Raw genomic sequence first — 144,179 nt, 5'->3', positions numbered from 1 at the left:
GAGATACAGAGACCTTGTGTCCCCTGTGAGCCCTTTCACATTTTTAAACCGGATTCTTAGTGCGGCTTAGGTCAGATCTCTTCCTCACCTCTTTTTTTCCCAAAGACAACACCCACAATTGTATCTTAATATTTTGGGACTGCAGTCCTGAAGAAGACCCACTCTTTCTAGGCAAATTGGATTCCCCTCATGGTGGTGTGGGTTTTTTTTTTTTCTTTTGACAAGACAAGCTTTACGTTAGAGCTGCTTTTGTCTCTTGGGTCTGTGTCCTGACTTGGAATCGTTGCATTGCTGATTTACAGTTAGAAATGTTTAAACTGCTTCCTTTGAGGACAAGTCTGAGTTTGAGTAAGCTGTAAAGCTATTTTATTTGGTGCACTGTGATTAAGACGAGCACAAAAACAAGTGAAGAAACAGCACATTTCAATGTAATCCCCTTTGGAATTCTTTCCAAAGTCTTGGTATGTCTTTGTGACACAAAACATGAATGGGATGGGGGTGAATGAAATGTTCCTAGTTGCATAACTATTACTGTGCTCCAAAAATAAATCACTTTTACCCACACCTGGACTCTCCATTGTCAAATTGTATGTCAGTTTCCCTTGTGTCGGCTTTTCCCCCCCAGGGCGGTTTTCTCACGTTAAATATTGTGGGTGTGAAGGCTGAGGTTATAGCTGCTTTATTCAGTGTTATTTCCCCCTTGGGGGAGGCGGGGAGAGGGCTGGAATTCACCTTTTCCAGGAGAAGCAGCGAAGCCCGAGGCAAGGACGTGCCTTTGCTGGACGTTCAGCAGGCTGTACCTGAGGACACAGGCAGAGTCCTCCGTCACTCAGATCTGAGGCTCCCCGTGCTGGACTGTTGTTTGCTATGTGGTGTAGCTTTCTCAGAGGCCTCTGGAAGCTGGTTTGAGACACAGTTGCAGAATGTTGGGGGTTGAGGGCTAGAAGCAAGAGAAGCCACTCCTGTTGTCGGCATTGTTCCAGGTCAAGTGAATCCCTGCTCTCAGGATTTTACACAGAGCTCAGATGGGGAGCAAATAGACAACTCCCAGCTGGCACGGGTATGGCTCGCTGCCTCTGGGAAAAAAGCCTCCGGTGGGAGAGAAGAGCATAGGGGAGGGGGTGAGTGGAAGGGTTATTAAGGAGTGGGTGATGGGGGAGGGGGCCCTGGGAACTGGAGCGACGAAGTGGAATCGCAGATCCCACCATGAGGGAACGCGTGGAGCCAGGACCCTGTGCAAAGGTAACTCGTGGGGCCCTATGTAAAGTCAAATAGCAGGGCGCCTTGTTCAAAAGTGATAAAGAATTTCAAGACATTGGCAACTGAGCATTGAAACGAGTGCCCTCTAAGTGCCCGCCTCTGATGCAAGAGACTGAAGAGGGGAAGTCGGGGGGATTGGCAAACTGCACACTGGATTGGCCACTTCCAAGTGAGTACCAGATGTACGCAGGGGGGGCTCTAACAGGGCAGCAGGCATGCTCATTTGTGTCGGGCAAGGTGGTTTTTTACAAGCAAGGCTCACAAACCAAATGGCGGGAGGCCAGGATGGGGGCAGCTGTGGGGTTGACTGAATTTAGGGGCTCGAACCCTGTCAGGACTCTCTCATCTGTTTTCTTCTATATGTGCGATCATTCTCTCCCTTAAGATTTTCCCTGCACTGTGAAAGCCATTCTGTTGGCAGACAGGCACATAGCCTTCTAGCTAAAGGACTCAGGAGGCAGCCTCAGAAAAATCCTGGGAAGAATTCTGATTGGCCTGGCTTGGATCACGTGTCCATCCCAACCAGTTGCTGTGAGGTTCTACCATTGGTTCACTGGGTCTTAGGTGCACACTGATTATCAGCTCACACCTGAACCCAGGTACTTTGTGGGGAGTTGGGGATGGTGAGTGGTTCCCTCAAAGAAGCGGGTACAGTGTCCAGGCAGACAAAACAAATGCCCCATGCACAGCAAAGCCAATCTACTGACACTGGGCTGTGGGGAAGGAAAGTACAGCATTTATTGCATGGAGCCAGGCAAGGAGAATGGGCAGCTGGTGCTCAAAAGACCTGAACTCCCCAATGGCTTTCAGGCAAGGGTTTTAAAAGGCAAAATCAGGGCTGAGGGTTGCACAGTACATGGACAGTTTTTTGATTGGTTAGTGGTGAGGTAACAGTGTGATGTTTCAGTAATCTCAGTCATCAACCTTCTGGTCCAACCAGTCTAGGGTCTACGTGTTTGTGGTCAGCAGTCTTCACTTGGTGGGGTCCTGGCTTCTGTAAAAACAACTAAAAATGTGAGTCAGAAGTTTATCTATCTCCCTCAAGGAGAAACTCGGAGTCTTGTGATTCTTTTATGGCTGGACCATTATTTAGGTTATTATTACTTTTTTGCTTCACTGCTTTTCCTTTGTTTCTGCTTTTTTATTTCTCTAATCATTAACTGCTTGGGCCTGTTCTTTGGAACTCAGGGAAGGCCTAGGAGACTAAAGCTTTTTCTACAAGCAAGAAATGGGGAACACAGGGGGTCTATCACTGGGGAAGGTCCCTGTGCACCAGGACTTAGGACGTCCCCACCCTCCTCCACCCCCAACACTGGCTGCACCCGAGAAAGGAGCTGCTGTGTTTATTCACTTCCCCCTTAGTCACATCCACAGACAGCAGACGGCAGAGCTTTCTGTGGGAGGAAGTTGGGAGGCCCTGCTGCTACGGCACCCGAGGTATCATTGTGTTCATCTTGCCAGTCCTGGGACTGCGGCCAGATGAGCACTTAGGTGGGAAGCCTCCAAAACCCCTGCAGGGGAGGAAGTGCCTCCCCAGAGTCTAAGGTGACCTGGGTCCCTTTCAGTCACTTCTGAGCTGATGCCCTCAGGAGGCCTTGGGATCACGGCCGCTCAGCCTAGCAGCTGGCAGCTAGGCTGAAAATGAGGGGCTGAGGGCCTGACCCAGCTGGGGAATTACTTCGTTCTGAATTCCTGGGGAAACAACATCACCTGTGTGTCCTCGTGGAGGAATGACATACCTATCCCCATGACAGAAACAGGAAAGGTGGTGGGTAGATAGAGGCAAATGGGCACGGCGCTCAGAAACCAGCTGAATGCTGTACTTACTGACTAGCTGACTGACTGACAGATGCGGACTGGCTGACTGACAGACAGTGATTGGTGGATTGACTGATACTGAGAGACACTGACAGGCTGACTGACTGACTGACACTGGCTGACTGATAAGATGGAAAGTGTGGTCAGCACCTGTAGCTGTGGGGAGAGATCACTCAAATAGGATTTGAAAACCACAATAGTTTTGACTATCTGAAGTCACCTTACTCTTGTCTTCAAATCAAGGGCATGCTTGACTTCAACAAGCCCTATTAAACCTCCGAAGTTCAGATTCACCCATGCCATTCTTGTTGAGGCAGGTTATGGAGGCATTTTTTCTCCAAAGGAAAAATGGGAACGTCTCTCCTTGCAGCAGTGATTTCTCCCAAACAGGCCCTTTTCTCTTTCTCTGACTGTTTTTAGCCCCCATTTGCTCAGAACCTCTGCTTCACACAAAATCACCTGCTCAGCAGTCCTCTGGACGCCGTGTTGTGCTCGATCACGACACCTTTGCTCTCCCACTGTCCTTGACCTCCTGCCCCCCACCCCTGCCCTCAAACCTCCCCAGCCTTCATGCTTCCTCCACAAAGCCTGCCCGGCCATCCCAGCACCTTCTGCTCAGATGGCGTCCTGCTGTCCTTTCAGGGGCTGGACGTCTCCCGTCTGCTCCACGGCGTCCTGGCTCTGAATGGTGATTGGCGGCTCATCACTGAACTCTTTCCTTGCATTCAGGCTGGATGTCCCCAACAAGACCACACACACTTGGAGGGTTGGGACTCTGTCTTTAACCTTGTCTCTCCATCAGCCCTGAGGCCAGGCAGTCGAGGCCAGAGAGGTTACGTTACAGAAACAAAACGGTCCCTAATCCCAATGGCTAAGACCCCAGAGCTCGTTTCCCCACTGTGCTCTGTGTCCGTTGTAGGTTGGCTGGGGCTGTGCGTGCACAGACCGCTCTCAAATGGGCACAGACGCTTAAAGCTCCTCCCAGGCTCATCACTGCTCTTGTTTCATTGGCCAAAACAAGTGATATGAGGACACCTAACTCCCCAGGGGCAGGAAAATGCAATTCTACTGTATGTCTGCATATGGTAGGCCTATTTGTAGAACAGCACTATGACAATTTGCCTGCAGTGGCTTAGGGAGATGTGTCTGTTGATTGAAAACCTCAGTGAAAGGAACGAATTAAATGAAGCATGGGACATCCACTTAATAGAATACTGTAAGCCACTGAAATGGTATCGTAGGAGGATGTTGATGACATAGAAAATGTGGAGCATACATTATGAAGTAGAAAAGTAGCTTATAAAAAGAATGTACCATATGATCTCTCTTTTTTGTGTAAAAAATGCATATTTATAGAAAAGAACCAAAGGAAATTTACTAGAAGTTCAAGAGAATATATCTGGGTGGGGGGATTACGATCACAGGTGGCCCTCTCCCCTTTTTGGTCTCTGTAGTTTTCTAAATCTTCTATAGCTAATAACTGTGGTAACAAGAAAACAATTTCTTGCTAAACAATGCTGGCTTTAAAAAAATAATAAAAATACACATTCATTATCAAAGATTCAGAAAATTCAGGCATCTTGAATTGACATCTGATAACACCAAGGTGTAGATCCTTCCAGATCTCTTTCCATACACGCGTGCATAGTTAACTGAAAGAGGGTCCTCAGGGGCTAGGGCCCGGGTCACACCCGGCTGACGTCAGTGCCATCACAGTCCAGGTGAGCAGAGCCTCGTGCTGGTTCCACTGCCAGAGCGTCTCGTGCAGGCCCTGGATCCCGGGAAGGTTGAAGGATCTGGGCAGGCCCTGCCCAAGCTCTATGTCTGCCGGCCGCAGTGGCTGTTGCATGAAGACCTTTCGGCACCCGGGGCCACGAACACTGACATCTGGGATCGTGCTATTGCAGGGGAGAGGGGGCAGCTCTCACTGTTCAGCTGCTCGCCTGGGAGAGGAGGAAGATGCACGTTTCCCATTCTCTGTTTCTGTTCTTTGAGTTGATTCAGCTCCAGAGAATTTTTCTGGCCAAGGCATTTTTCAAATAACTCTTCACAAACTATTTGGTGCAAATACAGTTGATTTGTGGCTCTGCTGACCTTTGATTTGTTGGCAAGTCCCTGCCTGGGGCCCTGGGGAAATTTCCTTTTGCTTGTTTACCAAGAGTGGTTTAGGAGCTGCAGTGCCAAGAAGGGTTCCCTAGCGCTTCCGCCCCGGGACCTGACCGCGTGGCCCCTGCCCTCAGGGCTCACACCCTGGTCAGAGCTCAGCCTCATATCTCATATGGAGAGGCAGTTGTCCTTTGGACTCGCTGGACCACGTCACTCATAGTCTCCGGCTTTTAACCCCTTTCCAGAAGCCCCCGAGGAGATTCCCAGCGTGCATCTCACCGGATGGCTGCCGCCTGCAGCCCCGCTTCGTCCCCCGTGTCTTCCACACCTGCTCTTTCCTCTCTGGGAGCTGAGCCACACGACTTTGTATTGATTCTGATGGGTCAGCTCATTACAGAGTCTGGGAGCACAGCCAGGGCCTGTGGTGCCCATGGACTCCAGTGGCTTGGGCCTCCTTCTTGGGGGCTGTAGGTGAGGGCTGTGCTGGAGCCATTGCGGCTGGTGGACCAGACGTGGTGCTTTCCTATCAGGATGGAGCTGGAAGGAAACTCCCAGGGACTCCCTTCCTGGAAGGCTCGCTCAAGGCCCAGGGGAGCTTTCGGCCCCAGGACCCTTCCGGGCAGGGACCTATAGTTCTCTTCTTTGCGAAGGAGAAAGCATGGCTGTCTGCTGGAACCTCTGGGGACCTGGAGGCCATAAGGAGTGGACAGAAGCTTCGGGAAGGCGGGAGGGAGCTTCTTAGGGGTCCACCGTGTGGCTGCAGCAGTTTGCTTAAGTCACTGACCACTTTCATCACGAGGACGGACAGTCATGTGGAAAACTGCGCTGTTCTCACTGAAGGAGTGAGGAGAGCTGGGGTCGGAGGGCGCCTTGACGAGGGCTGAACAGCAGGTAGCAAAGACCAAATTGCTCCTGGTGCAGGGGCTGCCGTCCCCTGCGCTTTAAGGGAGGCTCCAAACAGCTCCAGAGAACAGAACGGAAAACAAAACAAAACGAAACCCTGTTTAGGACAGCTGATTGTTGACAAAGGTGCAAAGGCAATTCAGTGGAGAAAGGATAGTTTTTTAAACAAATGGTGTTAGAGCAATTGAATGTCCGTGTACAAGCCAAATCAAAACAAAAACTCAAACTCAGATTGTTTTCTGAACTCGTGCCATATACAAAAATAAGTCAAAATGGGCCGCAGACCTTCATGTAAAACCTAAGACTATAAAACTTCTAGTTTCATGTCTACAAAAACACATAGACAACTTTTTGACCTTTAAGACAAAGATTTCTCAGGTACAAAAGCATGATCCATAAAAGAAAATATTGGTAAATTGGACTGCTCTTCGAAAGATGCTATTAAGAGAATGAAAAGATAAGCCATAGACTGAGAGGAAACATTTGCAAAACATGTACCTGCTAAATAACTTGTGTCCAGACAATATAAAGAACTCTTGAAACTCAATAATAAAACAAACAGACCAATAAAGATACTGAATAAGACACGTCACCAAAGAAGATGTATAGATGGCTAATAAGCACATGAAAATATGCTCAACATAATTAGTCGTTAGGAAAATGCAAATTAAAACCACAATGGGATACCGCTACACACCTATTAGAATGACTAAAATAAAAAAGATAGACCATGTCGAGTGTTGGCAAGGAAGTGGAGGAACTGGAACTGCGTCACTGTTGGTGGAATGTACCATCAATAAAATGGTACAACCACTTTGGAAAACAGTTTGGCAGTTTTTAAAAAAGTTAAACACTCACCTGCTATGTGATCCAGCCACTTCACTCCTAGGTATTTACCCCAGAGACATGAAAGTGTATATCCGTAGGAAGACTTCCACATACATTTTTATACCAGCTTTTATTTGTCATAGACAAACACTGGAAACAACCTGAATGCCCATCACCAGCTGACTGGATAAACAATTTGTAGCATAACCATGTGATGGAATGCCACTAAGCAGGGGAAAGGAATGAACTCCTGGTATGTGCAACATGAATGAATCTCAAATGAGGCTGTGACAGAAGCCCATCTCACAAGAGCACATAATGTATGATAGCATTTATGTAGAACGCTAGAAAATGTAGTCTGATTTCTAGTGCCAGAAAGCAGTGCAACTTTACCTGGAGATAAGGGAGTGGGGAGGAGGAGGAGGAAGGGGTTACCCGGGGGCACGAGGACACCTGGGGGCCATGGATACATCATCCTGATTGCAGGGATGGTTTCGTGGGTGTATACAGATGTCAACATTCATCAACTGTACACTTTAAATATGTGCGGTTCGTAGTATGTTAATTATATTTTAGTAAAACTCTTTAGAAGAAAAACAAAAACTGCACAGAAACGTGTTGCCAAAAGAACTAATTCTGGAGGGTTTGATGCGGACCAGCTCTCACTGTGAGTCTTGTGAGCTGGGTCCCAGCCTCACCCCGTCGCCTCTCTGTCCCGCACAGAGTCCAGCAGGAGGGGCCCCTGCCCTGTGTGTCCCCACTGAATGAGGTAGGTCCATCTAAGGCTCAGTGGCACGTGGGGGCTGGTCTGTGGAGAGACTGCAGGGCTGCCGGGCCTTCCGTGGAGCACAGGGCCCTGTCCTGGCTGTTCCCAGGGCCCACTCTTCCAGGTAGGTCCCCTTGTGGCTGGGCTGCTGGACCGCTCTCCTGACCCCCGTCCAGTCCCTGCTCTGCTGTCTAGGGCCTTTTTCTCTGGCCCTTCGTGGACACCTTGGTTGGGGGTGGGGGGGAAGTTCCTGAAGGTGGCAGCCCTTATTATATCAGGCCCGGCACTGAAATGCCCTGGAGATTTGGTGGAAAGACAAGGAACGTGGGGCACAGGCAGCTTCTTAAATAAGTGCTCCAGGAACAGCTGGAAAATGGGAGGAGCAGGGAAGGGAGAAAGTGACAGCAGCAAAGGAGAAGGCACGAGAAAATACCAGCTTCCCAGTTCTGTCCGTTCACCAGAGTACCAGTACTAGTGTTTACTTGGCATTTCTCCTTACTTGATTTTACACCTACCCATTTGTTTTTTTTAACATCCTTATTGGAGTATAATTGCTTTACAATGCTGTGTTAGTTTCTGCTGTATAACAAAGTGAATCAGCTATATGTACACATATAGCCCCATATCCCCTCCCTCTGCGTCTCCCTCCCACGCTCCCTATCCCACCCCTCTAGGTGGTCACAAAGCACCGAGCTGATCTCCCTGTACGATGCAGCTGCTTCCTACTAGCTATCTATTTTACATTTGCCTACTCATTCTTTTAATCTCTTATTTTTTATTCTCATACTTTCTTTTTCATGGAAAGGCATTTTATTTTAAATTTAGCAGTGTGGATATGTCAATCCAGACCTCCCAATCTATACTATACCCTCTCCACCCCCTGCCGCTTCCCTCCTGGTAACTGCAAATTCATTCTCTAAGTCTGAGTCTGTTTCTGTTTTGTAAATAAGTTCATTTGTATTGGTTTTTTCTTTTCTCTTTTTTTTTTTAGATTCTGAATATAAGAGATATCATATGATATTTGTCTTTCCCTGTCTGACTTCCTTCACTTAGTATGATAATCTCCAGGTCCATCCATGTCGCTGCAAGTGGCATTACTTCATTCTTTCTATGGCTAACATTCCATTGTATATCTGTGCCACATCTTCTTTATCCATTTCTCTGTCAATGGACATTTATGTTGCTTCCATGTCTTGGCTATTGCAAATAGAGCTGCAACGAACATTGGCGTGCATGTCTCCTTTCGAACAATGTTTTTCTCTGGATATATGCCAAGAGTGGAATTGCTGGATCATAGGTTAGCTCATTTTTTGGTTTTTTAAGGAACTTCCATACTGTTCTTCACAGTGGTTGTACCAATTTACATTCCCACCAACAGTGGAGGAGGGTTCCAGTTTCTCCACACCCTCTCTAGCATTTACTGTTTGTGGATTTTTTGAGGATGGCCATTCTGACTGGTGTGCGGTGATATCTCATTGCAGCTTTGATTTGCATTTCTCTAATAATTAGTGATGTTGAGCATCTTTTCATGTGCCTCTTGGCCATCTGTATGTCTTCTTTGGAGAAATGTTTGTTTAGGTCTTCTGCCCATTTTTTTGATTTTTTTTTTTTTTTTTTGATATTGAGCTGCATGAGCTGTCTGTAAATTTTGGAGATTAATCCCTTGTCAGTCGCGTCGTTTGCAAATATTTTCTCCCATTCTGTGGGTTGTCTTTTCGTTGTGTTTACCGTTTCCTTTGCTGTGCAAAAGTTTTTGAGTTTAATTCGTCCCAGTGGTTTATTTTTGTTTGTTTGTTTATTTATTTATTTTTGGCTGCATTGGGTCTTCATTGCTGCGCGGGCTTTCTCTAGTTGTGGTGAGCAGGGGCTACTCTTTGTTGCGGTGAGCGGGCTTCTCATCGCGGTGGCTTCTCTTGTTGTAGAGCATGAACTCTAGGCTCCCGGACTTCAGTAGTTGTGGCACATGGGTTCAGTAGTTGTGGCTCGCGGGTTCTAGAGCACAGGCTCAGTAGTTGTGGCGCACGGGCTCAGTTGCTCTGCGGCATGTGGGATCTTCCCGGACCAGGGCTTGAACCCATGTCCCCTGCATTGGCAGGCGGACTCTTAACCACTGCGCCAGCAGGGAAGCCCCATTATTTTTGTTTTTATTTTCATTACTCTGGGAGATGGATTGAAAAAGATATTGCTGCGATTTATGTCAAAGAGTGTTCTGCCTATGTTTTCCTGTAAGAGTTTTATAGTATCCGGTCTTACATTTAGGTCTTTAATCCATTTGGAGTTTATTTTTGTGTCTGTACATGTACCCATTTTTATCTAGAATTTTCCAAGCAGCAGTATCTGTGAGGTCCTGGGTTGATATGTTAGCTACATTTTTTCCAGTACATATGAAAGAGTTATGTAACTAAAGATATTTCTATAGAGATGGAAAGTAGATGAGTGGTTGCCTAGGGCTGGGGAACGGGTGCTGTTGGGAGAAGTAAGGGGATAATAACTAAAGGGTATGGGCTTTCTTTTTAGGATGATGAGAATGTTCTAAATTAGATCATGGTGTTGGTTGTACAGCTCTGTGAATGTACTAAAAAGCTTGAGTTGTATACTTTAAATGTATGGCCTGTGTATTATACCTCATTAAAGCTGTTACAAAGTGAAAAGAAAAGGAAAAGAAAGAAAGCTGGTCTGAGTAACATCCCGAATCTTCCTGCATCTCTCAGTGGGGGAGGGACCACATAGAAATATTTGGCTATAAGAGATCCTGGGTCCCTTCTGCTTCTAACATCTCAGGGCTCCTGTTAAAGTTGCATCTGCAAGGAACCGACTGCCCCATGCTTCCCAGATAAGCAAGTGGCGGCAGCCTGTCTGGGAGCTGAGACAGGCACAGCCCGGTCCCATCCGGGAGTGGGCACTCCGCTGGCAAGAACCTGAGCCTGGCTGTGGGCTGTGGGCAGGGCTTTGCCCCATCACAGTATCAAGGGCTTCACATCAAGCAGTGACTTGAAGCAGCCACAAAACATCCATCACTATTGCACCACCAAGAAAACATCTGGGGTCCAAAGTTGCAGCTGACCCCGCTCGGAGTCGCTTGACCACGAGACCATGGGACACTTCTGTGGGTCCAGGGTTGACAAGGTACCTAAACCAAAGGAGACAAAGAACCTGGAGCCACTTGAAACCCCTCAGGCAAGGCAGGGCTCCTTGGGTGATAGTCATCCAGGTTGCCCAGGACTGCTCCAGTTTTAGCACTGAAAGCCCCACATCCCCAGGAAACACCTCAGTCCTGGGCAAACCAGACAGCTGGTCACCCCAGCTCCTCACAAATCCATGACCCCTGAGGCAAACTTCCAGGTAAAAGGACTCCAGAAATGCTACAAGAATTGGCTTTCACTCTCCTCTGCTCCAATATCCACAATGACTGGAATGTGTCCTGGAGAAGGGAAAGAGGAGGTTTTTTTTGTTTTTGTTTTGTTTTGTTTTGTTTTTGCGGTACGCGGGCCTCTCACTGTTGTGGCCTCTCCTGTTGCGGAGCACAGGCTCCGGATGCGCAGGCTCAGCGGCCATGGCTCACGGGCCCAGCTGCTCCGCGGCATGTGGGATCTTCCCGGACCTGGGCACGAACCCGTGTCCCCTGCATCGGCAGGCGGACTCTCAACCACTGCGCCACCAGGGAAGCCCAAGAGGAGGGTTTTGATACAAGCCCGGCAACCCATTTTCCAGGAACAGAAAACAGCAAGAAGCTGGGCTGTAGGGAATCAGGCCCTTGGCCAGGGCACCTGTGGGGCAGTGGGCACTTGCCTCTCTCAGCTCCTACCCTCCTCCTCCAGGGGATTAACTCTTACTGACTGTGATGGTTAATTTATGTATCAACTTGACTGGGCCACAGGGTGCCCAGATGTTTGGTCAGATAGTATTCTGGGTGGGTCTGTGAGGATGGTTCTGGATGAGAGTAATATTTGAATTGGAGGCTGAGTAAAGCAGATTGCCCTCCCCAGTAAGGGTGGGTTTCATCTAATCAGGCGAAGGCCTAGAAAGAATGAAAAGGCTGACCCTCCCCCTAGTTCTTCCTGCTGGATGGCCTTCTGACTGAAACATTGGCTCTTCCTGGGTTTCAAGCTTACTGGCCTCTGGACAGGAACTACTCCCCTCAGGCCTGTGGACTCAGACTGGGACTAACTCATCAGCTGTTTTGTGTCTCCAGCTTGCCAACTCACCCTACAGATCTTGGGGCTTGTCCACCTCCATAATCATGGGAGCTGATTCTGTATAATAAATCTCTCTCTCTTTCTCTCCCTTTCTCTCCCTCCTACTGGTCCTATTTCTCTGGAGAACCTTTATTATACTGATGAATTCGGCTCTCTCCCTGCACTAATTACTTAATGACCTTCAAATGAAGATGCTGATTTTTAGTAATTTTGAAAGGCTCAGGCTGGTGATGATTTCAATGTCAAAGCAAATAAGCAGTCAGTTTTGTTTGTGGCCTGTTACTGTGCAGACTTAGAGGATTTATAAGTGGCTGTGGAAGGAGGAAGGCTGGAGCATCCGAGTGTATTGTCTGGGGGGACACACACGTCACTGGTCCTCCATGTAGTGCTAGAAATACTGGTGTTATTGAGTTACTTCTGTTCTTGGTCACATGTACATTCTCAGACATTTCAAGACATCCAGTGTCTGTGGGGAGTTGGTAACATGAGCTCCAAGGTCTTGTCTGGCCCTGACACTCCATGATTTTTGAAAACTACTTCCCATTTAGGTAGCACCACTAACCAGCTTGCTTTGAAATGGATAAAAGTACATGTCCCTATCCCACGCAGTCTTTCCTACCCAACGACAGAAACATTTCTTCCCCTCAAAGCTCACTTCACATGTGGGTTTGAGACATTATTTTCAAAGGGCTCCAGACGCTGCCTTGGTGTTGTCAAGGATGCCAGTAGAAAGCTTCTTCGGGACTTACGACTTGGCTCAGCTCTTGGCAGGAGAGGAAAAGCACAATCGAAATTCTCCGAATTAGTTTATGTTCATCTGCTTTGGCTGAGAAGGGAGCTGACTAACTGTAATCCACTCCAATCCGGAATCCTTCGTTCTGTTTTACTTAGCTGCCGAAAGAACAGGCCTCCAAATACAGCTGGTAGCGTTGGCCTGTTGCTACCCAGTCCTTCAGACCCAAGAGCGCAGGTAAGTACCTTCTCTGACCATTAGGTGTCCCTGTTGCACACAACTTGTATTGACCTGGACTCCAGGCGCTTGACAGTGCTCCATCTTTAACCATCTAGCAGTGCCAGGCCTGAGGCCAGTAACCAGTAAACAGTGGACAGTGTTTACAGAATATAGGTAAAGCTCACTACACTTGCGCACTGGCAGTTACAGCTCCTTGTTAGTGGAAGATGTAAGAGCTGTGGGTATCACGAACATCAGGAAAGGCAAATAAAACATATTTTTACATTGTAATTTTAAATTCATAGTAAACTAGTTTGAATATACAGAAAATTGCAGAGACTATTATGAGAAACACTTGAATTGAACTGTAACATCTTGCCATGTTTGTTTCAGTGTTTGTTTTAAAGAAATGAAACATTGCTGATACAGTTGAAGCTCCATTGCTGGCTCTCCAGAGACAATACTATCTTGAATTTGGTGTTTTTCATTCCTGTGTATTTCTATGCCATCACTGTATTTATATGTACTCATAAAGATTATATAGTATCGTTCTGGGTGTTTTCAATTTTTAGGTAAATGTTACCATTCGCACTATGTGTATTGCTTTGCAAGTTGCTTTTACTACCTCAACCATTATTTTTCATTTTGGAGGTTCATTCATGTTGATATAAGTAGCTCTGGCTTATTTACTTGGATCATTTTATTGTATTCAAGTGAATCTCTACAGCAATCAATTTGTAAAATTATTGGCTTTTTTCAATTTTTTACTCATTGCAGATAAGGCTGCAATGACAATTTTAAAACAACTTTATTCGAGTGTAACTTGCATACCATATAGTTTATCCACTTTAAGTATACAATTTAATGACTGCTAGTAAATTTACCAAGTTGTGCAACTATTTCCACAATCCAGGTTTCAAACATTTCACTATCATCCCAATAAGGCCCCATGCCCATTTACCATTAATTTCCAGTCCCAGGCCAGCCAGGCAACTACTAACTACTTTCTGTGCAATGATTATTCTTACACAGGTCTCTTTGTGCTCACGTGCAAGACAGCTTCTCCCTCGAAGAGTGGAATTGCAAAGGCCGTGGGCACGTGTATTTCAATTCTCAACTTTTGCTTTATCGTGCCTTGTGTGGTTGAATCAATTTACACTCTTACCAGTGGTGTGTAGACTTTTTTTTTTAAATGAAACCATGTGTTTTTTTTTTTAATTAATTAATTACTTTTTGGCTGCATTGGGTCTTCGTTGCTGCACGCAAGCTTTCTCTAGTTGCGGTGAGCGGGGGCTACTCTTCATTGCAGTGCATGGGCTTCTCATTGCGGTGGCATCTCTTGTTGCAGAGCACGGGATCTAGGTGCACAGGCTTCAGTAGTTGCAGCGCGTGGGCTCAGTAGTTGTGGCTTGTGGGCTCTAGAGTGCAGGCTCAGTAGTTGTGGCGCACGGGCTCAGTTGCTCCGCGGCATGTGGGATCTTCCTGGACCAGGGCTCGAACCCATGTCCCCTGAATTGGCAGGCAGAGTTTTAACCACTGCATCACCAGGAAAGCCCTAGACTTCTTCTTTGGCCATATTATTTTCTTTAATTTTGTTCCTTTCTTTGCCAATCTGACTTGTGTAGTTATTTTGTTGTTTTAATTTGCATTTTCCTAACTTCTATCTTTCGGTGTTTATTGGCTTTTTGCATTTCCTCTTCTGTAAATTGCCTATTCATATTCTTTGCTCATCTTCTAAAGTACTGTCTTGTCCTATTGATGTGTAGCAGTCTCTTATATATACTGGATAATTATTCTTTTTCAGTTACATGCTTTGGAAATATCTTCTCCCAATCTGTGGCTTATTTCAACTCTAGGGACTTCTGTCGGACAAAAGTTGTAAATTTTTATGTAGTTAAATTTATCAACATTTCCACATCTTATAAGAAATATTTCCCTACCCCGAGGTCACCAAAATATCTTTCTACATTTTCTTCTAAAATTTAAAAAAATTTACATTTCACTTTAGGTCTTTAATCCACCTATAATTGGTTTTTGTATGTGGTGAGGAATTTTTTCCTCCATGTGGATGTCCTTTTCCTCTATCAAACCACATTCCATGTCAAGTTTCTGTTTCTGGGCTCTCTGTTCTGTTTGTCTGCGCCTGTGCCCGTACTCACCATCTCCATCATTACAGCTTTAGAGCAAGTCTTGACATTTGGAATGTTATTAAGCTCTACAAGGGCAGGGATCAGTGACCTTTTTGTTAACTATCATATTCCCAGCATCTAAAGCTATAGCACATAGTAGGTGTTCAATAAGTATTTGTTGAATGAATGAATGAATAAATGGTAGGGCAAGTCTCTTTTCTCATTTTTTCTTTTTTCTTCAGGACTGTCTTAGCTATCTCTGGTCCTTAATTGTTCTGGATAAATGTTCAGATCAGGTTGTCAAGTCCCACAAAAATCCTTACTGGAAATTTTATTAGAATTGCTTTGAATTTATAGATTTATAGATCAGTTCGTGGAGAATTGACATCTTTATAATACTGAGTCTTTCCATTTAGGAACATGGCATATATCTAGATGTATTTAGTTGTCCTTTATTTCCTTTAGTAATAATTTGCAATTTTCTCTGCAAAGGTGTGGGTGCCTATGTTATTGAAATTATTCCTGGACACCTTGTAGTCTTTATTATTATTATAAATGAATTCTTTTTTCTTTCCATTTTCCCATAGTCTCTTCTTGGTGTATTTATGTTTGTATGAATAAATCTTGAATTCCCCGAATACTTTGTTTGCATCTACTGAGATGATTCAGTTTTCCCCTTTCATCTGTTAATGTGCATTTCTTTGATAATTTATTGATGTTGAGCCGTCTTTGCATATGGGAAAAGCCCGTTAATTTTCTCCATTAGGGTGGACCAGTAGAAGTTTCTGTGGTGATGGAAATGTTCTGCTCTAAGAGAGTAGTTACCGCCCATGTGTGGCTATTGGGCATTTGAAACGTGGCTAGTGTGACTGAGGAAGTGAACTTTAAATTTTACTTAATTTGCTTAATTTAATTATAAATTTAAATCGCCACACGTGGCTCATGGCTGCTGTCCTGCACAGAGTCCAGCTGCGTGCCCGGTGCTGGCCAACCTGTGATGCTGCTCGGGGTTTATCTCCTGTGTTCTATTCCCTTGAATGGGCTCTTTGGGAAATACGATAAAGACTATTGCTTTCCCTGGGGAAATATAAAAAGGCAGCTGAACCCAAACCATGATGCAGTGAAAAGTCACATGACAGCCAGAGCAGCCACCACCGCAGGTTCTTCTGTTTCGTGTTCCTTCTCACAAGCAGGGGGATTGTGCCCCACCCCGCTTTACCAGACAATGCAGACATCCACACGTTGAGGGCAACTCCTTAACACCAGCTCTTCTTGGGAAAATAATGCGTATGTGTATTCCACTGTTAAGGAGATACATATTCATTAGAGAAGACACAGGAGATACAGAAAAATGACGAGGAAAAAAAAATCAAATCAACCACGTAACATTTTGGTGTATTTCCTTCTCATATGCTTTTAATATATAAGTTTCTGTTGCTGTTGTTTGTTTGCAGATGTACAGTTGAGATCATTCTCCAGATATAATTTAAAATCCTGGTTCTTTCCTATAATATTGTAACATGAGCATTTCTTCCTCTTATTATAAACTTTGTAAACATCATCTGTTAGAACTACATATTTTTTGCAGTGGAGAGACTATAATTTACTTAATTTATTGCACATTATTTATTCCTCTCTTTTGCTATTATGCATATAAATATGTTTGGCATGAAGCCCTTTCACCGTTCCAGAATTTACACCAAGTAGAATTACTAGGCACGAGCAAAGTAACACATGGTTTAAGGTCTCTGACGCCTATTGCCCAACTGCTTTCCAAGAAGGCGTGCAGATCTACCCCGTCATCAGTAATGCAGGGGACCCTGCACTTCATTACCACCACCACCCCCCCTTCTCCTGCTCTGCCCGACCGTGATGGGCAGGCGTACTGGTCAGACTGTCCTTTTCTCACTCGACAGCCCTTCTGTTGGCAATCTTACTCCGGGCTTGATCCTCACTGACACGTAGCTGCCTTTCCAGCCTAGAACACACCTTGGGCTTCAACCGCCCCCTGACGGCTCTATTTGGAAGACTCACTGGTGCCTGGGACTCGGCACACTCACATCTGATGTCATGACTCTCCCCCCAAATCCCCGTTATCTGTGTTCCCTGCTCAGCCATCTGCTCTCCCTGTACACCCGCCTCTTTCCGTGCTCTCCACGGTCTACCTGGCTGCCCCTGCCAGAGGCTGGGGGACATCCTTGACCAACTTCCTTCTCCACTTTATACTATCACGTAGCCAGTCCATTCTGCTTCCTACCTGCCCTCTCTTCATCTCCACTGTGATTGTTCCTGTGAATTCTCTCCTGGATTACTTGAATCATTCCCCCCCGCCCCAACTTTCCTAATAAAGAATTTTCAACATATAAAATGTTATGTTGAGACTTCCCTGGTGGCGCAGTGGTTGAGAATCCGCCTGCCAATGCAGGGGAACACGGGCTCAAGACCTGGTCCGGCAAGATCCCACATGCTGCAGAGCTACTGAGCCCGCACTCCACAACTACTGAAGCATGGGCCTAGAGCCCATGCTCTGCAACAAGAGAAGCCCACGCTGGCTGCAACTAGAGAAAGCTGGCGTGCAGCAACGAAGACCCAACGCAGCCAAAAATAAATGAATTAAAAAAAAAAAAGTTATGTTATACAACTATGCAACCTACTACTCAGACTTAATAAATGCTAACATTAGCCATTAAATGCATCACATTTTTAAAAGAATGAGAATACGAGATATAGTTGAAACTGTCTTTATGACTCTAAATCCTGTCACCCGTCTTCTCTCCCCAGGGGCAACCAGTGTTCTACAGCTGGTGGCCTCCCTTCTATTTTTATACTTCCAACATACATGTAAGTCTGCAAATACAGGGTATGATGCATTTAAAGTGTTATATAAGTGATACCAAATGCCACATAATCCTTCTGCCTGCAGCTTGGTTTTTTCACTTAACATTATATTTTGAGATGTAGCTCTGTTAGCATGTGTGGCTGCAGTTCATTCTAATTGCTGTATAGATTCCACGGTGTGAACTTACACATCTGTTCCCGTATTGGTGGACATTAAGTTACCGCCCCCCGCCCTTTTTGCATTACAAACCATGTTTTAATCAATGTTCTTACGCTCACCTTCTCTCACATGCAGATGGTGTCCACAGGACACCTCCCTACAAGTAGAATTGCTGACAGAACACATCTGCAACCTCATTAGATTCTGCTACATTGTCCTCTTGCAAGGTTTGAAGGCTTGTTTTCCCACATTCTCACCAAAAATGTACTGACAGCTTTTCCACTGCTGCTGACTTGATGGGTGTGAATCACATTGTACTGCGGTTTTGATTTGCACTTTCCTGTTTACAAGGGAGGCTTAGCGTCACTCCCCTTGTGCATTTCCTCCTCTGTGAGTTGCCTGCTCATGACCTTTGCCCCCACAGGAGCCTCCTGCCCTCTCCAGTCTATTCTCTGCACTTGCAGCCAGAGCGAAAGCTTCTAGAAAAGGCAGCCCTGACCAGGCATCCACTCTGTTCAACAACCCTCTGCTTCTCAAAGCCGAAGACTCATAAGGTGGCCTCAGACCTGCACCACCCCCTGCGGCCTCCGTTCCGGCCATGGCCTTTCATCTCTCTGGACACCAGCTGCCTGGACTTTTCTTAGTCCCTCAGATGTGCCAGGCTCTTTCCTGCCTCAGGGCATCTGAGGCACAGTTTTCTCCACTCGTGGCCGACCTCCTCTCCCAACTCCTGAAACTCTCCAAGCCCAGAAGAATGTAGGGCTTCAGGGTCCCTTCAGGGAAGCCCCGTGAGCCTGATCAACGTGCTACCAGCAGCCTCTTGGGTCCCGGGACCCCAGTGGTCTCATTGTCGTGAAGACAAGAGGCTGGATGCACAGGTGCTAGACCTTTCCACTCTCCCTTCCCTCATGCACCTCCCGCCACGTCTGCCCCATCTCCTCAAGCCCCTGTTGGATAAAAATGGGCAAGACTTGGGAGGATAAGATACAGTTTCTATATATATCAAGGCTGTAAGTTGTCATGAGATTTAGAAATGCATATAGGGAATTCCCTGGCGGTCCAGTGATTAGGACTCTGCACTTTTCACTGCCAAGGGCCCGGGTTTGATCCCTGGTTGGGGAACTAAGATCCCACAAGCCATGAGGCGCAGCCAAAAACAAAAAAAAGAAAAGAAAAACGCACACAGTGACGAACGCTCGCACCAGAGCTGTCTGAGGCCCCCACTACTGTGTGTGGTTAAACATCTCCGGACTCCCTTCCTTCCGCCTAACGAAGGCCTTTCTCAGAGTGTAATTAAATCTCATGTGCGCTTGAGCCTTCATAAGAGAAAAAAACCCAAAGCGTGGAACTGCATTATTAATACTGGACCAAGAGAGCCTGAAAAAGTGTGGCTTTGCTGACCTGCTCAGGTTCCCCCCGACCAGGTTTACTGAGATACTATAACATTGTGTGTTTAAGGTGCACGAGGTGATGATTCGATCTGAATGGATTGCGAAGTGAGCACCACAGTAGGGTTAATTAACACCCCATCATCTCACCTGCTTACTGTGTGTGTGTGTGTGTGTGTGTGTGTGTGTGTGTGTGTGGTGAGAACATTTAGGATCTTCTCCTTTGGCACCTTTCAGGTGTATAACACAGTATTGTAAGCTTCGGTCACCATGCTGTGCATAGAGCCCCAGAACGTATCCGTCTTATTAGCTGGAAGTTTGTGCCCTTCGACCAACATCTCCCCATTTCCCACCTGCGTGGCTGGGCAACCACATTCTACCCTGTTTCTGAGTTCGGCTTTTTCAGATTCCACCCGTTAAGTGGGATCGTCTGGCACTTGTCTTTCTCTGACTTGCCGCAGTCGGCTGGCTCCTTTGGGAATGGCCTTGCTCCCCGCTGGCCGGGAGGAGGTCCCATCCGGGAGCCGTGGGAACTTCCCTGGGAGTTGTCATCCTGGGCGCTTACGGTGGGGGGAGGGGCTTTTGCTGTGACAGCCGCGGGGACGCAGCCCTCCGCGCTCTCTCTGCGGGCTGACGTCTGGGCTGATGGACAGACCCAGCTTTTCTCTCTGGATCTCCCTCTGCGTCTGTGCTGAGGCCACTTTTCCCACGAGCTGCCCCAGCGAATGACACAGGGCGGGGCACAGGGCAGGAGCGCTCGCTCAGACCCCTTGCTGAGGGATCTGAGCTCCTTGGTGGACAAATTCCTTCAAGCACTCCCTTGGCCTGGTGCAGCTGCCGTAGAGGCCCCTGCAGCCTGAGCTCTCCACCTTCCCCGCGCGCGCGCGCGCGCACACACACACACACACACACACACACACACACACACACACACACACGGCGAGGTCTGCATCTCTCCTTTCTCCTTTACCCTGGTGTTTCCCCCAGCACAGCTCACACATCTAACCCATCTTGGTATCCACTTCAGTGGGAAGCTGAAGCAACACAAGTGGTGGCGGGACGGGTCCCAGGAAACGAGATGGGGCTGAAGGCTGCCTGGCTCACTGCCCAGGGCGAGGAGGGCACCGTGCTGAGTGGTATGTGGGCCCCTGACACTCCGTGGCAGCCCCGTCACTAAAGATTTCATCAGCGGTGGTCCAAGAAAAAGGTCCCGGTGGTGGAAATTATCCTCCCATCGTGAAGATGGGAAAACAATGTCTACAGGAGTGGAGCTTTTGGTAACTGCTAAGCTGCCGTAAGGCCCCGCAGAGGGATAATAAATACTTATTACTATTATTATGCCCTTAATGAGCAGTTAAAGCCTGGGCGTGAGGCCTCTTGGCAAAGAGGCTTTTACCTCCTGCAGTAGAAGAACTGACACAGCTGAAGAGTGGATTGAGGACCTGATAGACTCAGAACCTCAGAGATGTTTAGATACTCCGTCAGGGCAGGTCTGTCAGGCTGCTAAGGTCTTTGCCTTGGCTGGGAAAACATGACCCATGAGCATGTGATGGGGGCATCTGGAGGGATGCCTCTGAGGATGTTGGCTCTGCAGACCCCCCCTGCTCCCCCCTCTCCCAAGCCCTCAGGGCTTGTGGAAGCGGCCCCTCCCCAGTAAGATGGCCCTTCCCCGTGCTGGAAAGACACAGCAGAGGCCACTGTCCTGCAGGGTGGCCGGAGTCCCCTCTGGAGCTGCCCTCATCTCCTCTCCTGGCCGCCAGGCTGACAACTAGGGGTCACTTCCAGCGTAATTTGGCTGGACATGGACTGTTCCTGATCAGGGAGGAGAATGATTCTATTCCAGAGATGTTGGGAGAATCAGCAAGCATGTGTGGGCAGGAGCCAGGGGAGTCTGTCTGGGACTGGATTTTGAGGGGCCTCCTCAAAGAGGCTAGAATATAAGACTGGATAAGCAAGAGTGCATCGATTTGGGGCACTTTATCAGACGTGGCGTTTAACACCCTGGCAAGGCCTCCAGAGGAGGGGCAGACCCCTGCTGAGGTGGCTGTTAGAAGCCTGAAGTGTGGCAGCCAACACTGGGTGAGGTGAAAAGGCCTGAGCTGCCCTAACAGATGGTGAAGGAAGGAACAGAGACTGAGGGGAATGGCCACACTCGAAAGCTCATCCTATGTGAGGCCAAAGACCCCCAAAGAGGTTCCAGACGGGGCCATCAGGAGCACATGGGAGAGAGGGACCCAGCGTCACCAGGAAGCTCGGCCGTGGCTTTCTGCTGCAGCCCAGGGTTGGTGGTAGAAGGGTTGGCACAGAGCAGGGCTCGTTAATATCCCTTTCCCACCCCCATGAAGTAGCAAAGCTGGGTGGCAATGCTTAGCTACCAGGAACTGGAGGCTACAATGATTTTACAGCAAGATGACAGGGGGCTTGACCAGCAAGAATCATGGGGATGGTCATTAGAGCATGGTGACCCTTGAGGTCAAGTAGTTGGGGAGCCAGCAGGGGCACTGCTTAACATCTACAGCCAGAGAAAGGCAAGACTGGAAGAGCGGAAAGCCAAGGGAACTCACCCAAATAAAGTCATGATCCTTTCCTCAGTTTCTGGACCAGAGTCTATTTTCAGGACTGGAACCCATTAACTGATGAGTGGCCACGTCCTTAGGAAGAAGGACCCTGTGACACCGTGGCAAGTGCGTACTGTGATGATCCCCCAGCCTCTCCCTGGAGGGACCTGTGGCCGGTTACTCAGGTGACTGTATACAGGAAGGACAATACCCAGGCATTTGGAGGCTATGACAAAAGCATTCTTTTCTATTCCAATTAGAAAAGAAGACGAGAAACAGTGCATTCACGTTGGATGGACAACAAATTCATTTGCAGTTTTGCCTCGGGGCTATGTTAGCTCTCCTGTCTTCTGTCATGATCTAGTCCAAAGAGAGCTGGATTGCCTGAACTGCCCATGGACATCACACTGACCCATCAGTCACATTGATGATATGCTGATCAGATAGGAGAGCAAGAGGTGACTAGGAAGCAGAGGCCTTGGTAAGACATATGCTCACTAGAGGTGGGAGATAAACCCTGTGAAGATTTAGGGACCAACCACTTCAGTGACGTTTTCAGAGGTCCAGTGGTCAGGGGCATGCCCAGATGTCTCCTTCAAAATAAAAGACAAATGCATTGTCCATCACAGAGAAGAAAACTCAGTACCTGATGGGCGTCTTTGGCTCCTAGTAGCAACACATTCCACACCTCCAGCCCATATGCCCGGTGACATGAAAGTCTGTCAGCTTTGCGTGGGGTTGGGAGCAGGAAACAGTTTTGTAGCTGGCCCAGGCTGCTTCGCCCGTAATATCCATCAGACCCTATGGTGTTGAAGGTGTCAGTGGCGAAAGAAGATGCAGGGTAGAGCTTATGGAGACCCCTCGAGCGGGAGAATCACAACACAGACCCTCGAAATTTGGAACAAGGCCATGCTATCCAGTTCTTTTGGGAAATAGTTCCTGGTATGTTACTGGGCCTTGATCATGGGGTGCCAAGTGCACCCCATGCAGGACTGTCCATTATGGGTCCTATCATATGACTCATCAAGTCATAAAGTTGAATGGACCCACCATCAGTCCATGGTAAGATGGAAATGGTCCATCCAGAATCAAGCCTACGCAGGGCCAGATGGCACAGGTGGGCTGCTTGAGGAGGTAGCCGGAACCCACACCATCACCAGTGTCATTTCCCCAGCTCACACTTATGGCCTTAAGGGGGGGTCCTATATGACCAGGAGGAAAAAACCCAACCTTGGTTAATGGATGGGCTCATCAGTCTGTGGGTACAAGCTGCAAATGTATGGTGGCTGCATTGCAGCTACACTCAGGGGTGCCTTGCAAGACAGTGGAGAGGGAAAATCTTCCCAAGGAGTGGAAGTGTGAGCTGTGGCCTCCCACTTTAAGTGGAAGGAGAAACGGCCTAAGGTGAGACTGTACATCACCCTGGGCAGTGGCCTGGATGTCTGATCAGGGGCTTGAAATAAAAAGGATTGGAAGATGGGAGACAAGGAGGTGGGGGTTAGACCATGTGACGGACATACGGGGCGGGGCATGAGATGAGAAGTTATCACACATTATGTCCATCAGAAAGCATCACTATGGAAAAGGCACTGAACAACCAAGTAGACAAAATGACTTAGCCAGCTGGCAACGGTCAAACTTTGTTATTGACCCCCTGGAACCGGCATGATGGGTGCACAAATGGAGCGGCCGTGGTGACAATGAAGGAGGCTACATATTAATACATACCTAACGTGGACTCTAAGTCCACTCTCTCTACTTCAGGCCCCTGAGGGCCAATGCTGAGCCCCTGATATGTAGTCTTCCTCAATGGACAAACGCCAACCTCTTGGGAGCACGTCAGCTACACTTGGCCCCTCCTGTTCTGTTCAGTTCTTCCTCATCAGAGTAGATACCTATTCTTGGTGTGGGTTTGCCTTTCCTGCCCACAGAGCTTCAGCCAGCACCACTGTCTGGGGGCCTCCTGCACGCCTTATCCATGGGCACAGAATCCCACATAGCACACTGTAAGGCCAGGGGATGCTCTTCACAGTGAACGAGGTGCAGGAGCGTGTCCTCGATCATGAGATCTGTTGGTCATATTGCACACTGCAGCGGCCGGGAACGCTGGCCTCGTGGAGCACTGAAGTGGCTAACAGCCCAGCTGCAGCCCCAGCTTAGCAGTAACATTCGGAAAAGGAGAGGGGCCACCCTTCGGAGAGCAGTTCGGGCATGGAGTCAGAAATCTCTATTGTGGGACTGTGTCCCCAGTGAGAGTCCATGGGGCTAGGAAACAAGTGGCGGAACACAAGTGGTTCCACTTACCAGGACCACCGATGACCCACTGAGGGGCTGTGTGCTTCCCTTTCCCCAACTTTGGGCCCTGCAGAGTTGCAGGTCCCAGCCCAGGAAGGGGGTGCATTCTTGCTAGAGTGCACAGCAAGTCCCACTGAACTACAAGTACTGCTGTGCACCTTCGCCCTGGTGTCCAGTGCCCAGCACGTGAGGGGTCACGATCACGATCCTGGGGGCTGGGAGGAGTGTGGGGGGGGGCCCGGGTGACCCCTGTGGTCACCTCCCGCTTCCCGCCTCAGCATGGATCTTCGTAGACCCTGGCAGCCCCTGGGCTGTGCAGCCTGTGGTCGCGGGCCTCCGAGCCCTCAGGCCAGGAGGCTTGGGTTACACCAGGGACACCCCAAAGACCTGCTGAGGGGAAGGCTGAGGGGAACTGGGAACTGGTAGTGGAAGAGGGAGGGGGTGAGTCTCCGTTGTGGCCCCAGATCGACTGCAGAGAGAGGAGCAGGAGTGTGTCCACCAGCCTCCCTCCTTAGCAAGAGGCCCACGGAAACTGTGGAGGCGCTGCTCCCCAGACCCACGTAAAGAGGTAAGGTAGGTCCGTGAGGCGCGTGGCTGAACTGCGACAGCCGTGAACGTGAGCTGCCCAGACGTCCCGCTGCAACCGAGGCCCCAGCCGCTGTCCCGGCGGATCCGTCGCCGCATCTGCGCTGAGGCAGTTTCCAGCCACTGACGGAGCCCAGCGGGTACCAGGACCTGAAGGCATGGGCGCTTCTGACAGGCCGCCACTGCTCAGGGCTCCCCACCGCCCCGGCTGGAGCTTCCTTAGATCTGTGCTGCGGCCCGAGTCTGTGTGCCCAGTCCTTCCTCCCCGCTTCCCAGGGCTCAGGCCATGCCGTGCTCTGCCGCCCTCCCCGCCCCCATCTCTTGTGCATCTCTAATCTCGCCTCGCCTCCGGTCGGCTTCTTGGAGGGTGTGAAATCACAGAGAGGCTCTTTAAAAAAACTTTTTTTTTTTTTTTGCGGTACGCGGGCCTCTCACTGTTGTGGCCTCTCCCGTTGCGGAGCACAGGCTCCGGACGCGCAGGCTCAGCGGCCATGGCTCACGGGCCCAGCCGCTCCGTGGCATGTGGGATCTTCCCGGACCGGGGCACGAACCCGTGTCCCCTGCATCGGCAGGCGGACTCTCAACCACTGCGCCACCAGGGAAGCCCTAAAAAAACTCTTTTAAAAAAATTATTTATTTTTGGCTGCGTTGGGTCTTCGTTGCTGCACGCGGGCTTTCTCTAGTTGCGGCGAGCTGGGGCTTCTCCTGTTGCAGAGCACGAGCTCTAGAGTGCAGGCTCAGTAGTTGTGGTTCACGGGCTCAGTTGCTCCGCGGCATGTGGGATCTTCCTGGACCCGGGCCCGAACCCGTATCTCCTGCACTGGCAGGCAGATTCGTAACCACTGCGCCGCCAGGGAAGTCCCATAGAGAGGCTGTTTGGATTTAAAAGCTCTACTGCTGGGACATTTCTCAAGGGGTTAAGGGTCTACAAAGAAGTTTAAAAATGTTTAGAACAAAAGGCAGCCTTTAAAACAAAATCAGCTATGAAAACGCAGCATATTGTTCTCATTTTTTTTTATTTGCTCCAGATCGCTGAAGGAATCAGTGTGGATTGGGAACAGCGTGCAGCCTGGCGTTGAGGGGCCGCCGGAGTAGAAGTCCCTCTTGGGGGCTCTCCTGTCTCCCCTGGCTCTGTTGCTGTTTCTCCTGATGAGCCGTGAACTAAACTTGTGCTCACGTTGTGGCAGCTGCTGTGTTTTTCCCGTGAATGATTTGTGAAGAGGGGTAGGGATGGGACTTACTCAAGGATAAATGCCCTAACCCGGCCAACACAGGTGGCGGGTGAAGGCCCACTGTGGGAAGGACTTTGTTCTCAGGCAGTAGAGGTGACGGCTTCACGTGGAGTTTCAAACAGCCCCTTCTGAGATGGAGTTGGAAGTGACAGCATCGAGGTCCTGGCTGCTGGCTGCTCTGCTCGCGTCCAGACCCCTCCGTGGAGTCTTTGCTTCCTCTGCTTGATATCCGTTTCCTGTGATCAGCATCATAGGTGCTTTTGAAGGCTGCTACCACGTTTGTGCTGTCTTTTGGAATTAATCAAAACTTTAATCCTCTGCTCAAAAAGTTTCTTTTGAATTATGGAAATATCAGCCCTGTCAGAAAATATTTCTGAAGGGAAAACTGAAAACAGCTTAAACTCCTCTCTCTAAAGTTTTTTCCGAGTGAGCAATGTTTTAAACTTAAAAACGTTCCCGTGTAATTATGTCTCTGTGTGTATTCGTGCTTTTCTTCTGCTTGACTTCCATTCTGTTTACTCAGCAGTTAGGAGCCGTGCCACACAGGGCTCAGCTGATGGAAGACGTCCTCACGATGTGCTCAGAAAGCGAGAAAGGGGAGCCCAAGGGGAGAAGCCACACGTGTGCTGTGTCCTCCCCAGCACGGTGGTTAAGGGGGAAGGGCATCATCTTTCTGAGATACCCTCCACTCTCCCTTCCTTATTAAAGAAAACATTTAAAGACGTGAGAAACGAACAAAAACGATGTGAGATTTAGGAATCCATCCAACTTAAAATCTGCTGCTGAACAGACCGCACATGAAGAGACAAACGAGGGTAGGGTCAGAGCGACACTTTCCAGCCTTTTGGGAGCAGTGACCCCAGAGCTGTTCACTTGCTCGTTTTCCTCTCCACCCGCCTCAACAATATGACAACCAAGACCGGCTCTGAAGAGACTAACAGCTAATGTTTGGAGCATTTTGCGACACGTCTTGACAAGTGAGGTTCTCCATTATATCACAGAAGCAGAAGCCAGGAAAGTGTCACAGTTTAATCGTTCTTCAGTAAAAGAAATGGTTGCTTTCATTTAGAAATGTATTCTCGGGACTTCCCTGGTGTCCAGTGGTTAAGACTCCTTGCTTCCACTGCAGGGGGCGTGGGTTCGATCCCTCCTTGGGGAATTAAGATCCCGCATGCCCCGAGGCTCAGCCAGAACAAAACAAAACAGAAAAACCCCCCAAACCCCCAAAACTACTAGAAATGTATTCTCTTGAATTTGAGCACATGCTACTAATGGGAGAACCTGAAACCAAAATATGACAAGACCACTCTCAAAGCAACTGGGCAACATATAGAGAAGGCACGTGTGAGGCAGTCCAGGGCTGTGAGAGATCCCGGGGGACAGGCGGGCACAGTGGTAACTGTAACACCGAGTCTGTGTCCCCAGAACCAGAAGAGTGCTTGGCACATAGGACTGCATTTTTTTTTTTTTTTTTGTGGTACGCAGGCCTCCCACTATTGTGGCCTCTCCCGTTGCGGAGCACAGGCTCCGGACGCGCAGGCTCAGCAGCCATGGCTCACGGGCCCAGCCGCTCCGTGGCATGTGGGATCTTCCCGGACCGGGGCACAAACCCGTGTCCCCTGCATTGGCAGGCGGACTCTCAACCACTGCGCCACCAGGGAAGCCCAGGGCTGCATGTTTTGAATGAATAAAAAGAAATGAAATTTCTAAATCAAGGTTTAACTCTGGAAAGCAGAAGCATCTGATAGTTGTTTGGGATTTGTCAGCATAAAATGTTACATAGTGAGTGTAACCAGAGATGTTAATTTTATATACAAGAGAATTACTAGAATTAAACAAATAGTTTAAGAAAAAGGCAGGCAGAACGGGGAAAGCTAAACATGGGTCGCTCCCTGAAGAGCATCTGTTTGTACTGCAGAATTCAAGCTGCCAGAAGGCCAGAGGCTGTGTCCTTGGGATGCTGACGCTGTGTTCCTTTATGCAACATCCAGCGGTGGCGGCATGGGAGTGAGCACCGCCAGGACAAGGCAGCTCTTCCCTCCCTCACAAAGAACGATCCTCTGGAAGGACCTGAGGACTCAAAGTCCTAGGATGGCTCTGATCTCGGTGCACATGTGGCAGAGTTCACCCGGCCACTTTCACAGCGTCCGCACGGTCACGGATCTCATGCTGAGCTCCCCAGAACGGACGACAACGCGAAGCTCCTCAGCACAGGTTGACCTCATCTTGCTTAGCATTAATTCAGTCAATGGTTTGAGAGGAAAACTGACCAGGTGTACTGGTTATCTGATAGACAGTGGTGATAGCTTTCAGAGGAATTCATATATACTCTCCTACTATGTACTTGTAAGTAAGATACAAGTTAGTGACCGTATAGATAATTGAAATTCTCACATAGGATGATGTCTGCGCGTCTTTAACTTCAGATGTGACAAGGTCACCTTATAGCTGATAATTACTAAGAGGGCACCTAGCTGGCAACTGGTTTTGTGTTTCTGCTTTTCCCCTTATTTGTCTTTCTCATGGGTGTTTGTTCATCAGCTTTTCCCCACAAGGTATTAAAACAGATGTTTCCTCCCCTAAAGTTTCTTTTAAGATAAATTTATTAGTTTAATACATACTGTTTTAATACAATAAAGTACACTCACATAAATTGTGTAATTTTCATACAAAAATCCCCAATTTTAAATGAGTTTTGACAAATGGATACACCCATGTAACTTTGCCACAATCAAGATGTAAACACATCCATCACCTCGAAGGTTCCCTTGTGCCCTTTTCAGTGAATTCTATCCCACTGCTCTGTTTTCTGTCACTAGAGATTAGCTTTGCTGTTTCTGTAATTTCACAATAATGAAATCATACAGAATGTGCTCCTCTGGCCGGCTTCTCTCACTCCGCAGAATGCATGTGAGACTCGTCTATGTTGTTGTATCAGTATTTGCCCCTTTTTCATCCTGAGTAGTGCTCCAGTGTATATATAGACCGCATCTGTTTATCCCTTCACCTATGATGGGCATGTGGGCTGTTTGCAGGTTTGGGCTATAACGGGTAAACTTGCTGTGTGGACTTCTGTTTTCATTTCCTTGGGCAAGTTACACCCAAACCTTCCATGGCTCATTATTGCCTTATTAAATTAAGCACGCTCTCAATCATCCTCCACAGGATGGTCCAAATTACCTTTCCTGGCTTTTCTTCCCAACCTGTCCTCACCTTTCAGCCGAGCGAGGTCCCCTGCAGATCTCTGCACAGCCCCTGTAGCTTCTAGACTCCACTGGGGCTCACACTGTTTCCCACACCTGGAATGTCTTTCCACCTCTGTCAGATTCCCGCCTACCATGAGTCCCATTTCAAAGGCCTCCCTTTCATAAGTTGTCTCTGACTCAACCATCAGAAGTCATCTCTCCCATCACTGAACTTTGTACCCCTCTGTACAGCACTTGCCTTATAATTATAGTAGATTCTTTTTATTTATGGTAGTTGTGTTCTATGAAGTCTCCACAAACACTGTATTAGTGAATACTAAACTCCCATTCCTAGGGAAATACAGGGTTATGTTCCCATGAGCCTCTGGTCACAACGTTTTCATCCACCAAGTAATACCTGACCTTGTTTCTATGTGTGTTTCATAGGTACTCTTGACTCATTGATTCTGACCTCCCTGGCAGCACCATGACTCACACCTGAACGAGGCTTACCTGACACACCATCTCTTCTCCTTAGGCACATCCTGGGCTTCCTGAACTCAGGAACACGAGACAGCACTTCAGCACTATGCTTGGGGGTCATCGTAAACAGCAAAATCACCAATAAAAAGCACAAAAATGCAAAAACTATGGCACTAAATAGACCATAAAAAAGAACAGGTGTTGGGCTTCCCTGGTGGCGCAGTGGTTGAGAGTCTGCCTGCAGGGGACTCGGGTTCGTTCCCCGGTCCGGGAAGATCCCACGTGCTGCAGAGCGGCTGGGCCTGTGAGCCATGGCCGCTGAGCCTGCGCGTCCAGAGCCTGTGCTCCGCAACGGGGGAGGCCACAACAGTGGGAGGCCCGTGTACCACACACACACACAAAAAAGGACAGGTGTTTATAGTAGGAGAGCTGAAACAAAAAGGCAGGGTCCTCACCTTGTCTGTCTGACCTGAGCCTGAGTGTCAGGAAACTCAAAATTTTCATCGGTCTGTGCATGTCCATGAATGACTATAGTGAGTAGACAAATTCACAAATTTTATGGAATTCCAGGAATAACAAGGATTGACTGTACTGATTTCCCTTTTGTAAGCTCTAAGGCAGTGACTGTATCTGCCATGTCATCTAACACAATGCTTGGCCCATGGGAGGAATGTGATATTGAGAAGCATTTGGGGGAAACTGATAGAAAAATAAAGTTATACTAGGTCACCCAATTTCTCAGGTAACTTAAAATTTGTTATGCACCTCCATGTGCCAGGCCCACATGGGGAGCAGGTATATAGTGGTGAACAAAACAAGAGACCCCGTTCTCACTCGCAGGAGTAAGAATAGGAAGGCTAGCAGAAGGAGTAGCAAAAATTGAAATGTAAAATTTCTCCTCAGATGGAAAGAAGATTCCAGAGACTGAGAGCTGATCACTTACTGTAGCTACCTTGGAATAAATAGCAATAAAAATCCATCTGCAAGCCCCTCAGGAGAGCCTGGAGGTAGCTCACTGTAGTGGTTAAAAGCATGACTGGAGTCAGACTGCTCGGTTTTTAATTTTGGTCCCATTAGCTGTGTGACCTTGGGAGAGTTACTTAACCTCTCTGCTTCACTTCTTCTTTTGTAAATGGGAATATCCTATCCTCTACCTCTTTGGGTTGTTACGAGGATCGCATGAGTTAATATTTGTAAAGCATTTGGAACAGTGCCTAATGTAGCAAAAAGCAGGTGTTAATCATATTTTGAAAATTACACAGTGCCCAATTCATCTGCCGAAGAAGCAAACCTTGTCAGATCAACGTGATTACCTTTCAAAGAGAAACAGGGAAGTGCAATATGAGGTAGATAATGTCCTGGGCATCTCATTATCAAGCCAGGAAAGGTGGTCTTGGGCTCTCAGGTGAACTGTGTAGTCTGAGGACGTGCCGAGTAGAGATGTTCCAAGATGTTATCAGGACTGAGTCACGGTTGGTCCTGAGGCTAAGAATCACTGCCCCATTCTGCTCGTCTCCTGGTGAGTCACATACAAACCTACTGAGAAAATGCTCAGTACGTAAAAAAAGGATTAATTTTGAATGGATGGTTAACACTGAAAGAGAAATTAAAGTTTAAATACTCTAAAACATTAGAAAAAAAAAGGTTCTATAAAAACAGCATAGGGAATTCCCTGGCAGTCAAGTGGTTAGGACTCTGTGCTTTCACTGCAGTGGCCTGGGTTCAATCCTTGGTTGGGGTATGTGGCACAGCCAAAAAAAACCCCCCAAAAAACAAAACAAAAAACCCACAACAGCATAAAGTCAGTAGCCATGAAGTAAAAGCACTGATGGATTAAGAAAACAAAACGTAACAAAAGCAAAAACCGAGTGAGTAACTGGGTAGCACAATTCTAAGGCCAACTGAGTCCATGAAATCACCCTGAAGAGCATAGGCAGAGAGCTGTGTGACAAACGCCACAGGAGGAAACCTCCCACATGCCTCAAACGTGTAGCGAAAAGCACAGGACATACAAGTGCCAGAAAACAAGCATTAAGCCCATTTTCTTTCTTATTTTAATCAATCATTAATTAATTAATTAAGCTTTGGCTGCATTGGGTCTTCGTCGCTGTGTGCGGGCTTCCTCTAGTTGCAGCAAGCAGGGGTTGCTCTTCGTTGTGGTGCACGGGCTTCTCACTGCAGTGCTCTTGTTGCAGAGCACGGGCTCTAGGAGCGTGGGCTTCAGTAGTTGTGCCACGCGGGCTCAGTACTTGTGGCTCACGGGCTGTAGGGCGCAGGCTTAGTAGTTGTGGTGCACAGGCTTAGTTGCTCCGCGGCATCTTCCTGGACCAGGGCTCGAACCCGTGTCCCCTGCATTGGCAGGCGGATTCTTAACTACTGCACCACCAGGGAAGCCCTAAGCCCATTTTCTGAACGAATAAAGATGTCAAAGGTTCTATGTCCAATTATAATTCATAAAGCATGGTAGAGGAAGCTGGGGCCTTAGGAAAGGAAAACAGAGTGTATGAGGAAAGACGGAAGGTCGTTATTCTGTCTAGAGGAGAAAGCTGAAGGGTTACTGAACTGTATTCTTTGAGAACGGAAGGGCATTTTTTCCTCTGTATCCTTGTAGAAACCTGAGAAAATAGAACCCAATGACTCAATATAGCAACAAAATCCTTTTACTTGTGGACTCATGACTATGTAAAAATGCCATGAAAAACGAAAGCTTCATACGACTCAAGGTCTCAAGATTTCTGCACCGTAGCGAACATAGATGTCAGTACATCAGAACATAGATGTGCTCAAAGGAAAAAAATGCCAGTTGGCCGAAGGTTTTCAGCGAGTCCTGCTTATTCTTTCTTTCATTTGTCTTGGAATGTGGAGGCCATTTGTTTCAGGTAATGTGAAGTCAGTGCCTTTTTTTTTTTTTTTTGGCAGTATGCGGGCCTCTTACTGTTGTGGCCCCTCCCATTGCGGAGCACAGGCTCCAGACGCGCAGGCTCAGCAGCCATGGCTCACGGGCCCAGCCGCTGCGCGGCATGTGGGATCTTCCCGGACCGGGGCACGAACCCGTGTCCCCTGCATCGGCAGGCGGACTCTCAACCACTGTGCCACCAGGGAAGCCCGTCAGTGCTTTTAACTATGGTACATTAATGGTTGTGAACAGTAGAAAAGAGTAAGATTGTGGTTGATAAAGAAATACAGTGACAAGTTTAAAAAACTTTGCTGTGTGTTTTTACCATTTGCTAGTAACGTAATTATGCTCTGGGATACTGAATCTGGTGCTTCAGTGAAAGGGTTTGTGAAATAATTCTATTAAAACCCCAAAAGATAGTCATTATGACTTCAAGCCAATTCGTGTACTAAAATGTACCCTTGTTTCATGGTGCCCATCACACAGGCAGTGTCTTGGTTATACATGCCTGAGTCACAAATATACACCTGGTCCCTGCTCTCTGCTATTGTTCCTTTAGTCGGAAGCCTGTCTTTCTACCCCCTTCTTTCCACCCCCTTCTTGGGAAAGGGGAGGAGTTATTTCACATTTCACTTTCTTCTTTCTTTCCTCTTCTCTAGACCAGTTTTCTCAGGAAAAAGATTCTCTCATGTCCTTCTCTGCTTCAATTGTGAATTAAAAAAAAAATTGATCCTCGTTATGTTTAAGAACAAGCCACGCAAACATCTTTATCGAAGAAAAAGGCAAAATTAAAGCTCTAAAATGAAATCAGATGTAACAGAATCAGGAGACTCAATTTCAAATGTCAAATTTCTGGAATTTTCCAGAATATCCACAAAGCTCTCTAATTCTCCACCCTCTTCCAGAAACGTACATAAGAGATTTGAAACATTTTCACTTAATTTCACTGTTAATTTACTTACCCCAATAGTACTGCACCTTATTTCAGTATTTCAAATGCAAAGCATTCCAGTTAATTGGTGATCTGGCCTGGGAACCTATCACTTATGATATTGGTCCTATGAGAAAATACATATCAAGTTCAAAATGGCTGTACCGATTAACTTGGAATTAAATGTTAGAAATTAACTTGGTCGTCAAGAATCATTACCACCATCACCAGTTATTGACTTCTTGCTGTACATAAGGGCATTTACTGTGAGGACACAAAGCGGGTGTGTAACAATACCTGCCCTGTCAGGATGTAAATGGAGAGGTCAAAGTAGCAATGAATGACAAGTGGGCGGAAAATACAGCAAGTGCCATGAGAAGGTGCAGTTTGGAAAGTTCTCACAACCTTGACCCTTGACCTGGTTAAGTTTTGGCTGCACCAAGTTTAACCTTTGAAAGGTTAAACTTAAGTAGAGACAGGGGAAATGGGATGGACAAAAGTACATTGGGGTGATGTGGGGCGTGCAAGATCTCTTCAGGGAAGTGAATAGGCCAATTTAGCTGGAAGAGTATTCTGTTGCAAAGTAACAAACCATCCTGAAAAGACGACAGAATTGTACAAGTTAAGCCCAGTCAGCAATGGGGAAACAGTAGAGGTTTCTGAAGAGAGCATGGAGATGATGTTCTCTCTTTAATCTAGCTGCAGGTGCAAGGTAAGAGGAAGAAGCCAGAGGCAGAACCAATTAGATCACAGTGCGAAAGGCACTGAGCCTACTAGGAACTAATGGGTGGTTTCACAGGTGGGAGGGAGCTTTTTTCTTTTTTTTTCTTTTTTTGCGGTACGCGGGCCTCCCACTGTTGTGGCCTCCCCAGTTGCGGAGCACAGGCTCCGGACGCGCAGGCTCAGTGGCCATGGCTCACGGGCCCAGCCGGTCCACGGCATGTGGGATCTTCCCGGACCGGGGCACAAACCCGTATCCCCTGCATCGGCAGGTGGACTCTCAACCACTGCGCCACCAGGGAAGCCCTTTTTTTTTTTTTTAATTTTATTTATTTACTTATTTTTGGCTGCTTTTGGGTCTTTGTTGCTGCACGTGGGCTTTTCTCTGGTTACGACGAGAAGGGGCTACTCTTCGTTGTAGTGTGCAGGCTTCTCATTGCGGTGGCTTCTCTTGTTGTGGAGCACGGGCTCTAGGCGTGCAGGCTTCAGTAGTTGTAGCTCGCGGGCTCTAGAGCGCAGGCTCAGTAGTTGTGGCACACGGGCTTAGTTGTTCCGCGGCATGTGGGATCTTCCTGGACCAGGGCTCGAACCCGTGTTTCCTGCATTGGCAGGCGGATTCTTAACCACTGCGCCACCAGGGAAGCCCAACTTTTTTCTTTTTAAACTCTCTGGAAAGCACTGCCACGTTGAAGATACCACAGTATTTATTCACTATGCTATGAGGATCAATAAGCATTTTTGGAATGTAGATTGGTAAGTTGTAATGGTTCTACTATGTAAGTCGTCCTTTGGTATTCACGGGGGATTGGTTCCAGGACAGTCCCCAAGATATTCAAAATCCAAGGATGTTCAAGTACCTTATATAAAAAGGTGTAGTATTTATTATGCTTTAAATGATCTCTAGACTACTCATAATACCTAATACAATGTAAATAGCTGCTGGTGCACAGCAAATTCAAATTTTGCTTTTTGGAAGTTTTTGGAATCTTTTTCTCCCGAGTATTTTTTCCCCAACATTTATTTATTTATTTGGCTGCGTTGGGTCTTAGTTGCGGCACACAGGATCTTCCTTATGGCATGCGGGATCTTTCGTTGCTGTGTGTGGGCTCATTGCGGTGCGTGGGTTTCTCCCTAGTCGTGGCACACGGGCTCCAGAGTGCGTGGGCTCAGTAGCTGCAGCGTGTGGGCTTAGTTGCCTTGCGGCATGTGGGATCTTAGTTCCCAGATCAGGGATCGAACTGTGGCTTTGGAAGGAGGATTCTTAACCACTGGACCACCAGGGAAGTCCCTTCCTGAGTATTTTTGATCTGCGGTTGCTTAAATCTGAAGATGTAGAACCTGCAGATATGGACGGCCGAATGCAGTTGGGATCAGAGAAAAGATGTATTTCTGCCCTCAGAAGAGGGGGGCGGGAAAGAAAGAGGTAAAAGAAGGGGATCTGTAAAGAGAGGCTAGAATGAAGTGGACCTTGGGTCAATTTTAGGCTTAAAACAAATATGCAGATGTGCAAACACTGGACTAAGTCCTTTGAAGAAAGTGTTTATTTTCCTAGAGAAATAATTTGCTATTCTCCATCATAAAACGTACATTCTTTAGAGAGCTGGACATGCAAGAGAAATATAAACACACTTGATCTCCAGGTCAGCTTTGTAACCTTTGCAAAGCAATCAACCTTTTGACTTTAAAAGAGGGAAAGAATTACAGTGACTGAAATACCAAATTCTGATCGACTGAGATGTCCCTAGACCAATTCAGAGAAATAAATAGTAAACTTACCATTCTGTTCATTAATACTGTTGAGAAAAATGCCTCAAAACCCATTCATACAGAAACATAACCCAGTTTTAGGATAATCCGGTTCCTAGAGAGAAAAGAGGTTGGCTCAGATAGTTCCACATTTAAGCCCCTCAACACCTCTGTGAGGAGGGTTTAACGTTAATATAATTATCTTCCTTTAACAAGGCAAGGAAAGAAAAGCAAAGGACTATCCCAGGGTTACAGAGTAGATCTAGGGAGATGCCCGAATTGGATCCCAACTGTCCTGACTCTTAAGATTTGAGGGGTCTATCTGGGGAATAAGGTGGCACAGTATTAAAAATGCAACTGCTTTCATAACCTTCTTAAATAACTAGGTAAATTAATGAGCTATTGTACTGTAACATGGCAATTCTACTTTTGAACTTGTAATACAGGAAGAAATTTATAGTTGCAAAGACAATGCATTACCAAGCATTTCTAATGACTAACTACACTCCCTTAAAAAACAACAAGAACAACAACAAAAAAACACCAAACAGCCTACTACATACTGGGGGGGGGGGGGGAATCCAATTTAACAAATATAAAGCTACAAAATTGTACTTTCTTTAGAGGAAGCCTTTTCTCTCAGTTGCCTAATTATATTTTCAGATGGAAACAATAAAAATTAAAATGCAGCCCTGAGTCATTTCATCTTCAAGTAAAATGGATACAATTATAGCTTCTAAAAACTAGAATCAAAAAAAAAATACGTTCACTTGTCACGGAGAAATATAAGCATTTTGTAATATTATATAGGAAACTATGCGAATACCTGGCACGCAGATATCAAATCTGGAATGGCGTTTGATGCCATTTAATATTATTTCCTAAGGCAACACGGTCAACTTCAATTACTCACAGACTGACGATTATATCTCATACCATTTACTTAAACTTATCATTGTTCACTATAATTTCCCAACAACATTAAACCGGGATAGAGGAAACTGATGAAATGTCAGTTAACCTTGCTATTTATACATGCTTTGATTAAAATATAAGTTAAATAGCTAATATAGTTTTGAGCTATCATAGATATGAGTTTATGTACAATTTCAATTCTCCAATATAAAGTCAATTAATATTACACTGTAGTTTGGCCCTGCTTGTCATTTAAAAAAAATGGAAATTTTAAAAGAAAAATAAATTTTTATATTTTTTCCACAAAAATTCTCAATACAACATGCATCTTTGTATAACATACTAGTTATATAGTAGATACTGGCCAACATTTTGTTAAAAATAAAAGTTTTCCTGAGAAGTCCAGTTTACATGAACCGCTAACTGCCCACCTCCCCTTTCAATATAAAGCATGTCAGCACCCAAGGATGATCAGCAACGAGAAACGAAGTCCATCTTTCCATCTGAGGCTCTTAGTGCCTGCAATTCTATTTTAGTGCAATAATTCCTGAAGGTAGTCTCCAGACCACCAACATATCCAGACCTCACATTCCCTGGCAAAGAATATTTATGTCCTACTAGGTTTAAAAGACCAGTCAGGGCAAGGCAGAGCTGTCTGTAAGTTATGTCATAACAAGGTCAGCAAGGGCCACTCTGCTCTTTTCAAGCTCAGAAAAACTGAGTCATAATTTTTTGAAAACTCAATGTAAAGGTTCTCTTCAAGGGAAGCACCACCATCCTCAGCACTTACACATAATACGAGAGAGCAAATATTAACTAAATGACTACTCAGGCTAAATGGCCCAAGAAATCGCATTTAAAAACCCCAAAAGAAACAAAAGAAAAAGCTATAATAAACTCTGAGAAAAGCAATATTCATTTTTCTGCCTTAGCTTAAACATGATTGCTTTCACTCATTAGTTAAAAAGAAGCCTGCGGAAATTGATACAAAGAATCCAAGCAATGCAGTGGAATGCCGTGATGTCATGAGAAGACTCTAGAGAGTGAGCTTTCTCTGGTTTATATTAACTATCAAAGGTTCTGCTGGGGCATAAATTATCTCCTGTCCCACAGACTTTAAAAACAAGTCACAAAATCCACGTTAGAATAGAAGTGTTTTAATTTTTATAAATAACTTATCTGTTACAAAGATAGTTTTTACCCAGCTAAATCACAAAACCATCAACTCAAGATATCCAAATTACGTTTTATTAATAAAACAAGTAAAAACTGATTTATCAATCTTCACATAGAACTGCAGATGAAGCTGAAAAACAAGGCCTATTTTTAAAACAAAACGCATCAAATGTAAGGGCTTTGAGTTTGTCTAATTAACTAGGATTGTCATAGTTCTTCCCATATACAAGATGCAAAGCCTGGAAGTTAAGGCTTTGACATTCATATAGAATCACCTGTAATAATCCTGTTTATTTAAAAATATTCATTTGCAAACATTTACAGTGGGTGACAGTCTACATTACCTCCTATCTTTTGCTACATTTCAGCACTTCCCTTAGCCCCATTCTAAGCACTGATATATAATTCCATAATTGTTTTTTAAAATGCATACTGTTATTTCTTTTTCTTGATTTCATTTAGTTATATACACTCCTGATCATCTGAATATTTATTTTCCTTATAAAAATATATCATCAGAATAAAGAGATGCTTGAGGTTGCTTCAGTGTTCAAGTTTGCTTGTTTTTCTTTTTTCCAGCTCTTCTTCAGTTGTCCTAAATATGACTAGCCTTGTTTTATAAATATACATGATACTGCCACCAAGTCAGGTTTAGAAACGGATTGCCCCAACAGTAAAGCATTTAAACTTCTCTCCGAAAAAAGGGCTGTAGGTACTGCTGCTGTTGCTGGTTTTGAAACTGTACTTTCCCAATAGTAATCTCTTGTGAGAGTTCTGTGGGACACGAGGCAGATAAAGCAAGCTTAACCTTGTTGCTGTCAGTGGGTTAAAAATATCTTTTGTTTTAAGCTTCCCTGTGGAAGATAAAACACTGTGTTGTGTTACCCACTGCTAAAGTCAGTATATAGTGTGACCTATAGACGTAAGTCTTGTAATATTTTCTGCAATTCACTGTGCAGCATCTGTATGTCTTCACAGAACATCGGCACTCATGAGGGCAAAGTACAGAATAAGTAGAGGAAAGTTATTTTGTGCATAGTTTCATTTCATTAATGCTTTTTTTATTTTAAGGCATTGCTTCTCTCAGGTAAGGCTTAAAAAGGGACATGATCGTGCTTAATCACTAAAAGGAAAAAAGAAAATTAGTTAACAAAAGACTATTACACTATACGTATAGAAATACAAGAAAATAATAAGGAAGAAAAGAAATCACTTAAAGCAGACTCGAGAGATCTGTACAGTAGGAAAGGCTTTGGGATATCTCACTCCATGTTTGTACAGACAATGCATGCTGCTTTTCTTTTCATCTTTAGACCCTAGATGCTGGCTTCACAGAGTGGAGACGTTTTCAGGGAAGACAAAGACAAAGCCAAGAGTACCACAGATTTGTGAAGTTCTTCCCCTATCCATTGGCACTATATGGCAGCAAACAGTTTTTAAATAGTTAAACCTTGTTCCTTTTCTTCATGTTTGTAGTGTTTCACCGAAAGCTTTAAAAAAAAAAAGCCATTGTTCTGTTCCTTCCTCCTGTCAAAATTCAGTAGTGACATGAGGGGAAAAGGTACTGGGAACACCTAGGTATTAATATATTGAGAATTATCCTTAATGGGCTACTGGTAACACTGTACATGGTTAGGCAGTGGGCAACCAAGTCTTTCAGCAGATTACCTTCATGTGATGAATTTCAACTGCCCATGACATTAGACTGAGGTATTATTAGCTCTGTGGGCTGACATTTAACATTAGCACAACACCATCTTGTCACACCTTCAATTTGACAAAATCCTATGTAGCAGTGAAACTTTTCCCCTGATGACAGACTAGTTTCTTGAACTTCAGATGTGGTTTTAGGGAAGATATAGGGCCTCTTGGCTCAGAAATGCCTTGGCATCTCACACTGTTCACAACGGATTAAGGCTGGATGGTTCAAAAAAGTACAGGCAGTACAATTCCACTGAGCCCCCTCATCATCTTCTGTGTCTTGAGTCTTTGGTGTTTTGATGGTGGACCTTTGATCTGTAAGGAAGCAAAAATCGCAAAGTCATAAATTACTGGCAACTTTAAACACTATTTGTACTGCACAGCATGAAACAGCTTGTTAAACAAGTGAAGCATCTAGCTGAAACTGACACACACGCTTGATCCTTACAACCTGTCTCTGTCAGGCCGGCACCTCTCCACCGGGGAACAGCAACATGTACATGACATAACCACCTCAATACCTCCTCAAAGGGGAAAAGAGCATCATTTCCCCGAATTTATAGCAGGAGAAAAGGGAAGTCAATTCATATGGTAACTAATAGCCAAGATTACCATAATGTCACCTAACATGGTGAAAAGGTGTCCAACCACAATGTAATACTGCTAGTGCATTTATGTCTGATTAAAGTTTGAGTTTCATTTCTCACTGAAGTAGTATTTATATTTTTGTTTTCTACCAGGAATGGAAGTTTTTGTTAAATGTTCTCTATCTGAACAACACAAATAAAATATAAAGATGAACTAATTTCTAAAATCTTATTTATTTAACTAAATATCGACAATAGACCTTGGAGGAGTAAATCAGTATAAAATTTTACCAGACTTTATTTCTCACTTTATTTTAAAATCATATTTATTATGGAACACGAGAAAGACTATTAGATTAAAGATTAAGAGTTGTGAGAATGGAGTTCTACTCCTGGCTCTGCTACTAACTCCTAATTTCTTTGCTCTGTGATCTTAGATAATAAATCATGTATCCTCTACATCTAATCTTTCTTACCTATAAAATAAAGTCACTGCAGCTTTATGAGGCCAATGTTCTAGAATGTTTGAAGGTACAGAGGTAACTTAAATATAAGGAATAATTATATTCCTCCATGGTTGTATCTAAGATGAAATTACGTTTATGAAACTACTTTTTTGGGAGAGGGAGGTACCATTATAATTTCAGAATAGTATCCCTACAAATTATTGTGGAGACGTTTCAAGTAAAAGGAGCATGCATTGTTGGATCTCTCCAGTCAAGGTTTATAATTTGTGGTTTCCAAACTATGTTAAGATAATGTATATTAATTTGAAAATTCTACCTGCTCCATGGAGTTGATAACTAAATGATACCTTTTCTGCTATTTTAAAAGACAAACTATTGTATATAGTAGATGAAAATATCAAGTTTCTATAACAAATTTAAAATCATTAAGTTATGTTTGGTACTTTGTACCCCTTTAGCAGCACTTTACTGTTTGGCGTTAAACACTTTATTGCAAAATTCCCACTTTAAGCATTGGTCAGAATTTTTTAGGCATCACCACAATTTCTGGCACATGCATGGGCAGCGTGGAAGTACTATTTATACAGTAATTTTCTTTAAATTGAATAACTTTAAAACAAATATCTATTTAAGGTTTACCTAAGTAAAAATATTTGAAAAATCAAGGGTCTGACAGTACTAATTAGTACCCTCTAAGACACATTAAAATAAATACAGTTAAAAAAAAGTTTGACTTTTTACCATCTACAATTATTTCACACTCCATACCTGGGAAACATTTTATAGCATAACTGTTTTAATCTGGGGATAATCCAGTCTACTTACTAGAATTTTGGTCTCACCAAGGTTAGAAAACATTCCTACCTCGCACATTTTCAGTAAAACCTTGTCTTTCCTTTTTGTTTAACTACAAAGGTTTTTTAGGAAGGCTATTCAATCTATATTAACACTTCAATCAATTATTAAGTGCCAGAATCTTCTTCATTATTTAAGTAATATCTAAGGTATCAATAGAGGACCTAAATTTTTTTTAAATGGAAAAATCTCCAATGGTTTTCTTACATCTGCACGATCTCTTTTGGTACTTAGAATTATGACTCTTATTTATGAGTGGTATTTGGAAACTAAGTAACCACCAGAATTGAAAAAAGAGGAAATTAGGTGGCACAGGATGACTTGTGATTGCCACATTTCATTTTAGCTGTTAAAAAACCCTGCATTGGGCTTCCCTGGTGGCGCAGTGCTTGAGAGTCCGCCTGCCGAGGCAGGGGACACGGGTTCGTGCCCCGGTCCGGGAAGATCCCACATGCCGCGGAGCGGCTGGGCCCGTGAGCCATGGCCGCTGAGCCTGCGCGTCCGGAGTCTGTGCTCCGCAACGGGAGAGGCTGCAACAGTGAGAGGCCCGCATACCGCAAAAGCAAACAAACAAACAAACGAACAAAAACCCATAAAAAACCCTGCATTGTCTGTTGGTGGAAATGTAAACTGATACAGCCACTACAGAGAACAGTATGGAGGTTCCTTAAAAACCTAAAAATAGAACTACCATACGACCCAGCAATCCCACTACTGGGCATATACCCTGAGAAAATCATAATTCAAAAAGAGTCATGGGATGGGGCTCTTTGGTGGAGCTAATGGCAGACTCTGGGAGGGCTCACGTCAAGGAGAACTTCCCAGTACTTCTGCTGCCAGTGTCCTTGTCCCCACAGTGAGCCACAGCCACCGCCGACTCTGCAGGAGACCCTCCAACACTAGCAGATAAAGAAACAGAGGCTAAAGACCTGTTAGCAGGAAAGTCAGAACTGGAACTCAGGACTTCTGACTGCAGAGACCACCCACACACTTCCACATCTGTCTCTCTCAAGGCCCAGCCCTGTCTTCCGAAGAGAGATCGGGTGCTGACAGGGTCTTGGTGCTCTGGTCAGATGTCAGGCCTGAGCCTCTGAGGTGGGAGAGCCGAGTTCAGGACACTGGACCACTAGAGGCCTCCCAGCCCCATGTAATATCAAACAGCGAAAGCTCTCCCAGAGATCTCCATCTCAACACTAAGACTCAGCTCCACTCAGTGCTTCACCCAGCAAACTACAGTGCTGGGCACCCTATGCCAAACAACTAGCAAGACAGGAACACAACCCCACCCATTAGCAGACAGGCTGCCTAAAATCATAATAAGGTCACAGACACCCCAAAACACACAACTGGACGTGGTCCTGCCCACCAGAAAGGCAAGATCCAGCCTCATCCACCAGAACACAGGCACCAGTCCGCTCCACCAGGAAGCCTGCACAACCCACTGAACCAACCTTAGCCACTGGGGTCAGACACCAAAAACATGGGAATTACTAACCTGCAGCCTGTGAAAAGGAGACTCCAAACACAGTAAATTAAGCAAGATAAGACAGAGAAACACACAGCAGATGAAGGAGCAAGATAAAAACACACCAGACCAAACAAAGGAAGAGGAAATAGGCAGTCTACCTGAAAAAGAATTCACAGTAATGATAGTAAAGATGATCCCAAATCTTGGAAATAGAATGGAGAAAATACAAGAAACGTTTAACAAGGACTTGGAAGAACTAAAGAGCAAACAAACAATGACATATAACACAATAAATGAAATTTAAAATTCTCTAGAAGTAATCAATGGCAGAATAACTGAGTCAGAAGAATGGATAAGTGACCTGGAAGATAAAATACTGGAAATAACTACCACAGAGCAGAATAAAGAAAAAAGAATGAAAAGAATTGAGGAAAGTCTTAGAGACCTCTGAGACAACACTGAACACACCAAAATTCGAATTATAGGGGTCCCAGAAGCAGAAGAGAAAAAGAAAGGGAGTGAGAAAATATCTGAAGAGATTATAGTTGAAAACTTCCCTAATATGGGTAAGGAAATAGTCAATCAAGTCCAGGAAGCACAGACAGTCCCATACAGGATAATCCAAGGAAAAACACGCCAAGACACATATTAATCAAACTATCAAAATTAAAAACAAAGAAAAAATACTAAAAGCAGCAGTGAAAAGTAACAATTAACATACAAGGGAATCCCCACAAGGTTAACAGCTGCTCTTTCAGCAGAAACTCTGCAAGCCAGAAGGGAGTGGCAGGACATATTTAAACTGATGAAAGGGGAAAACCTACAACCAAGATTACTCTACCCAGCAAGGATCTCACCCAGATTCCACAGAGAAATTAAAACCTTTAGAGATAAGCAAAAGCTAAGAGAATTCAGCACCACCAAACCAGCTCTACAACAAATGCTAAAGGAACTTCTCTAGGCAGGAAACACAAGAGAAGGAAAAGACTTACAATAACAAACCCAGAAGAATTAAGAAAATGGTAATAGGAACATACATATCGATAACTACCTTAAATGTAAATGGATTAAATGCTCCAACCAAAAGACACAGACTGGCTGAATGGATACAAAAACAAGACCCATATATATGCTGTCTACAAGAGACCCATTTCAGATCTAAGGACACATACAGACTGAAAATTAGGGGATGGAAAAAGATATTCCATGCAAATGGAAATCAAAAGAAAGCTGGAGTAGCAATTCTCATATCAGACAAAATAGACTTTAAAATAAAGACTATTACAAAAGACAAAGACGGAGACTACATAATGATCAAGGGATCAATCCAAGAAGAAGATTTAACAATTGTAAATATTCATGCACCCAACATAGGAGCACCTTAATACATAAGGCAAATGCTAACAGCCACAAAAGAGGAAATCGACAGTAACACAATCATAGTCGGGGACTTTAACACCTCACTTTCACTGATGGACAGATCATCCAAAATGAAAATAAACAAGGAAACACAAACTTTAAATGATACATTAAACAAGATGGACTTAATTGATATTTATAGGACATTCCATCCAAAAACAGCAGATTACACTTTCCTCTCAAGTGCTCATGGAATATTCTCCAGGATAGATCATATCTTGGGTCACAAATCAAGCCTTGGTGAATTTAAGAAAATTGAAATCGTATGAAGTATCTTTTCCGACCTCAACACTATGAGACTAGATATCAATTACAGGAAAAAATCTGTAAAAAATACAAACACATGGAGGCTAAACAATACACTACTAAATAACGAAGAGATCACTGAAGAAATCAAAGAAGAAAACAAAAAATACCTAGGAACAAATGACAATGAAAACATGATGACCCAAAACTTATGGGATGCAGCAAAAGCAGTTCTAAGAGGGAAGTTTATCGCAATGCAGTGCTACTTCAAGAAACAAGAAACATCTCAAATAAACAACCTAAACTTACACCTAAAGCAATTAGAGAAAGAACAAAAAACCCCCAAAGTTAGTAGAAAGAAAGAAATCATAAAGATCAGATCAGAAATAAATGAAAAAGAAATGAAGGAGACGATAGCAAAGATCAATAAAACTAAAAGCTGGTTCTTAAGAAGATAAACAAAATTGATAAACCATTAGCCAGACTCATCAAGAAAAAAAGGGAGAAGACTCAAATCAATAGAATTAGAAATGAAAAAGGAGAAGTAATAACTGACAATGCAGAAACACAAAGGAGCATGAGAGATTACTACAAGCAACTATATGCCAATAAAATGGACAACCTGGAAGAAATGGACAAATTCTTAGGAAAGCAAAACCTTCCAAGACTGAACCAGGAAGAAACAGAAAATATAAACAGACCAATCACAGGCACTGAAATTGAGACTATGATTAAAAATCTTCCAACAAAAGCCCAGGACCAGATGGCTTCACAGGCGAATTCTATCAAACATTTAGAGAAGAGTTAACACCTATCCTTCTCAAACACTTCCAAAATATAGCAGAGGGAGGAACACTCCCAGACTCATTCCACGAGGCCACCATCACCCTGCTACCAAAACCAGACAAAGATGCCACAAAAATATGAAAACTACAGGCCAGTACAACTGATGAGCATAGATGCAAAAATCCTCAACAAAATACTGGCAAACAGAATCCAACAGCACAATAAACGGATCATACACCATGATCAAGTGGGGTTAATCCCAGGAATGCAAGGATTCTTCAATATACACAAATCAATCAACGTGATAAACGATATTAACAAATTAAAGGAGAAAAACCATACGATCATCTCAATAGATGCAGAAAATGCTTTTGACAAAATTCAACACCCATTTATGATAAAAACCCTGCAGAAAGTAGGCATAGAGGGAACTCACCTCAACATAATAAAGGCCATATATGACAAACCCACAGCCAACATCGTTCTCAATGGTGAAAAACTGAAACCATTTCCACTAAGATCAGGAACAAGACAAGGTTGCCCACTCTCACCACTATTATTCAACATAGTTTTGGAAGTTTTAGCCACAGCAATCAGAGAAGAAAAAGAAATAAAAGGAATCCAAATCGGAAAAGAAGAAGTAAAATTGTCATTGTTTGAAGATGACATGATACTATGCATAGAGAATCCTAAAGACGCTATCAGAAAAATACTAGAGCTAATCAATGAATTTGGTAGAGTAGCAGGATACAAAATTAACGCACAGAAATCTCTTGCATTTCTGTACACTAATGATGAAAAATCTGAAAGAGAAATTAAGGAAACACTCCCATTTACCACTGCAACAAAAAGAATAAAATACCTAGGAATAAACCTACCTAAGGAGACAAAAGACCTGTATGCAGAAATCTAAGACACTGAAGAAAGAAACTAAAGATGATACAAACAGATGGAGAGTTATACCATGTTCTTGGACTGGAAGAATCAACACTGTGAAAATGACTATACTACCCAAAGCAGTCTACAGATTCAGTGCAATCCCTATCAAACTACATATGGCATTTTTCACAGAACTAGAACAAAAAATTTCACAATTTGTATGAAAACAAAAAAGACCCCGAATAGCCAAAGCAATCTTGAGAAAGAAAAAAGGAGCTGGAGGAATCAGGCTCCCTGACTTCAGACTATACTACAAAGCGACAGTAAACAAGAAAGTATGGTACTGGCACAAAAACAGAAATATAGATCAATGGAACAGGATAGAAAGCCCAGAGATAAACCCACGCACCTATGGTCACCTTATCTCTGATAAAGGAGGCAAGGATATACAATGGAGAAAAGACAGCCTCTTCAATAAGTGGTGCTGGGAAAACTGGACAGCTACCTGTAAAAGAATGAAATTAGAGCACTCCCTAACACCGTACACAAAAATAAACTCAAAATGGATTTAAGACCTAAATGTAAGGCCAGACACTATAAAACTCTTAGAAGAAAACACAGGCAGAACGCTCCATGACATAAACCACAGCAAGATCTGTTTTGACCCACCTCCTAGAGATATGGAAATAAAACCAAAAATAAACAAATGGGACCTAATGAAACTTAAAAGCTTTTGCACAGCAAAGGAAAACATAAACAAGACAAAAAGACAACCCTCAGAATGTGAGAAAATATTTGCAAATGAAGCAACTGACAAAGGATTAATCTCCAAAATATACAAGCAGCTCATGCACCTCAATATCAAAAAAACAAACAACCCAATCCAAAAATGGGCAGAAGACCTCAATAGACATTTCTCCAAAGAAGATATACAGATTGCCAACAAACACATGAAAGGATGCTCAACATCACCAATCATTAGAGAAATACAAATCAAAACTACAATGAGGTATCCCCTCACACTGGTCAGAATGCCATCATCAAAAAACCTACAAACAATAAATGCTGGAGAGGGTGTGGAGAAAAGGAAACCCTCTTGCACTGTTGGTGGGAATGTAAATTGATACAGCCACTATGGAGAACAGTATGGAGGTTCCTCAAAAAACTAAAAATAGAACTACCATACAACCCAACCCAGCAATCCCACTATGGGGCATATACCCTGAGAAAACCGTAATTCAAAAAGAGTCACGTACCACAGTGTTCACTGCAGCTCTATTTACAATAGCCAGGACATGGAAGCAACTTAAATGTTCATCGACAGATGAATGGATAAAGATGTGGCACATGTATACAATGGAATATTACTCAGCCATAAAAAGAAACGAAATTGGGTTATTTGTAGTGAGGTGGATGGACCTAGAGACTGTCATACAGAACGAAGTTAAGTCAGAAAGAGAAAAACAAATACCGTATGCTAACACATATATATGGAATCTAAAAAAAAAAGAAAAATGGTTATGAAGAACCTAGGGGCAGGACAGGAATAAAGATGCGCAGACATAGAGAATGGACTTGAGGACACGGAGAGGGGAAAGGGTAAGCTGGGGCAAAGTGAGAGAGTGGCATGGGCATATATACGCTACCAAATGTAAAATAGATAGCTAGTGGGAAGCAGCTGCATAGCACAGGGAGATCAGCTCGGTGCTTTGTGACCACCTAGAGGGGTGGGATAGGGAGGGTGGGAGGGAGACACAAAAGGGAGGAGATATGGGGATGTATGTATATATATATAGCTGATTCACTTTGTTATACAGCAGAAACTAACACACCATTGTAAAGCAATTATACTCCAATAAAGATGTTAAAAAAACAAACAAAAAACACCCCTGCATTGTGAAGCAGAACTGATTTCAAGAACTAAGTAAACCTCTATAAGTGAAACTAGTAACTCCCTATTTTAGCTTTAAGGCAAAAATGACTGATTCTTTATTTCTCCCAAAGTAGCCAGTACACAAGCTTCTATCTTTTGTGCAAAGGTTTTTAAGTACTGGAGTTTTTCTTTTCGAACTTTTTATCATGGGAGAACGGTGAAATAAACCCTCAGGCACTTATCCTGCTTCTACAACTCTCAAGACAAATCTTATTTGATCTATATTCCACCTCCCTCCTAACCTCAACACATAAGTACTGGATTATGTTGAAACAAAACAGGATCTTTTTATATGAAAATTTTAGTTTTTGAAAGACAGTAAAAAAGAGTGTATTAAGGCAACTCATTTAGAGGCTAAAATACTCACTTTGCTTATTTTAGGAAGCTAGGCTATACCACTGTTTTCTTTATTCCTTTATTCAATTAACATCCAAATAGCATCCAATGTCTGAACACTGGCTTCCCCATGTACTATGCCAAATACCCTAATCTCACTTTTGCTCCTTTGTAATAAGAGTTCATTATGTTCCAGCTAACGATGTTTAAAGACATTTAAATTAAAAAATATGAAGATAAAGCTAGGCCTAATTAAATTATACTTGAACAAAAACGAGTGGACAGCACAGGATACTGAAAGAGACTATGAAAATTCTTGTAACAAACTAAAAAACTAGTAACATACTTGTTTCTTTCTTATTCCCATTTTATATGTTTTTTAACGCCTGGAGTAAAAAAACCCAAACAAATGTTCCGACATTTCTTAGTTTGGTGTCTATACAGTCTGTGAATATCAGTGATGTAAAAATGATAATAGGTAATTATTCTAAAAAACCATTTGTCTAAAATTCAGAGTATTTTGATTACAGAGAACTATGCGTAAACTATATAGGACAGAATACTCATGAAAAATAAACTTTCCTAAGGTGTCTTCCTTAACGTTTGTCTAAAATTTCAAAGAATGCAAGTATCCGCACCTGGTGATCTTTTTTTTTTTGGCCAAGATTTGCTATTTTGGGAGTATATGATGAATCCTTAGGACATGCATATTACTTTTCAAGAGCTAAGTACATTACATTTTTGCACCCCTCCAATTCCCAGCATGTAAGTGAAAATAAATATCTTCCGAATGAATCCATCCAAGAATGCCGAAGTTTGAAGCACTTCTAGAGTGGAAGGTTTTCCAAAACCTTGCTTTTCAAAATGCAACAGTTCTCACGCTTACTGGACACACTAACCTTTGGGTTTTGGTGGCACAGGACCTACAAATCCAATATTGTCATAAAAGTTATGAATAGCGCTGGGATTAAAATGTGGTCCTGAAATACATAAAAAGTAAGTATATCAATGCTTATAGCTCAAAAATATTAAAAAAATTGTTAAAAAAACCAAATATTTTTTTTCTAAAAAATATCACAGTATAAATAGAAGAAATAAATACTTTTTGCACCTCTAATGTCAAATTACATGTCAGGGTTTCAAAAACAGCTGAGATAGGTATAATATAGTACCCATAACAGAGGTCTAAGTGGTAAATTGGGGAAGAAGTCAAATTAATGCCAGTAAGACAGTAACAGAATTAGAACTAGACGCCTGTTCTATGTGACAAGATAACTTAAAATTTAACAATTTAAAATACAATTTTAACATGGTCTTAAGCAACTAAATAGCTTGGCTTCAAGTAAGTATAAAAACCTTGTAGTAATGTAATACAAAGCTTCAGATTTTAAACAAAAGGAACAAGTTCAAGAATTATAGTTTCTAGACTGGCACTAACTTCCTTTTTCTCTCCAAAGTTAAATTATGGCATTTTCAATGAATGTTTCAAGATAAACAGCTTACTTACTAAAATAAAACAAATCATCTTTCAGTTTAATGGATTTTGGCACATACTAAGAAGTATGATTAAGGGCTTATTTTTTGGCTTCTTCCCTTTCCTGTCTTTTCCATTCTATATATTTCTATTATTTCTAAACTTCAGAATTAGGTTTAAGTTATAAATATTCCTTTTAGTTGTCTATGGAACTGAATTGTAAACATTTTTTTGTTTTACAATAAGCAGTTATTGCTTGTCAAGAATAGCTCAAGTATAATAAACTATCATTGTCCTAAAAATATATAAGCCGTGTTTTTATTTTCTTCTCTATTTTAGCAATTAAGAAAGTACCATTAGGGTGGCGATGCCTTTTAAATTATGTTCTTAAAAGCATAATTCTTGAAAGGGAAAAAGGTATATGAGGTACGTACATCTTAATCTTATTAAATATTGTACCAGATTATACTAATACATAACAGCAATACTTTTGACAATACAGCCAGACATACTGATCACTGTCTTCCCTTAACACATGACTAAAGGGGATTTGAAGGCTATACAATGTATCAAATTACTCCTCAACCAAATACACAACTTTGGGGGGGAGTGGAGAGTGAGTGAAAACAAAAATCCAAGTAGCACTATACGCTCCAAAGTCAAATCTGAAACAGTAAGATCACAATTGATAAGTCTGGTTTTAGCCATGGGAAAAGAGTTGGTAAAAATGAATTTCAGCTGAGTATGCATTGAACTTTACCTCTGGCTTGAAAAAGATCAATTTCTTTGGTTAAGCAGTCAATGTCAATCTGGAGTTGTCTATTACAACTTCTCAATTGCTGCATTTCTTCGAGCTGAAAAATAATTCCATGTGAGAAGGATCTACATTGAACTCTTGTGTTATTAGCTTAGAAAGAGTGAAATTTTGCAGGGGGAGGTAAGGACAGAGAAAGAAGTATGAATTAAGAGCATTTCTAGAAAACAAGATCAAGCTTTTATACTTATGACAGATTGCCTATTCTCATGTTCAAGCATAGCAGTCACAACAGTTAAAGAAAGGAAGACTTACTGAAGGTATTTGGGATATGGAATTTGATCTTTTCAGACGCCTTCGAGTTAGATTATTTTCCATTTCATTGACCTCAGATTTTAGTTTATCCAGCTTTTTCTTTTGAATCTCAAGTTCTCTTTGAAGTCGTTCCATTCTGGCCTTCTGATGTACCAAAAGAGCTGCAATACATATTAGTAAATATGAGGACCCACCCAGGTTAGTCAATTAACCTTTAAACAGCCTTGGGAAAACAAAACAATGACTACTTCTGTGACAAGCGAGAGGCTGCCAAGAATCCCAAAGATAAAAATAACACAAAATATTGTGAGTTAAACATTTAAAATTTCAAAATTTTTTACTTGAAAATTATTTTAAGCATACAAATGTCACTCATTTTTTTGGGGGGGGAGGTTTTAATATGGCCAATGACAGCATTTTTGCCTATAACCGCTCAAAAGGTCTAGTAGAGTCAATTAACCTACTTACTATTTAATTCAAATTTGACCCCTTGAAAGGATAAGCCCCTCTACTCCAAAAAGTCTGACATGTTTGGACTATACATAAGGTATCCTAATATAGACATGTTATAGATATTTTAGAAGGGAACATGAGTTAGGTTAAATCCATTTTGATGTATACAACAACTAAAATTGATTTCAATTCATATGAATGTTAACATTAAATTCCTCAAACTGCAAATTAAAAACAATACCATTCAGATAAATCAAACACATTTTCTTATATTACAATTACATTTTGTGAAAATATTTTCCTAAGATTTCATACGGAAAGAAAATAAGCAATCAATCTTGTCGCATGAATGATGAATTGCTTGGGAATCCTTATTAAACCATAAAAATTGGTATATGTTCCTGCCATCTCTGGACAATGTGAGCTTCACTTCTCAGGACACTGGACTGGTAGTGAAGATACCTGAATAGACTTCTATTAAAAGGCAGCTTGGGATGATTCTACCATGAGAAAACAGGCAGATTTTGGAAAATACAATAAATAACGTCTAAAAATGAAAAAGTCAAGTCGATTAAACAGATTAGATTAATGCTAAACAGTCATCATCAATCAAACTCAAATTTCCATGAATCTAAAAAATAAGGAAAAGGCTATATACATTCAGGCCATTCAATCTGGTAGTGTATTCTAGAATCAGAATTAGGGTGTGAGGTGCGGGAGGCTAGTTAGGCTCAAGTACTTTAAAATTAACTTTAAACAATACATAATTTTTCCCAACAAAAATTTGACACTAATATAATCCACAGGTATTTCCTCTGTAATTCTTCTTTCTTACTTATTGGAAGAAAAGAGTATTAGGGCATTATGTTTCAAGTTTTAAAAACCATGACAGATTCTTGCTACCCTCTCCCCCATTTTAATATATATTCTAAGAACACAGGGCAGTGTTTTTGGAGGTACACATGTTCCTGGTAGAAAACTCACCATGTCTCTGTACATCCATACCTACCCCAAGCTTGTTCTGTCAGGCTTTTATTAATTTGGTTTATTTTATTTGAATTGCAGACTTTTATCCCTCTATTTCCAAAATATAAGAATTCTGCATTAGGGTTTATTTTATTCTCTTAAAAAAGATGAGGAGCGGGCTGTTAATTTTTGAGTGGGATAATAAGAGGAGAAAGACGGAAGCACGAAGTGGGAATGAAGGGCAAGGCAAAGGAGAACTAGGAGTACGTAATACACTTTCCTTCGTTTCTAAACCCTAACCACCTACCAACATGTCTCAAGTGGCATTAGACATTTGTTCAAATTAATGATTACTTAAAAGCAGTATTTCTTAAAAGTAATGGAGATTTTCTCCCTAAAAGTTTTTTCCTAAATATGTAAAAAAAAAAAAAACCCACAATTAAAAAAAAATACATTATTTATTTATTTTATTTTTGGCTGCGCTGGGTCTTCATTGCTGCGCACAGGCTTTCTCTAGTAGCCGCGAGCGGGGGCTACTCTTCTAAAACACATTTACTTAGTGGTTCTAATGATATGTGATAATTCATATGTGTGCTGAATTAGAAAATAAGATATACATTCGTTATATTATTTAATATTATATATGGAGAGGGGATAAGAACAGATTTTCTAAGAAATTGAAACCCAACCTATATTACACTCTGAGTGGTCGAAATTCATACCACGAGGGCAGGGAGAGAACCTCAAAGTAAGGAGTTATAACAATTAAATACGAAGAATCAATTATATTAGAGAGGACTTCCATTTAAAGATGACTGAGCATTGCATTTACATAATCTTCTGCCTCCTGAAACCCCAAGAAAATGACAGAGGAATAAAACTGATAGAATCCGACAATGATAAAAAATAGGAAGAAGGCAATAAATGGACGAGAAATTTCAACAAGTTTCTGGAGAATGAAAGTAGATGAAGTGGCATAGGTTTATGGAGGAGAAAGCTGCAGTCTCATAGACAAGTACTGTACTGCAAAGAGGCAGCTAACTTGCCTGCAGAAACCTAAAGAGACTCCAGACTTTGGAGAATGAAGGTAACAACAGAAGGCAGAAGTGAGGAGTGGGCCAGAAAAGGGGGTTAATTGGATGTCTCTTTATGGAACAGCTGATCTCTCCCCATCCTGTGGAAGGGCAGGTAGCTGTATGCTTATTCTTAAGGCTCCTTCAAACACACATTTCTCAAGCTGGTTCCCATACACAAAGAATGCTAGGTGGTGATAGTGGAGTGTTCTCTTGCAGCAGAAGGCTCTTCACTTATTCCTCACAAAGCAAAGTCTGCCAAGTGACGAGTCTCACTTGCTTACCCAGGGCTTTTAGCCCTCATAGTCCTTCATTCTCAAATATGAAGCAATAGCCAAGGATCACCACACATTTGAGTAACATCTGACATGTGAAAGACCTAGATAAAGAGAAAGACTAAACCCAGACTAAGTGAATATAACTGAATAGGGAGATGAGAGAACTCAACTTCTAATGAACACCATTAAGAGAGTTCAGACAATGAGCATCCATAAAACAGCAATCTGCTATGAAAAAGGAATCGGAGAACTAGCTCTTAGAAGTTAAAACATTACTGCTGAAATGAACATTTCATACATGGACTGACAGAAAATTTAAGGAAATCTCAACTACAAAACAGAAGGACAAGGAAATGGGATATACTGAGAATATGACAATGAGAAATAAATAGAAAATTGGTCCAGGACGTTAAATAGCTGATTAAAATAAGTTCTGGAAAGAGGCAATAAGAAACTGGAAATCAGGAGATTTCCTGGTCTGAAGGGAGATGCTAGCCTTCAAACTGAAGGTCCAGTGAATGTAGAAAAATGGACGATTAAAAAAAAAAGACCTATACCTAGATACATTACTGTGGTCTATATAGAGTAGTTATACATAGAATATATGTGTGTGTGTGTGTGTGTGTATATATATATATATATATATATATATATACACACACACAAGTATGTATACCTTGATAAAATTAAAATAATATCCAATTATATACAAGTAGTTAAACCATAATAAGGCACAGGTAAAGACTATGCTGCAGCTTCATTTGTAATATTTGCATTGTAATAATATTTTAATTATTCAGCCAAATCACATTAATTTTCCCTATTCTGGAATCCTAAATTATTTAAATCGTAATGGAACTGAAATTACTTTTTGTACTAGTTCAAAGGGCATTAAGTAAATTACTACCATGAGTGAAGTGTGAAGGAAGGAAACAAAGGGAATAAACTACATCAAGAGCTTACATATTATTACTTTGTATTTATAAATCATTTCACACTAAAGGGGAATCTTTTTTTGTTAGATGAGTTCATTTCATTTTTCACTTGGAAAAATTCAGCATTTTAGATTTTTCATGATAAAGTACATTTCTCAATTAAACTGCAATCTCCTTGAGGGTAAACATTTTTGTATCACCTTGTATCTATTTTTAACCCTGAAAATTGTAGGCACTTGATAAATACCTATTAAATGTAAAATAACAACAATAATTTGACTTTTAATGGATAGTAAAATGAAATAGAAATGTCTAGGAAATACTGTTAAAACAAAAATTGGACATTTATTTTAAAGTCTCCTTGAATGTGTACTTCTAATATGTTTTACTTAGCAAAATTTTAATAATTTTAAAATATGGCAAGACTTTTTTAGGTTGCTGACACTGCAGAAAGATGGCTCTTTTATATGCTAGTTCTACTAAGGAAATAAGGGTTATATTTAACATTTCAATCATACAACGATTTCTTCAGTTTTCCAAACTTAACTATCTACCTTGTCCTTTTAAATAGACAAAAAAGGAGGAGGAATAACAGGTAGAGAAAAAATACTCAGTACGTTTTAAATCTTCTTTCAGTCAAAATTAAATTTTAATGAATAAAGGTAATTTAGGCATGCAACGCCCCCTGGTGGTTGTTAAAATAACTGACAATTAGTTACTTAAAATACATACTAAGGCTCTTAAAACCGCTTCTATAGGCATACTAGATATTTCACACAGCAATCTCGGAAAATGTAGTCTTTACCGAACTTTGGCCAGCTTCCAATAAACAATGGAGACAATAAATTACTCAACTTTATTTGTAAATAGAAAAACTCACCTGAAGTTTCAGACAGCGCTAGCTTTACTAATTTTAGGCATTCTATAAATGTAAATGACATCTAATTTCTCCAGAAGTTAAAAAAAAAAATAAGAGAATTGGATGGGCATATTAAAAAAAAGATGCCTTTGCCATTGGAAAATGTACCAGGCACTTATGGATACAAAGATTTTAGGCTTATTTAAAAAAAAAGAGAGAGTGAAGGAGATAAACTTTATCACTGGAAACATAAGACACTTATTTCTACTGTCTTTAAAATTTTTGTCTGTCAGGGCAATTTTAAATGCCCAAGTGTGGTACCATGTGGCCTAAGTCATTGTACCCCAAAAGGCACAATGTCACCTTCTAAAATAAATCAAGATTTCTCTGGACTGTAGCTGTGGACAGCAGGGATGTTTAGATGCTTTATATACCACTGTGTAATTACAATCGCTTATTTGGTGATTGTGTCACAAGATTCAGAGACGGCAATTACTCTTTAAAATAAAGCATGCTGATGTTTTAATCTATTTTGCCACTTTTAAGGACAGCTTGAAATCAGATCTTGCAACAGTGTTGCAACTGGGCCTGTAATCTGGGCAACACATTTTACAACAAAACCAAGAAAATAATGCTTAACCTCTGTAATTATTTTTAAGAAATTTAAATTACTTATATATTAGTATTAATAATAGATGAGTATGGGACCCCTGCTAGACAACTTTGTTGTCATTTATTTCCATATAATTAAGATGCTGCATGTACTCTTACAGCATTATGATACAGATACTGTCTAAAAGCTTTGTTTTAGAGAAAAAGAAAACTGGGGCCTACAGACACCTAAAGAGCCTCAAAGCATACAACTGGATGAACCATAATAGGAATTGGGAATGTTTATAGCTTAGAAAGATTTATACTTTAAAAGGGGATATGGTAGTTATTTTCAAGTTTTTGAAGGGATGCCATATGAAAGAGAAATAAGGCCAGTTCGATATGATTTCAAGGAGTATCACTATAACTAAACAGGAGATACACACAAGATTTCTGTTCTTTTCTCTCAAAATCTTGGAGTGGAGAAGGGCTTTCTAAACATAAACAGAAGGCAGAGGAAAAAAAGATTAAAAAGTTTGAATGTACAAAAATAAAAAAATTTATAAAACAACAAAAAAATTTATTGACCAAGTTAAAAGTAACAACATATTAGAAAAAACAGACTAGGCACAAAACAAGCAAGTTCACAAAATAAGAAATACAAATGGCTTAAAAATTAATACATGAAAAGATGCTCAACCTCACTCATATTCAAAGATGCAAATTTAAAAACACCAAAACAATATATTTTTACCTATCAGACAGACAAAGATGTATTTTTTTCAATCACCTACATAGTGATGGGTGGGAGAAAGAAAGAAGAAAAGGACATTCTTATAAATATTACTAAAAATGTTCCCCATGTATAAATATAGGAGTATAAACTGGTAGAATCTCTTTAGAGAGAGTCTCAAAATTAAAACTGGCAACATGCACTGAGGCGGTCATCAGTGTCCTTCACCAAATATTTCTGCCTCTCTGCTTTCCAGGTATGTGGTAGAACGGCGCCTCTCCATTCTCTCTGAATTAGGGGTGGCTATGTGGACTTGTTTTTTCTAAAGAGTAACAAGTGTCGGAGCAGAAGCTTAAGGAGTCAGAGCTGATTTGCTGTATGTCCTTTGCCTTGCCTGAACAATCACGGAAGCACAGAGATGGAGCTTCCCTTAACCTGGGTACCTAAGTGAGGATGATGTAGAAGTGCCCACCAGCTAATCTAATTGGCAAGTGAACTAGAAATAAACCTTTGTTGTTTAAAGACACAGTTTCTTACAGCAGCATAACCAAGCCTAAATGATACATCTATCAAGATTAAAAATGCACATATCCTTTGACACAGCAGTTTTCCACTCCTGGGAATCTCTTCTGCTAACATACTTGGGTGCAGGCAAAATTTGTATGCACAAAATTTTTACTGCAGCAGTTTGTAAAAACAAGACCCTAAGATCTGTCAAAAAAGGACTGATTAGAGATCATGGTACAAAATACTATGCAGTCTTCTTCTTTTTTTTTTTTTGCGGTACACGGGCCCCTCACTGTTGTGGTCTCTCCCGTTGCGGAGCACAGGCTCTGGACGCACAGGCTCAGCGGCCATGGCTCACGGGCCCAGCCGCTCCGCGGCATGTGGGATCTTCCCGGACCGGGGCATGAACCCGTGTCCCCTGCATCGGCAGGCGGACTCTCAACCACTGCGCCACTAGGGAAGCCCTATGCAGTCATTTTTAAAAGAAGCAGATCTGCAATGCCTGACATGGAATACTCTCAGAGATAAAAACAAAAACACTGATAAAGACGGAGAGTAAAATACTATGCTTCATTTGTATAAAAAAAGGTATAAATATACATATGCTTCATATACAATTTCAATTTCTAGAAGAACACAAAATGAACTGTTTGTGACCAGCTACTGGTTGTCTCCAGGGAGGGGAACTTTCCATCATAAACCCTTTTTGGTCTGTTTGCATTTAAAAGAAAAATCAAGTATATTTAGAAAAATGTTTTGGTGTAATCCCTATAGAATCCTAGCTGACTTCTTTGTAGAAGGTGACAAGCTGATTCTAAATTATATATGGAATAGCAGGAGACCTCAAAGAGCCAATCTAAAAACAGAACAAAGTAGAATTTACCTGCCCCAATTTCAAAACTTACTACAAAGTAACAATAATCAGTGTAGTAATGGCATAAGGATAGACATACAGATAATAAAAAAAAACCCTGAAAGTCCAGAAATAAACCCATGTGTTTACGGTCAACTCATTTTCTACAAAGGTCCCAAGACCATTCAATGGGAAAAGAAGAGTCTTTTCAACAAATGGTGCTGGACTGCTATATTTAAAATAGAGAACCAACAAGGACCTACTGTATAGCACAGGGAACTCTGTTCAATATTCTGTAACAACCTAAACAGGAAAAGAATTTGAAAAAGAGTAGATACCTTAGTATACCTATACCTATACCTATAGCTATACCTATAGCTGAGTCACTTCGCTGTGCACCTGAAACTAACACAACATTGTTAATCAACTCTACTCCAGTATAGAAAAGAAAAAGAAAAGGCCACCTGTGGTACAGGAGAGAACTTTGCAGCAACAACACAACAGCCCAAATGGTGATGGGACATCTGGACTGCCACATGCACAAGAATGAAACTGGACGCTTATCTCATACCATTACACAGAAATTAACTCAAAATAGATGAAAGACCAACATTTAAGCTCTAAAACAATAAAACTCTCAGGAGAAAACACAGGGGTAAATCCTGATGACCCTGGATTTGGCAAATGATTCTTAGATATGACAGCAAAAATATAAATAATGAAAGGAAAAAGATAACTTGGACTTCAGCAAAATTAACAACTTGTGCTTCAGGGACACTATCAAAGTGACAGGGTAACTCACAGAATGGGAGAAAATAGTTGCAAATCATATAAGGGACTTATATCTAGAATATACAGAGAACTCATACAACTCACTAATAAAAACAAATAACCCAATTAAAGAATAGGCAAAGGAAATAAACAGGCATTTCTCCAAAGAAAATATACAAATGGCCAGTGAGTACATGAAATGATCCTTGACATCATTAGCCATCAGAGAAATGTAAATCAAAACCACAATGAGATACCACTTTACAGCCACTAGGATGGCAAGAATCAAAGAAAAAAGCAGCTGTGGTGAAGGATGTGGAGAAATCAAAACCCTTGTACATTGTTGGTGGGAATACAAAATGGTGCAGCCACTGTGGAAAACAGTTCATTCCTCAAATGGCTAAACACAGAGCTACCACAGGACCCAACAATTCTACTCTTATGTGTATACCTACACATATGTGTATACATATGTCCACACAAAAACTTGTACACAGATGTTCACAGCAGCATTATTCACAATAGGCAAAAGCTGGAAACCACCTAAATGTCCATGAACTGATGAATGAATAAACAAAATGCAGTATATCTATACAATGGCATAATGGGCCATAAAAAGGAATGAAGTCCTAACACGTGTTACAAGGTGGATGAGCTTTTAAAACATTATGCTAGGTGAAAAAAGCTAGTCACAAAAGACTGCATATTATGTAGTTCCTCTTATATGAAATGTCCAGAATATGTAAGTCTACGGCGACAGAAGGTAGATTAGTGACTACTTAGGGCTGAGGGTGGAGGTGATGGGATAGGAGGTGACAGATAAAGGGTATGGAGCTTCTTTTTGAAGTGATGAAAATGTTCTAATATTGGTTGTGGTGATGGTTACACACATGTGACTATACTAAAAATCACTGACTTGTACACTGTAAATGACTGATGAACTTTATCTCAATAAATGTTAAAATAATGACTAAGACTTTTTTAAAGTAAATTAAAAGAATGAAATATTCGTACATGCTAAAATAAAATGATCTTAAGATGTTAAACAAAAAAAGTATATAATATATCCCCAAAGAGTATGTTTATGTTATACATACTGTAGAGTATGTACATATTATATAATGCCACATATATGTATTTATGTATACCCATATACATATATTGCATTCCCATTAAAAAAAAGTGTGTGAGACAGAGAGAGAGAGTAATTATAAAGGGAAGGAGGATCAAGAACTGCTAATGGAGATTACCTCTGATAATTGAACAGTGGGATGGCTGGGGGAAGGGACAGGTCAGGGGTCAAAAGGAGACATTTTTATTGTATCTTCCCTTTTTTGGGTTAAATTTCTTTTACCATATGGATATGTTATTTTCATTAATACTTGTAGAAAATTCAGTTTAACATAGGAAATAACTTGCTAGTAGGCAGAACTCTTCAGAAATGGAATGTGCTGCCTTAGGAGGCAATTTCTCCCTCAGAAAGCACGCAGTACACAATGGGTTTACGCTTGACAGGGGTCCTGCAGGACCAACTGCTGGATGGGTAAGTGGACTGGATAACGTTTGTTGCAGAGTTCTAGATGAAACAAGTCTCTTCCAGGCTTGAGATTCATTCCAAATTAAAAAGGTAGGTAGTCTTAAGACCAGGAAGAACCTACGAGAAGTAGGCCAGATTCGAAAGGAAAAAAATTCTTTAAGTGGTTTGAAGTCAAGCTTAACTACTGAGTTAATTTAATGTGACCTCAATGTCAACATAGTGAGTCAACGTTCGAAAAAAGGCATTTCCAATCAGCAGGTGAATCACAGTCAAAGTGCAAATTTTAAAATTTAAATTAATTTCTAGTTCCTTTTGAAAAGAATATCTAGCCCCCTCAAGTTTTGTCATGATTAGCATTTTTATTAAATCTCATTAAATAGAAAGGTGTTGTGATTTGGAGGGAAGTACTGCTGAAAAAAATGACAAGGAGGGGCTTCCCTGGTGGCGCAGTGGTTGAGAGTCCGTCTGCTGATGCAGAGGACACGGGTTCGTGCCCCAGTCCGGGAAGATCCCACATGCCGCGGAGAGGCTGGGCCCGTGAGCCATGGCCGCTGAGCCTGCTCGTCCGGAGCCTGTGCTCCGCAACAGGAGAGGCCACAACAGTGACAGGCCCGCGTACAGAAAAAAAAAAAAAAAAAGACAAGGAATGTGAAAGTCCAAGAAGCTAATTTCCTCTCATACATTTTCTTATTTGTATTTCTATTTTAGGTTTAAAGTCATAGTTGCTGTTTGACAATGTAATGGGACCATAAATATAACTGGAAGAAAAAGTATTAAAGTATCATTAAAAATGCTTATTACTTTAGCTAGATCAATGCCATAGATGCTTTCTGTAGCAATAATGGAGAAGATGAAATCATTTTTGGCAGCAATGTTAGTCTGGTAAGAGCCTCTGGCAACTGTAACAAAACACAGACCACAGGCCACTGCCCCCAATCCCCTACCATGAAAACTGGTTTGAATGAGTGGAGCATTTGTTCTCCACACCTATAGAAGTTTCCAGTGTTACAAAAAGCAAACTTCTATGAATGCGGGGAGGACACCAGAAAGTCTCAGAAGACAGTGAATGATTAAGGACTAAAGTATAATTTACTTCCTTTACAGGGGGTGATGGTGATAGACTTGGTGCTGAGATGAGCAGGGTCCCGAAAGAAGTTTCATTAACTGTCCTCTTTTTTCATTCTATAGCAGAGGGCGTATGAAACAATAGATCTTTAAAAAGAAATTCTCATTTTTGAAATTTTTATTGTAGTATATTTATATTTCAAATGTTAAATGATAAATAAATGAAAAATAATGCGTTTTGTTTACCACATTTATTTAGGCACGTTCTCGCCTCAATTTGAGAAAAGTATTTTCCCATGATTCTAGTACCTGGCTTAACTTGCTCTTCTACTCTGAAACAGTATGATTCAGGAGCTTTAGAAAGATCAATTTCACTGCAGGAGGCAGGGATATTTCTTTTCTCTTTATTACCCACACCACACAAATTAGAGTTCAGAAAAGATCCTTACTTAAAGATCAGTATTATTTGGGTCACCTCATTTAGTACTGTGTAAACTGTAAAGCATTACACATGTATAAGTTAATATCGCAAGAGATGCATTTTGCTGGAAAGAACAGTCCTTTGATTTGACTAGAACCAAGTCAATGAAACACTAGATCAAGATTTTGACACTGGATGATACAGAAATCTTGGTCAACACCAGTTCCACGTTAAACAGAAGGAAATGAGATAAGAGGTTGCAGAACAGCACCCACCCCAGTACCGTGTGCACATGCAGATAACACAAGGGTACACAGCCATACGAATGTTAGGAAATTCCTTACATAGGTAGGTACGCTTAAAGAAAGTGATCATGGTTGTTATAGCTGTTTGGAGGTTGTTCAGTAAAGAGAAATAATTTGAGTGGCCCATTCTGGGGAAACCTGTTTTTTTTTTTGTAGCCTTTGAGCTCTCAAAACAGATCCCTTATTCATTAGCAAAGCTTTTTTTACCTTCAGGTGTCTTTATAAGGTCTTCCGGGACTTCCCTGGTGGTCCAGTGGTTAAGACCCTGCTTCCACGGCAGGGGGCACGGGTTCGATCCCTGGTCGGGAAACTAAGATCCCGCATGCCACGCAGTGCGGCCAAAAATAAAAGAAAAAAATAAAAAGGTGCTTCCTACATCTACCAAGGTTATTACTTTATTGTTTCAAGTTATTTCAAATTATAGCTATATATTATCTATATTGTGATTTCTTTTGTGATAGCTGCCTGTTTTTATTTATTTTTATTGAGTGATCTTCTAGTTCCATGCTTCTCAAACTGAGGCATACACAGCCCCTACAGTGGTGCACCAGGGGTTATATGAAGGTACAAGATAAACCTGAGGCATCTTTCCAGAGGGTTTATTTTGAAAATCTGGAAAGACAGTGCCATGGGCTCTGTTAACTGCCTACGTGAGAGTCCTGACGCTGCTACTTGTCCTTTGGCTAGGTATTTAACCTATCTGTTCCTAAGTATTTTAAGCTGAAAACAGGAATACTACTAGTGCCTATTTTATAGTTGGTTGTGAGAAATAAATGGGCTTTCAGAACAATGCCTAGCACATTATAAGCTTTCAGCAGGTATTAGCTGTTATATATCTTAATATTAGATTATTCATTTCCCCGTTGAGCAAATATAAGCAATGATGGAGAGACAGGAAATGCTGGGGGGTGGATTCAGATAGGGAGATCAGGGATAGTCTCATTGAAAAGGTAGACTTCTGAGTAAAGACTTGAAGGGAGTGAGGGAGTTAACTGTGGAGTCAGGGAGAAGAGAATTTCAGACAGAGGGAATAGCAAGTTCAAAGGCCCTAAGGTATGCCTTCTATGTTTAAAGAATAGTAGCATGAAGGCCAGCAGGGCTGGAACAGAGTGAGTGAGGTGGTAACTAAAAGGAAAAGAGATGGGGGAGAGGCAGTGGATGGCTGAATGAAATAGGTAGTGATCATGTGCAGAGGAGTCATATGATCTGACTTATGTTTTAAAACTGTATCCCAGTGGATGCTGAGTTAAAACAAGACCATAAGTAGGCAAGGGTGAAAGCAGGTAGGCTACTGCAATAATTCATCTAAGAGATGACAGTAGCTCAGGCCAGAGTGGTGACAATGAACGGGGGTGGTAAGAAAAAAGAATTCTTGATATACTTTGAAGGTTAGAGTTGACAGGATTTATCGTCAAATTAGATGTGAAATATGAAAGAAGGAAGGAGTCAGTGGTATTTCTGAAGTTTCTGGCCTGATTAAGCTGCCATTAATGGAGATAGGAAGAGTAAGTTCGGGGCAATGTCAGAAGCTGTTTCAGACAGAGTAAACTTGGGATGCCTAGTAAACATTCAAATGGAGATGTTAAGTAGGCAGTTAATTAAACTGCTTGAAATTCAGGAAATAAGTCCAGGTTAGAGTTACAAATTTGGGAGCTATTAGCATAGAATAATATTTAAAGTTATGAGGCTGGCTGAGATCATCTAGGGAATGGTAAGGACAGAAAAGAGAGAAGGCCCAAGGATTGAACTCTGAGGCTTTGATCTCACTTCTTTGAACAAAGAAGTGGAAGAACAAAGAAGTGAAAGGTCAGAGAGATGAGGGAGAACCACCAAAGAATAAAAGGAGAGGTGGAATCCTAGTGTATTATCCTATAGTAAGTCAAATGAACAAAATGTTTCACAGAGAAGAAGGTGCTTGACAGCGGCAAAGGCTACTGATACAGATCAAGGAAGACAAGGGCTGAAAGAGCACTGGGTTTAGTAACGATGCTGTCACTGATGACCTTGACAGGAGCAGTTGTGGCTGACTGCAGTGGGAAAAATCCTGACTAGAGAAGGGTCGAGAGAGAATGGGAGAGAAGTTGGAGTTAGCACATTTAAGCAATACTTTATTTTCACACTCCAGTTAGTATACAAATATCTCACATCTACTTTAAACAAAAATTCCCCTTATCGAGTTATCTTCATAAAATAAATTACTCTCTGGGGGTGGTGGTGGGAGGAGGAGAGACACAGGTGAGGGAGATTAAGAGGTATAAACTTTTGGTTATGAAATTCTGAGTCACAAGCATAAAATGTACAGCATGGGGAATATAGTCAATAATTATGTAATATTTTTGTATGGTGACAGATGACAACTAATCATCGTGATCACTTTGAAATGTACAGAAATATTGAGTCACTATGATGTGTACCAGGAACTAATACAGTGTTGTAGGTCAATTATACTTCAAAAACAAACAAAGAGACATCAGATTTGTGGCTATCAGAGGTGGGGGGGGGGCGGAATTAGATGAAAGCAGTCAAAAGGTACAAACTTCTAGTTATAAGATAAATAAATACTAGGGATGTAATGCACAACACAGTAAAGATAATTAACACTGTTGTACGTTGTAAATGAAAGCTGTTAGGAACAAATCCTAAGAGGGACTTCCTTGGTGTTCCAGTGGTTAAGAATCCGCCTTACAATGCAGGGGATGTGGGTTCGATCCCTGATCGGGGAACTAGGATCCCACATGCCGCGGGGCCACTAAGCCCACGTGCCTTAACTACAGAGCCCACGCGCTCTGGAGCCTGCGCACCACAACTACTGAGCTCACCTGCTATAACTACTAAGGCTGTGTGGTATGGAGCCTGCCGGCCACAACTAGAGAGAAGCCTGCACGCTGCAACAAAGAGCCCAGGCGCCACAAAGAAAGATCTCGCGTGCCGCAACTAAGACACGATGCAGCCAAAAAAATAAATATTAAAAAAAAAATTTTAAAAAAGAGAATAAATCCTAAGAGTTCTCAGTCAGAAGGAAAACATTTTAAAAATCTATTTCTTTAATATTGTATCTATATGAGATGATGGATGTTCAGTAAACCTACTGTGGTAATCATTTCATGATGTACATATGTAAATCAAATTATTATGTTGTACACCTTAAGCTTATACAACGCTATATGTCAATTGTATATCAATAAAACTGGAAGAAAAAAATTACTCTCCATTTAAGAATCAGTAACTATCCAAACACAGGAAATCTACTATTTTGTTGGAAGGAGAGGAGAAGAAAGGACTTTGAGGGAAGAACAGGAATTAAGTATCAGTGGAAAAAAATACTGTTATATTAAAAATAATTTACTGCCAAAACTAAACAAAAATGGTTCCAGTTTAGTCACAGATATATGGAAAATAAAGTCTCAGCACAATTTCTAGTGAAATCAGAATCACCCATGGAGCTTTAAAACACACATGGGCACCCATGCACACGTGCACCCAGGCTTCACCATTAAGAAGCTCTAATTGAGCAAGTGTGGACTGAATCTGGGCATTTTTATGTTTTGAAAGCTTCATAGGTGATTACAGAATTTGAAAGCACCACAGCCTAGCTTGGGTTGTGAATCACTAGAATATAATTGTTTAAAACATAAAATAAACCAAAACAATCAGGCTCCTCTAAGAAACTCAGCAGTAAAATCACTACTTTTAGAAATTCTAAAAACGACAAGTGGTACTAATAGTAGTAGGAGGCTACATGCTGCATGGGGGTGATACAGTATTTTCCAATCTATAATACTTGGAACAATTCATTGGCGATATAAGGATGACTGAGATACATCCTTACTCTAAAGGACTCCAGCTAATTTACAAAACCTGAGTCAATAGTCAAGACAAACATCCTCTCCTTTTTTATCTGAATGAATTTAACAGTTTCCTACGGAAGATTAAATAACTTAAGGGGTCAGATAAAATGTGATATGATAGAAATTATCTCTAATTGAATTAATATAGATATAATTTAGTATTACACCAATATTAACTAGCCTGTTCCAGAAAAGGACAATCAAGTGAGATAGATTTAAAACTAATGTTTTCATTCACAATTCCGAACAAAGAGAAAGGTTGCACTAACTGATGTTTAAGGGAGACTGAAAGAAATAAGTACCAGGAACAGGATTCAAATTTCTCTTTGAGTTATTCAAGAATTCACAGCAATTTAAATTTTGTTATAAAATAAGACAAGTAATGTTGTATTAGAAAAATGAAGAACAGAGAATTCTTCTGGTCAAAGAAGGCAGATTTACTATATTAGTTCACTAATCTCTTATTAAAATGTTTTTATGAATTTTTATTTGAAGAAAATTTAAGGGGAAAATCTGCATCACTACAGGTGACAGAGTTACTGAAAAGAAAGTTTTATGAACGTTAAGAAAACAGACAAATCAAGAGTTGATTATTCTGAAGATCTGATAAGGCTACCATTCAAGCTTCAAGTTATAAGATAAAACTGATATTCAAAATTTATATGAACACTCTCAAAGGTTCTTAAGATAGTATTATTTCAGGCAACATTTAAAAGATAAAATAATGGTGATATCCACTTCTGCAGTGAAATCAAATGTACACCAATTAAGCCCAGAATGGAAAATGATCCCATTGCCAATATTATTATTACCTTGTGTGTAGGCAGCATCATCAGATCCCATACTCAACTTCCGTGCTTCACTTATTCTATCCACATGTGCTAAAGCAGGGTCCGTGAGGTGCTGAATATTCTCTGTTTCTACATAATGATCAGGATGGTTCAGCAGATTTGTAAGTTCAAAGGTAGGGGACACCACCCCTGGTGAAACTGCAGGGGGTTTATTGGGAGAAACGGTAATTTTGAAAGTATATTTTGTATTGGGTTGAGTGACCACCACTCGAGGAGAAGTTGCAGAGTTATTGCCTATTGCTCGACTTTTGGGAGGGTGGTGATGAATAAAGGCAGGCCCCATGCTCACTTGCCCGGACATGTTCCTGGAGGCAGCAGATGCTCCAGAGTTTGTGGATATGAAGAGAGTGGGCTGATTCCGCATGACCTGCTCATCTCCTGTGGTGGCATTAGCTGAAATATAGACCTTAGGTTGACTACGGGACATCACCTCATCGGTATTTGGGGGACTGGCAGCTATGTAAACAGTGGGTTGATTTCTGTTTAAGGTCTGGCTGTTAACCGAAGAGGAACTGCTGGAGGTTCGAGGTCCAGAAGAACGCAGTTTCGAAGAACTGCTTCTTTGCGGGGGTTCAAGTTTGATTTCAATCTGGTTTTTCCGAGGTCCTGTTGAAATATTCTGAATGTTATATTGGCTATGGGCAGAAGACTGTGAGCTACCAGACGAATGAATTGTTGGTGGCTGTGGAGTAGTAGGTGAACTGATGGGCATGTAGACGTGAGAGGTCTGGTGGCCTTGCTGATTTGGCTGCTGGGCTGAGGTATGTGGCAGAGGATTAGATGCAGGATATGTAGTCCAGGGACCAGGTTGTGAAGGTTGATAAACTTGTTGAGGGTTCATGGGATTAAACTGAGATACCCAGCCAGAATGCTGTTGTGTCTGTCGAGTTGTACCACTAGGAGTTGTAATGTAGGGCCTAATATAGATAGAATTTCCCTGTGGACTGTTAAGTACAGGTGGAGGTACACCATGTATGTGCAAAGATGTAGGAGTATTACGACCAGTCTGGATATTTGGGGCTAAAGTTACCATAATGGGATTAAATCTTGGAGTTTGTTGAGAAAGGTTAGATGTTCCTTTGCTGCCTAAGTGAAATCCAAGATGTGGTGCTGAATTTGAAGCACCAGATGTACTGGACATTCCAAAAACATTAAAGCCTTGAGGAACTTGAGCTGGTGCTGTCTGTGGCTCCTGCTGAAATAGTTCATTATTGGACTGACCACCTTGAAGTTGTCCATCACTAATGCTGTGCGTTAGAGTCCTACTTCCATTCATTCTATTTCCTTCTCTTCCATGGTGGTAAACATTCTGTGACTGCAAGTCCAAGTTGAGAGAAGTCATGTGATTGCGTAGACCAGAAATTCCAGAATCATCCGAAAAATTCAAGTCTCCTTCACCGTAAAGATACCTTGTACTCTCCTGAGAGAGAACTGCACAGCAGGCATCCAGGTTATTATTATTCTATAAGACGAAATAAAAACAGCTTGTGTTAACAACCAGAAGCCAATGCATATACTCTCATCACTACTTAAATATTACACGATTAACAAGAGATTATTTAATACAATTATAACAGATACACTTGAGCTCTTTTACTTGAGAAGAACTAGTATTTATGCAAATAGTTGAATTAAAAATCCTCACTACTAATGTAATGGAAAAGTTCTCTAACTAGCAATAGCTAAAAGTGAACAAAGTCAGTATTCTGTTTTAGGAGTTATTTTATAGTAAAATGGATTCATGCAAATATAGTAAAATTACAACTTAATTAAAAATGCAGTTTGAATTTTGAACAAAATATAAGCATTCAACTTAAGCATATAATATTGTATAATTAATATTTTGCATATTCATGTGCTATGTAATTCTTTTAAACCAATGACCTTTTAAAAACTATTATTTGTGGTATTTAAATTAAAAAGTTCTAAAATTCATAACAAAGGCATTACAATTCCTTATGTGCTTCCTCTTGTGTTAAAAACAAACAAGCCACATACATATACATATGTAAGATCAAGGTAGCCTCCAGAGTAACTGAGATCACATCTTTGCCTTTAGATAGCATCATATAATTCTACTCCAGAGAAATGAAAAACAAAACAAAACAAAAAAACAATTAGACTGTTTCTAAAGAATTCTCAAAAGAAACTACTTATAAATTATCCATAAAAATATTTACTGAACACCTACGATATGTACATCATTCTGTTTGAGACTGTGGAAGACTCAAATGATGTATAAAACCAGACTTTTCCCTAGAAGAGCTTGCAACTCAATTAGGGAGACAAACCATGGATTTATGAAAAGGTAACATTATTAAAACATGAATATATGTCAAATAATAAGTGGTATTGAAGTTCAACAGAGAGTTAATACCGTAGGCTACCGCAGAAAGGACTGTGTTAATGAGGGAGGTATAATCTCATGGGTTTCACAGTATATGTAGGACTTGGATAGGAAAAAAGGCATTCCTGGTGAAGGGAATGGCATGCCTAAAGACAGACATAAATGTGATAGTAAGGAAGAGTATGTTCTAAACAAGGTGACTGGAGCAGATCTGGCTGGAGTTAAAGGTTTGTATTGGAAATTTTGTGGAACAAATTGTTAGAAAAGCAGATTGGGGTTAAATAATTGGGGCTTGTTAAAAATGAGTTATACTAGAGTTTGGGCTTTAATACAGGCAATGGGGAGAGCCACTGAACATTCATTAACAGAGAAGTGAAGACACAAAGGGTGTTTGGGGAAGATAAAGAACTCCACTGATACTTAAGATGAAGAGGAAAGGAAAACTTTTTGCCAAGAAGATCGGTTAGAAGATATGAAATAATGACTGATGGTGGAAACAAATTATGAAAGACTACAAATAAACAGTCAACACAATTTGGCTATAAGGGAGAAAGAGAATTCAAAGACAGCTAGAAGACAAAGAGCCTGACAGAAAGGGGACAGTTTTAGACATAAAGAGGATGAATATAGCCAAGTTAAAATGTCTACAGGTGGTTTGATATGAGATAAAATCTTATTAGAGAAAATGGAACTAAAAGGCATCTCGAAGTCTTGTTAAGAAATGGTAGTCCACAGTTTGACCAGATAATACGAAAGAAAAGATTAGTGAGCAACGTTTGACTTTTTTTCTTCCCCAAACGAACACTTCAAATCTCTCATGCTATAAAAATCCTTTTATCCTACACATAACTCTGAATTGATATATACTAGTTTTTCAAAGAAAATTTAAAAATTCATCACAATCTTTATCAATTGATTACTCCTTATCATAGTTAGACCTTATCTTTTGCCAAACCTAACTGATGCTTTTTGCTTCAAGCTAAGTTTATTGCTATTCTTTTTTTTTTTTTTAGTTTATTGCTATTCTTAGTAAATTCTTCTCCCTCCTAAGTCAAAGCTCACAAAGACCTCTTCTTCTCATCTCCTTTGCCGACATTCCCAAATTAAAATGTATATTCCCTACTAAATCCAATCCCACACTTCCTTTTTAAAAGCTGATACTCCCATTTAAAAAGTCTTCTTCTCTAATTCTCTTGAGCTCTCAAAAATCCTTTCAATTCTTTATAATCTCTCATTATTTAATATGTCCTAGTCCCAGCTATGCCATAACTCACGTGCCCTTAGGTTTTTTACTCTCTACAGACATTAGTTTCTTATCAGCAAAACATAAAAGAACTTACAGGGATTTTACAAGGCTACAATAGGATAAAAGGAAACGTACCTTTTATTAAACATTTTATTTTGGAAAATTTTAAACACATATGAAAATAGTAAATATGACAAACTCTCCTATATGCATCATGCATCTTTTAAAATATCAATATATGGCAAATCTTTCTTCATCAAATGTGTAAGCCCCAGCTGCTCCCTTCATCAAGCTAGATCAAGCCTGACATTATTTAATTTCCATCTGTAAATATTTCAGTATGTATCTTAAAACATAACCACAGTGCCATTATCATACCCTAAAATAATCAACACTTAAGATCGCATAATATCCAAATAGTGTTAAAGCCCCTTGATTGTCTCATAAGTATCTTTTTAGTTAGTTTAAATCAGGATCTAAGCAAGGTCCACATATTTCATTTGGTTGATATGCCTCTTAGATTTCTTATAATAATAATTAATCCTCCGCTCTTTCTCAAATTTTCTAAGCCATTTGTTTTTTGAAAAATGATCATTTGTCCAGCAGATTTCCCATCTGGATTAGCTGATTGCACCCTGTGGTATCAATATTTTCTGTATTTCACTGTGAACTAGAAGGTACAACTAGAGGTATGCGCAGGTTCATGTACAAATTGTTAGCAAGACCCTGTATGGGCTTTATTTCATAGTGTATCACACAGGAGGCACAATAATATATCTGCCTGTCTTTTTGTGATCTTAAGGCTGATTGGTAGGTTCTGATGTTGTCACAGCTTGATCCAGCTAATGATTTTTGTGTGTGTGTGTGTGTGTGTGTGTGTGGTATGCGGGCCTCTCACTGTTGTGTCCTCTCTCGTTGTGGAGCACAGGCTCTGGACGCACAGGCTCAGCGGCCATGGCTCACAGGCCCAGCCGCTCCGCGGCATGTGGAATCCTCCCGGACCGGGGCACGAACCCATGTCCCCTGCATCAGCAGGCGGACTCTCAACTACTGCGCCACCAGGGAAGCGCCAGCTAATGATTTTTATCAGCCAATGATAATCACTGTTTAGAAACTTTATCTCATTAGGGGTTGCAAAATGGTGCTCTTGGTGATATTCCAAATATAAGATTCCTTTCTCATGTATTAGCTGCAATTCTTCCTCATAGAACTTGATCTCTTTAACTATTTACTTACTCTTTGCACAGAAGAGGCAGGATAAATAAGTTCTCTTTACTGGCTTTTAGAATAATGAATTGGTGCCCTAGCAACTTCCAAAGGTGACACTTATTTTCAGTATCATTATAAACTCCTGTATCTTTAACATTTTGATATGTGTCAACTGATTGTGGTCATTATACCCTATCTTCAGCCTAGTGGGAATGACTCCAAGTTGGCTCCTGTGTACATATGACACGAGCCCATTAGTCTTTCATAGCTTCCTTGCTTTCTAATATGACAAGATGTCTAAGATCATCTTGTACACATCTTATCCCAGACCTGGGACCAGCTGTTTCTCAAAGAAGCCCTGGCTACTTTTAGTGGGAAACTGTATAGTACTCCCTTTAAGTGCATCAAAAGAGATGGGATGAGTTTTTAAAAGGTTGAAAAATCACTGCTTTTTTATATATATACAAATGTGCATTCTTTTCAAAACCACAAAAGAGTCTGAATCATTATTTTCAGTTCATCTTTCATTTTTCTCCAAGCTTCTTGCACAGAGACATTACAGATAATATCAAAGTATACACTATAATCATCCTTCTCAAACTCTGATTCATTCACTCTTTCAACCGATATTTACTGAGCATCCCAGTAGGATGTAGAAAGGAATATAATCGCTGCTCTTAAGGATCTCACAGTCCAGTGGAGGAGATTAATGTGTATGCAAATAAATATAATGTACAATGGTAGGTGTTTTAATAGAAATATGAATAAGGATTATGGGTGGAGAGCACCTGAGAAGGCTTCAATTAAGGATATGGTAAGTAACACAACATATTACTTTGAAAAGAAATAGCAATTTTTATTTATTTATTTATTTATTTTTGCGGTACGCGGGCCTCTCACTGTTGTGGCCTCTCCCGTTGCGGAGCACAGGCTCCGGATGCGCAGGCTCAGCGGCCATGGCTCACGGGCCCAGCCGCTCCGTGGCATGCAGGATCTTCCCGGACTGGGGCACGAACCCGTGTCCCCTGCATCGGCAGGCGGACTCTCAACCACTGCGCCACCAGGGAAGCCCAAGAAATAGCAATTTTAAACTTACAGATTTAATCGTCATATTAAAAGAATTAAAAACTAGTGAAAATTTCAGTTAAAAAAATTAAAGTGTCAACTATGCAATATTTTTACACTATTCTAAGTTATGATTTAATTACCAAATTTTAAAGATATGAATTACATCCACTGATAACATAGCTATCTTAGAGAATCCACAGCACAAGGAAATGATGTGAGTAGTTCCAAAAAGAGGGGGCTGAACAGTAAACAAAGTCAGGAAGAGAACAGAGGATAGATATTTCTGTTCTCCTCCTAAGAACATGTATACAAAGTGGTAGTGTGACATGATTCTTTAGCTACTAATTTTCAATATTCCATATACTTTTTTTTTTATCTAGAAAAGTTCTGAACCAGTATCTTATAGGGAGGATCCCTCCAGAGAAAAGACAGCCTACCCAACTGAGAAAGGGAGAGTGGCTCTCAAAAGAAAGGCTGTCACCAAATAAGAGGTGTTTATACTACATTTAGAGGTAGCTTATTTGCCGTTACAGTTTAAAAGTAACTCTAAATTTGGGAAAACTTACACCTTAGTTGTATCCCCAGAGGAGCCCTCCCCATTCCTTGCTTGTCACATTTGTGTTATATCAGCTAAAAGGGACATTATTCGAATGATTAGCAACTCAATTTAAAGAGAGTTGGGTGTTGGGAAGCATGCCATACGGAGGTTTGTGTTTGTAAAACCAGATTAACACAGTGAAAGTTGATACTACTGGGGGCCCAAAAGAAATTCTAAATCATCTATTTTCTATTTTTTGGTAAAGTTGAAAACATGTTTACTTACTTTATTTTTTAAAAAACTAGGTAATTCATTTACAAAGATCAAAACAATATTAAAAGATACACGCTGAGAAGTCTCACTCCCATCTGGCCTGTTCCTCCTTGCCCACCATGGGTAACCATCTTTTATTAACTTTGTTTTTAATCCTTCCAGTATTTCCTCATGCAAACAGGGGCAGACGTACATACATGTGAATATTTATTTATAGATGTATTTACATACATCTATATATACTGCTCTACATTTTTTTTTAACTTAATATATCCTGAAGATCATACTGTAAGAGTTTCTCTCTCCTCCCTCCCTCCCCACCCCCTCCATGTTCTGGACAGTTCTTTCAGTAGCAAATCTTATACAATCTTATTGAAGAACCTATATATAATATTTTTGTAGTTTTCAATGATTCACTGAACATTCTCAGTATAGTCTTATCAGAAAATGCTATTTGAAAAATTAGGAAGAGGTACCTGAGTTCTAGGGGAAGATACCTTCCCCTATCTCTGCTTCTTCCCATACTTTCTTTAGCTTCTGGCTCCATTTTTATTACCCTTTTTTCCTCTTTCATTTCGCTGCACATCCGATATCAACAAATATGGACTATTGATTCATTCACCAAATATTCATTATGGGCCTTCCACTATTATTACTGTTATTCGTATTGGTTGCTAACATTTATTGAGCACTCATTATGAATCAGGTATCCTTAGTTGCTTTCCTGCATTATCACATTTAACTCTCTGTGAACTTTCTTTATTCCCATTGTACCCCTGAGGAAAATGGGGGTCAGAGAGGTTAATTCAATTGCTGCTAATAACTGTCAAATCTTGAACTCAAGTCTCTATCAGGAAAATATATACTATTTGTTATTATTTAAATTTTTAAATTTATTTCCCCCTAGCTTTAACTGAGGTATGATTGATAAATAAAAATTGTATATATTTTGGTTGTACATGATGTTTTTTAAAGGTATACAATGTGATGATTTAATATACATATACATTGTGCAATGGTTACTACAATTAACACATCCACCACTTCACATAGTCAACTGTTCTTTCCTTCCTTCCTCCATCCATCCCCCAACTCTCCCACCCTGGCTTCTTTCTTTCTTTTTTGGTGGTAAGCATACTTAAGATCTGTTCTCTTAGCAAATTTCAAATATACAATACAGTATTATTAACTCAAAACATATGCTCTTAAACAATATACCACAGAAAGAGCCAGACGTGTTTGGAGAATTCCAATCAGTTGAGGATGATTATAGCATAGGGTGTGAGGGAGGAGGGACTGGGTAAGAGATCATGCTGCAGAAGAAGGCACGATTTTAGATCACAGACCTAGTATGTCCTAGTCAAGATATATAAACTTTACTCTGAAGGGTATGGGGAACAACCATGAGGTTTTTAAACAGGTAAATATGATAAAACCTGCATTTAAAAAGACATTTCTAGCAGAAGTGAGGAGGATAGATAGGAGCGACCAAAGCTGGGTTAGACTAAAGGTGGGTAGACCAATTAAATGTACAGATAAAAAGATGATAGGGTGTGAACAAAATGTAGTCACTTGATATCAAGTACAGATATTGAGCCTTTAAAGTTTCATATAATTTCAAACTTTAAAAATCATTCATCAAGAATAAATATGTCTGAAACCAAATCACTTTTTTATATCTCCATTTTAACAAGCTGAAAAATAGTTCTTGATAGAAAGGTTTCCAGTTTAATCAAATGAGAAGGTACACTATCACTAACTATTTAGAATTACGGATTTCTAAAATTGTACGTACTAAGAAAAATGTAAAAATTTATTAGATAGTGGTATTAATTGGAAAACTTAAAAATAAACATTTTTCTTCTTTAGAATTGGGACTTCAGGCATTGTCTAGTCAAATTTCCTCATTTTACAAATAAGAAAACTAAAGTACAAAAGAAGGCATATTACTTGTCAAATATGTTTAGGGTGCCCATTTAGGATTAGATCTCAAGTTTCCTGATTCCTTATTTAATGATTTTCTCACTTTCATATGAAGACCTGGAATTTTTAAAAGTTCTGGCAAAATGGGGAAAGGGGGGAGTGAAGCAAGCTCATAGTAAGTGTGGACCATGTATCAATGCTTTATATTGAGATCTCATTTAATCCTCACATCTACTTTACAAGGTAGGTATGATCCATATGACAGATGGGGTACAGAGAGCCTAACAACTTGCTAAAGGCCACATGACTATCAGACACCAAAGCTCATCTCTCCATCATAGTACACTAATGCCAAAGAAGATAAAAGAGTTTTCTTTCAGTGTTTAAAAAAATACCAAGTTTGTATTAATAAATTCAGAAATCATTGAACACTGACCTGTAACATGCACCTGGATACAACAACTTCAGGTACTTCAGGGAATTTTTGTCGCAGGTCATGTAAAACCTGAAAATCAATTTGGTGGCTTCCTTGGGCCATTCGTATATTGCCTGATCAGGACTATTTGTACAGTAGGCAATTCTAGGCCTTAGTGGAAACAGTACTCATCTCTTCTGTCCAAGCATTTTCTGTGAAAGAAAGAAAAAAAACTTTAATGAGAACTGTTATAGAATGAATATTGTTGTGGATTTAAAATTTCAATACAAAAGGGTATGTGCTTTAGTACCTAACATTTAATATAAACTATAAAAATATTATTTAGTCCTATAATGCTTCCCATATAGTTATACTGTCTTGTCAGTTTATAACTACTGGTGGCAAACTTTAAAATGTTCTAATTCCTATGTATTTGTATGCTTTATAATGGCTGTGCCAAAAGGCATTCAAATAAGAAACTGTCAAGGTTGTTTTAAAATGGAAAACTGAGTAACTTTACTGATTTTTTTCTTAATGATCAGAGGACAGTCTAAGGTAAGTAATCTTGTTTATTCTACTTAAAATTTTTAAAGTTTGGATCCTGAAAAAGCTTGGTCCTACAAATAGCTTTGCCTGCTTTGTCTAAAACTGATCTGTGAATCAAAACATTTGATATTTTGCCTTAATTTTCAGATATACTTAATCTTTAAATGTGTAATCAATTCATTCTCAGGGCCTTAGCAGCATTTTATTCCCTCTGTTTCTATAAAATCAGTATTTTAAAAATGCTAATGCTTGGGCCCCAACCCCAGAGGTTCTGATTTAATTGGCTGGGAGCAGCATGAGTGTGTGGATATTTAAAAGCTCCCCGAGTGATTCTAACGTATGGCCCAAGTTGAGAATTACCTAACTTATTTATATTCCTAATATTCCTAATGTAAACCGTGCTTAATCTTGAAAGCCTCTTTGGGATATAAATAGTATAAAGTATATTAAACCTAAATAACATATTAAAATATTTAAAATCATTCCATTTGCATAATAATTAAAATACATTTCATTTTAGTATAAATTTGACAATACGACAATCTCTTTAAAACAAATTTCTTATCTGTAGCATTTCTCTTTTCCATAAGCTTAAATACAAGTCTGTAAACTCTATGAATATAGGAATTAGGTCTCTTTTGTCCATTATTACACACCTAGTGCTTTGTAGACAGTTTTCAGCATAACAGTAGATATTAAAACACTTTTGAGTAAATTTAGTTATGACAGGCCTCCCGAATCCTCAACACAATAAAAGCTCATTGAGATATCATGTTTGGTAAAGACTCTCAAGCTTTTTATTACCATTTGGTTAATTCTTCCTTAATTCTTTTGTCTGTGTGACTTTAGCTTAGTTACATCTCATAGGTAAAAGCACTGCCAAACCAAGTTATCTGCATTACACATTTCTCAAATCTATTTCTAAAACACACACACACACACACACACAATTTTTAGCACTCAATGTAGTGTTTCTAGAAAAGGGTTGCAGGAGAAAAGAAAAGTACTGGAAATTAGTAAAGATATTTAAACATAACAATAAAGGGCGATAAACAGGCTACAGTACTGCTCATCTTGAGAAAGCCTCCTTGACTTCACTCCAGCTATCAGCTCATTTATCTGCCCATTCCCTCTTTTGGGCTAAACTCCTTGAAAGGGTGGTTTATACTTTGTCTTCATTTCCTTCCTCTTATCACTTTTAAATCCACCCCAGTCAGGTTTTCATAGTTTTTCTCCACTGAAACTACACTTATCAAAGCTGTCCTGGATCTTCAGGTTGTCAAACTTAACAGTCACTCCTCAGGCCTCATCTCACCAGACCTCTCTGTAGCTTATGAACTAGTCAACCACTCCCTCATTCTTTAAACAATTTCTTCACTTGGCCTCTGAGATTTATACTCTTCTGGATTTCCTCCTACCCACTAGCAGCTCCTTCTCAGTTTCCTTTGTCAGATCCTCTTCCCTTTTGGAACATCTAAATGTTGGTGAGTTATGGAGTTCAGATCTAGGGTTTCTTTTCAATTACACCTACATTCCTCTTCAAGGTAATCTCATCCAAACACACTACTTTAAAGAGAGGCTTTGCAAATCTGTATGTCCAACACCAAGGGAGCTCTCTCTCCCTTGAGTTCCAGACTAATATAACCAGCTGCCTGCCTCACATATCCTTTTGGATATCTAAAATTCACTTCAAACTTACTATGTCCATAATTGAACTCTCAATTTTCCCCCATCCAAACCAAACCTTTCCCAGTCTCTTTCATCTCCGTATATGGTACCACCAATCATTCAGTTGTTCCTTCTCACATGCCATATCTAATCCATTATAAAGTTTGGTTGGTTGTTATCTGCAAAAGAATATTCTGAATCTGACCACTTCTCCCCACCTCTATTACCGCTCTTGTCCAAGCTGCCATCATAGTTCACCTAGACTACTACTGCGAAGGTCTCCTAACTGGTCTCCTCCCTGCCTTAACTCTTTGCTCTACCCCCACCTCCCACTCTATTGAACAGAGTGATCTTTGTGAAAAGTAAATCAGAACAATCATTTCCCCAGCACAAAATCCTAAACAAGGCCCCTGGCTAACTACCACCCCTGGGGCTTTGTCTCCTACCACCATCTTTATTCCCTCAGTTCCAAACTAAGTTCCCTCATACTGGTTACTTTCCAAAGAGAAGCCAATCTCATTCCTCCCTTAGGACTTTTAGACTCCTTGCTCCTTCTGCCTGGAACACTTTTCACTCAGATACTTGCATGGCTTTCTCTCTTACTTCATTAACATATCTGATCAAATGTCACTTCCTCAGAGACTGCTTCCTTGACCAATCTATCTAAAATAATGCCACACTTGTTTCCCTTCCCTCCCTATCACATCCTCATACCTTGCTTTTACTTCATAGCATTTATCAATATCTGACATACCTACCTACCCACCTGCCTATCCCTAAAGCGTTAGCTCCGCAGGATTACGAACTTTGAAGTTCACTGCTGTATCCCCAGGATCTAAGTCAAAGATGTAACATTTGTTGGATGAAATAAAGGTTTTACTGTATGGTTTCTTCATATTTTTTGCTTCTAACATGCATTTCAAATAACCTAGATTGGAAATTTATATACATAATTTGAGGGAGAGGCAAATAAATAAATTCTCAGTCTAATTCAGGACAACCTTTCTTATTTAAAAGCAGATGAATCATGTAAATAAATTTCAACTTATTCTATTGTTAAAACATATACAGAAATTTCTAAAGTTCTTTGAAAAACTCTTATCACACTTGCTTGCTTTCTAATAAAGACTATCAAGTACACAAACAAGAAAATTGTTCAAACGTACAACTGTATTTTAGGGATTCCACTTCCTGTAATGCCTAAGTAGCTCCTACTGGACGAATTCTCTCATGAGCAACTTCTATAACTAGACAACGCATAAAGAGACTGAAGGCAGAAACAGCAAAGGGGGAGTGGTGGTGCTGGGGGTGGGGAGGTGAAGGAAGTCAGTACGTAGAAGAAGTGGACAGCACAGGGTGATTTTCCATTTTTTAAATGGCTTTTAGCCAGAGAGCAGGCCTCAGTTGGTTTGCTCAGCTAAAACCCAAACAAGTAAATCCATAGTCTTACTCACTTAATGAACCAAAGGATAGGTCATGTTGTGGCACGACCACAACAGCTGAAAATCTAGCCAGTAAATCATAGAAAGGAGAGAAGCACCAAATTCTGTGTATAAATTCTGCACGTATCTCTGATCCCCAAACTACACATATGCGAGAGATTCCAAACAGCCAGGCTAAGGCTAAAATAACAGAACTGACATTTCAGTTTGAAGTTTGAGTTGAGCCAAGTTAACTGCCTACTGAAACAAACAAGTAAGGAAGCAAACCACCAACCAAACATCAATACCCAAACATCAATACTAGAGGAACATAATAGACTCCAGAGTCTCTACAATGTGTCATTCATAATGTCCAAGTTATAAACTAAAATTACTACACATAAGAAACAGGAAAAACTGACCCATTCTCAAGAGAAAGGCAACTAAGGGAGACCAAGCCCAAGATGACCCAGATGCTAAAATTAGCACATAAGGATTTTATAGCAGCTATTTTAACTATGTTCAAGAATGTAAAGGCAAATATACTTGGATTTCTCAGCCAAAAAAAAAAAAGAAAGAAACTATTAAAAAAATGCAAATTCAAGAAGTGAAAAATGTCTGAAATAAAAAAATTCACTGGCTAGATTTAACCACAGATCAGAAATGACAGAAGAAAGAGTCAGTGAACTTGAAGACAAAGCAACAGAAATCATTCTAACCTGAAGAGTGGAGGAAAAAAAAAATGGTTGAGGTAGGGAGATGAACAGACCCTCAGGGACCTGTGAGAAAGAATCAATAACTCTAATATAATATACCTGTAAGTGGAAATCCAGAAGAAAAGGGGAGGGAGAATGGGGTAGAAAAAAGTATTTAATGAAACAGTGGCTAAAAATTTCCCCAAGTTAGTAAATGATATAAATTTACACATCCAGAAGGTCTTGACTGGCTCCCCGGCCATCTTGGAGGTTGCTCTTGGTTGGGCGCCATCCTGCACCTAAGGCAGGAAGGTGGTGGTCACAAAGAAGACAAAAAAGTTGCCTAAGTCAATCAACTCTAGACTCTAGATCAACTCAAGATTCCAACTCCTTATGAAAAGTGGAAAGTACATGCTGGGGTACATGCAGGCTCTGAAAATAAGACAAGGCAAAGTGAAACCTGTCATCCTCACCTACAACTGCTCAGATTGAGGAAATCTGAAACAGAGTATTATGCCATGTTGGCCAAAACTGGTATCCATCTACAGTGGCAATAATGTTGAATTGGGCACAGCATGTGGGAAATACCAAAGAATATGCACAATGGCTATCAATGATCCAAGTGATTCTGATATCATTAGAAGCATGCCAAAACAGATTAGTGAAAAGTAAATCATGCAAAATTTTTCTATAATAAAACTGGCCAGAGCCTGTTTTAAAAACAACAAACAAACAAAAAGATCTTGATCAAGAAGATCAGCAAACCCTCAACAGGAAAAGCCAAAGAAAACCACAGAGAGGCCTAACAGTCGAAGTGCTGAAAACCAAAGAAAAAAAAAAATCTTGAAAGGAGCCGAAGAAACGAAATACAGGGAAACAACAATTCAAATGAATGCCGACTTCTTATCAAAAACAGTGGAGTCCAGAAGATACCGAAATGACAAAATTTAAGTGCTGAAAGGGAAAATAAACAATCAACCCACATCCTGCATCCAGCAAAAGTAAACTTTAAGGACAAGGCAAGATAACTATTTTTAAATATAGCCTTTGTGGGTGAATGAATAAGTTTTACAACTAAACACATTACTGAAACAAACAGGTATTTATTTAATTACGAAAGGAAAACCAAGAAATACCTTACAACTTACTCTGGAAAATTATTTCTAATAATAAACAAAAATATATTTTCTATGGTTAAGATGCAAAATGACTGCTCTTCTGAGAAAATAAAGAAGTCATACTTTATAGGTATGCTTCTAACAGTAGGTGCAAAATTTTGGCACCTAACCTGCCACCAGCTCAAATGATCTAGGAGGAATAATTTCTTAAGGATTCTAAACAGTAGCAGAGTATACACAGTACTACAAAACCCAACCATAAATATACTGGAAAGATTTACAAAATGTGCCATATTCTTTCCTTTCTTAGAGTATGTAAGCAATTTATTTCTGACCTCTCAATATTATGACAGTGCAGAGTACTAAGTATCAGTTAATGGCTCACTCAGACTTCACGTTATGATAATTATCAAGTCTTCATTTTCACTATTGTTTACCATGGTGAATTCTTCCAGGACTGTAAGAGTATAACACAAATAATGGTTTAACTGTACTCACAAGAAGAGACCACAGTCTTCAGATTAAAAAACAACAATAAAGAAAAGCAACAGAACTTATAGGTCTGATCAAAATTTGAGCATTTATGAGGTAACTGGATATTTAAAATTAGACTATCATCACCATCCACAACCCACAAATTTAAGGAGTGCCTAGTATGCAGCAGATATCATGTTGGAGATACAAGTATTAGAGTCTATACCCTTACTCTCCAGGTCACAGACATTCCTGGATTAAAGGCACATCAAAACAAGCTCATAATTTAGGTAACTATTTTAACGTGTCCACTATTTTATATTCTGTCTGCCTCCTGCTACCAGATCTGCTGCCTGCTATCTCAGTCTACCTTGTTGCTGACACAGCAGTCTTTTTCATCCGTTTCACATCATTCAAAAACAGACTGGAAAGGAGTACATGAGGAAAAACTATAAAGAGCAGCAGCAAGAAAAAGGTAGGGGCCACATCGTGAAGTGCCTTTTGGGCCATTAAAATTTGGAGGTTTTAGCTTCAGGGTAATGGGAAGCCACTGATAGATTTAAGCTCAGAGGCAGGAAAGGTGACATGATCAAGAAAACCTGTATGTATGAAGAATGGCTATAGTACAGAGAAAAGGGGCAAAAGAATATATGAGAAGACCAGTTAGAAAAATGCTGTAGTGTAACCATGAAATAGTTAATAGCTTGTAACTGCAGAGATAGCAATGGACAGTGAGTAGAAGGAAAATCTTCAGGGATATTTAGGAAGTAAAATTTAATAGAACTTTGAGATGGATTAGATACTGGGGTAAAGAAGGAGGTATAAAGGTTGCTTTCTTATTTGCTCAGATGGTGGTCCCATCTATAAACTAGGGAACAACAGAAAAGGTCCAAGAAAACAAAGGGGTAGATTCTGAGTTTAGTTTTGAACATACTGAGTCGAGGGTACCTTTAAAACCTCAAAACAGTGATATCACAGAGGGAGTTGGGATATATGGACCTGGAGCTCAGAGGAGAGGTCTAGGCTGCAGATAAACATTTGAGAGGCATCTATGGTGCTGGCATTAATTAAAATCTGAGCATAGATGAGACAATCCTACCATATAATTTAAGAACAGTCAAAGAAAAATATTCTTGGTTATATTATGTATAAAACATCATACAGTCATTATTAATTTTTTCCCTAAAGGCCAACATTCCTTCCAGCCCAAACACTAAACATTATATACAAAAATTGATTTTAAAATATCTTAATTTTTTGTTCCGGAACTATTTTAAGGATATACCCTATAATGAAAAATTAAATAAAAATTTAAAGAAGAAAACATGTACATAGTTTTTTAAAAGCCAAACAGTACTACAAAGTTTATCGAGAAACCAGCAATTTCCCTGTCTCATGCCTCTCCACTTTTATCCTATTCCATATTCCACTGTCAACACTGAGCTGTTTCTCCACATTATACAAAGATGATTATAGGGCTGTTTCTTGATTTTTCAATTTTGTACATTTTCTATGGACTTCCTACTGTGGAAAATGAAGAGTTAGCTTTATAACTTAGTTCCCATCCCATAATATAACCATGCTTCTTCACTCCAATGTCCATCTGCCCAATACTTATTTCACAATTTTTTGCTTAAATCCATATTCAGTATTTATATTACTTTTTCCTGTAAATACTGTTAGCCTACACTTAATCTATTATGAGGGGTGGATTATATTGCCAAGGTCCTTCCCCTACTAGCATTTTGGGAAGAAAAGTGTGTGTGTTGTTAATGAAAAAACTGTAGAATATTAACCATATGTGACCAAAAGCTGGCTTTCCATCAAGTCCAAGAAAACAGCAAAGCTCTCGCAATTCTAACCCCAGGATAAATGGGGAGAAGTGAGAGGGGAGGGGATAGGGGTAAACACTACTATTCTGCTATTGAAATTATAGATTTAGATGAGATGTATTACTTTTAAACAAACCTTGACAAGAGATTAAAAAACAAACAAAACCCCCAAACTATGACTATACCGATATGTAAAAGATTAAAGTTGACTGCTCCTGGCCAGGAGGTACCATACAAAATAAATGATGGAGGAAAGCAAAATTCCCAGAGATCTAACTTTTAAGAAAAAAGGAGTGGACTTCCCTGGTGGTGCAGTGGTTAAGAATCCATCTGACAGGGCTTCCCTGGTGGCACAGTGGTTGAGAGTCCATCTGCTGATGCAGGGGACACGGGTTCGTGCCCCGGTCTGGGAAGATCCCACATGCCACGGAGCGGCTAGGCCTGTGAGCCATGGCCGCTGAGCCTGCGCGTCCGGAGCCCATGCTCCGCAACGGGAGAGGCCAGGGCAGTGAGAGGCCCGCGTACCGCAAAAAAAAAAAAAAAAAAAAAAATCCATCTGACACTGCAGGGTATATGGGTTCGATCCCTAGACCAGAAAGATCCCACGTGCCACGGAGCAACTAAGCCTGTGCGCCACAACTACTGAGCCTGTGCTCTAGAGCCTGTGAGCCACAACTACTGAGCCCGCATGCCACAACTACTGAAACCCGTGTGCCTAGAGCCTGTGCTCTGCAACAAGAGAAGCCACCACAGTGAGAAGCCCGTGCAACACAACAAAGAGTAGCCCCCACTCACCACAACTAGAGAAAGCCTGCGTGCAGCAACGAAGACCCAATGCAGCCATAAATAAATAATAAATTAATTAATTTATAAAAAGATAAATAAAAACGGAGTAACTGGTAATGTATCTTATATAAACTACTTAGATTTATGTAATTTAAACTTGACAAAGTGTTGGCCTTTATTATTAAAGTCTTATTAAAAAAAAGAAATCAATGAATAAATTAAATGTAACTCTCAGATAAGCTTAAAACTTTCCTAAGCAGTAGAATTTCAAGAAACAATACTCTAACCATCTGTTTCTAAAATTTTCTGGCAAAAGAACATATTAATAGTTAAAAACAGAAATAACACTGCTAAATATTTCACCCTCAATTTCTACATTAGTGGGCATTGTTTCATTTAATAAGATGAGACAATTAAATAGCTGGTTAAGTATAAATTCTAGGATTCTATAATTTGTGCTCATTTATTTATGAAATTTAATCTGTCACTTACTTGCAGTGTCTTCTTGGGCAAATCATTAAACTCCTCTGTGTCTCAGTTTCTTCACCTACAAAATGGTGATGACAGAGTAGCTACCTCACATGATTTTGAGTAATACACATAAGATAATAAAAAGGAACACAGAGCAAGCAAACAAGTAAATAAAATAGCTTATGTAAATGGTAGCCATTAACACTATCATTTCTTCCTTGTAAAATGAAGGAAACTCCAAGAATTTACAGGATTAGTGATAACACAGTGAAAATTAATGGTATTACACTTGCCTGGCCTGTAGCAAAAACTACAAACACTAGTAGTAATAATTATTTATTCTAAATATCATGAATTTCCACAAAGTACAAAGGAACAAAACCTTAGCAAACACAGCTGCAGGCCACTCTGGCTGCAGAATATTGAAGGAGTTGACTGAGCCTTTGAGGCCTTCCTTTCCCATGTATATGGGACAAATAATTTGTTTTAATTAGGTAACTCAGATAAAGCTACCTGAAAACCAAATATTAGGTTGCATATAAGTGCCAGATAAGTGATATAAACTGTGCTATAGGTGTTTAAAGGGCTCTCTGGGCTGAGGGAAGGTGTGGGAGGGTCTTGAATCATGGGTACTTAAATAAGGTTAAAGTATGAAGCAAGGCAACCAAATACTGGGCAGGTTCTGGAGACAATGAGTCAGTCACCTGTCTGGCTAAAAGAAGGAGGGACAGGAGGAAAGGGAATTATGAAGAAGGAGTTTGGGGTGGTGAGTATCTACAAGAGAAGACGAGAAAGGCCAATGAAGGCTGCAAGTGTACAGTGGCCTTTATCATAGAAGATCTTGAGTTAACACTAACGGTTTAGTATTATTATGTAAACTGGTATACATATTTTATCTTTGCCCAGTTTGTACATGGTTGAGTTTTGCTGGAACAAATTTAATTATTATAACAAAAAAAAATACAGTTCATGTTGAAATATCACAGAGAAATAGGAAGAAATATATAAAACTAAAGTTCATTTCTCAACTGCATTAGGATTCTCCTTTAGCTTGTGGACAAGAAAGTCTTTCCACTTTAACCATATATACCATCCTAAAATTTAACTCTGATTTCCATAGTGACTTCCAGAGACGATAGTTTTTTCTATAAACAATGAAATCTTGAGTTGGATAGAACCCTAGGAAATTGTCTTATAAAAGTATATATATTTAAGAGGTAAGAGAAAAGCCTTGCTGCCCGCCCAGTAGACTCCTTTTACCAGACTTCCTCTTCCATTTATCTATCCAATTTTACCTCCTAAAACTAACCCTTGACAACAAACAGAAATTTTTACACAAGTAATGTCAGTTTCAAAGTGGAGAGACTACCTTGTTCACCGCTGCTGTACCCTAAACACTTAGAAAGTGTAAGGCAAGTAGTAGATGTTCAAAAAATATTGCTGCAATAAATCTCTAAATACAGATCAGAATACATCTAGATTAAAGACTACTATAAAAAATGGTAGCTATCCCTCCAAACTAAAGTGTCTGCCTTACCCCTGGCTATGTCAGTGCTGCTGTAATACTTGTTTTGAAACTGTAAATTTGTTTCAATGCAATTGATATGTTAGGGAACAATTTGAACACTAAATGAATTTTGCTGTGATTTTATCTGCCAGAAACACTAGGTGAATGCAGAAAACCATACTCAGCTGAAACAAGCTGCATGTGAATACACAAAATGTGAATGTGAACACACCTCAACCATCTGCCAGCTACCTCAGCTCACTGCATCTTCGTGGAATCAGTCACACCCATCCACAACTTGTGTTCAACTTCCCTTGTGATTTCAGAAAACCCTTCTTCAACCACTTCACAATAGCAAGCTTCCACAACTATGTGGAAACTTCTTTTACAAGGCAAACTTCAGGAGGGTTTAAAAGCAAAATACAATATTTATTTGTATAAATATTGTACAAGTATTTACATATTTCTTAGCCACTTAACATGTGTAAAACTATACTATCATGTTTTTTAAGGTTCCTATCTTTCTAAATGTTCACTGATGACATTTTGAGTGTTGTACCCCAATTCCATGTTTCCCGTAAGTCTTGTAGGGTTTTGTTTTTTTATTTTTTGACTGTATTATTTTCCATAGTATGGTGTTTTTTAGGAACACATATGTCAAATTTTAACAGAACTGTTTGTACTGCAAAGCCCCTGACCTCAACAACGGTTACTCAACTCCCCAGGATGTCTAATTGGAAGGTAGAATGTTTCAACTTACATATTTGGTTGTCAATATGATGTTAACAGTTTCTTATTACTAATTTTAACTTGTGTCTCTCTGTGGACTGGCTGACAGGATCAGACTGTGCAGTGAGTTAGCTATAACTTTTTTAAAGTTAAAGCAAGTTTTGAAACTTTTTGGCCTCAATGAAGATTTCAGAATTAAACTTAAAAAAAAAGTATTACCTTCCTAATTATATACACTATTTAAAATACCTTTTTCATTATTGGTGTAATATGTAAGTATCTCATCAAATGCCAAGTAGGTAATCGTTGATGCACTTCACATCTGATTAACTTTAAAAGAATTTACAAATGCCATTAATTGAATAATGAAAAATCTCAAAATTAACTTCAACAGCAAATTTTTAGAACTGTATTTCTTGGAGCATGATATTACATCTTTATTAAGGCAAAGCAAACTCACTGCCCCCCAAATTCTATAATATCAAGTTATTTTCCGAACATTTAAAATGTAAGAATTATAGCTATGGCAATTAAAAATCTAAAATTCAAATACTATCATCATCTACAATTAAAAACAGGGTAAGTATAATTCACCTGTAGCATAAACTTTAGCATAAAACAGCTGTAATACTGAATCATTTTACATAGATATTTGCAAAAATAAAATAACAGAAACACACCAAGTTAGTCACCTAAATGCTACTTACTTTACCTATCATGTTCAGATTTAGTGTTAGTTAAAAGATTAAAGGGAACAAAGGATTATGTTACCAGAAAATGTATTTCTCAACTTTATAAGCCTACAGTAATTTATTTTCTAAAGAAAAACAGTAAATATTAATAACTGAAGTAACATAATGATCCACATTACCTCCTCTTAAAAAAAAATTACCCAATTTTCTCATTTAATACACTGCCTCAAGTTCATTGAATGTTGACCATTTCTTATGGTTAAAAGGCTTACCAGTTATAAGTTCCTCTAAAAGGAATGTGCAAGTCAGCCACACTTGGCAATTTATGTATTGTGGTTTTGTGGTGAGTGCTACCATTTTCTAAGGATCAAGAAAAGTGCAATAAATCTAAGGCAGAATGGTTATAATCCATCAAAACATATTATATAACTAACTACCTTGTGTGTATTTTCCAATTCATACCCCATTATTATCTTTCAATACATTAGGGCTTTAAGATGGAAACAAAGTTACTTCTGAGTGAGCCCCTTTTCATGTAATTTTTGGATAATGCATCCTGTATGCAAATATCTTTAAAAGAAAACATGATATAAATATGTGATATGATAATAAGCTCCTATTTATGGGTAAAAGGGAAAAAAAGAGGAGAAAAAGAAATGAAAGCACTTGAAAGAACCAGTTTACATCTTACATCAACCATAAACATTTGGAATGAACTAACAGTCTCAGTGACATGTAAAAATTATAATAATGTGGTTAAAATATTAATCTAGAATGGCATTTTAAGATGAAGATTCAGAGAAAGTTATAAAAAGTTTCACCATCTCCATGTAGTTTCAACCCCTTCCTTGACCCCTGTTTTTTCTGTTCATCTCATCTAACTTTGCCCATCTTCTTTCTACTGTCATGGCCCTTAGCTGACTTCTCCCCAGTGTAGACTGCTGGCCAGATGCTAGGTATGTGTGTGTGTTACGGCACTGAGAGTGTGATGATTAACTTCATGAGTTAGACACAGTATAAATGGACAGTTATTCTTGATCTCCAAAACCTTTTAATAACTAACAAAAAGTTATATCAGTAATTTTAAAATCATATACATACACTTGATTGGTAATTGACAACTGTGGTGAATCATGAGACTGCTAAGCCTGCTAATGGAGAAAGTACATAGGATCTATGTGCAAAGGAAAACATTTAAAAGAAAGATTTCATTACTATAACAGTATTCAGAATTTTCAAAAGAAATTATAGTGTATTTAAAATGAGTGGTTAAAACAGTGAAACAATATTAAATTGAATCAACTCTCTAAAATAAAGTAATTTTGTTTTTTGTTAAGTTATGTGCCAGTCTTTCAAATCTAACACTACAAAACTGTTGAAAAGATGGCTATTAATCTTGTTATAGTTATGGGGAATGAATTTTATATTAGATGGTCAAGAATAATCTCAAAACTGTACAGAAACTTCTATCTCAGCAGATTTATTACATATAAAGCTATTTCACAATTCTCCAAACAATTATAGATACCCTTAGAGAATACTCAATATTTTTAATTGTATAATATAGTTGAATAAAGAACCAGAAATCTCATTATACAATGCTTATCCATAAATCTAGAGACTTTCATAATAAGAAAATATGAACTGCAAAAATATATGAAAGTGATCATCTACTTCATATTTTGATTTATGAAATGACACATTTTCTAATATATTACTGTTATATATTATATTTGCATATGTACTATATAGTATACATATTTTGCTTACTCAATAAACATTTGTTGAGTGTCTACTAGTCACTCTATATGATAATGGGTGCTGAAAATATTAAAATTAATAAAAGCACAGTTGCCTCCACTCAAGAAATTTACATTTTAGTAGGGGAAGACAATACATCAACAAGTAAATATAATAACTGAACTGTAACTGAGTTGTGCTGCAGTATACATGGGAAACAAAGAAGGGACCCATCAATTCTGAGGGAAGTGGAGGGTTTATGGAAACGATTAATTAAAGAAGGCAACACTGAGACAGCGGAAGCAAGAACTACAATCCTGCAGCCTGTGGAACAAAAACCACCTTCACAGAAAGATGGACAAGATGAAAAGGCAGAGGGCTATGTACCAGATGAAGGAACAAGATAAAACCCCAGGAAAACAACTAAATGAAGTGGAGATAGGCAACCTTCCGGAAAAAGAATTCAGAATAATGATAGTGAAGATGATCCAGGACCTCGGAAAAAGAATGGAGGCAAAGATGGAGAAGATGCAAGAAATGTTTAACAAAGACCTAGAAGAATTAAAGAACAAACACCTAGAAGAATTAAAGAACAAACAAACAGAGATGAACAATACAATAACTGAAATGAAAAATACACTAGAAGGAATCAATAGCAGAATAACTGAGGCAGAAGAACGGATAAGTGACCTGGAAGACAGAATGGTGGAATTCACTGCCATGGAACAGAATAAAGAAAAAAGAATGAAAAGAAATGAAGACAGCCAAAGAGACCTCTGGGACAACATTAAACACAAAAACATTCACATTATAGGGGTCCCAGAAGGAGAAGAGAGAGAGAAAGGACCTGAGAAAATATTTGAAGAGATTATAGTTGAAAACATCCCTAACATGGGAAAGGAAATAGCCACCCAAGTCCAGGAAGCGCAGAGAGTCTCAGGGAGGATAAACCCAAGGAGAAACACACCGAGACACGTAGCAATCAAATTGACAAAAATTAAAGACAAAGAAAAATTATTGAAAGCAACAAGGGAAAAATGACAAATAACATACAAGGGAACTCCCATAAAGTTAACAGCTGATTCCTCAGCAGAAACTCCACAAGCCAGAAGGGAGTGGCATCATATATTTAAAGTGATGAAAGGGAAGAACCTACAACCAAGATTACTCTACTCAGCAAGGATCTCATTCAGATTCAACGGAGAAATCAAAAGCTTTACAGACAAGCAAAAGCTAAGAGAATTCAGCACCACCAAACCAGCTCTACAACAAATGCTAAAGGAACTTCTCTAAGTGGGAAACACAAGAGAAGTAAAGGACCTACAAAAACAAACCCATAACAATTAAGAAAATGGTAATAGGAACATAGATATCGATAATCACCTTAAACATGAATGGATTAAGTGCTCCAACCAAAAGACACAGGCTTGCTGAATGGATACAAAAACAAGACCCATATATATGCTGTCTACAAGAGAACCACTTCAGACCTAGGGACATATACAGACTGAAAGTGAGGGGATGGAAAAAGATATTCCATGCAAATGGAAATCAAAAGAAAGCTGGAGTAGCAATACTCGTATCAGATAAATAGACTTTAAAATAAAGAATATTACAAGAGACAAGAGAGGACAATACATAATGATCAAGGGATCAATCCAAAAAGAAGATATGACAATTATAAATATATATGCACCCAACATAGGAGCACCTCAATACATAAGGCAACTGCTAAGAGCTATGAAAGAGGAAATCAACAGTAACACAATAATAGTGGGGGACTTTTAACACCTCATTTACACCAATGGACAGATCATCCAAACAGAAAATTAATAAGGAAACACAAGCTTTCAATGACACAACAGACTAGCTAGATTTAACTGACATTTATAGGACATTCTGTCCAAAAACAGCAGATTACACTTTCTTCTCAAGTGCACAAGGAACATTCTCCAGGATAGATCACGTCTTGGGTCACAGATCAAACCTCAGTAAATTTAAGAAAGTTGAAATCATATCAAGCATCTTTTCTGACCACAACACTATGAGATTAGAAATCAATCACAGGGAAAAAAACCCGAAAAAACATAATCACATGGAGGCTAAACAATATGTTATTAAATAACCAAGAAATCACTGAAGAAATCAAAGAGGAAATCAAAAAATACCTAGAGACAAATGACAACAAAAACAATATGATCCAAAACCTATGGGATGCAGCAAAAGCAGTTCTAAGAGGAAAGTTTATAGCAATATAAGCCTACCTCAAGAAACAAGAAAAATCTCAAATAAACAACCTAACCTTACACCTAAAGGAACTAGAGAAAGAAGAAAAAACAAAACCTAAAGTTAGCAGAAGGAAAGAAATCATAAAGATCAGAGCAGAAATAAATGAAATAGAAACAAAGAAAATAATAGCAAAGATCAATAAAACTAAAAGCTGGTTCTTTGAGAAGATAAACAAAATTGATAAACCATTAGCCAGACTCATCAAGAAAAAGAGGGAGATGACTCAAATCAATAGAATTAGAAATGAAACAGGACAAGTAACAACTGACACTGCAGGAATACAAAGGATCATGAGAGATTACTACAAGCAACTAAATGCCAATAAAATGGACAACCTGGAAGAAATGGACAAATTCTTAGAAAAGCACAACCTTCCGAGACTGAACCAGGAAGAAATAGAAAATATAAACAGACCAATCACAAGCACTGAAATTGAGACTGTGATTAAAAATCTTCCAACAAACAAAAGCCCAGGACCAGATGGCTTCACAAGCAAATTCTATCAAACATTTAGAGAAGAGCTAACACCTATCCTTCTCAAACACTTCCAAAATATAGCAGAGGGAGGAACACTCCCAAACTCATTCTACGAGGCCACCATCACCCTGATACCAAAACCAGACAAAGATACTACAAAAAAAGAAAATTACAGAACAGTATCACTGATGAATATAGATGCAAAAATCCTCAACAAAATACTAGCAAACAGAATCCAACAACACATTAAAACGATCATACACCATGGTCAAGTGGGACTTAATCCCAGGGATGCAAGCGTTCTTCAATACATGCAAATCAATCAATGTGATACACCATATTAAGAAACTGAACAATAAAAACCATATAATCATCTCCATAGATGCAGAAAAAGCTTCTGACAAAATTCAACACCCACGTATGACAAAAACTCTCCAGATGGGCTTCCCTGGTGGCGCAGTAGTTGAGAGTCTGCCTGCCGATGCAGGGGACAAGGGTTCGTGCCCCGGTCTGGGAAGATCCCACATGCCGTGCAGCGGCTAGGCCCATGAGCCATGGTCACTAAGCCTGCACGTCTGGAGCCTGTGTTATGCAATGGGAGAGGCCACAACAGTGAGAGGCCCAAGTATGGCAAAAAAAAAAAAAAAAAAATCCTCTCCAGGAAGTGGGCATAGAGGGAACCTACCTCAACATAATAAAGGCCATACATAACAAACCCACCACAAACATCATTCTCACTGGTGAAAAACTGAAAGCATTTCCTCTAAGATCAGGAAGAAGACAAGGATGTTCACTCTTGCCACTATTATTCAACATAGTTTTGGAAGTCCGAGTCACAGCAATCAGAGAAGGAAAAGAAAAAAAAGGAATAAAAATTGGAAAAGAAGAAGTAAAACTGTCACTGTTTTCAGATGACATGATACTATACACAGAGAATCCTAAATATGCCACCAGAAAACTACTAGAGCTAAACAATGAATTTGGTAAAGTTGCAGGATACAAAACTAACGCACAGAAGTCTCTCGCATTCCTATACACAAATGATGAAAAATCTGAAAGAGAAATTAAGGAAACACTCCCATTTACTATTGCAACAAAAAGAATAAAATATCTAGGAATAAACCTACCTAAGGAGACAAAAGACAAAAGAAAACTATAAGACTGCTGAAAGAAATTAAAGATGATACCAACAGATGGAGAGATATACCATGTTCATGCATTGGAAGAATCAACATTGTGAAAATGACTCTACTACCCAAAGCAATCTACAGATTCAATGCAATCCCTATCAAATTACCAATGGCATTTTTTACGGAACTAGAACAAAAAATCTTAAAATTTGTATGGAGACACAAAAGACCCTGAATAGCCAAAGCAGTCTTGAGGGAAAAAAATGGAGCTGGAGGAATCTGACTCCCTGACTTCAGACTATACTACAAAGCTACAGTAATTAAGACAATATGGTAGTGGCACAAAAACAGAAATACAGATCAATGGAACAGGATAGAAAGCCCAGATATAAACCCACACACCTATGGTCAACTAATCTATGATAAAGGAGGCAAGGATATACAATGGAGAAAAGACAGTCTCTTCAATAAGTGGTGCTGGGAAAACTGGACAGCTACATGTAAAAGAACGAAATTAGAACACTCCCTAACACCATACACAAAAATAAACTCCAAATGGATTAGAGACCTAAATGTAAGACCGGACACTATAAAACTCTTAGAGGAAAACATAGGAAGAACACTCTTTGACATAAATCACAGCAAGATCTTTTTTGATCCACCTCATAGAGTAATGGAAATAAAAACGAAAATAAACAAATGGGACCTATTGATACTTAAAAGCTTTTGCACAGCCAAGGAAACCATAAACAAGACGAATTGACAACCCTCAGAATGCGAGAAAATATTTGCAAATGAATCAACAAAGGGTTAATCTCCAAAATATATAAACAGCTCATGCAGCTCAATATTAAAAAAAAAAACAAACAAACCAATCAAAAAATGGGTAAAAGACCTAAATAGACATTTCTCCAAAGAAGACATACAGACGGCCAAGAAGCACATGAAAAGGTGCTCAACATCACTAATTATTAGAGAAATGGAAATCAAAACTACAATGAGGTATCACCTCATACCAGTTAGAATGGGCATCATCAGAAAATCCAGAAACAACAAATGCTGGAGAGGGTGTGGAGAAAAGGGAACCCCCTTGCACTGTTGGTGGGAATGTAAATTGATACAGCCACTATGGAGAACACTATGGAGGTTCCTTAAAAAACTAAAAATAGAACTACCATATGACCCAGCAATCCCACTACTGGGCATATATCTAGAGAAAACCATAATTCAGAAAGACACTTGCACCCCTATGTCCACTGCAGCACTATTTACAATAGCCAGGACATGGAAGCAACCTAAATGCCCGTTGACAGACGACTGGATAAAGAAGATGTGGTGCATATATACAATGGAATATTACTCAGCCATAAAAAGGAACGAAACTGTGTCATTTGTAGAGACGTGGATGGACCTAGAGACTGTCATACAGAGTGAAGTAAGTCAGAAAGAGAAAAAAAAAATATCGCATACTAATGCATATATGTGGAACCTAGAAATATGGTACAGATGAACCGGTTTGCAGGTCAGAAATAGAGACACAGATGTAGAGAACAAATGTATGGACACCAAGGGGGGAAAGTAGTGGGGAGGATGGTGGTGGTGGGATGAATTGGGAGATTGGGATTGACATATATACACTTATATGTATAAAATGGATAACTAATAAGAACCTGTTATATAAAAAAATAAATAAAATTCAAAAAAAAGAATGATGACACGAAAAACAAAACGATCACAAGATTATAATTTAAAAAAAATAAAATAAAGAAGGCAACACCTAAGCTGGGTCTTGGAAGATAAAAATGTGTTCGCTAGATTGTCAGGCAAGAGGGAAAGAATATTTCAAACATAAGTAGTTGTCTGGGAAAAGACTTTAAATGCATGGCAAGTTTGGAAAACCACAAGAAGCTGGTTAATGTTGAAGTGCAGGGAGTGAGACTAACAGTGAAAAAGTGTGATAAAGGAAGAGGCTGAAGAAGTAGGGTAGGCACAGGCATATCATAGATGATCTTAATTGCTTTCCTCTGCACCATATGTGCTGAATCCCACAAGTCAGCAAGAACAACATGCCTCTCACTTTCCAGATTCAGATAATTTATCTCTGAAGTTCCAAGCCCTGCCTGGTTCTGTGACATTCCACCAAGTCCCAGAGGTGGGCATGCATTCATTCAGCAACATTCACTCTGTGCCATTTAGCAGTGTATAAGCTGCAGTGGAGATCAGGAGGAAGTGTCTGAAACTTAGGAATTAAGGAGAGGCAGGAGAAACTTCACAAAGAATGTAGTGCTTGAACTTAGCCATTACAGATGAATCATAAAAGTCTTGCAGGATATCACTGACTACTGTTTGTGTTGCGGGAAAGACCATGAAAGAATAAATTTGAAGAATTATAGCTGTAGTGTAGAAGGGTAAGTGAGATAAGGCTAAAAAGGTAGAAAGTTTTCAGTGAAAAATGTACAGATTCTAGATAATGTAAAAGAGCTAAGAAAATTATAGTGGCCTGGAACTTTCTCATAAATATGATCTACTTTTTGGTTCACCTTGATATCTGGGATCCATTCCACAAACATTGCCCACTATAAGCCTGGTAATGTGTTCTAAACATGCAAAGATGAATAAAATATGGTCCCTGCTTCTGAGATTATAAATTAGTAGAATTCAGATTTATATTGGACTTCTTATAGCATATATTTGTTATCTTACTTCATCCTCCCCACATGTGAAGCAGAGAAGACAACAGGTAAACCATTTTTTTTTTCTTTTTAACTGAAGAGAATCATGGAAAGACGTATTAAGAGATATATCTACAGTTCCAACTAAGTCAGTAGCAGAACAGTATTCTAGGCCAGCAGTTCTCAACTGTGGTGTCACTACCCAGTGCTAGCGCAATCAGTTGTAAATGAAATTTGTTGCTGATCATTAAGTACCAGAGCTCTATCTATAACAATATAAAGTATCTAACCTATGGACAAACACATGTGTTTAAAGAGGAGCACATAAGGATGTCACTGGAGTGTATATTACTAAAAGAACAACCTGAATGACCATTGAGGAATGAATAAATAAATTACTGTATAGCAATACTAAAGAACATCATACAACTTTTTTTTAAGTGGAGTAAGATATCCAAGTAATTATATGCAAAGACCTATAAGACATTACTGAATGAAAAAAGATGCAAAACCCATGTATAATGATACTCTTTGTGTTAAAAAAAAAGGATACAAAAAAATTTTTAGACAGATTATTTTTATATGAATGCACAGGAAATGCTCTGAAAGGGTAACACTAATGAGAGCCGGCTGGGTAAAGGGACACATGGATGGAAGATGGACCAAGGAGATTTAGTCATCTCTGTTATGTCTGAATTTTTTATAAGGATATATATTCATGTATTACTTGTATAATTAAGCATAAACAATTGAGCTTAAAGCAGAATATTTTCCCTATAAAGTTATTTCCTACATATTTCCCCATAACACTACTTGTATTCTGATATGTGGGTAGGAGAGTAAGAGCAGAATAGAAAGAATTTATTTGCAAGTACCTGAACTGAGCCAACTCAATGTACTTTCAAATAACTCAAAGCCTATGTTATCAATGCTGAAACTGTTACCGATACAGTTAGCAACTGCAACAACGCTCAATCATCAGGAGTCTTGACAGACGAGATTTAAACGTCCATACATAAAGGTGGACAAGAGCACTCTCCTCTGAACCTATAGCATAACCACTCTGGTTTAGCCTCACTACAGGTTGGGCTCTGTGATAAACGCTGTTAACCTGTATTATTTCAATTACTTCTTACAACATTCTTGTAAGGATTAAATGAGAAACTGCAGGTAAAACTCTTCACACATAATGCCCAATCACATAACAATAAGTGTTGTCCTTTATAGGTGTTCCTACTGCCTAATCTCTAACCTTATCAATTACTGTACTGCAGTCAGCTTTTCAAAAGCCTCACTGTACTGCAGTCAGCTTTTCAAAAGCCTCACTGACTTAAGTGTGCCAATGCTAAGAAACCTGCAATGGATTCTCATTACCTACTGGACTAAATCCAAACTCCTTCATCAGACATTTGAAAGCATGTGTGACGCAGCTCCATCACCCATCATGTTCCTTCTGTACCCTACTATTCTGTAGGCACATTGGAGTGCTCACAATTTTCAGCATATATTATATACTCTGACTTCCATAACTTAGGAGTACTCTTGTCACTCTCGCTAAACAGTTCTATCTACTCTTCAAGGTTTTGTAGAAATATTACCTTCTCTACAAAGTTGATTCTCTCTGGCACTCTCAAGTACATTGCTTATCTCTATTATGATACTTTTTTTGTATCACTTGTTTGTAAACTGACTGAAAGCAAGTTTTATTTATTTTTACATCCCTACTGTGCCTAGCACAGTGTTTTATACACAATTTGCATTTAATAATGTAGAAAACTTTCACCATTACTCATAGCCCCAGTGATAACCAGTACAACTTGAAATTCTGAAGCAATTCTCTCTAATTTCCCCTTCAATTCACCTACCAGTGGTAATGACCCTATAGTAACTCTGGTAGTAACTCTTTCCAGTCCTAATTCAACACTCAGTGAGATATAATTATTTCCATACCAAACAAATGAAGTGGCACATAATCAGTGACCTAATGCTGACAAGACTGGCTGACATTAAATTCATTATGCATTAACACTGGAGGAAGGAATACAAAGCATAAGCTAGAATATTGGAATCATCTTTTAAAATCACAACTGGGATATAAAATTCCTCTGTTCAATTTTGGGTAATCTCTAACCTAACTGAATTGAACTTTAAAATCAAAGGATGTGTAAGGTCATCTACCCATTTAGTAAATAAAGTCACCTTTTATGGATTAATTATTTCTAAATCTATACAAATTGGTAAAAGCAGTAAATGTCCTTAAAAGCTAAGTGACCTCAGCCCTCTAACCATTCATAAGTGGTTTTTTCTCGGTTAAAATCTAAGGTAGCAAGAAACCTTAGTTTTTAGTTTTGTTGTTAAATTTCACGACATTCCAACTACTAATGACTTTGGTTTCTTTTGAGCAATCAAGTAAAAACATAGCAAATACTAGTTATATACGTACATTTAAAATATAATTAAATTCTTCAGGCAAAAGTATTACATAATACGTTACTTGATTCTATCTAGGAATCTTCTTCCAATTTTTGAAAGCCATATTAACTCTTTATGTGAAGGCATTCGTAGTGCAGAATAGTTGAGGATCTCAGGACAGAGAACTGGTTTCATTTAATTCTCTAAACTACTTGTACCACATGTGAACCTCTTAAAGGAAGACAGTTTTGTGGTTACTGTTTACTTTTCAATGAAGACCAGAGTACTTTTTGGAGATTTACAGGGCTTAACTCAATAGCATGTCAAATTTATTTTTCTTAAATGGTTTTTGCATTAGTTTGCTACTACTAGCAAACAAGTTAAATTAGAAATATTCAGGCAAAGGTACATTAAAGTCAATACTAGCTGCATGTTATCTAGGTGTTAGGGATGTTACCAAACTTTAAAGCAAGATGACCACAAGTTTTGAAAGTAAAGTGTTGGTTATTATAGATTTCATAGTAAGGCAGTTACATGGCTAAGCTTGGCTGGTACCATGGACTTTAGCATACCTGGAAATAGAAAAATTCAAATGGTAGCTGTTCTTGATTGGCCCATTGCCATTTTTGCAGCTTACAAATTTTTAATTAAGTAACTGCAGTGAGCTCATCTCTACTGGATACTTCTTTTCCAGGGCAGGTCCAGGAACTGGGTCTGGAGCCTTGAAAGCAGAAGAGAAACTAGAGTAAACTAGGGGTAGGCAGAACAAGAAACGTGACCAGATAACATTGAGATCTAATAGCAGTGAGGTAGTCCCCAATGTCTCTCACATGAAATATTCTTAAGTGGAAAAGAATCTCTTAAATTACAAGTTACCAGAAGATGCTATTTGCATTAGTTCAGTCATTGTCTTAATCTACACAACTCCACTCTGAACTCCTAACTCTAGAAACTAAAACAGTAGCCTTTATGAAATCTCTATTGGCTTTTAGCAATAGACTGTCCAATATGGAACCACAGAGTATAAAAGAACGAGAAAAACAACAATAAATTCACTTTCATTGGTAAAACTGGAATTGTAAAGTCCTCATTTTCAGGTCAGTTTTCTCTTTTGCTATCTTATTTCCAATCATCTTCTAATTGTTCCCCTAAATTCCTACAATCAATTGTCAGAGGTTTCTTAAGAAATGCTTTATATATATCCAAGCAATGAACTGAATTTCAAGTTCCAATTTTTAAAAATACTTTGTAATTCTTAAAGAGGGAGGCAAAGAACAGCTCATAAGATGTGGTTCTTAACCACACTGGAAATTCTTTTTTCCATTACCAAAACAGATTCAATGATTTTTTTTTTTTTTTTTGGTTAGGTCCACATTATTTAAAAAAACACACACACACAAAACTTGCAACTACAAAGGTTACAGAAATGGTAGGCTATTAAAAATGTTAGACTGTTGTACTAATTAGATTACTAGGACCTGGAAATGATGTCCTTATGTTTGGTGAGCTGATACCCTTAGGAGTCTCTCTCTAAGAAACGAATCAATCCCACAGCAGTCAAAATAAACTGAACCCTCTGCTGCTGTCAAATGATGGCAGATTGTGAGAACTGTAACAGGACAAAAAAGTAGTGAAGACAAGGATTCAAAGAACTTAACTCCCTGCATTTCTAGTAACTAGAAACACAACAAAGCAAAATAAAATGAAAGTAGTTTTTAAGAAAAATGTCAATTTTCCACCTTCTGTGATGGCATGTTGCAGGTAAAAATATTCAGGTGGAGAAAGATCTAGGTTCAAATCTGGTTCCAGTATAAACTAAAACTCTGCAGAAGTTTCCGGTCTATTAAATGGGATACCATCCCCCACCTCACTGGATTGTCATGAGAATTAGCACCTAATGACCTGGCACACAGTAGGTATTCAATACATTTTTCTGCATAATGGAACATTATTTTTTTGTTCTAAACATATGAGTATACTTAAGCTTTCATTTTAATAAATGCTAAAGCAATAGCTGTGTAACAAGCTTTAGGTTTAAATAACTCAACTGTGTCACATCCTAAGAGATATAACTGATTCATCAACACTGATTTCAGAACAAAGCAAATGTAAGAACGCTCAGTTCTGAGAATTGATGATAAATAAAAATATAACAGTTTACATTTAGGATATAAAGAGAATTAGTGGTAAACAAGTAAGTAGACATGTAATTCTTCCTCCTCCAAGTAAAGGAGAAAATACGTTTGTCAACAGGTTAAAAGGTTATAGATCTGGGATACAGTGCCTTTTAAAAAACAAAAGGAATCAATGTATGATCTAACTAGGTCTTTAAGTCAGGAAATGCTTTAAGGGCAAAGAAAAGCCTTACATTTGAGCAATAATTTTCCTCTTACTGATAGAACAGTGGGTTCCACACAAAATTATTATTTACCAAATATGGTTCAAAGATCAGATTACACCTTCCCTGGCATTACCAAGTAATAGAGCATTATCGCAGGCCACAAGGAATTTTAAAAAGAAAAAGAAAAAGAAATTTCCTTAAAGTTACTCGAAATGTATTCACTGCTACAACTTTATTTCAAATAGTTTTTAAAAGTTAACATGGAAAGAAAGAGTCTTACTCAAAAGAGATTGCAATTTACTTAGAGATGAAAAGATTAAACTAAATTTTGCCAGAAGGCAAAAAAAAAGAAAAAAAAAGTATTTAAAAATGAGGATTCCTATTCATTAACCCATATGGATAGACCTTCAGTTTAAAGACATCAAGAAAAACACTTTTATAGACAAACCATTAATTTTTGTTTTTATTTTATAACTACTATCATATTGAAATCTCATTACTCAAATAATGTTTCAGTTGATTCTTTTGGATTTTCCAGATATAAAATGTCATCTACAAATAAATGTGCCTCCTCCCTTTCAATAATTACACCTCCTGTTTTGTTTTTTGGTCTAATTATATTGGCCAGCATTCCCAAGACAATATTATGTAACAGTAATGCTGGCCAGACCTTTTTTGATTCATGACTTTTAAAAAGGAATTTAGTATTTCACTAAATACTAAAATAGGAATTCTAGTATTTTACCATTTCTAGTAACAAAATGCTGGCTTCCGGTCTGAGATATATAAAATCTTGGCTATGTTCATTCGTTCTTGTTTCACTAAGCATTCTTATTAGAAATAAATGTTGATTTCCCTTTTTTTTTGATATCCGTCAAGATATTCATAGCCCCCGTGACCTACTAATATGACTTAACTTGATTTATCATTACATTCCTAGAGTGAATATTACTCAGTTATAGTATTATTCTGTTAATGTAACGCTAGATTCCATTTGACAGTTTTATTAAGCATTTTTTGCACCAACTTTTGTGAGACTGATGTGCAATCTTTTATGTTCATATTTTACGTTACGTGGCTTTATAAAAAGAACCAGGAAGCTTACCTTTTCTTCTCTATATTCTGATATACACAGCTAATTATCTAGTGCTTTTTGCAGGAAAGAGTCTCATATCAGCTAAGACCAGCATTTTCATTTGTGGCTCCGGATCCTATCCCTTTCTTTCACATTTCCACAACACCCTTTCTTTTCAATCTCTCACTTCAACCTACGAACCTGTTTAAGTCTTAACCATCTTAAACATATATCCATGAACACATTTATACCACAAAAACTTTCCTTATCAGTTAAGTCTTGTTCAGCAAGTATTTATTCACAAAGCTGTTTATTAAAACTGCTACTCTATTCAAGGAACTGAGAATGAACTGCAGTTCCTGCCCTCTATTCCTAATCTAGTAAGGAGCACAACCATGCATACAAAAAACTGCAATAGCAATGCAAAGAATAAACAAGTTATGCTAGGACATCTCTCTCTCACCATCTGTGCCTTGCCAAACTTCTCTACTGAGTAGTTATGCTTTGGTCTCAAATTTGTTTTAATCTGCCTTCAAGTTTTATCCCTTGGTAAGTTTTATTCAAATCACCAAATCCAATAACCTCTTCAGGAGCCTTACCCACCATTTTGCAAAAACTTTGCGGCTTGTTTCATATTTTTTTAATAAATCCAATTAGATCTTCAAATGTACTGTTAAATTTTGTTTTTTTAAAGGAAATTCATAGAATATTTTATTCTTTAAAAATTTATTCATTTATGGCTGCATTGGGTCTTCACTGCTGCACGCCGGCTTTCTCTAGCTGCGGTGAGCTGGGGCTACTCTTCGTTGCGGTGCGTGGGCTTCCCATTGCAGTGGTTTCTCTTGTGGTGGAGCATGGGCTCTAGGCGCACGGGCTTCAGCAGCTGTGGCACACGGGCTCAGTAGTTGTGGCTCGCAGGCTCTAGAGCGCAGGCTCAGTAGTTGTGGCGCACGGGTTTAGCTGCTCTATGGCATGTGGGATCTTCCCGGACCAGGGATTGAACCCGTGTCCTGTGCACTGGCAGACAGATTCTTAACCACTGCGCCACCAGGGAAGTTCCCATAGAATATTTTAAGTTTTACTAGGCACTTTTAATTCACCATATCATTTGATGCTCATGAAAAACCACCCAGTAAGGCTAGGTAATTATTACTCTCATTTGCAAGGTTCAGAAAAATACATCAATTTACTGATTATCAAAACTCCAATAAGCAGCAGAGTTAGGGCCAGAGATGTATTTGTGGCTTTCTAACTCCAGGTCCAGGGTTCCCTCCTCTATATTTTATTAACTTGATTGATTAATTACTAACTTGAATACTTACTGATCATTCTCTTCTTTAAAACTTTTCTGGTCAATATTGCATATTCTTCTAGCGTCCTAGGTTCCTTATTTTGGTACTTCTTAATGTTTGTCAAAAGGATGTATAAGTAAAATCTATGACATTTATTCTCTCACTTCTTGCTCTGGCATCTCATCTACAGTTACAGCATCATCTAGGGAGAAGCTCCTTTAAATTGTAGTTTAACCTTCCTGTTCTACTTGATGAAACGTAAGCATTCAGAATCATAGAATTTGATGTTGAAAGGATCTTAGAGATTATTAAGTCCAACATCTTTATTTAACAGAAGAAAAATATAAAGTTCAACTCACACAAGTCAGTAGCAGAATTTGAATAAAAGTTTAAGCAAAATTTGCCTTTTTAAACTTATGAATCATAAAACAAATATATACATATATAGTAAATAGAAAGCAACTAAAATTTCAAGAGTAATTACTGGCCCCTGTTTCATTTTTGTTAAAGATACCTGTCCATATTTCTAATATGACAATACTAATGTATGAGTTCATTTATCAAAGTAATTTTTTTAAAAAAATCATGGAATGGCAATAAAGTTAAAACCTACTCAATTCTATATATTCGTGCATTAATTATCTATCTTCCAGATTTTTAGAGTGAACTGGGAATCAAAATCACACCACTACCTAGCCTAATGCTTCCTACCTAGGTTGATAATCATGACCTAGTCTACAAGGCAGGAACAGATACCACTAGACTGTTTGCTGAACACCACTTAGAACAGTGCCTGGTACATGTATTAAGCACTGAAAACGTGTCAGCTACCACTGCTTCTCCACCAATTACTACTTCTGAATATATTCATATGATTATAAATATGGCCGTATTAATGATTCAGCCATACAGACAAGTATCCTGTTAGAGGACCAGTACCTCACTCTTCTCCTTTTGGTCTATTGTCCAAGTTTTGTTCTAGTGAGCAGGGCCACAACCCTTTGTTATCTAGGAATACCTTTCCAACAACTCCCAAGCTAGAAGTACTTTAATATCTCAACATCAGAGTCTATAGGCTCTGAAAATTAACAGCTCATTTTAAAAGGAAATTTTCTATTCCAACACTTCTAAACTTTTAAGCTCATTTACCCATGATACAGAATGCATGAGAAATAAAAGGGAATCTCATGTGAAGCAGGAAGATTTTTTTTCCTCTTAATTGTGCTTAAGTTTAAACTTAAACTCTTCCCCAAACTAGCTTCCCCTCTTCAACTTCCCATTTTTATCAGAAATAGCAATTTTCTTGTTGGCCTGAAAACTGAAATTACCTTAAGTTTTCTCTTGCCTTCCTTTACCTTTCTCAACTGCTTCAAATTTCATCCATTTAATAACTAACATTCCTCAAAACACAACTCCTGAGACTCTCCTCACTGGATATTACAGTCAGTACAGTTCACAATCACTTCCACAGTTCTGAAATCTAAAAAGTTCTGAAAAGATTTTTTATGAAGCTTCATGTCAAAACTCATCTGGTAGTGGCAAAAATCTGCTTTGAACTGACGTGAAGCTACTTATAGGCTTTATTTAGCCACTTACTGTAAACATTTCCATTTTTCACTGCAGAGATACTAGTGTTTAACTACTGGGTGATGCCTCAAACCTTGCTGGGCATGTTACATAGTATACAATATATACACATGTTACCTTTCTAAAATTCAAAAAATTATGAATTCCAAAACATAGCTGGCCCCAGGGTTTCAGAAAAGTTATCATGGACCTGTACAATATTGTTCCAAGAATCCTAATTTAGGCACCCTATTCTTAACTTTCTTTTTGATACTTCCCCTTACACCACTCCATGCATTTCAGCCTCCATATTTACCACCAAGTCCTATAGGTTCTTCTTTCCAAACACCACAATTGCCAATTCTACTCCACAACTACTGCTACCACACTATCCCAATCATCCAATTTCTAAACGACCAGACCCATGGTTTACCTCCCTACCATTAAGTTCTTTCCATCAGACCCATCAAGCAGATTAAGAAAGGCTCCTATATAACCACTTAAAATATTTCACTGCTTTGCACAAGAACTTAATAAACTGGAACAGATACATAATAAGAGGGTAAAGATGGTGATTGTGGGATTATAGATGAATTTTTGTTACCTTATCTATAACTGTAAGCTAAGAAGAGGTTCTCTTTTTTTTCAAACTTTATGAAGTTTTAAAAATTTCTAAATTGACGTATTTATTCTGTAATTAAAACAACACAAACAAATGAAAAATATACTAGGCCGCTCCCCTATTTATCACTTCAACTAAAATTCCTCAGTGTGGTTTTCAAGGTCTTCTCCAGTTTGGTTCCACTAGGACTGGTATCACGGACACCCCCCTGGCCAACCCCGGCTTTTCAGTAAAGGCCAGTTTTACTGAAATATAGCTAATTATTTTTTAAAAAGAATGATTTTTAATGAGTAAAATAAATGATCACAAAGAAAATCAATTATACTGAAAAGCACAGTAATCAAGTGTTCTTTAGAACCCATATTTATGATATATTTGCTTCTTTATTAACACTCAACAATAAAATCCAGCAGGGGTCTAATAACAACTATAATTTTGAAGTAGTAATCTACATAAACTGTACTCAGAGACAGCCACAACAGTAAAGTAATATGAAAATATCTGTGCTTTTTTTCTATTAGTAATAAAGTCACAGGTACTGCTAATACTACTGTGCTTTACTGTTTAAAATCATAATGGAAGGAAATATTAAATTTCAGTTACAGGTTATTCGTTGGTAAAAATATACAGATTTTTTTTTCAGGGACTCCTTTAAATTCTCTCCTCAGATGCTCTTCAGGGTTATGGAGTCTAGAATTAAACCCTATTAAATCCACCTACTTTTATTTCCCACTAGTCCCCACAGTCAGAGAACTTCAGTCAGGTTTTGTCTGAACATGTTCAACCCTGCTTTCATTCCTGACTATGTTACTGCTCTAGCTTAGGATATCATTTCTCCACCTGCATGCTTATCAAAATCTTAACTATCTCTTGAAAAGCAATTCATGTTCCATCTCCTTTTCGAATTCTTTTTCTACTTCTTCAGCTCACATGGATCTCTCTATTCCTAGAACTCCTAATGTACCTGTGGGTCAATGCTTCATGACCCAACATGTAATTATTTTCTTCGAGTTCCACTTCCGCATCTCTTCATCCAAGGTGTAAGATCCCTGGGGACATGGGTGACATGCTTGTATACAGGACACTGCACATATAATATAGGCACATCAAATGTATTCAATAAAGAAACTATTCTCAATAAACCAAGTATCAGAAGACAATTTCTTTGGGAAGTTTAAGTACCAGAAAATACATCAAGAGGACTGAAAATTCCACTAAGCAGCAAAAACAGACTCATAAATTAAGCTTAATATTAATAATTCACCTCAATCAGAACCTAGATAGTCATATTATATTAAAAACTCAGAAACTTATTTACCTGGCAGTAATGAATTCCAAGTAATAAATCAGGAATGGAGTGCTAAAGTAGGCATAAAACAATGATTCATTCAAAAAATATTTGCTAAGCATCTACTACATGCCAGGCACAATTCCAGAGTCCACTGATTCAATGGTAAAAAAACAAAAAACAAAAAACCCAAAAACCCCCCAGAACAATGAAAAACAAAAACGCACACAAGAATTTACTGTTAGGCCTTGGACTAGAACCTGGGGTTCCTGATTCTCATTATGAGGCTCTGGAACAAAAAGCTGTTTCTGTCTTTCAGAATAGGTAAAGTTGGGGTGGAGAAATGTTCTCAGAAGGCAGTAAATCATATAAAACATTATAAAGAAAAAGATTTGGAGCTATTAAAAATATATATATAATCTACATAGTATATAAATATAACATTAAAATCTCTATACATAAAGTCTATAAAGAAATAGATTTGGGGATAAGTTTCAATTGTCTGTAGAATATTTATTGCCTAATGATACTAGATGAATGAGGTATTACTCTACTCACTGATTAATATTTTAATCACAAACACTTCATGAAGTTTTATTCTTCTTCAAAGAGCTCTGCCAAATTGCCTCATTTACTTTATATAAAAATATAAAAACTTAAATACCAATATCACAGAAGTTGGGTGGGTGATAGCAGTCATGGTGGTAAATACTATTCGAAGTAATCTTTTTCATCGGAGGGAAGAGCCCAAAAGAGGAGGATAATGTGAATGCGGGTAGGAAACAAGGAACTGCTCTCCACACATTTCAATCTCTAGTGCTGTTTATGACCAAATAGAAATTACTTTTCTTAAAGGAAAGTTCTTAGACTAATAGCAATGGAATTCAGAGACTGAGTGAGTGAGTAAGGGGGAAGGATAAGTGGGTGGGACTGGAACAAATAAATAGTCTGACAGTGCCATGCTAGTAACCTTAAGTCATCTTATCCAAAACTCAACCCACTGCCTCCCACGCAATAATATAGCTATATGTTAACTACTAATAACAGAGCACTGATTCTGAAGTTAGAAATCTCAGGGTCTTCAATTCTTTTCCTCACCATATACAATCACTGGCAAAGTTCTACTGATTACTCCCACAAATGTTTCTTGCATTAATCCCCTTTTGTAGTCCCACAACCTCCTGGTTCAGGTATCTTTTACCTGGATAATCAAAGTAACACAATAATCTCTTATCTGATGGCTCATTCCACTCTTAGGCCGTTCTAAGCTATATTTCACAGTGGTAACAAGCTTTCTAGCTCCTAAACATAGCTGGATCATGTCACTTTCCTCCCCAAGAGAGGTAAAAGATTTTGTAGAATTAGACTGTACTGAGTTTTGGTAGAAGGTGATGACATTGACCAAGGGAATAATGGAAAAGAGGTTGGGCAGGAAGAGAGGAGACTTAAAGACCAAGAACTTACAACAAAGGAGTCAGAAAAGTTAGATAAAATGCAGGAAAGAATGGGATCAAGAAAGCCAAATGAAAAAAGGAATAACAATAAAGTTTTAATTTTATTATTTTTATAATAATTTTGTAACAATGAATAGCTAACATTTATTAAGCATTTATGTGTGTGCTAAGCACGGGGCCAAATGATTTATAATGCATTCACTCATTTAATGCTCTCAATAATCATGAGAAGTAGGTACCTCTGTATCAGACTCAGCTGACTACACATTGTTCTCTCCCAGAGAAAATAAGGATTATTTTATATAGCGCCCCGCCCCCCTCTGGCCCCAGCCTTATTCCCCACAATGCCTAAAACAGAGCACCAAACAATTTACATTCTTACTATGTTGGTGTCAACAATACCAGAGGAAAGCCATTTTTCCTATTAATTTCATTAATATGTCATTGACTAGCACAATATATACATGTATATACAGCTATATACATACATACACATACGTAAACATACACATACAAACACACTAGGGATCTGGAAATAAAATACTATGGCTTTCAAAAATAACTCTTCTCTTGGGGCTTAAATCTGAATTGGAACAGTAATGGCTCAGGGTATTTTTGTCTTGTAAAGCTCAAAGAGGGAAGGTAAATAAAAATGTTTTTAACTGAAGAGAAAAGAGGCTTATACCCCTACCATCTACCTGGAAATAGGGAGGACCTAGTCCTCCTAAAGGCAGATGAAAGTTACTTTCTTTTAAAATGTGTATAGGAAATTTCCTATGAGATACTACTATGGTCTAAACTCTAAGCCCAGCCTACTATTTGCCATGTGTGCTCCATTCCGTACAAGAAGTCTGGGCCAACTTTAGATGATTTTGCATAAATCCACTACCACTCGGAAAAAAGAACAAATAACAAATGGCAAAATGTGTGCTTCACTGACCTTGGGTTAGTAATGTTGCTATGTTTGGGTGCATTCTTCAGGAGTGTAATATTTGTTTGAAAGCATCAGGGTACTACTCAGAAAAGACTTTTTTTTTTTTTTTTTTTTGCGGTATGTGGGCCTCTCACTGTTGTGGCCTCTCCCATTGCGGAGCACAGGCTCCGGACGCGCAGGCTCAGCGGCCACGGCTCACTGGCCCAGCTGCTCCGCGGCATGTGGGATCTTCCCGGACCGGGGCACGAACCCGTGTCCCCTGCATCGGCAGGCAAACTCTCAACCACTGCGCCACCAGGGAAGCCCCAGAAAAGACATTTGACCAAAACCTATACTCTGGAATCTCAAAAACTCACTTACTTTTAAAAGCAAGCAAAATCTTCTAGCTTTAAACTTTAGTAGTATGTGTGTTCACTCATTCATTCACAAATATTTACATAGAGCTTAAATGTCAAGGCATTGTACTGATGCTGTAAAAACTTATTTAGTGGGAGAAACTGAAAAATAAACAGAATATTATAATAAAATATGGTAAATCCTGTGATAGGGGAAAAAAAGTCCTGAGATATTTAAATTATAAATAAGAAAAAGCATTAATCAGTTACAACAGAAAATATCATGCCACTTAAAAAAGTATTTTCCAGAATACCTTAATATGAAGAAAACATACCTGAATGGAACTCAGAAGATCTTTTTACCACGTCTGTAAACTGAGGCTTACCCTTTCCCTTTACCAATTTAATTCTGGCTCTAAGTCAGAAATCTAAGTCTCTCCTTGCTAGCTATTTTGCATTCCTATTTTAAATTTTTGTTTTTGACCTGTCTCTTTGGCTATCTGTTTTATCTACAAAAGAAATGTTGCCACAGAAAGCCTTTCAGTCACTTAATAATAGTGTCAAACCCTTTTCACAATATGCATAAAGCTACTTCATTTACAAAGATTTAGGACAAAGCTCTGAAAATTAGTAAAGCACATGTGTCTATACTACTATTATAGCCATCTACTTTTCAAATAAGCATGATTAAATACACATTACAATAAATATATATCCCCCAAATTTGTCTCCCAACCACATAATTTCTGGTGCACTCAATGTGAGATAAACAACAGTGTTGATAAACAGAACCAATCAAAATTTTCACAAAGTTCTTCACGTGCTAGGAGAATCTTGCTTTTTGCTAATAAGCCTTAAACAATGGCACAGTAAAAAGAAAAAGGTTACAGGTATAATTTTTAATAACTATCACTATAATTTCTCAAATATCAACTCAACTGATGACTCTCTAATTTCTATTTCTAGCCTGAATTTCTTGCTTGAATTCCATTTGCATATCAAATTACCTACTTGATAGGTCCAGTTAAGTGTCTAGTAGGCCTTTCAAAGTTAACACATCCAAAAAAAAAAAAAAACTCTTGATTGCCCAGCCCAAACTTGTTACTTCACTGTCTTCCCCAACTCAGCCAACAACGACTCCATACTTCCCAACTGCTTGGGCCAAAAATCTTGGGAGTCATCCTTGACTTCTCTTTTATGCCTCAGATCCAATTCATCAGCAATTTCTGCCCACCCATGGTTTGTAATATATCCAAAATATGATCTCTTCACACTCTTTCCTGTTGTTACTCTGGTCTAAGCCACCATCAGCTCTCATTTGGATAACTGCAGTAATTTCCAATATGGCTTCCCTGTTGACATCTTTGCCCTGCTCTTATAGTTTATTCCACAAAGAGCTGCCAGAGTGAATCTTTTAACAAGGAAAGTTACCTTCAGTTAACAGTTTAAAGAAGAAAAACCATATGGTCATATCAAGTGATTCTTAAATTAGGAAGAGACAGGCACCTACAAAAAACCTACAGCTAACATGTACTTAATGGTGACAGACTTCATGCTTTCCCTTAAGATCTGGAATAAGACTAGCTTGTCTGATGTCACCACGCCTACTAAACACAGTATTGGAAGTACCAACCAGAGCAGTAAGGCAAGAAGAGGAAATAAAAGGCGTTGAGAATGGAAAGGAAGAAATAAAACTGTCTCTATTCATAGACACATTAGAAAACCCACAGTCTCCACAAAAAAACTACTAGAATTTATTAGTTTAGCAATGTCTCAGGATAAAGGGTGAACTCACAGAAATCAACCATATTGCTATAAACTAGCAATAAACAACTGGAAACCAAAATTTAAAACACAGTATCATTTACAACTGCTCCAAAAAAAAAAAAACGTATCTAGTTATAAACCTAGCAAAACATGTATAGAATTTGTGTGTTGGAAGCTACAAAATGCAGATGAAAGAAATCAGGCAACCTAACTGTAAGGAGAGATAAACTTGTTTATGGCTTGAAAGACTTAACAAAATAAAAATGTCAATTTTCCCCAAATTGATCTAAGGGTTTAATGCAATTCCTACCAAAATCCCAGCATGATTTTTTTATAGATTCTAAATTTTCCATGGAAAGGAAATGCAATAGTTAAAACAATTCTGAAAAAGAAGAATTAAGTTAGGGAAGTTTTACTACCTGGTTTTAAGACTTACCATACAGCTACAGTTATCAAGAGAGTGTGGTAGTAGTACAGAGATAAACACAAAGATCAGTGGATCAGAATAAAGAATCTAGAAACAGACGCTCACAAGCACAGCCATCTGACTTTTGACAAAGGTGCAAAAGCAATTCAATGGAGGAAGGATAATTTTTTTTAACAAGTGGTGTTGGAACAGCTGAACAATCCACAGACAAAAAGTGAACTTCAATCTAAACTTCACACCTTTATGTGAAGATTATGTAAAACTGGATCATAGATCTACATACGCAAGATGTAAAGCTTTTTAGAAAACTTTTAGAAGAAAATAGGAGAATGCCTTTGGAAACCTAAGGTTAAGCAAAGAGCTCTTATTAGACTTGACAACAAAAGGCACAATTCATAAAAGAAAAAAAGATAAATTAGACTTCATCAATTTTTTTTTTCTCCGCAAAAGCCCCCATTAAAAGGATGAAAAGATAAGGCACAGATCAGGAGAAGATATTTGCAAATCACATACTTGACAAAGGGCTTGTGTCCAGAATATATAAAGAACTCACTAAACTCAACAACAAGAAAACAAACAATCCCATCAGAACATAAGCAAAAGACTTGAACAGACACTTCACCACAGAGGATACACAGACAGCAAACAAGCACATGAAAATACATTCAACATCATTAGCTATTAGGGAAATGCAAACTAAAGCCACAAAGAGATGTCACTACATATCTATTAGAATGGCTGAAATAAAAAATATACTGACAATACCAAATGCTGACAAGGATGCAGAGAAATTAGATCTCTCATATACTGCTGATGGGAATGTAAAATGGTTCAGCCACTCTGGAAAAGTGGCAGTTTCTTACACAGTTAAACATACATTTATCATACAACCCAGCCACTGTATTCCTGGGGATTTATCCTAGAGAGATGAAAAAGTATTTTCACATAAAAACCTGTGGAAAACTGTTCACAGCAGCTTTAGTTTTGGAGCCCCAAACTGGAAACACAAAATTCCTTCAATCAATGGCTGAACAAATTGTGGTACATCCATACAATGGTATACTTCTTAGCATTAAAATGCAATGAACTACTGATACACGAAACAACTTGGATGTATCTCAAGCGCATAACGCTGAGTGAAAAAAAGCCAATCTCAAAATATATAACACAACACATGATTCCATTTTTATAGCAATTCTTGAAGAGTGAAAGGGGGAAAAAAAGGAAAATAGCTCACGTCTTAAAATCCTTCCGTGGCTTCTAATTTCATCCTGAATACTAAAATCCTTTCTACGATCTAAATAGCTACATGGAAAGCACATCAGTAGATGAGAGGATCTCATCCACTCTTCTCCCGCTCTCTTAACTCCAACTGCACTGGTCTTCTTGCTGTTGGAACACGGCAAGCATGCTCCTGCCTCTCTATTTAGAAAGCTCTTTCCCTTTATTACTTCACTCAGGCACCTGCTCAAATGTCATCTAATCAGAGAAGACTTCCGTGTTGCCTCCCAAATAAAATGATGCCTTCTTTCTCTTTCTCTCTCTCTAGGAACCTTAAAACCAACAAACAGAACTCAAACATCTTCCTCACCTGTTACTGCCCCTGGTATGCTCTTGTGCTGATGAATGGCAGGCATTATACTATGCACTCAGGTACTCAAGCCAGGGCATGTGTGATTACTTACTTACTTCACACTCAGTATTCTCTTCTCAAATTCATCACCTACTCTTCTCCCTAATTACAGCCTTAACTCACGTCTTTATCAATTCTCAAATAAACGGTTATAAGGCTACCTCCCGCCCCCCCCCACTCTTTTCTAAATATTCTCTACACTGCAGCCAGAGAAATCTTTCTAGAATGTTAATTTAAACATTCCATCATTTATGGGATGAAGTCAAATCTACTTTACAGAGCATACAAGTATTTTCATGCTCTTTCTTCTCATTTTCCACCTCACTTCCAATTAACCCACCACTGGTACCTAATGCACTGTGGAACTATTCACAGTATTCAATAGGTGTGGACTTTGCTACCTCCATCCTTTATGCATGTTGTTCTCTCTGACTGCAATGGCCTTTCTTCTCCCAACTTGTCCTCCTCTTCCTTGCCTATCTGACACAAACAGATTGTGTCACCCTTCCTATGAAGAATTCCCTCTTATATCCCTCCTTCCCTCACTGAGTCAGACACTCCCTCCTGTAGATTCCTAAAGTGTTTTATGTCTAACCTTGTCACTGCATTTGCTAGTGTTAGTACACTATTGATAGCTTGTATACCTGTCCCTTGAGGGCAAGAACAATATGTTAGTCATCCTTCCAATCCCATCACCTAGCAAAATACCTGGCACACAGCAGGACTCAAAACTAATTCAAAACTACTGGATAGGTGAATTAGGTTGACCAATAAAGAAGGTAGAGATGAGGCATGGTGAAAGAATGAGTCAGGCAAGATTTTTTGGGTTAGCTATTTTGCACAGGTATATCATAGAAGCCATATGAAACAAACTCTATGGAGTTTCTTTCTATTCTTTTGGTCATGTGATACCCTATAGAAACTGAAGTACTGATTCCGTAGCTTGGTTTGGCGAAGATCACCAGTTCACTTTTCCCATGAACCAGTTACCTTCCTCAAAAGAGTACTTCTTGTTCCATTCACAGAGCTACAGCAACGGCTCTGAACAGTCATCCTGTAAATTCATACCATTGTTCATGAGGGGAAAATCTCATGAAGAGAATGAGGATGTCTCACTCAGGCCCAAGCACCACCTCAGCTAGAAAAATCTCAAAAGAGAAAAAGAAAAGTCAAGCCCAACCAATACATGTCAATACATTTTCATATGTAAAAAAGCAGAATTGGCTTTGTGGAAATGGAAATTTTCTATTTTTTGAAACCCCACTTCCACATGTTTATTTTTCCATTTCCTTAGAAAATCATCATAAAGTAGCAAACAGTACTTAGTTAAGTACAGTTCAGGTATATGCTAGTCACAAGGTAAACAGCAAGTTACTCTCAATGCAAACACACAGTACCTGTATTTTCACCAACTTTTGTTTGTCAATGGTCCCTTAGATATCGTGAGTACTTTTTCTCTTCAGTTCTAGTAACTACTTAACTGTGATGCCTACATGCATCTGCTTGAGTTCCAAAGAGTAGACGCCCATGTTTGTCAGGTCACTAACAGTCTTTTAAAAATTAACCAAGCAATTATACCACAATCTGTGCTCAATGAATTAAAATGGAACAAACACTCTGTTCTGAAGCCCTTTTAAAAAGCAAACTTTCTTGCCTATATTGCTATCTTCTTTGTTACTATTTTCTAGTGATAACATAGCACCAATAAAAGCTGATGAACAGAAAATGTTTGTATAAGCATCACTGTATAATACAAACTGTATTATTAGTAGGTTAAAATATTACTTATACAATAGCAATTAATACTAATTAGTACAGCAAAATATTCTACAACAATCACCAGTTCACTCAATGAATTAAGATAAAAAAACTTTTAGGAAAACTCAAAGCAAAAAATCACAGTTAACCCAGTAATGAACATCAGGAAATTCAGCACTGTATCTTTTTTGAATGTGAAATATGGACACAGAAAATAATACTATTAAAATAATTGAAAAAATATTAACTAGCAATTTAAAACAAAAAATTACGAAGGTCACCTTATACAGATAAAGTGGTATATGTTTTATAGTATTATATTTAAGCTCATATATTTTCAGTGTTTTCAAAATCCGATCCATGCCAATTTTCTAATGCTTTTCATAAAAAAACCTAAATCATGGGTTGTGAACTAATTTCAAATTAAAAATGTGGGCTTTTTCACAGGAACAGATAAGAAAAATACAAAGAATTAATAATGTGCATGTTTATTTTGTAATTAAAATAATAATGGTGATGTTTTGTTTATTTCACCCTTGGTCTGAAGAGGTACAGTAAATTAAACAGTATAGAAGTTATTTCCCTTTTATTCTACTTGTTGGGGAAAATGAATTGAACAGGTATTCTGAAAGAAAAACCTAACAAAGCTAAATTCCAAATGTAAGATTACCTCCCATTATTTGAGCTATATGTCTACTAGAAAAAATAATTCACCTTGTTCTGTTTGAAAGATTAATACTTTTTGAAACTGAGCTTCGCTAAATAGAAGCTAATATTGATATAAGAAAGTTACAGGGAAGAAAATCTGCCTCAAAAAGCATAGGATATATCAGACATTTTGACGACTACTTATTGATGTCTACTAAATTCAGGTAAGTACTGTGCTAGGTAACATAAATACAGAGCTAGCTAACATAAGAAATACAGATAATGTAGTTAAAACTACCATGCAAGGTAGGTATTATTATACCTATGTATTTTTCTAAAGACAAGTCCTAGAGTCAAAGAGTTTGAGTGATTAGCCCAAGACCACAAAGCTATAGTTAGTAATAGAACTCACATTTGAACTTGGGCTCATCTGACTTTAAAGACAAGGTCTTTTCTTATCATACGTCACAGATTCCCAACACGATAAAATTAAGATGTTTAGTTAAAAGGGAGGAGGTTGACAAGTTGACAAGTTAACAGAGACCAACTCAAACTCAAAAGTAGTATTTTCTTCAGCAGCTGAGAGAATTAAAACTAGGTAAACTCCCTTCTACTCCTATTTTCCCAGTTCATATCAGAATGATTGTTTTTGTTGATTTCTCTGATAAACAAAACTTGCCTGGTGTGAGAACTGTGTTCAGCAAGGTCAAATTGCAGATTTCAAGTTTTCATTTGTATTGGCAAGTATTTCCTCCCATTGATAGGGAATGGAAAATCATTCCGCTGAACTGCCATTGGCTCTATACTAATGAAACAAGCAGTATCTGGCCTGCCTGACTGGCAAACCGACAGGAAGCAAACTTGTGATGTGCTCCATTTTGCTAACACTAAAAAGGTTAACATTAAGATATTATGGGTCAAAATAAGTTTTCCTTAATATAAATGTTAGAGGAAAACTTTAAACATTAAAACTCAAGAGTATTATTTAATAATTCAGATGAAAGTATAGTTAATAAACCAAAGAATAAAAAGAATTTACTAACTGAAAATTTACTCTTTTTGTGCACTTTTTCCCCCTCAATAATTCACTGTCATCTGTTATTCTCCCAGAACCTGTCTTCTGCACTAGCCAAACAGACAAGTTAAATGGTCAGAATCAACCCCCAGAAAGTCTGAAGTTTTTGATGGTAGCACCAATCTCTATACTATACCTCGGAATGTGGCATTGCTTTTGACTTACTATTTTGGCAAGCTTGGGCAGGGGCTGGTTGCAGAGACCACGAATTTTCTTTAACAGAGTAATTCTTTTGAATAATTTTATTAAAAACAATCAGCATTCATATATTTCCACCAAAATCTTTTAAATTCTACACTTCTTTACTCTTGCTTCTCTCTGTCTCTCTCTGCAGGACCATTTCAACCTCTACTTTATTATTTGGCTTCTGAGGCTTGTACCAGGACTGTTTTTTGTTTTTCTTCTTAGCTGAAACAAGAATGCCACTTTCTTTAACAAGGCAATTAAAATACTACAAATTCTTAAAATGCCCTGGTCTATGTTGTACCTGTTTGTGGATAAATCAGACTGACTTTCTTTCTGAAGCCACTCAAACTGACACCCTGTAGTAGTATCCCTTTCCAGTGGTAGGTTATTACAGTTCAAAGCAAACAAACAAACAAAAACCCACAAGAGTATAAAAATATCCAATTGTAGATATTTTTATCTCATTTCTTAAACAGTATTGTGTCATGCCAAGTTTAAAAATGAAGCAATTTGTTTCCATACATCTTCAAGGGGAATTTTTTTAAAAGCCAAGAAATATTTTGCATAAATGACTAAAGATCTTAGAACTTAAGGGAAGTCTTCAGTTTTAGGAAAGCTAAAATTATTATTCATTAGGCAGAGAATAACTTGCTACAGAACAGGAAAAAGCTTCCTGGTACTAAGATTCAAACATCTGAAAAATGGTTACTGTTAAAGTAGGGTAGGGTGGGGTGGGATGTTTTCCCTTTTCTGTGAAAACACCAATATTCCCCACATCACAGGAATGTAAGAAAGTGACTGAGCCATTTAATCCATAATGTCAGTATAAATGTACAGTTTCACTGAAATTGCCTTAAAGAGGTAAGACAAACTTGTCTTTTAAAGGCTGGTTAAGAGCACATAATTATACATGAATTATTTTTTCTAATCTGCTTTTAAACATTTCTATTCACTTTTTCACTTTAATGTCAACAACTTCATAGGAATAGGTTAATAAATATTAATTTAGCTGCAAATAATTTCTTTCTTTTCTTCCTTTTAACTTCTAGGATGTTTTTTCAAACTTTTGGCTAGATTCAAAAAAATAGCATTCAGAAGATTTTGTGTGATATCTGAGTCTGTGCTTAAAACTAGAGATTCAAAGACTTAAGTCCAGTGCAAACACTTTTCAAAACCAGAAGGTGCTTACTACCAAAAAGAGTTGTGATACACAGGAAAACTATCACTAAGAGCCATTCAGCACTGAACGCGCAGTATTCCTTGAGCTCCTTAAGTACAGGCCAGGCACTGAAGATATAGTGAAGTCAAGACTGAAAGGAAAATAAGACACGGTTTGTCCTTGAGACAGTTTAGTGATTTCCCAGGCTAAAAATGAAAAACAAATATTGCAATTTGACTATTCCACTCTTTCTTCATAAAACTTATGCACAATTTGCATTACTTTCTCTTCATAAAAGTTTTCCTTAATACTTTGTGAATTCTCTGAATTACCCCTTTTCACACAATAAAGGTATAAACTAATGACAAAGCGAACATTTATTGAATATGTAAACTGTACTAAATGTTTCACAAGTACTTCCATGAACTGGGATCTTATACGACATTTTTATCTACTTGTCAAAATCCTGAAATCCAGCTCATCAAGATATGTCACAACTTTTCCTCATCATAAAGACTAGGTTTACTCCTGACAGCATATTGACTAGATAACATGTGCAAACGCTCCAGAAAGTATTAGTGACCATAAATTACAGTTGAGTTTTAATTAACCTTATTCTATCAGAGAAGAGTGCTTTAGTTGTTCAAATAAACTGTGTATTAAACAATGTCCCCCACAGTGCTGTGAAAGCTTCTTGGAAAGATTACCAACATCAACTATTTTGTTTTATAACTACAGATAAGCAACAGACAAAAAAGTTGCAGTTTATTGAGCCCCTTCTATATATCAGATAATTTACACAAAATGTATAATTTGGCATCACAACAACCCTATAGGTATTCTATTCATTTTACAGAGAAGAAAACAAGCTCAGAGAGGCTGAGAAATTGTAGTTGGCCCCAAATCACAAAGCTAGTAAGTGGAAAACCAGGATTCAAACCAGGATATCAGACTCCAAATTTTCTATTGAGCCACAAAGCAGCTTTCTGAAGCACTAACAATAGGAAATCGCTATTAACTAAAACTCTGAAGTACAAACATAATGTTGTTCCCAAGTTATGAAGTATATTTCTAAAAAAAGTTTCTTATTGGAGTATAGTTGATTTACAATGTTGTGTTAGTTTTGAAGTATATTCTTAAAGAAAAATATTTATGTATGGAAGTTTTTGTTTTTGAAATCAAAGATAATATCCACTATGTAGTTTTTAAAAGAGCAAATATGCAATGTCTGTTCCCCAACCTCCTGTTCTGTTTTACTTTTCTCCACAGTACTTTTTTCTCCCAGACACGCTTGATTTTACTCATTTATTATATCTTCCACTACTAAAATGTAAACTATATGAGGACAGAAATTTTGTCTGTGTTATCCACTGCTGCCATCTCCAATATCTCAAAGAACCCTGTGCTCAATAAATATCTGTGAAACGATAGAAACCTTGGCACTTAGTAGGTATTCAATAAATATTAGTTTCTCTTTTACTATGCAGGAAACACTAAAAAGGTTAATGTTAAGATATTAAAGGTCTAAAGAAATTTACTACTCCCTTGATACCAAATTTTGAACTGAAACATTATCAGAAATCCAATAGAATTTCTTGCTCAAGTTTTACATTAAAAATGTTGAGGCAAATCAAAAAGATACATTCGGCAAAGCCTCATTTATAAAGCACTGTCAGGAGATACGGGGGTCTACATGAATTATATTTTGAACAAAGCACTTTTAAGTGGCAAAACTTTAATCAATTTTCACAGAGATCTTTTACTGATATTAATATTCACAATTTTGCTTTGTGGCAATTCTGACTTGGATCTCCTTCTAAAACATCAACTTCTCAGCTGACGCATCTTACTGTGCTTTTAACAGTAGCCCATTCCTTCTGAGGATTAAGAAATTAGAAACTAAGCATACTTTGTAAAATGAGTCAATAAAAATCAAAGTGAAAAGTCTAAGTAAAATGCATAAGTTTAACGCTAGAAGGCTAGTAGTAAATACTACTTAGTACCAAACATTGTGTTTTGAGGGATGGAATACCTAGAAAATGAAGAAAAAGACAGCCATTCTTTTTTTTTTTTTTAACATCTTTATTGGGGTATAATTGCTTTACAATGGTGTGTTAGTTTCTGCTTTATAACAAAGTGAATCAGTTATACATATACATATGTTCCCATATGTCTTCCCTCTTGCGTCTCCCTCCCTCTCACCCTCCCTATCCCACCCCTCTAAGCTGTCACAAAGCACCGAGCCAATATCCCTGTGCCATGCGGCTGCTTCCAAGACAGCCATTCTTAATCTCTGACTCTTATCAAGATCACAGGCGAGTTTAGCAGTTAACTAAAGGGAATGTAAAAAGTACAGTACTGGGCTTCCCTGGTGGCGCAGTGGTTGAGTCCGCCTGCCGATGCAGGGGACACGGGTTCGTGCCCAGGTCCGGGAAGATCCCACATGCCGCGGAGCGGCTGGGCCCGTGAGCCATGGCCGCTGAGCCTGCGCGTCCGGAACCTGTGCTCCGCAACGGGAGCGGCCACAACAGTGAGAGGCCCGCGTACCGCAAAAACAAACAAACAAACAAACAAGCAAAAAAGTACAGTACTGGCCACCCCTGAGTACTTACTCAGGGATTTTAGCTTTCTGATTAAGTAAGTGTCCTTGATTTTTAGGGTCAGAATCATAAAAAAATGAAATGTTAAAATATTATAAGTATTTTGGAAATATGAGCCAGAGGCAAATAAATATGAACATGCATACGTTTAGATTTCATACAATTTCCAAGTCTCCAAATCCTTACCATCTTAATACAGAGGACTTAAAATAAAATGACATATAGACTGTGAGAGTCTACCGAAAGATTCAGCCCAAACCTCCTTAGAATCGTTCAGCATGATCACCTTCCTGTGCTTGGCACCCACCACTACCCACATTTCCATTTTCCTAGTTGCCTAAAACTGTTCATCTAATCCTCTACTAGCATCTTATCCCCTAGCTTCTCCTCCTTATTACTGTTTTGCCCCATTTTCACATTTGCCTCTGTTATTTCCTCATAATCCTTCTATTTTATAGAGTCCCAATCTTAGATGGACCAAATAAAGATGACATAAGTGAAACAACGGAAAAGTGCTACTACCGTTCTCTCTTGGGTCATAGGAGCATGGCCAAGTAGAGATATAATGAAATTGAAGCTTTTCTGAATTACAGTTTAACTTACAAACTTTGTATGTTGTAAAGATTATCAGGAACTTTTTTGCAAAACATCTATAACAAGGTAAACAGTGCCTTTTAAATAAGTTGATAACCATTAAAAAATACACTTTTAGTCTTGATGAATTTATACAACTAAAATAAATGCTGTTTCAGAAAATTCACACATTCCTCATGGGACTTTTTTGGCACGAAACTCACAAAGTTTCATGTAAGTGGTGCCCATCACACCCATTTTGCAAAATGCCATATGTTCATAGATACATATGTAGATTTCATCCTCAACAGTATTTTGAGAAAAGAATTTTCCTTACAGAGAAAACTACAGAAGTAGAATAAATTTTTATTTCTGTCAAGACACAAGACTAATCATGTTATGACACTTACCCAAGTATAACGTGTTACTAATACTAAACAAGCAATTCTCAATAATAACGTAACTGGGGATCTGAGTAGTTGTGCCCACTTAACTCTGCAGAGTTTAAAAACCTCCTGATTTCATTAGATGCAATAACTGTATGCAAGTTTTAAACAATATCACTAGCTGAAGGCAAGCGCTTCTTTCCAGTAAAGAGAGGACCAAATATAGGTGTTATTTCAATCAAATCAGATTAAATTAAAACTTATTTTTCAGGAAATTTGTATCAGATGAGACTGATCATTTATCCACTTCTTAACAAGTTACAAAGGCACAGGTTCTACTATGTGACAGTTCACTAAAGAGGGTTGAACCACTTGCATTTCATCAGTGTCCCCTGAGAATACTTTTGAACTCAGAAAAGGTATTCCACGTGCCCAAGAGAAAAATGAAATAACGGAGTATATTCAGTGGATGACTTACTCATCTAATTAACGCATTCAACTTTCAGTTGATCCTTTAAAGATTTAAATCTTAAGCACCCTCTATTAGAAACTGATTAGATTTAAGGGGAAAAAAACCCCAACAGAAGTTCTGAATCACTGGAATTTTTGTTCTATTTCCTGTTAACACACTGATAGTGCCATCATTTAATATATTCCTTCCAGACACGTTTTTTCAAAGCTATTGAATCCTTTTTAAACTTGGCCCTATTTTAATTTGTAACTCATTTATCTGACAATTCTTCCCATTGTTTCTAATTTAAGTGCTCAGCCAAAGCTTACAGTAAGATGAAGAGCGTGTCTGTCTTTATTAGAAAATGCAGTGGTTTCAAAATCTGAAGTTTCAAACTGTCAGGGTTTAAAACCAATCACGACTTCACTGTTCCAAGGAATTCAAAGATACTTTTAAAAAGGTGTCAATACTCTGCTACTGTATGAAGAGTGTGGTAAGCAGCAGTAGTGTAAAAACTGAAAGCAAAATTGTATTCCATGCCCACCAAAATTCCCGGCCAAATCTGAAATTGCATAATGAGCAACGTACTCTTTAAGAGTGAGCTAAAGCACAAACGAATTCCTTTTATAAAATGCGAATCAACCTGACCCTAAAGTTCGACACTTTACAAACTTACCTAAAACAGACAAAATGGATGCAAAAGTATACTGCCTCACTGTTGCCTCAAATACGACCTTAGTGTTCAAGAACTTTCCAATGAAGAGAGGCACTCAAAACAGCCTCGCACTGGAGACCCCGAAACGCATGAACTCCTGCGAAACCCCCGTGAAGCTGCAAATCCCCTCCACTCTCCTGGAAACCCAGCTTATCAGAAACATTTGAAGAATTTCTCCACGACAATTAAGCTGACTTGAAGAATGGAAACCGAACATCGCAAATATACTATATATGGAATGAAACATGGCCAAACGCATAGATACGAAGCCACATGGGCTCCGCCACTCTGCTATACTACCCAGCCCGAGCAGCCTTACAGCATCAGCAACGGGAAGATACACCTGTCACCTGTTCAGCGATACCCAGACCCTTTCAGCCTCCCGGCCCCAACCCCAATCTTAGGGTTTGAGGTTGACAGGACAGAAAGCTAGAACTATCCTCTGAAATCTAAGGGCCACACACTCACAGCGGGGCTGGCTCCCCACTTCCAGAAGGCTGCAGAAAACCCACATCGGAAAAGGAAAGACGCTCTCCCCTCGACCTCCACGTAACTCCCTCGATCTCTCCCCGCAACACCCTCGCCCCTAAGTCATCCCTCCTCGGGCCACGGCTCCCCCAGAGGAGATCTCCGTCCCCCCCGGCCCAGCCCCCCCATATCTCACACATGCCAAAGGGGCGGGCCGGGGGCACCCGTGCAGGCAGGGGCCCTCCCCGCCCCCGGCACCCTCCCCCACCCGGGGCTCTCCCCGGCGCCCGACTCCAATGAATCTCCCCCTCCCCCTACACACTTCTTCCCGGGAGCCCAGGCCGGGCCCGATGCTCCCCACCCCCGCCCGGTCTGGAGGACTTGGGGGGCCTCCCTTTCTGCCTCGCCACTGGGGAAGGAAGGAGGCGGAGGGAGGAAGAGCGAGAGGAAGAAGCGGACGCCCCGCAAGGGCCTCGCGAGTCGGCAGAGTCCCTTCCAGATGAAGGGGGGGTGCGGGGAGCTGAGGGGAGAGCCGGGATTGGGGATCCCGCCGAGGCCCGGCAGCGCTGTCCGCTTACCCTTCGCCGCCGCCGCTTCCCCCTCCTCCTCCTCGGCCGCCGCCGCCGCCGCCTCTCCCACTACGGCAGCCGTCTCCACCGTCGCCGCCGCCGCCTCCACCACCACAGCCGCCGCCAGCGCCGCCGCCGCCTCCGATTCCACCCGGCAGGGGGGACACCTCAGCTCTCCCTCCCTCCCCGCTCAGCCCCTCCGATCGGCCGCCGCCGCCAACTCCCTCCGGCTGCCGCCGCCGCCGCCGCCGCCGCTCGTGGCTGAGGGGGAGGGGAGGGGGTCGGGCTGGGTCGCCCCGCCGGCGGCTGCTGCAGATCAAAAACGATGGCTGGGTGGCGTCGCCTCTCCCCGCTCCTCGGCTCCAGCTCGCTCGGCCTCCCTACCTCCTTCGGCCCCCACCCCCCTCGCGCTTGCTTGCCCTCCCCCCACCCCCCCAGCTCTCGCTCGCTCTCGCCGCGGCTCCGCCAGTCCAGTGCAAATCAAAATACTGTCACACAATATGGCGGCGCGGCCGCCGGCAAACACCGCGAGATCTGTGGGCGCTGCTGAGGCGGCGGCTGTGACTAGGCCTCCCCCAGTCGGGCGGCGGGGGAGCGGCCGGCGGCGGCGGCGGCGGCGGTGGCGGCGGCGCGGAGATGCTCTTTCTCCGCCCTGCACCCCTCCCCCGACTCTCGCAGACTCCACACCCGTCTTGCGAAGGCTGCAGGGAGAACGCTGCCCGGTCGCGCGGACTGGCGCGGGCAGCCGCCGGGGCCGTGCTAGAGGGGGCGCCGAGGCAAACGGCCAGAGGAGGGCCCGATCCTACTTTTTAAGTTTTATCCCGGCCGCCGTTACTTGGAGGGGGTGTGTGTGTGGAGAGAAAGAGCAGGTTTACCCCCCAACGGGGGCCGATAGCAGTTTATGTCGAAAGGAGAAAAGAACTCAGCTCCCCGCGGTTCGGCCCGTCCGGAAGCGGGCGGCGGGACCAGTGGGGCTGCTGGCCTCGCCGCGCGGGAAGGGGGCTTCGAGCTCCGGGCGGGGGGCGGACCCGATGCCGCGGCACTGCAGCAGCTCCACGCCTTCCCCGGGCCCGGGCCGCCGAGGGCGGCAGGTGGGCCGCGGCGGGGCGGGGACACACCCCTTTGGAGGCAGGCGGCGCCGAGAGCCGCTGGCTGACTGTGGTCAGAGCGGGAGACCAGAGTCGTCCCGAGAGTGTGCGGGACACGTCCTAGAAGGCTCGGAACTCGCAGCTTCGAGTTTGGAAAAAAATGTTGGGCTCTGAGTCTTCTTGAGCGCTGGAAAGAAAAAACCAGTCTAAATACTGCAAGGGTTTTGTTGTTTCGATTTTATTTAAATTGCACGTTCCTAGAAGTCCTAGAAGCAGAGCCAAAGACACTTTAACTTCGGGCGGGGGGGGGGCAGGCGAAGCAAAGACTTCTGTTTCTATCTTCTTGAAGAAATATTTGTTTAATTTCCCCCTAAAATGAAACGTGTTTAACACTCACACGTTTCTCACAATGTAAGATATTTATTTAAACATTCTAGCGCTTTAGTGGTGTCCAAAACACTACATTTTTAAAATTTTTGTCCATTTCTCTGCCAGTTTCTTCCTTGAAACAATTCTTACTCCCCAGAAAAATCCTGAAGGACCATTTTTATTTTTCTATTTCCAGTATGAGCGCTGTAGTTACAGCGAGAGCCTTTAAACACACACACACCCACCCAAAACAAAACAAAAATCTCTTAAGAAGTACAGGCTTCTCTACGGTTAAGGTACTTTTGCCAGTTCTTTTCCCCTCACTCATCATTTAAAAATACCTGAAATATTGGGATAGGGCACCAATTCAAAACCTTTACCACGTCAGAAGCCGGAAGTACTTATTATTACTTACTGTATCAGAATTTAAGTATTTTTCTCTCCATTGTCGATATTAAGAGGAGTAAATTAGGATTTAAAAAATGGGAAGACTATAGTTTTAATGTATGCAATGCTTGGTAATAAAAAAAATCACTGAACCTTAATACTTCACAGTAGTCCTTTCTGAGAAACTATTTCCGAACTAAATGTTAAGGTAATTAATGAAATGAGTTTAGAGAAATTGAATCCATTATTAAGTAAATTTCACTTCTCTTTGAAACCACTATAAAATATAGAGCCAAAAATTGCTTTTGAAATGGTAGAGTTACATATTTTATACAAAATATTGTTAGAAATTTAATGAAATGTATATATACATATTTTAAAAGAAATATAATGCTTTGTAAACTTATGAACACGATAGGTGTGAATAGCTCAAGTCTAAGAACCAGTGGGTGGCAGAGAAGGTATGTATAACAATACATCCTTGCACCAACACTGAAGAGCTTTAACCTGGATCTAATCATGAGAAGCATCAAACAAACCCAAATAGAGGAAAATTCTACAAAATAGCTGGCCCATATTCTTAAAACACGCTCAATGTCATGAAAACAAAACAAAACTGCAGATTAAAGGAAACTAAAGACATAACAACTAAATGCAATATGTGACCCTGAACTACATCTTTACTGGAGGAGGAAAATTTTATACTTTAGCATGTTACTGGGATAATCGATGCAGTTGGAATATGAACTGTAGATTAAAGTACGTTATCCATGTTAAGTTTCCTGAATACATTATGTATGAGAATATTCTTGTTCATCGGAAAACACACTGAAATATTCCCTGTGGCCACCAGGGAAGTCCCCTTGGTTATTTTTAAATTTTAAAATAGTTTAAATATTTTAAAAAACTTGGTGAATATGGGAATTTCTCTACTATTCTTGCAATTTTTCACTGTATGAAATTATTGCAAAATAAGTTTTAAAAAACAAAGAGCTTTAAACTGCAGAGTTCCCTACTTAACCAAGAGAAGGAATGTTGTGAGATGGACAGGTAGAGATAGAGAAATAGATATCCTTTCATAATGGAACTAGCCATCTGTTTCTCAGTGACAGATGGGAGTTTTGGTCATTCAACTTTTCCTTCTTCTCACCTATTTAATCTACTTGAATTTGGAACAGAAATAGGAACGCTTACTATATATTTGGTAAATGTGATATCCATATTTAGTGATCCAATAAATATTCAGTGTCTATTATCCACAAGGCTCTGTGGAGAAAACATGAGGGAACAAAGCAGACTGTACCTTTCAGATGCTCTCTGTAATGATTAGAGAGAGAAAACAAGATATAATCCCTATACTACATTCAAGAGTCTTTTAGTCTAGTGCTGTGTGGCCACTAGCTACCTGTAGCTATTTACATTTAAATTAATTAAGCAAAATGAAATGTTCAGGCCCCCAGTTGCATTAGCCACATTTCAAGTGCTCATTAACCGTCTTCACAGAAAGTTCTATGATTGAACAGCACTGGTAGTAGAAGAGAATACACTATGTAAATAACACCAATACAAAGTAGATGGTAATAAACACCATAGAAGCTTAGAAGAAGGAGAGTTTACTTTGCAGGGGGTGGCAGTAGAGGAAATGTCAGGGACAGTTTCAAGAAGATTGTGTACAGGCAAGTGGAGATGGAGCAAGAGAATTCCAGGCAAAGACAACATGAACAAAGCGGGAAAGGGAGAGGCATATTCAAGGGATCGCACTTAGTTCTATGTATCCATAGTGCAAGGTACGTAACAGAGTGTAGCGCTGTACAACACCACAAATGCTGAACTGCTGAGCTTGGACTAATTCTCTAAGCAACGGGAAGTTACTAAAGAAGTTGTCTTTTGGACAAGACAAAAAATATGATCAAATAGTTCTTTAGGAAGGATAATCTAGCAGCACATGTATGAAATGGATTAGAGTTGAGGGCATAAAGGCTGCATAGCATTGCAATAGCCCAAATGAGACATAATGAATTTATATAAAGCGGTCTATCAGTAAGGATGTAACAAATTCCAATTTAAAATGGCTTAGGGGGCTTCCCTGGTGGTGCAGTGGTTGAGAGTCCGCCTGCCGATGCAGGGGACACAGGTTCGTGCCCCGGTCCGGGAAGATCCCACATGCCGCGGAGCGGCTGGGCCCATGAGCCATGGCCGCTGAGCCTGCGCGTCTGGAGCACAGATTCAAAGTAGAGGGAAAGACTGAAGGTGCAAGAATGAGATGATGACTCTTGAGCGTCTAAGAGAAACTTATAGGAATAATATTGAAGGCACAAGAAGAGTTTAGCTTTTTAGGACAAGGGACATTTTCTGAGACAAAAATAATTAAGAAAGGAAGACTATCCTAAAATATTTGTGTGTGTTTGTGCATGTGTGTGTGCAAATTGAAAGGTGATTCTAAAATTTATGTGGAAATAGAAGGGTCTATAGTAACCAAGACAATTTTGAAGAAGAACAAACTTAAGACTTAACACTACCACGTTTAAAGACTCATTAAAAGTCTCAGTAATTAAGACAGTGTGGTATTGGCACAGAGACAGATGAATACACAAAAGGAACATAACAGAGAATCCAGAAATAGAACTTGATTTATGACAAAGGCACTGCTGCAATTCAGTGAGAAAAGGATATATTTTCAACAAATGGTGCTGGAACAATTGGCCATTCATATGGAAAAAAAGGATACTTGACTCCTACCTCACACCATATACAAAAATTAATTCAAGATGGATCATAGACCTAAATGGGAAGTTTAAAAAAGCTTCTGTTAATCAAAAGACACTATCAGGAAAGTGAATAAGAAAGAGAGAACATATTTCAATACATATATCTGACAATGGACTCACATTCAAAATATATGAGAAAATTTCCATAAATCAAAAAGAAAAACCAAACAACCCAATTTTTAAAATAAGGAAAAACTCTTGAAGAAGTACCCTATAAGATGATTTCCAAATGGCCAATAAGTTCACAGAAAAGTGTTCAACATAATTTCTTATCAGGAAAATGCAAATTACAAACGCAATGACATATCAGTGCCTACCTAACAGAAGGGCTAACGTTAAAAAGTCCAACAGTGCCAAGTGTTAGCAAAGAAAAGTGTAGAGCAACCTGAACTCTCATATACTGCAGATGGGATTGTAAATTGGTTCAACCACATTGGAAAACTCTTTGACAGTGTCTACTAAAGCTAAACATATGCCTACTTTATGACCTAACTATGTTGTTTTATTTTATGTGTCAACTTGGCAGGGCCATGGTGCCCAAACAGCTGGCTGAACATTATTCTGGGTGTTTTTGTGAGGGCGTTTTTGTATGAGATTAACATTTAAATTGGTGGACATCGAATACAGCAGATTGCCCTCCACAATGTAGATGGGCTTCATTCAATCACTGAAGGCTTGAATAGAACAAAGGAACAACTTTTCCCCCACTAGGAGGAATTTCCCCAACTGGATGGCTTCCTGACTTGAACTGGTACATAGGCTCTTCCTGGTTCTCCAGCCTGCAGGCTTTTGAACAGAAACTGCAACACTGGCTCCCCCTGGCTATCCAGCCTGCCAGCTCATCCTGTAGATTTTGGACTTGCCAGCCTACATAATCATGTGAGCCAATTTCCTATAATCTCTCCATCATTCTTTCTCTCTGTATCCTATTGGTTCTGTTTCTCTGGAGAATTCTTATACACCAACAGTTTCATTCCTGGGTATACACTCAGGAGAAATAAATGCACGTGTCCATCAAAAAACCGATAAATGGAATATTATTCAGCAATAAAAAGCAACGAAGCACTGATACATGCTACAACAGCGATGAACTTTGAACACCTTCTGCTAAATGAAAGAAGCGAGTCACAAAGGACCACGTATTGTATGTTTCCATTTATATGAACTGTCCAGAATAGGTGAATTCATAGAGACAGAAAGTATATTAGTGGTTGCCAGAGGCTGGAGGAAAGGGTAGAACATGGAGTGGCTTTTAATTGGTACACAGTTTCCTTTGGGGATGATGAAAATGTTCTACAGTTATATATTGGCGATGGTTTCATAACTCTGAGTATACTAAAACTCACTGAATTTTGTACTTTGCAAGGGTAATTTTATGGTATGTGAATTATATCTTAATAAAACAGTTACATATTTAAAAACGAATTAATTACTGATACACTTAACAAAATCAGTGAATCTCATGCACATTCTGAGAGGAGAAAAAGAAAACAGACAGAAAAGAATACACATTGTATAATTCTGTATATGTGAAGTGCAAGAACAGGCAAAAGAAACTGATGGTAATACAATTCAGAATAGTGGTTACCTCTGGAGGGTACAGGATGAGGAGTTTTGATTAGGACGACTCGTGGGAGCCTGCTGGGGCACTAAAATATTCTTCATCTTGATCTGGGTGGTGATTGTTTGGATTTAAACACATGCAAATATCCATCGAGTTATATATACACTAAAGTTAAGCGTGACTTAGGCACTTTACTGAAAATATTTTGTACTTCAATAAAAACATTTTCTAAAAGGAGAACAATGGGTGACAATGTAGAGAAATTTAATCTTAGAAAGAGGGACAGTAGAGAGGTTGTGGTGGCCTCCAAGCTTTTGAATATGCAGAAAGCAAGGTCCTTTGCTCAGAGTAAGAGTGTTGGGTAGGGGATTAAAAACTTATGGAAAGGAGATAGTGATATGAAGGAAGAGGGTCACTCATTAATTGTTGTCTTATTTCTCTCTAGGATAAACAATGTGATTTATGTCACATGCTCTCATGTGTACCAAATATGGTATGTGTGTGCTGTGTGATGCCACTGTGGGTAGAAGCACCAAAAGTTTTTATGAATAATTTAAAAACTTATTCCAGGAGAATAATAATAACAGACAGATCCATGAGAAATCAACAGTCTTTTTCATGGACTCAGCTACCCTTTGCCTCAGGACTAGACTTGAAAACAGAGAGAATTAGAATGGCTAATATTCTCATCTTTGTCTCTCCCTTTCACCCTAGATCATAAACTCTTGAATAAAAATCTGTTTCATTCAGAATAGTTTATGCCAGCATAATAAGCTAGTGTTTAAATTCCATAATCTAGCTTTAGGCTGGACTGGGGTGCTCAGTACTTTTAAGGCTCTTTTTCACCTTTAGATAACCATTAGTTAAAAAGTCTGTTATCTTCCCAGCCAACCAGTCATGCTGATTTCCATTTTTGAGACTAGATCATGATGCAAGAGCTTATCAGACAATGTTGCGACTGTCTGATGTAGAATATGGCACGTTGATACACTGGCGCGATGCACAAATGTGATAGGAACCCAGAGTTTATAACCCAGTTATAAACCACTATTTATTATACAGTGCTTTACAATTTACAAGGTTTTCTCACATATATTATCTTCTCTGTTTGTCACAGTTTCTTTTGTTTTCTACATCATTACTACCACCACCAATTCACAACTAAAGATTTTAAGGTTCAACAGGTTAAATGACTTACTTTAGATTGGGTAATCTAAAACAATTATTAAGTGAACAGTGGGACTTTGAACAGATCCTCTGACCACATAGCCCAGGTCCTTTTCACCATACCATCCAGCAAGACATCTTCTCTTTGCTTAAAAAATTTACAATGATGATAATAATAGGGTGGGAAGTTTAAGAGAAACAAAGTTACTCTGGAAATTCAGAAGAAGAGGGGATCACAGGAAAGGTTTCTTGGGGATTATATTCCAGATGGGCCTTGAAGAGGTGACGGGATTGCAAAAGACCAACCCCCCCCCCAGAATCAAACCAAACAAACAAAAACAAGGGAAGGCATTGCACGTGCATGTAATAGTAGGTGCAAAGTCATAAAGTCAGAAAAGCATAGACCATATTTTGGGAATGTTCAGTAGTTTGGTTTTGTTGACTGTAGGAAAAACGTAGGATAGTGGTAAGAGAGAAAACAGAAAAAGGTAGCATTACGAACTAAGTTTGGTAGGCAGTAGTGTACCATTGAAGTCTTATGAGCAACTGAATATACTTGCATCTGTACTTCATCTGTCCTCTATTCGGTGGAGAAAGAAGAGGCTGGAGGTGGGAAGACCACAAAGTCAATCATTTCTAGGCAAAGGTACGGACAACCTGAACAAACCTGTGGCAATAAAAAAAAAAAAAGTCAGGAGCAAGAGAAATTTCGATGGTAGATTTTTTTTTTAACATCATTATTGGAGTATAATTGTTTTACAATGATGTGTTAGTTTCTGCTTTATAACAAAGTGAATCAGCTATATGTATACATATATTCCCATAACTCCTCCCTCTTGCGTCTCTCTCCAACCGTCCCTATCCTACCCCTCTAGGTGGTCACAAAGCACGGAGCTGATCTCCCTGTGCTATGCAGCTGCTCCCCACTAGCTATCTATTTTACATTTGGTAGTGTGTATATGGCCCTGCCACTCTCTCACTTCGTCCCAGCTTACCCTTCCCCCACCCCGTGTCCTCAAGTCCATTCTCTACGTCTGTGTCTTTATTCCTGTCTTGCCCCTGGTTCTTCAGAACCATTTTTTTTAGTTTGTTTGTTTGTTTGTTTTTTTAGATTCCATATATATGTGTTAGCATACACCATTTGTTTTTCTCTTTCTGACTTACTTCACTCTGTATGACAGACTCTAGGTCTATCCACCTCACTACAAATAACTCAATTTCGTTTCTTTTTATGGCTGAGTAATATTCCATTGTATATATGTGCCACATCTTTATCCATTCATCTGTTGATGGACACTTAGGTTGCTTCCATGTCCTGGCTATTGTAAGTAGACCTGCAATGAACATTGTGGTACATGACTCTTTTTCCATTATGGTTTTCTCAGGGTATATGTGCAGTAGTGGGATTGCTGGGTCATATGGTAGTCCTATTTTTAATTTTTAAGGAACCTCCATAATGTTCTCCATAGTGGCTTATCAATTTGCATTCCCACCAACAGTGCAAGAGGGTTCCCTTTTCTCCACACACTCTCCAGCATTTATTGTTTGTAGATTTTTTGATGATGCACATTCTGACTGGTGTGAGGTGATACCTCACTGTCATGTTTTTCTCTAATGATTAGTGATGTTGAGCATCCTTTCATGTGTTTCTTGGCCATCTGTATATCTTCTTTGGAGAAATGTCTATTTAGGTATTCTGCCCATTTTGGGATTGGGCTGTTTGTTTTTTTGATATGGAGCTGCATGAGCTGTAAATTTTGGAGATTATTCCTTTGTCAGTTGCTTCATTTGCAAATATTTTCTCCCATTCTGAGGGTTGTCTTTTCTTCTTGCTTATGGTTTCCTTTGCTGTGCAAAGCTTTTAAGTTTCATTAGGTCCCAATTGTTTGTTTTTATTTTTATTTCCATTTCTCTAGGAGGTGGGTCAAAAAGGATCTTGCTGTGATTTATGTCATAGAGTGTTCTGCCTATGTTTTCCTCTAAGAGTTTTATAGTGTCTGGCCTTACATTTAGGTCTTTAATCCCTTTTGAGTTTATTTCTGTGTATGGTGTTAGGGAGTGTTCTAATTTCATTCTTTTACATGTACCTGTCCAGTTTTCCCGGCACCACTTACTGAAGAGGCTCTCTTTTCTCCATTGTATATTCTTGCCTCCTTTATCAAAGATAAGGTGACCATAGGTGTGTGGGTTTATATCTGGGCTTTCTATCCTGTTCCATTGATCTATATTTCTGTTTTTGTGCCACTACCATACTGTCTTGATTACTGTGGCTTTGTAGTATAGTCTGAAGTCTGGGAGCCTGATTCCTCCAGCTCCGTTTTTCTTTCTCAAGATTGCTTTGGCTATTCGGGGTCTTTTGTGTTTCCATAAAAATTCTGAAATTTTTGGTTCTAGTTCTGTGAAAAATGCATTGAGAGGTTGAAAGGGATTGCACCGAATCTGTAGATTGCCTTCGGTAGTATAGTCATTATCACAACGTTGATTCTTCCAATGCATGAACATGGTATATCGCTCCATCTGTTTGTATCATCTTTAATTTCTTTCATTAGTGTCTTATGGTTTTCTGCATACAGGTCTTTTGTCTCCTTAGGTAGGTTTATTCCTAGATATTTTATTCTTTTTGTTGCAATGGTAAATAGGAGTTTTTTCTTGATTTCACTTTCAGATTTTTCGTCATTAGTGTATAGGAATGCCAGAGATTTCTGTGCATTAATTTTTTTTAACATCTTTATTGGGGTATAATTGCTTTACAATGGTTGTGCATTAATTTTGAATCCTGCTACTTTACCAGATTCATTGATTAGCTCTAGTAGTTTTCTGGTAGCAACTTTAGGATTCTCTATGTATAGTATCATGTCATCTGCAAACAGTGACAGCTTTACTTCTTCTTTTCCGATTTGGATTCCTTTTATTTCCTTTTCTTCTCTGATTGCTGTCACTAAAACTTCCAAAACTATGTTGAATAAGAGTGGTGAGAGTGGGCAACCTTGTCTTGCTCCGGATCCTAGTGGAAATGCTTTCAGTTTTTCCACCATTGAGGACGATGTTGGCTGTAGGTTTGTCATATATGGCCTCTATTATGTTGAGGAAAGTTCCCTCTATGCCTACTTTCTGCAGGGTTTTTATCATAAATGGGTGTTGAATTTTGTCAAAAGCTTTCTCTGCATCTGTTGAGATGATCATATGGTTTTTCTCCTTCAATTTGTTAATATGGTTTATCACATTGATTGTTTTGCGTATATTGAAGAATCCTTGCATTCCTGGAATAAACCCCCCTTGATCATGGTGGATGATCCTTTTAATGTGCTGTTGGATTCTGTTTGCTAGTAGTTTGTTGAGGAGCTTTGCATCTATGTTCATCAGTGATATTGGCCTATAGTTTTCTTTCTTTGTGACATCCTTGTCTGGTTTTGGTATCAAGGTGACGGTGGCCTCGTAGAATGAGTTTGGGAGTGTTCCTCCCTCTGCTTTATTTTGGAAGAGTTCGAGAAGGATAGGTGTTAGCTCTTCTCTAAGTGTTTGATAGAATTCGTCTGTGAAGCCATCTGGTCCTGGGCTTTTGTTTGTTGGAAGATTTTAAATCACAGTTTCAATTTCAGTGTTCATATTTTCTATTTCTTCCTGATTCAGTCTTGGAAGGTTCTGCATTTCTAAGAATTTGTCCATTTCTTCCAGGCTGTCCATTTTATTGGCATAGAGTTGCTTGTAGTAATCTCTCATGATGTTTTGTATTTCTGCAGTGTCAGTTGTTACTTCTCATTTTTCATTTCTAATTCTATTGATCTGAGTCTTCTCCCTTTTTTTTTCTTGATGAGTCTGGCTAATGGTTTATCAATTTTGTTTATCTGCTCAAGGAAGCAGCTTTTAGTTTTATTGATCTTTGCTATTGTTTCCTTCATTTCTTTTATTTCTGGTCTGATTTTTATGATTTCTTTCCTTCTGCTAACTTTGGGTTTTTTTTGTTCTTCTTTCTCTAATTGCTTTAGGTGCAAGGTTAGGTTGTTTATTTGAGGTGTTTCCTGTTTCTTAAGGTAAGATTGTATTGCTATAAACTTCCCTCTTAGAACTGCTTTTACTGCATCCCATAGATATTGGGTCATTTGTTTCTAGGTAATTTTTTAATTTCCTCTTTGATTTCTTCAGTGATCACTTCGTTATTAAGTAGTGTATTGTTTAGCCTCCATGTGTTTGTATTTTTTACAGATCTTTTCCTGTAATTGATATCTAGTCTCATAGTGTTGTGGGTGGAAAAGATACTTGAAAAAATTTCAATTTTCTTAAATTTACCAAGGTTTGACTTGTCACCCAAAATATGATCTATCCTGGAGAATGTTCCATGAGCACTTGAGAAAAAGGTGTATTCTGTTGTTTTTGGATGGAATGTCCTATAAATATCAATTAAGGCCATCTTGTTTAATGTATCATTTAAAGCTTGTGTTTCCTTATTTATTTTCATTTTGGATGATCTGTCCATTGGTGAAAGTGGGGTGTTAAAGTCCCCTACTATGAATGTGTTACTGTCGATTTCCCCTTTTATGGCTGTTAGTATTTGCCTTATGTATTGAGGTGCTCCTATGTTGGGTGCATAAATATTTACAATTCTTATATCTTCTTCTTGGATTGATCCCTTGATCAGTATGTAGTGTCCTTCTTTGTCTCTTGTAATAGTCTTTATTTTAAAGTCTATTTTGTCTGATATGAGAATTGCTACTCCAGCTTTCTTTTGGTTTCCATTTGCATGAAATATCTTTTTCCATCCCCTTACTTTCAGTCTGTATGTGTCTCTAGGTCTGAAGTGGGTCTCTTGCAGACAGCAAATATCTCGGTCTTGTTTTGTATCCTTTCAGCCAATCTGTGTCTTTTGGTGGGAGCATTTAGTCCATTTACATTTAAGGTAATTATTGATATGTATGTTCGTATTCCCATATCCTTAATTTTTTGGGGTGTGTTATTGTAGGTCTTTTCTTTCTCTTGTGCTTCTTGCCTAGAGAAGTTCCTTTAGCATTTGTTGTAAAGCTGGTTTGGTGGTGCTGAACTCTCTCAGCTTTTGCTTGTCTGTAAAGGTTTTAATTTCTCCATCAAATCTGAATGAGATCCTTGCTGGGTAGAGTAATCTTGGTTGTAGGTTTTTCTCCTTTATCACTTTAAATATGTCCTGCCAGTCCCTTCTGGCTTGCAGAGTTTCTGCTGAAAGATCAGCTGTTAACCTTATGGGGATTCCCTTGTGTGTTATTTGTTGTTTTTCCCTTGCTGCTTTTAATATGTTTTCTCTGTATTTAATTTTTGACAGTTTGATTAATACGTGTCTTGGCATATTTCTCCTTGGATTTATCCTGTATGGGACTCTCTGTGCTTCCTGGACTTGATTAACTATTTCCTTTCCCATATTAGGGAAGTTTTCAACTATAATCTCTTCAAATATCTTCTCAGCCCCTTTCTTTTTCTCTTCTTCTTCTGGAACCCCTATCATTCGAATGTTGGTGCATTTAATGTTGTCACAGAAGTCTCTGAGACTGTCCTCAGTTCTTTTCATTCTTTTTTCTTTATTCTGCTCTGCAGTAGTTATTTCCACTATTTTATCTTCCAGGTCACTTATCTGTTCTATGCCTCAGTTATTCTGCTATTGATCCCATCTAGAGTATTTTAAATTTCATTTATTGTGTTGTTCATCATTGTTTGTTTCATCTTTAGTTCTTCTAGGTCCTTGTTAAATGTTTCTTGCATTTTTCCCATTCTATTTCCAAGATTTTGGATCATCTTTACTATCATTATTCTGAATTCTTTTTCAGGTAGACTGCCTATTTCCTCTTCATTTGTTAGGTCTTTTGGGTTTTTATCTTGCTCCTTCATCTGCTGTGTGTTTTTCTGTCTTCTCATTTTGCTTATCTTACTGTGTTTGTGGTCTCCTTTTTGCAGGCTGCAGACTCATAGTTCCCGTTGTTGTTGGTGTCTGTCCCCAGTGTCTAAGGTTGGTTCAGTGGGTTGTGTAAGCTTCCTGGTGGAGGGGACTAGTGCCTGTGTTCTGGTGAATGAGGCTGGATCCTGTCTTTCTGTTGGGCAGGTCCACGTCTGGTGGTGTGTTTTGGGGTGTCTGTGGACTTATTATGATTTTAGGCAGCCTCTCTGCTAATGGGTGGGGTTGTGTTCCTGTCTTGCTAGTTGTTTGGCATAGGATGTCCAGCACTGTAGCTTGCTGGTCGTTGAGTGAAGCTGGGTGCTGGTGTTGAGATGGAGATCTCTGGGAGATTTTCGCCATTTGATATTATGTGGAGCTGCGAGGTCTCTTGTGGACCAGTGTCCTGAAGTTGGCTCTCCCACCTCAGAGGCACAGCACTGACTCCTGGCTGCAGCACCAAGAGCCTTTCATCCACACGGCTCAGAATAAAAGGGAGAAAAAGTAGAAAGAAAAAATTAGTAGAAGAAAGAAAGAACGAAAGAAAGAAAAAAAGGAGGGAGGGAGGGAGGAAGGAAGGAATGAAGGACGGAAGGAAGGAAGGAAAAAAAGAAAGAAGATAAAGTAAAATAAAGTAAGATAAAATATAATAAAGTTATTAAAATAAAAAAATAATTATTAAGAAAAAATAAATTAAAAAAACAACAAAAAAAATGGACAGATAGAACCCTAGGACAAATGGTGGAAAAAAAGCTATACAGCCTAAATCTTGCTCTCAGTCTACCTCCTCGGGCTTTCCTGGTGGCGCAGTGGTTGAGAGTCCGCCTGCCGATGCAGGGGACACGGGTTTGTGCCCCGGTCCGGGAAGATCCCACATGACGCGGAGCGGCTGGGCCCGTGAGCCATGGCTGCTGAGCCTGCGCGTCCGGAGCCTGTGCTCCGCAACGGGAGAGGCCACAACAGTGAGAGGCCCGCGTACCGCAAAAAAAAAAAAAAAAAAAAAAAAAAAAATCCACCTCTTCAATATGGGATGATTGTTGTCTATTCATGTATTCCACAGACATCAAGTTGATTGTGGAGCTTTAATCCGCTGCTTCTGAGGCTGCTGGAAGAGATTTCCCTTTCTCTTCTTTGTTCTCACAGCTCCCGGGGCTCAGCTTTGGATTTGGCCCCGCCTCTGCGTGTAGGTCGCCGGAGGGCGTCTGTTCTTCGTGCAGACAGGACAGGGTTAAAGAGCCGCTGATTCGGGGGCTCTGGTTCACTCAGGCCCGGGGGGAGGGAGGGGCACGGAGTACGGGGCGGGCCTGCGGCGGCGGCAGAGGCCGGCGTGACGTTGCACCAGCCTGAGGCGCGCCGTGCGTTCACCTGGGGAGGTTGTCCCTGGATCCCGGGACCCTGGCAGTGGCGGGCTGCACAGGCTCCCCGGAAGAGGGGTGTGAATAGTAACCTGTGCTCGCACACAGGCTTCTTGGTGGCGGCAGCAGCAGCTTTAGCGTCTCCCGCCCGTCTCTGGGGCCCGTGCTTTTAGCTGCGGCTCACGCCCGTCTCTGGAGCTCCTTTAAGCAGCGCTCTTAATCCCCTCTCCTCGCGCACCAGGAAACAAAGAGGGAAGAAAAAGTCTCTTGCCTCTTCGGCTGGTCCAGACTTTTCCCCGGACTCCCTCCCGGCTAGCCGTGGCGCACTAACCCCCTGCAGGCTGTGTTCACACCGCCAACCCCAGTCTTCTCCCTGCGCTCCGACCGAAGCCCGAGCCTCAACTCCAGGCCCCACCCGCCCGGGCCGGTGAGCAGACAAGCCTCTCAAGCTGGTGAGTGCCGGTCGGCCCTGACCCTCTGTGTGGGAATCTCTCTGCTTTGCCCTCCGCACCCCTGTTGCTGTGGTCTCCTCCGCGGCTGCGGCTCCGAAACTTACCCCCTCCGCCACCCTCGTCTCCGCCCGCGAAGGGGCTTCCTAGTGTGTAGAAACCTTTCCTCCTTCACAGCGCCCTCCCACTGGTGCAGGTCCCGTCCCTATTCTTTTGTCTCTGTTTATTCTTTTTTCTTTTGCCCTACCCAGGTACGTGGGGGGTTTCTTGCCTTTTGGAAGGTCTGAGGTCTTCTGCCAGCGTTCAGTAGGTGTTCTGTAGGAGTTGTTCCACGTGTAGATCTATTTCTGGTGTATCTGTGGGGAGGAAGGTGATCTCCGCGTCTTACTCTTCCGGCATCTTCCCGGAAGCTGCGTTACTTATCCTTTTTCATTTCTAATTCTATTGATCTGAGTCTTTTCCCTTTTTTTTCTTGATGAGTAAGGCTAATGGTTTATCAATTTTGTTTATCTTCTCAAAGAACCAGCTTTTAGTTTTACTGATCTTTGCTATCGTTTCCTTCATTTCTTTTCATTTATTTCTGATCTGATCTTTATGATTTTTTTCCTTCTGTTAAATTTGGGGTGTTTTTGTTCTTCTTTCTCTGATTGCTTTAGGTGTAAAGTTAGGTTGTCTATTTGAGATGTTTCTTGAGGTAGGATTGTATTGCTATAAACTTCCCTCTTACAACTGCTTTTGTTGCATCCCATAGGTTTTGCATTGTCGTGTTTTCATTGTCATTTGTTTCTGGTATTTTTTGATTTCCTGTTTCATTTCTTCAGTGATCTCTTGGTTATTTAGTACTGTATTGTTTAGCCTCCATGTGTTTGCATTTTTTACAGATTTTTTTTCCTGTAATTGATATCTAGTCTTATAGCATTGTGGTCAGAAAAGATCCTTGATAGGATTGCAATTTTCTTAAATTACCAAGGCTTGATTTGTGACCCAAGATATAATCTATCCTGGAGAATGTTCCATGAGTGCTTGAGAAGAAAGTGTATTCTGTTTTTTGGGGATGGAATGTCCTATAAATATCAATTAAGGCCATCTTGTTTAATGTATCATTTAAAGCTCATGTTTCCTTATTTATTTTCATTTTGGAGGATCTGTCCATTGGTGAAAGTGGGGTGTTAAAGTCCCCAACTATGACTGTGTTACTGTTGATTTCCCCTTTTATGGCTGTCAGCATTTGCCTTATGTATTGAGGTGTCCCTATGTTGGGTGCATAAATATTTACAATTGTTATATCTTCTTCTTGGATTGATCCCTTGATCGTTATGTAGTGTCTTTCTTTGTCTCTTGTAATAGTCTTTATTTTAAAGTCTTTTGTCTGATATGAGAATTGCTACTCCAGCTTTCTTTTGATTTCCATTTGCATGAAATATCTTTTTCCATCCCCTTACTTTCAGTCTGTATGTGTCCCTAGGTCTGAAGTGGGTCTCTTGTAGACAGCATATATACGGGTCTTGTTTGTATATCCATTCAGCCAGTCTATGTCTTTTGGTTGGAGCATTTAATCCATTTACATTTAAGGTAGTTAGCGATATGTATGTTCCTATTACCATTTTCTTAATTGATTTGGGTTTGTTATTGTCGGTCTTTTCCTTCTCTTGTGTTTCCTGCCTAGAGAAGTTCCTTTAGCATTTGTTGTAAAGCTTGTTTGGTGGTGTTGAATTCTCTTAGCTTTTGCTTGTCTGTAAAGGTTTTAATTTCTCCCTCAAATCTGAATGAGGTCCTTGCTGGGTAGAATAATCTTGGTTGTATTTTTTTCCCTTTTATCAGTTTAAATATGTCCTGCCAGTCCCTTCTGGCTTGCAGAGTTTCTGCTGAAAGATCAGCTGTTAACCTTATGGGGATTCCATTCTATGTTATTTGTTGTTTTTCCCTTGCTTCTTTTTTTTCTTTTTTGTGGTACGCGTGCCTCTCACTGTTGTGACCTCTCCCGTTGTGGAGCACAGGCTCCGGAAGCGCAGGCTCAGCGGCCATGGCTCACGGGCCCGGCCGCTCTGTGGCATGTGGGATCCTCCCGGACCGGGGCCGAACCCATGTCCCCTGCATCGGCAGGAGGACTCTCAACCAGTGCGCCACCAGGGAAGCCCTCCCTTGCTGCTTTTAATATGTTTTCTTTGTACTTAATTTTGATAGTTTGATTAATATGTGTCTTGGCGTGTTTCTCCTTGAATTTATCCTGTATGGGACTCTCTGTGCTTCCAGGACTTGACTGACTTTTCCTTTCCCATATTAGGGAAGTTTCAAGTATAATCTCTTCAGATATTTTCTCAGTCCCTTTCTTTTTCTCTTTGTCTTCTGGGACCCCTATAATTCAAATGTTGGTGTGTTTAATTTTGTCTGAGAGGTCTCTAAGACTGTCCTCAATTCTTTTCATTCTTTTTTCTTTATTCTGCTCTGCGGTAGTTATTTCCACTATTTTATCTTCCAGGTCACTTATCCGTTCTTATGCCTCAGTTATTCTGCTATTGATTCCTTCTAGAGAATTTTAAATTTCATTTATTGTGTTGTTCATCATTGTTTGTTTGCTCTTTAGTTCTTCTGAGTCCTTTTTAAAAGTTTCTTGTATTTTCTCCATTCTATTTCCAAGATTTTGGATCATCTTTACTGTCATTACTGTGAATTCTTTTTCAGTTAGACTGCCTATTTCCTCCTCATTTGTTTGGTCTGGTGTGTTTTTACCTTGCTCCATCATCTGCTGTGTGTTTCTCTGTCTTATCTTGCTTAATTTACTGTGTTTGGAGTCTCCTTTTCACAGGCTGCAGGTTAGTAATTCCCATGTTTTTGGTGTCTGACCCCAGTGGCTAAGGTTGGTTCAGTGGGTTGTGTAGGCTTCCTGGTGGAGGGGACTGGTGCCTGTGTTCTGGTGGGTGAGGCTGGATCTTGCCTTTCTGGTGGGCAGGACCACGTCCAGTTGTGTGTTTTGGGGTGCCTGTGACCTTATTATGACTTTAGGCAGCCTCTCTGCTAATGGGTGGGGTTGTGTTCCTGTCTTGCTAGTTTTTTGACATAGAGTGTCCAGCACGGTAGCTTTCTGGTCGTTGATTGGAGCTGGGTCTTAGCGTTGAGATGGAGATCTCTGGGAGAGCTTTTGCCGTTTGATGTTGCGTGGAGCTGGGTGGTCTCTGGTCGACCAATGTCCTGAACTCGGCTCTCCCACCTCAGAGGCATAGGCCTGACACCCGGCCGGAGCACCAAGATCCTGTCAGCCACACGGCCAGGTATGTGGGGAGTTTCTTGCCTCTTGGGAAGTCTGAGGTCTTCTACCAGCGTTTAGTAGGTGTTCTGTAGGAATTGTTCCACATATAGATGTATTTCTGATGTATTTGTGGGAGGAAGGTGATCTCCACGTCTTACTCCTCCGCCATCTTGAAGGTCTCCCAGATGGTAGATTTTTTATAAAATCATTTTAGGCAAATGAAAGGGGTAAGGAAGAAAAAACTTATCAAAGGAAGACTGATTTTGAGCCTACAAAATGGTGAATTGTTATCACATTAACAGAAACGGAGAAGTGCTTTTGGTGGAAATAATGAATTAGGTTTTCAATGTGTTGAACAATGGTTTTAGTTGCCCTCTGCAGCTTTCCAAGCCTCTGTCATTCAGATGTTTAAAGATGAGAGGATGAATTGTCACAGAATACGAATGGCCGATAAATGTATGAAAATATGTTACCTCATTGGTAATAAAGTAAATGACATTAAAAAAACAAAGGAGGTATTTTTTTCTTCCAGTGTATCAGATGGAGAAAGATTAAAAAGACCAACTCTTCAGAAACAAACTTAAGAAATATTTAGGATTTATAAGAAAATGAAAATCTCTGCTGAAGAAAACAAGAAAAACTAGAAGAAAACTAGAAATAATATACCTTGAGTTGGAAGATAATATTTTAAGGACAAAATTATCCCCAATGTTATAAATTTAACTCAAGCACAATCAAAGGTTGACAAAGTAATTTTAAAGAGCATCTGGATATTTCATTAAATAAAAGTTGCAGAACAGTGTGTATAGCATGCTACAGTTTTTGTAAAGAAAAGGGGAAATACACACACATACACACACACACATACATGCACTGGGGAGGAAAATGGGGGCAGCTGAGATGAGGGGGAGAGAGTGAGACATCTAATTTTTTTTAAATTAATTTTTATTGGAATATAGTTGATTTACAACTTTGTGTTAGTTTCTGCTGTACAGCAAAGTGAATCAGTTACACATATACATATGTCCACTCTTCTAGATTCTTTTCCCATATAGGTTATTACAGAGTATTGAGTAGAGTTCCCTATGCTATACAGTAGGTCCTTATTTGTTGTCTATTTTATATATAGTAGTGTGTACATGTCAGTCCCAATCTCCCAATTTATCCCTCACCCCACCTTCCCCCTTGGTAACCATAAGTTTGTTTTCTACATCTCTGACTCTATTTCTGTTTTGTAAATAAGTTCATTTGTGCCCTTTTTTTAGATTCCACATATAAGCGATATCATATGATATTTGTGAGACATCTCATTTTATTCCCTTTCCTCCTGATTTAGAAAATGTGAAAGCATTACACATCAAAATTAATGAAATCAATTGAGAGGAAGAACTAGAATGGTTTTTTTAAGGAGAAATAATTAGGGTGGGGGTAGGGTGGGATTCAATGACTAGACAAAAGGCTTGTTATAAGGATTAAATGAAGGAACATAGGTAAAGTTGTTACAACAGTTCTTGGAACATGTGGTGTACACACAAATGCTTGTTGATATCATTTTTTTAA

General features: G+C 39.7%; 1 protein-coding gene across 5 annotated transcripts; it reads right to left on the bottom strand.

The window, feature by feature from the left end:
* Positions 1-37,767: 37,767 nt before the first annotated feature.
* TAB2 (TGF-beta activated kinase 1 (MAP3K7) binding protein 2) lies at positions 37,768-124,752 on the bottom strand. Of its 5 annotated transcripts, none has more exons than XM_082669230.1 (8): positions 124,342-124,752; positions 99,583-99,731; positions 76,373-76,563; positions 67,294-68,794; positions 51,287-51,447; positions 50,978-51,071; positions 49,643-49,723; positions 37,768-40,082 (listed from the first exon to the last, which is right to left on the bottom strand). In XM_082669230.1, the coding sequence occupies exons 3-8, from the start codon at positions 76,472-76,474 to the stop codon at positions 39,940-39,942; spliced, it is 2,082 nt and encodes a 693-aa protein (XP_082525356.1). In that variant the 5' UTR covers positions 76,475-76,563; positions 99,583-99,731; positions 124,342-124,752; the 3' UTR covers positions 37,768-39,939. The 5 variants fall into 5 exon arrangements, with proteins under 5 accessions (XP_082525356.1, XP_082525357.1, XP_082525358.1 ...); XM_082669231.1 differs by lacking the exon at positions 124,342-124,752 and adding an exon at positions 100,489-100,543; XM_082669232.1 differs by lacking the exon at positions 99,583-99,731.
* Between the last annotated feature and the right edge of the window lie 19,427 nt (positions 124,753-144,179).

Source organism: Grampus griseus (genome assembly GCF_964374135.1).
Source record: "Grampus griseus genome assembly, chromosome: 13".
NCBI lineage: Eukaryota > Metazoa > Chordata > Mammalia > Artiodactyla > Delphinidae > Grampus > Grampus griseus.
This window is presented reverse-complemented; position numbering and strand designations above follow the sequence as displayed.

Bases quoted from the DNA above. Each gene is read 5' to 3' on its own strand.
- TAB2 (XM_082669230.1), bottom strand. From the start codon at position 76,474: ATGGCCCAAGGAAGCCACCAAATTGATTTTCAGGTTTTACATGACCTG. The intron at 68,795-76,372 runs GTCAGTGTTCAA...TTCGTCTTATAG, and splicing joins TATCCAGGTGCATGTTACAG to AATAATAATAACCTGGATGC. The intron at 51,448-67,293 runs GTAATAATAATA...TATGTATTGCAG, and splicing joins TGATGCTGCCTACACACAAG to CTCTTTTGGTACATCAGAAG.